Source organism: Micromys minutus, assembly GCF_963924665.1.
Source record: "Micromys minutus genome assembly, chromosome: 9".
In the NCBI taxonomy this organism is placed as follows: Eukaryota; Metazoa; Chordata; class Mammalia; order Rodentia; family Muridae; genus Micromys; species Micromys minutus.
In genome coordinates, this window is record NC_137978.1 from 10,512,391 (window position 1) to 10,656,569 (window position 144,179).

Below are 144,179 nucleotides of genomic sequence, written 5' to 3' on the forward strand. Positions count from 1 at the left end.
AATGGGTCTTCCATTTCAGTTTTGCTGACAAAAACACACTTCTCATTGTTCAGCTAGTGCCGCTCCCTGTGGGCAGCTCGTCTTGGCAAACGGTGCATAGCCCAACATCTTGGGGTCCCCAACATAATCCAGGCTTCACTTTCACACCTTTACAAAATGGGCTCTCAGGACCTCCACTTAGGGACTTCCCTGACCCATACCTGCCCTCAGGAGTTCCCCTTAACTGTGGAGGAAGGTTCTAAAACCCCTTTATTCATGCAAACCTTCATGATTCTAAAGCCCAAACCACATGAATAACACAGCCAAATTTGAGTACCAACTGGGGTGTATCCCAGCACTCTAGACTCGAATCTACACAACCATGATTTCTAGTATATTTCTAGGAGCAGAAAATTCCTTAGGCCTTTTCCTCTCACAGGTTAGATACTTGAGTTGGGTGAGGTCTTTCCTTGAAGGCACCCTTCCATTTATTCCATTTTAGTTCAGACCTCTCCTTAATTTCCTTTTTTCAGTACAAGCCTTGGCTTCAGAATTAAATTTCCTGGTGCTCTTTTCTGCTTTAGACTCTTCATTTTCTATTTTCTTCCCATCCCACTTGCTCTTTTTCCTTGTAGACCTGCATAAGAAAAATTATAAATGATTACATAATAGAATCAATATTAAGATGCCTCCAAATCTCCAACAAGAAGAAATTAGTTTATTATTTTTCAATTTAGTCTCAGAAAAATTCTTAAGACAAGGGGAAAAAGCAGAAATATTCTCTGCCAAAATGTCATAGGAAAGGCATCTAGCCTACTTACTAACTTTACTGAAACCTCCACAATCCACACAGCTCTCAGTATTACTGTCTTCCAAGGTCCTACACGGACAGCCCATTTAAGCTTGACTTATAACATTTAAATGCTTTCCTAGTCCAACTACCGAAGTCTTACACAACCCTCCAAAGAACTACATGGTCAGGCCTTTCACAGCAATAGGCTACTTCCTGGCACCAACTTCTATCTTAGGTACCTTTCTGCTGCTGTTATAAGACACTATGACTTATGCAACTAAGAAAGTGTTTAATTGAGTTTACAGATTTAAAGGGCTAGCGCCCCCTGTGGCAGAGCAAAGCCCTGGCGGCAGAAACAGCTGAGAGCTCAAATCTTGATTCTTAAGGAAGAGGCAGAGCGAAAGAGCACCGAGAATGGCACTAGACTGTTTAAAGCTCAAAGCCTGCCACCAGTGACACACCCTTTCTAACAACACACCCCTCCTAATCCTTCCCAAACAGTTCCACCAATGGGGCGGGGCTGCATATGCTAATACACGAGTCTATGGAGCCATTCTCATTCAAAACACCCCACGGAGAATAAAATTTTATCCACAATTTTCAAAGTGTAATTTATATACAAGCACACATCTATCTAGAAATAAGTTAAGGTAGTCTCTCCCTCCATATCTGTCCTTCTCTGATATTGAATCCATTTGCTTTGTCTAGATCAGAAAAGGGGTCAGGATCCTGGTATGACTAGAAACCAGATTGGCTGAGAAACTGAGGTGGGAACAGCTTGAAGAGAAGGTGAACTCACGTCCTGGCTATGCCCCCAAAGGGCTTGTGTCCATGTTCAGAAGAAAAAAGAAATGTGCTTTATTTCTGGTAGCTGTGGTTAAGATCAGCAAGTAGAGGTTCAAGGGAAGCAGGTGTGATTTACAAACAGAACTTCCTAGCAATCGGAATTACTCTACTCTAGAAAGATGGAAAGGCTTGTGTTAAGGGAGTTCCGTAGGATGCGATGGTGGTTTGAATGAGAACGGCCCAAGCGTATTTGCTTAAAGACTGAAGCTAAATTTAAAATCAAAAATGTCTGATTCTATCGGTGGTTGCTTCAGAATTCCAAAACAGTTTTCACTCACACATACTAATATAGAGTCTACTGGATGTAGCATAAGAACCGGTGTGGGTCTTCCTTGCAAGACGCAGAAGTTGGCATTTCGACATTAACTGGAACTTTTATTCAGAAAGTAAAATCGAAATCCTTATCACTAACTCCTAGTACCTCCGTGTGAACTTTACTTCCCTGATCCCTGAAGAAACATCCCCTTCCCTAAAGCTCTCAGTCTGGTTTTAAAAGCTAGGCTGACCTCTTCGTAGAGAACCAGTGACCTCTAGTGGAAGACGGCAGCAGCACACCGCCACGGTGCTGAGATAATTTAATGCTTAGGAAAAGTGACTGTTTTCTCTTGAAATAGATTTAATGAAGAAAAATAAATAAAACCTAGATGCATATGTACGGATGGTTTGATGTATGTTAGGCAAAAATTGGGCTTTCATGTATCCATTTGGGAGTAATTACTCTTAATATATATAAAGAAGTTGAGGATTAGCAAGAGAAGTAAACATTTGCTAGTTTGACTGACAGCCATTTGGACTGGACAGGCATGGAGATAAAGCTAGGTCCCCAGGCAGTGTTCTGAAAACCAGAGACTTAGGTCACTTACTGAAGGTCTCTGTGATTGTTTCAATGCATTCTTTTGACGAGTCCCCAATAATTCGCCAAGGCATGGACTATTAATTACCATTTGACAAAGAACGTGCAGGGCAGAGACTCTGAGTGACAGAGTCCCTGCGTTAAAGGACTTCTGACTGTGCTGTGCTTTTTTCACAATGGTGTAAGGTCTTCAGGTGTCAAAAGAGAAATAGTGCTGCTGAGATCCCTCACATGCCGTCCAAGCCCTAACACTGCAAACATGTACTTCTTGAACACCGGTGACTTTGACGGTGACCATGAAGATCTTGAGTTAGATCACAAAAGTGGGTCACCCTTCCTCTTTACTTTTGAGATAATGATTACATTTCTCCCTTCCTTTTACTCCCTCCAAACCCTCTTGTACAACACGCTGCTCTCCTTCAAACCCATGGCCTTTCCCCCCACTAATTGTTATCACGTGCATGTATGTGTATAAATGTAACCTGTTTGGGCCATACAATGTTACTTATGGTACTCTGATACAGGAGAGCCAATTGGTGCGTTCTTCCATGGAGAAACGGGTAATTCGAGGGAAGCTGTGGCTCCCGTGGATTGGATGAGGACTGTGGTGTAGGTACTGAGCTCAGCGTTTCATTATGACGTGTAGGGTGGTAAATGAAAGTTCAGAAACCACATCAGGAAGGAATTACTACTACCAAACTGGGACCCATCACCAGGAGGGGAAAACCTCAAGGAACACGAATTCAGTCCCTTCCTTGGTTGTTCATTTATGTTTACAGTGTTTACGTGTGTGTGGGCCTGTGCCCGGTATAGAAAAGACAGTGACACAGGCATCATACATGGTCTCACTGAACCTAATACAGAGAAGGTCAAAGAATGGCAGAAGTGTCTCATGGAGAATTAGCCCTGTTTTCAGCAGGTTTGTGCAGCAGGACAGAACTCAAATCGGCTGGAGTGTGTGTGGCACTTTTTGCTGGACTATCCACTTTGAGACTAAAATGTCAGTGAGAAGCTTTCAAAAGGACTGAAGGTGGTTTGGGGTTGTAGTGGGACTTGACCCTCTTTCTACTGTTTGTGCCCAGAGTTCACTAAAGGGACCAATAACTGATGTCACCTGTCTGTCTTAGGTGAGGACAGACACAATTACAGCCATTGGCCTTTGGTTTTCTTTCTTGATCCTTTCTTTGCCTCTCAATGATATTGTGGCCTTTTCTCTTCTGGTCACACAAGGTTCCTATAAACATGGTCTTTTAACCAAACTCTGTGAAGGACTGACATCAGAAATGGATGGGACAGACATGAACATTTTCTCTCCTTATCACGTGTGGTGTTAGGGATGGGTCCAGGACCTCATACACGGTGGGCAACTGTCCTGCCACTAGAATGCATCCCACCAGCATTTTTATTCTTTACTTTTAACAAATTTTGAGATAGGGTCTTGCCAAGTTGTCCAGACTGACCTTAAACTCACTCACTTGAATGCACATGAAGCCCAGACAATATTGAACTTCTGATTCAAATCACTCAGAAAGCACTGGAGCTACAGTCCTGCACTAACCTTGCTGAATGTTTGGAAAGCCAGTCGTGACTTTTAAAGATGTTTATCTTCATTATCGATAACCGACAAACACAAAATAAGCTGTAACGTTGTAGGAGGGCGTCACCCAAGTGACTACCACTGACATTATTTCCTTCCATTTGTTTCTCTATAATTCTATTTTATTTTTAAATATATGTGGTCAGGCCAAACCCTGCTATTTTATTTCAGATTGTTCAAAAGACATAATTCTGTCAAGATCTTTATTATAACCATATTTAATAATATGGCTATTATTTTGTCATATAATATTATACTGAATAAATGCATCATATTTTATCTGTTCTCATCGATTAAACATTTCCAATATTTTGGTATTATAAACAATGCTCAAACCCTAAACATTCTATAACTATTTCAAATGTAAACAAATGTTGTACACAAAGATGTTGGCCGTGGCTTTTAATTTTCTACCTATCCCCTATCCCCAACACACACTTGTCCACTTGATCTTTACTGCACAATTCCAAGTGTCATGATCACAGTGAGGCACCGGCTCATCTTTCTTAAAAGAAGATCTTAGAAGCAAGTTCCGTTGTTCTTTGCATAGAGAGGCTCCCTTCTCTGCTCTCTAAGACTTCGCATCCTGGTCTTCCCATTCTTCTCTCTAACTGTTCTGTGTGACTGAGCTATGCAAGCATTTGGTCAATTGGTTGGAAAATTGGTCATCACACTGCTGGCTGAATGGCATAATGGAGGTAGAGCTAGAAATCACTGTTGAAGATAACACAGTTACTCACGCATGTGTGCAAATGCACATACGACCCGTCTATACACTACCCTGCAAAGGCGTTCTTTTTTCTGGGTTTTTTTTTTTATGTAAAAACACACTTTGTTCTTCTAGGTTATAGCAAAGAAAGAACCCAGGGTTTAGGGCTCAATTCAATTTCCACTCCCATATTCTGCTAGACTTGGAGAAAAAAACTCTATGTTATGCACAAGGTTGAGTTCTGGAAATATACAACCAATTTAACTAATGAGAGAGAGGGGGTGGGGAAGGGCAAGGGAGGGAGAGAGGGAGGGAGGGAGAAAGGGAGGGAGGGAGGGAGGGAGGGAGGGAGGAAGGGAAGGAGAGGGAAAGTTTTGTGTGAAGAAGGCAAGCACACTAACGGAAAAGTGAAGCGACCTGTATATGTGTATGTGTAGTGTGTGTGTGTGACTATATAGAGTATTGGTTTGAGGAAATAAGGAATTAGTTAAACAGAACAAGTGGTCCATATTGTAGAGGCAGAAGAAGCTAAATGGAAGGAAAGGCAGACTTAAATATGGGGGTATTTGAAGGGCAATAGACTGCCTCTTGGTGGAGCGTCAGAGCCAGGTCCTCGTGTCAGTAAGTCAAAATATGTGTAAAAAATATGTAAAAAGAGTTTAGGGATATAACCAAGCTCGCCTGTACCTGTTAAAGGCAACTGCACTAGATCGCAGCCTAGAATCATTGATGCTTGTCTAACGTCTCACTGTGGCGTGGGTATCTGAAGTCTGGGAAACTACATCGTGCAAAATTTATATTCCCAGCATGCACTCATGTCCTAGAGCTTCCAGAACAAAATACCAGAAATTGGCCAATTAAATAACAGGAATTAATTTTTCTACTGTTCTGGAGGCTAGAAGATCTAGATCAAGGGGTTTGCAGGGTGATTCTTCTGATGCTTTTCTCCTCTTGTGCAAGAACCCTGCCTTCTGTGCCATGGCCTCTGCCTAGAATGATACCATGTTTTTGGAGTAAGGAACACATGACTCGTTTCATGCTACCTGTATTACCTCTTTAAAAGCTTTATTTCTCAATCCAGTTGCATTTTGGGGTACCAGGGATCAGGACTTCCACATAGGGATTTCATGCTTTAACAATGAATTTCTGGATGACAGCCACACATTAGTTTGATAATGTGTCATCTGACATAGAGGAACCACTCAGTAAATAACCACTGAATCAGACAGTGAGTATACAAATACTGTTAGGAATTCCTGTGTATCCAAACACTCCCATCACCTGCGCAGCCTTCCCTCCCCCGCAGCACTTTGGCTCACAGTTCAGGGCATGTATCCATAGGATGGTCCCTAAGCTTACACGTCCTTTGCTTCTTAACTGATTCACAGAATGTCTACGCATCTGCCACAACATGACTTAACTACATGTGTCTATGTAAAATGAACATAGCTAGTCAAAGTCACCTCCACCTCAGTTTAAGGCCAAATGTCACGTAGAGTGGGAAGTGACTCCATCCGTTAGACCCACGGGGGCTCGCACAGTATATTGCCCCCTGTCAAATTCCTTCCCTTTGTAATTTATTCGTGTCAGCTGCCACCTTCACCTCAAGGCCTGTTTCCTAGAAGAAACAGCTATACATTTGCTACCACACAGCTAGAGGTGTAAGTAAAATAAATATATTTAAGGGAAATAACATTATAGGTGGTTTATAAAGCTTTCTTTAAGCTTTGTCATGCAACTCAGATTCTCAACACCAGATCTTACTTTTTTAAAATGATCTTGGAAGGGAGGTATGGAGTTCATGCTTGCAATCCTAGCACTCAGAGTGCTGGGGCCAAAAGACTATTATGAGCTTAAGGCCAACCTGGTCTTCATAGTTAAGTACTAGGCCAGTCAAAGTCATAGAGGGAGACCTCCTTTCTCCTCCAAATTCCTAAACGGCAGATTTGGGAGGAGTTGGAAGAGATGGGGAGTATGAGCAAAATATGGTAAAATTCTCAAGAAGCATGACCATGACAATGAGGATATGATAAGCAGCCGACTTCAGTCTTCAGACAACTTTCCTAAAGTCCTTTCAGGGTTCCTCAGTGTGACCCACTGCAACACCTCCATATTAGCATATAACAAGATTAAAATAAACCTAGAACACAGTAAATAATTAGTAAACAGTATCTGTAATCATGTCCCAGAAGAAAACCACCTCTATTTCACAGGGAAAATGTTCTTCCTCAACACCATACACAGAATGCCTTTACCTATTCAGCTTGAGAAATAATACTAAATTCATGAAACAGGTAGATATAAGAGCTCTACATTTTTATTCCAATCTTATTTGGACCACCCTAAGCTACTTCTATAAGAGTTGGAATTATTACTAGATATATGTTCATTCTGTGTCCATGCCTATGTGTGGCTTGGGAAAGGCAGGAGAATAGCATGCACTAGGCATCTACCATGGATGAGACAAGATGTGTTTCATACTTTATTCCTCTGGACACTGTTCAAAGCTGAAGGGATATATCAGATACCCATCATAAGATGGTAGAAGGTCAAGGACCAAGACATGGTGTTTCTCACTCTTTGCATCACATTCGGTGCACATCTCATAGAACCAAGGCAAATGCATGCGTTCAGTAAATGGGCACGAATGCTCTCAGGGAAGAACAAGGGACACCAGGTATTCACTGAGTCTTGGTACCTGAAGGCAAGTAGGCTGGAGCCAGGTCTCTGCCTCCCGGATACCTGATTTTTAACAGGTTCTTAAGCTGTTCAATTATAGTCAAAATTAGTTAAGTAGAAATCAGAATAGAATATCTCTTGCAGCAGTCACCTTCACCCAAGGATCTAAGTTTATTTAGTGGCATTAGACCACAGACCAAAAATATTAAGTGGAAAAGTCTACAAAGTCATAGTTTTAGGAGTATTTATAGTACTTTTATAATTATTCTATTAGTAGTATCACTAATCTCTCTTTGTACCTAATGTATGGGCATGCATATTATACAGAAGAACATATGTATGGGAAGAAACATAGCATACATGAGACTTAGTGCTGCCTGTAGTAATGGGTATCCAGACGGATTCTGGGAACATGTATCATGGTGGTTTTGAGAATGAAGTAAAATAGCACATGTGGATTATCTTGTATGCAGTCAGTGAGTAAAAGATACCACTCCTGAATAAGTAACTCTCAGAGCCCTGTGGATAGCTATTCCACTACTGAGGAAACCAAGGAAGTGGTCCCTCCAGAAGATGCTGATCTGAGCCTCAGATCCCCTAAAACCCAAATCTGCTGCTGGTGAGTAACAAGGTTTTCTCCAGCTTTAACAGCCTCACAGCTGATGAGAGATGATCACTTCCTCCCAGGGTTGTTTTGTTCTCTTTACAAGACTTCAGGACAACTGCTGGCTCAAGAGGAAGCTTTCTGAAGCTGAGTCAACTGTCACTCATCCTGGGAGGTGACTCACTTACCAGTGTGTGGTCCACAAATGCTATGGGGGTGGCACCTCTCCAGAGATCGCTGATGGCCAGGGCTGAGTTGTTTATGATCACAAACTCCTCACCAGCAGACAGAACAGATGCTCTAATTAATTCTCATCCCACAGTGTCCCAGTCTGTACTCCTACAGGAGCAGCGAGGCATCCACAGGCTTTTGTGGAAGATGAACTTGGGAGTGAGGGGGCCATTTCTCCCATTCTCTGGCCTTCTTTTTCAGTCTGGCCAAGAGTCAGAATGAGATGTAACTTGTGTTGGTCACGGTATTGTAAAGAGAGAATATAATCAGATGACAAAGATTTTGGAAGCTCGGGACAATAACAGGGAGGCAATCTCATACTACCTCAAGTTGGACAGCATGATAACATTTTTTTTTATTTTTTAAAACAACTTTATTTTACAAAACAAAGATAAATGTACAGATTTTAAACATTTTTTGCTTAAAATTATACATTTTTGTCAGTACTGTTTTTTCAGACATTAAAATAATTTTTACATAAAACCATGTGAATATATTTTTTTAGTCAGTACTGGATTTTTTTCTAGGGCTTGACAGTATGCATTGAAAACCTAATACTTACAATAAGCGTAAAGTACATGCAAAACAAAACGCAACATGGAAATAGTCAAAGTCTTCTTGTTTTGTAAATATATGTATATTTTTTTGTTTTCTTTATTTCTTGGACTTCATACAGTCTGTGAGTTGTTTCTGGGGGAGTGCAAGCCTCTGGGGTTAGCATCCCACTATCAGTGACTTCATAATATGTCTCTTCTTTTGTGACTGGGTTATCTCACTCAGGATGATATTCTCTAGATGCAGCCATTTTCTTAAGAATTTGGTTAAGTCATTGTTTCTGGTGGCTGAGTAGTATTCCATTGTGTATATGTACCACAATTTTTGTATCCATTCATCTTCTGAAGGACATCTGGGTTCCTTCCAGCTTCTGGCTATTATAAATAGAGCTGCTATGAACATTGTGGTGCATATATCTTTGTTGTGTATTAAAGTGTCTCTGGGGTATATGCCCAGAAGTGGAATAGCTGGGTCTTCAGGTAGTACTATATCCAATTTTCTGAGGTATCGCCAGACAGATTTCCAGAGTGGTTGTATTAGCTTGCAAACCCACCAACAGTGGAGAAGTGTTCCTCTTTCTCCGCAGCCTCGCCAGCATCTGCTGTCATCTGAGTTTTGGATCTTGGCCAATCTGACTGGTGTGAGGTGGAATCTCAGGGTTGTTTTGATTTGCATTTCCCTAATGGCTAAGGGTGTCGAGCACTTCCTCAGATGTTTCTCCGCCATTCGGTGTTCCTCAACTGACAATGTTTTGTTTAGCTCTGTACCCCATTTTTTGATAGGGTTATTTGATTCTCTGGTGTCTAGCTTTTTGAGTTCCTTGTACACCTTGGATATTAGGCCTCTATCTGATGTGGTGTTGGTAAAGATCTTTTCCCATTCTGTTGGTTGCCGGTTTTTTTTTTTTTCTTGACGATGTCTTTAGCCTTACAGAAACTTTGCAATCTCATTAAGTCCCATTTGTTAATCTTTGACCTTAGAGCTTTGAGCCATTGGTGTTTTGTTCAGGAAATTTTCTCCTGTACCTATGTGTTCTAAGGTTTTCCCTACTTTCTCATCTAATAGTTTCAGTGTATCTGGTTTAATGTGGAGATCTTTGATCCACTTACACTTGAGCTTTGTACAAGGAGATAAGAACGGGTCTATTTTCATTTTTTTGCATGCTGAGTGCCAGTTGGACCAGCACCATTTGTTGAATAGGCTGTCCTTTTTCCATTGAATGTTTACTGCTCCTTTGTCAAAAATCAGGTGACCATATACATGAGGGCTCATTTCTGGATCTTCTATTCTATTCCATTGATCCACATGCCTATTTCTGTACCAGTAGCATGCAGTTTTCAGCACAATTGCCTTGTAATATAGCTTGAGGTCAGGGATAGTGATTCCCGCAGATTTTTTTTGTTGTTGAGGATGGATTTCGCTATTCTAGGTCTTTTGTTATTCCATATGAAATTGCACATTGATCTTTCCAATTCCATGAAGAACTGGGTTGGAATTTTGATGGGGATTGCATTGAATCTGTAGATTGCTTTTGGTAGGATGGCCATTTTTAAGATGTTGATCTTTCCAATCCATGAGCATGGGAGATCTTTCTATTTTCTGAGATCCTCCTCAATTTCTTTCTTTAGAGGTTTGAAGTTCTTGTCATACAGGTCCTTCACTTGCTTAGTTAGAGTTACACCAAGGTATTTCATAGTTTTTGTAATGATTGGGAAGGGTACGTTTTCCCTAATTTCTTTCTCCACATGTTTGTCCTTTGAGTACAGGAAGGCTACTGATTTGTTTGAGTTAATTTTGTATCCAGCCACTTTGCTGAACTTGTTTATCAGCTGTAGGAGTTCTCTGGTGGAATTTTTGGGGTCACTCAAGTACACTATCATGTCATCGGCAAAGAGTGATGTTTTTATCTCTTCCTTTCCAATTTGTATCCCCTTGATCTCCTTTTGCTGTCTAATTGCTCCAGCCAGGACTTCCAGTACTAAGTTGAATAGGTAGGGGGAGAGTGGACAGCCTTGTCGAGTCCCTGATTTTAGTGGGATTGCTTCAAGTTTCTCGCCATTAAGTTTGATGTTGGCTGTTGGTTTGCTGTATATTGCTTTTATTATGTTTAAGTATGGGCCTTGGATTCCTGTTCTTTCCAGGACTTTTAACATGAAGAGGTGTTGGATTTTGTCGAATGCTTTCTCAGCGTCTAGTGAGATGACCATGTGATTTTGGTCTTTGAGTTTGTTTATATGGTGGATTACGTTGATGGATTTCCTTATGTTAAACCATCCCTGCATCCCAGGGATGAAGCCTACTTGGTCATGATGAATGATCGTTTTGATGTGTTCTTGGATTCGGTTTGCAAGGATTTTGTTGAGTATTTTTGTATCAATGTTCATAAGTGAGATTGGTCTGAAGTTCTCTTTCCTTGTAGGGTCTTTGTGTGGTTTAGGTACGAGGGTTATTGTAGCCTCAAAAAATGAGTTGGGTAATATTCCATCTGATTCTATCTTTTGGAATAGTTTGGCGAGTATTGGTATTATATCCTCAATAAAAGTCTGATAAAATTCTGCACTGAACCTGTCTGGACCTGGGCTTTTTTTGGTTGGGAGGCTTTTGATGACTTCTTCTATTTCTTTAGGTGTTATAGGGTTATTTAGATGGTTTACTTGGTCCTCGTTTAACTTTGGGACCTTGTATCTGTCTAGGAATTCATCCATTTCCTCCAGATTTTCCAATTTTGTGGAGTATAAGTTTTTGTAGTAGGATCTGATGATTTCTTGAATTTCCTCAGTTTCAGTTTTTATGTCCCCACTTTCCTTTCTGATGTTGTTAATTTGGATACTCTCTCTTTGCCCTCTAGTTAGTCTGGCTAGGGGTTTATCAATCTTGTTGATTTTCTCAAAGAACCAACTCTTGGTTTTGTTGATTTTTTCAATGGTTCTTTTTGTTTCTATTTGGTCTATTTCTGCCCTAATTTTGATCATTTCTTGCCGTCTACTCTTTTTGGGTATATCTGCTTTATTTTGTTCTAGGGCTTTTACCTGTGCTGTCAGGTTGCTGATGTGAGCTCTCTCCAGTTTCTTTGTGGAAGCACTTAGGGCTATGAGTTTTCCTCTCAGTACTGCTTTCATTGCATCCCATAGGTTTGGGTATGTTGTGTTTTTGTTTTTGTTGAATTCTAGAAAATCCTTAATTCCTTTTTTTATTTCTTCTTTGACCCTGCTATCATTTAACAGAGCATTGTTTAGTTTCCATGTGTATGTGGGCTTTTTGTTGTCTTTGTTGTTGTTAAAGACCAGCTGTAGACCATGGTGATCTGATAGGATGCATGGGAGTATTTCAATCTTCTTATATCAATTGAGGCTCGCTCTGTGTCCAATTATGTGGTCAATTTTCGAGAAGGTGCCATGTGGTGGTGAGAAGAAGGTGTATTCTTTTACTTTAGGATAATATGTTCTGTATATATCTATTAATTCTAGCTGGTTCAAAGTCTCTGCTAGTTTTGCAGTGTCCTTGTTCAGTTTGTTTCCATGATCTGTCCATTGGTGAGAGTGGGGTATTAAAGTCTCCCACTATTATTGTGTGGGGTGAAATGTATTTTTTGAGCTTTAGTAGTGTTTCTTTTATGAATGTGGGTGCTTTTTTATTTGGAGCATATATGTTAAGGATTGAGAGTTTCTCCTGACCGGTTTCCCCGGTAATGAGTAAAAAGTGTCCTTCCTTATCTTTTTTGATTACTTTTGGTTGGGAATTTACTTTATTCGATATTAGAATAGCCACGCCAGCTTGCTTCTTGGGGCTGTTTGCTTGGAAGTTTTTTTTTCCCACCCTTTAACTCTGAGATATTGTGATATGGTGATTGATAGTTTTGCTGGGTATAGCAGCTTGGGCTGGCACTTGTGTTCTCTTAGGGTATGCATGATGTCTGTCCAGGCTCTTCTAGCTTTCATAGTCTCTGTTGAGAAATCGGGTGTGAGTCTGATTGGCCTGCCTTTATATGTTACCTGACCTTTTTCCCTTACTGCTTTTAGTATTCTTTCTTTGCTTTGGGCACTTGATGTTTTTACTATTATGTGTCGGGAGGTATTTCTTTTCTGGTCTAACCTATTTGGAGTTCTGAAGGCTTCTTTTATGCTCGTGGTCATCTCATTCTTAAGGGTAGGGAAGTTTTCTTCTACGATTTTGTTGAAGATATTTACTGTGCCTCTTAGTTGATACTCTTCTCCCTCTTCTATTCCTACTATCCTTAGGTTCGGTCTTCTCATTGTGTCCTGGATCTCCTGGACATTTTGGGTTAGGAGCTTTTTGTTTTTTGCATCTTCTCTGGCTGTTTTGTCTATGTTTACAATGTTGTCTTCTGCCCCCGAGATTCTCTCTTCCATCTCTTGTAATCTATTGGAAATGCTTGCTTCTGTGATTCCTGATTTCTTTTTTAGGTGTTCTACCTCTAGGGTTATCTCTTTTTTTGTTTTCTTTATTGTGTCAATTTCCGTTTTAAATTCCCTCTTCCATTCCTTCATCTCTTTGATTCTGTTTTCCTCTAGTTCTTTGAGTTCTTTGAGTGTTTTTCTTGTTTCCTCTTTAAGAGCTTCTGAATCTTTTTGCTTTTCCTCCCGTTCTTGCTTAAGTATCTCTATCAGCATCTTGAGGTATGATTTCAGGTCTGTGTCTTCCTTTTCTGGAGTGTTTGGAATTCCGATGTTTTCTGTTATGGGAGAGCTGGGTTCTGATGTTGCCAGGTTGTCTTGGTTTCCTTGGGATATACTCTTTCGCTTTCCTCTTGCCATTTTGTTGTCAGTGATATGTTCTTGCCTTTCCCTTGTATCTGGTCTGTGTCCCTGGATCTCCACTGGTCCAGGTGGCAGATGGGCCGAGCCCTGTTCTATGCCTCAGAGTCGTCGGGTGGGAACAGAAGTTCCAAAGTTCTATTCCTGGTCACTGGATCAGACAGGGCGGGGCAAGGCAAGGCAGGGGGTGCACTTTCCGTGTGCACTCCGCAGAGATCTCTCTGCTCCCTGGCAGCCCAGGTCTCCCACCACCAGTTGCTCAGCCTCTGCTCTTTAAGAACTTCTATTTGTTTATGTGTATCCTCTTGTGATTGTTTAAGGGAGTTATTCACGCACTTCTCCAAGATCTCCATCATTATTGTGAAGTATTATTTCAAGTCTGAGTCTTCTTTTTCTGGAGTGTTTGGCTTGCTGTGGTGGGAGAGCTGGGTTCTGATGCTGCCAGGTTGTCTTGGTTTCTGTTGCTTAAGTTCTTTTGTTTTTATCTTGTCATCTTGTTATCTGTGATTATTTGTGGTCTTGTCAGTGACTGGTACCTGCCTCTTCTGTGGATCTGAGGGCCCATGGGCTCAGGAAGAAAACTGCTTCTGAGTGTTTGGCTTTTTGTGGGAAAGCAGTGAGTTCTGGTGGCAGTGACTCAGCTCTGTCTTTGTGGGCTCAGGTGTGGGCGCTCTTGTGAGACTGTTCTAGGAACTCAGCCCTCTGCCCACTGGTCCTGAGTATAACTGGCAGGGATCTGGCTCTTTCTCTAGGCCAAAATGGACCCTTTTTCAGAGAGCACAGTATCTCTGCTCTCTGAGAACTCCCAGTGTGCTCTTCCTGTGCCTATGTGCCAGACTTACCTCTGGTCCGGGTGTAAGAAGGCCTGTGGAGCTGATCTTCAAGCACTGCCTTTCCAATGCAGACCCTGGTTCCCTCTGACAAAGGCCTGGGCCTTACTGTGGGCTGGAAAAGAACCTTTTCCACAAGCACCGACAAGCTACTGGTCCAGGTGGAAAAAATCCTGTGCATTTAGTCCGAAAGCGCAGCCTTTTAAGGCAGATCCCGAGTCCCTCTGACAGAGAGAGGCCCAGCCCTTCCTGTAGGCCAGAGGGGAACATTTTCAGCCAGCACTGCCAAGTCCTCTCTGTGCTCTGGTTACTCAAGGAGCAACCTCACCAGGCCTGTGCCCCAGGATCTCTGCTGATCCAAGTGGAAAAGAGCCTGTGTGTTTAGTCCACAAGCCGCACATGTTGTTTTATTTTAAATACCTTACTCTGGTTTATCTTTTATCATCATATTTTTGACCTGGTTTGGGTCACATGATCTCCATTTTCAAGTACATTTTAGCTATCTTCAGATACACCAGGAAAGGGCATTGGATCTCATTACAGATGGTTATGAGCCACCATGGGGTTGCTGGGAATTGAACTCAGGACCTCTGAAAGAGCAGTCAGTGCTCTTAACTGCTGAGCCATCTCTCCAGCCCTCTATTTCAGGGTTCTTAAAGACGATATAAAATGTTATTTTTTTAAAAAGTGAGTGCTATAGAGTCAAGACACACAAATATACAGTTTTGTTAATTTACATATTTTATTTGTTATTCTTATTTAATTTTCAGTGCTGGGCACAGGACCCAAGAGCCTGTGCACGCTAGCCAAGCACTCTACAAAATGCTGTAAACAGGCAGACTCTGAGTTCGGCTCTAGGATTTAGTCAACATGCTATGAGGTTCAACTGAAAACACAGTAGCACAGTCCTGTGAAATCCCAGCCTCCCAGGCACTTGCCATGCTCCGGTTCTGCAGTGGGAACGCTCCCTGGATGAGCCTTTGGTTGAAAGCAGCTTCTCCCATCTAGTGAGATGCTGTTTGAATGTGTAGTGTCCCTCATGGTCCTGAGCTGGTGCCACAGGACCTTAGAGAGATGAGTCACTGGAGGAAGCCCTTGAGGCCTTATAGCATGGCCCTGCTTTCTGTTTTCATTTGCTTCCTGCATGTGTGAGCAATATCATCAGTGGCATCTTATTTCTGCCACTGGGTATTTCCTGCCTTCTGCTATGGCCTCTCCATCATCATGGACTGCATCTCTGGAACTGGAAGCCAAAGTAAGCCCCTTTTCTGTTAAGTTGCTTTAGCTAGGGCATTTCATCAAAACAATACAAAAGAGACCAGGTCATAGGCAGCTCTCTAAATACTGGTTCGGAACATATATTAGACTAGTAACGTCATTGTCAAAACTATCTTCCAAGTTTACTAGTTCACAGGCATTTAAAGATCCCAATTTTATATTCTGTAAGTGAAAATTATGTAATTTTTATATAGTGGGTAGTTATGTAGTTACAGAAAGAAAACAGGACTTTAGAATCAGAAATAAATCGGCTGGAATTTTTTACTCTATTGACTAGCAAGTCACGGCTTGGGAAGGGGCAAAAATCTTTCACCTAAGATGGGACTAATAATACTTCTCTTGAGTCCTTGTGAGAACCGTATGATATTCGAAATGTGCAGGTGAGATCATACTTCAGAAGACAATTAGCTGGTCTTTTCTGTTCTTTTGTTTCCATGATGAAATTCTGTTAAGGAAATTAAAAATGGTCACTTCATCTCATGGAAAGATGGAATCTAGTTCTTCTCCTTTTCATCCTGAATTAGTTACTTTCTTGACCAACCAAATAGGACAGAAGTTGTGTTTTGGAAATTGCAAAGGTAAGTCATCAGAAACATGGCTGCCTTCATCCTGGTCCCTAGGAAAAGCAACTGCAGGGAAGGGCAGCCACTGTGTAAAGGGCTAATTACTCTTGGTGCTTTATGTGTGATAGAGAAGCCACTCGGGGGAGGGATGCCGTCCACGCACAAGAGTCATCCCAGACTCCTCCCCTGGGTGCTAAGCATGAGTGAGACATCTTCAGAAGATGCCAGAGCCAAATGCCATCTCCACAGCTTCCATGGGAAAGGCCCTGAGGGCTGCTCAGCTAAACAGCACTGTGAAAGGGTGTGCATTTAAACTGAACATTCTGCATTTAGTGGAGCCCAAATTTTAGTTTGATTTATTGAATTTTATAATTATAATATAATTAATTCATTTAATTTTTTTAATTAAAATTTTCCAATTTGTTTTGTTTTGGTTATTGTATTGCTTTTAATATTTTTTTGCTATGTAGGCCATAGAGGGATAATAGAAAGCCCATAGGTGAAAAATATTACCTTTTCCCCATTATGATGATTTTAGTTAATTCAAATTTCTTAAACATAGTAGCTAAAATATACATGTCATGGTACACATACATACATATATATATATATATATATATATATATATATATATATATGTGTGTGTGTGTGTGTGTGTGTGTGTAATATATACACAGAAATACAATTCATTATATATTTTATACATATGTGTTTGTTTAGTCTATTAAACAGTAGTGTGTAACCAGAACACTCTACTATAATAAAAATGTTAGCCTTTTAACAGTATTTCTCCCCTAGAGGCAAATGTTACAGTGAGGACAAGGACTGCCGTTCACATAGACACCGTCCTTTCCCGTTGTGCTACCTGAGAATGTGTTCACTTCACCTTTGGGGGCAAGTGGTTGTTCTTTGGGAGGGTGAGAAAGGGGGCATGTTCTCCCTGGATAAGCAGTTTGTACTACAGAACCCGGAGCTTCAGTGAGTGGACAGGTGCTTCCACATTCTGGTTAGGCTTCCTGCCTGGGTCACAGCACCTCCACAAACTGTACCCTGTCTCTGTTCTTGTGCCCTGATTCATGGCGAGACATTTAGTCACCACTCCATGCATATTAATGGCATGATATGGTGTTGTCCTTATATAGAGTTTAGCGACTTATGATAAAATGTCCAAGGCTGGGCCTTGCTCTGTGTGCTCTGGACACTGCACACTTGTACCGGACCAGAGCAGGTCAAGTCAGAGGGGGGCTGCCTTCGGTGTGGAGGCAGCCTGAGGTGTGCAGCATCTCTGAGGCTCCAGGTATAAGACGGTCTCTTCCCTGACTCTCATACATGGACAGCATGCACCATGCAGGCTGACACTATGCTCTGACGTCACATACAGTGGCAGAGTCAAATATGGGCTCCAGCTGTCCTGATGTTCTTGCTCATATGTGACTCTAGTCTAAATTGAAAATAGCATATTTAGCTTCCCCAAACTTACACACAAGTCATTCGTTCAATGGGTCATTGTTGAGAACCCTTTGCTGAGTCATAGTCTGGGATAGACACCTGGGCTATTGCTGATAAATAAAATACTTCTAGGCCCTTGCAAAGTTAAGCAAAGGAGCAGGCAATAAGAATGTTGATGGTTTAGGAAATCACCACACCAGGATCCACTTTAGTTCCTGTGAGCACAGCGATGAGGCCCAACATTTTCCATTTGGGGAAAGTGAGACTGGAGGAGCTCCAGCACATGGCTGGAACAAGGCAGAGCCAGCACTGAACGTTTACCAGGCCAACTCTGCAACCCACACTGTTTAACAGCCCAAAATGGTAACCTTTATATTCTTTCTGTCTTTCCTCAAAACTTACATTCTTATAATATTATGTCACTACAAGATCCTCCATTCGGATCTTCCTATTATTATAAGGGGAGATAAGAAGCTTACAGAGGTGGCTCTAAAGACTAGACTTCCCCGAGGAAGGGAATTCTCATGTTAAAGACAGGACTGAATAGCCAGACGCCACTTCAGAATGTATTTCACTCAAGGACCTCCTCCTTCTGTTCCAGTTTCTGCACTTCCTATAACACTGTTCTATAACCTACTCGCTGAGCTGTTCAATCACAGCAGTCCAAGCTTAGAAGAACAGCAAAGACTACTGTATTATTCGGGTTTCTCTAGAGTCACAGAACTTATGGGTAGTCTCTATATAGTAAAGGGATTTGTTGGTGACTTACAGTCTGTATCCCAACTCCCCAACAATGGTCAGCAGCAGCTGTGAACGGAAGTCCAAGGATCTAGCAGATGCTCAGTCCCACAAGGCAAGCAGGCTAAGAGAGAGCCTCCCTTCTTCCAATGTCCTTATGTAGGTCTCCAACAGAAGGTGTGTCCCAGATTAAAGGTGTGCACCACCACGCCTGGATCTGGGACTTGCTTTGTCTCAGATGACCTTGAATTCAGAGATCTCCTTGCATTAGTGTCCTGGGATTCATAGCCACTATGCCTCAAGATCTCCATGCCAAGATCCAGGACAGAAACTTGTATCTCCTAAACTCAAGATCAAGATCACAGGTGAGCCTTCCAATTCTGGATTGTTTTTTATTCCAGACATAGTCAAGTTGACAACCAGGAATAACTACTACAACTATGTAGTCTGTACTGGCTAGCTGGCTAATTTTTTTTTTTTTTTTTTTTTTTTTTTTTTTTTTGTCAACTTGACACAAACCAGGCCATTTAGAAAGAATGAACTCCAAGTGAGAAATTGCCAGCATCAGTTTGGCTTTTGGGGAAATTTTCTTGATAAATGATTGATAATCGAGAGCTCAGTCTGCTACAAGTGGTGCCCCCTTGGAAACACCCAGGTGGTATAAGAAAGCAGGCTGAGCAAGCCAGAAAGCAGTGTTCCTCTGTATCCTCTGCTTCACCTTCCACCACAAGGTTTCTGCCATGAGGTACTGTTTTGGCTTCCCTCAAGGTACTATGTGCTGGGATATGTAAGCCAAATAGATGCATTCCTTGCTAACTTGCTTTGAATCATATTCTTTATTATAGCAATAAAAACAAAACTAAAATCTAGCCACGTCTTCCTGTGATAGTACCTGTTGGAAGCTCTCTAACAGCCGACTCCCTGAATACTCTTTTAGGATTAGGCGTGTTCTCTACACCATGATCCCAGTAAGGCACAGATCTTAAGTGGGTTGAGAATTCTTTACAGACAGAAACAGACTGAACATGGTAGTATGTCCTTACTGTTCCCTCCTGAAAAGGGGATCTTAATACACTGCAACAACAAACTGCCTTCCAACATAAGGATATGTGTCTGACTGTGGTGTGTAAATGTTTCCAGTGCTCAGCCAAAATCACACTGCTCCAGGCCAGACTACTCTTATCATGAGTGTTGTAGTAATTATTAAAAAATAAAAATAGCTTATCTCTTTTATCAGCCCGAGGTTATTTCTTTAACTCCGAGGGCCTGCTTCTAGTACAGAGCCATACATGCAGTCTGTTGCCCTGTCCAAGCCGCCACCAAGGTCTCACTCTCTCTCTTCCCTGGCAATTTTACACCACCTGCCCTATTACCTCCATCCTGGGGTGTTTCTTTACCCTAAATCTCAACACAAACACAACTCTAAGGCACGATAGCTTTTCATATAGGTTTATATGTCAAACTCTCAATCCACAAACCCTCTACACAATAAGATTACATCAAATAGACAAAGATACAAACCACCATTCTATATGAGATATAAGACCTATACAATCCTTAAGTGTTCATAGCTACTAAACACCAACTAAGACCACCTGGATCTAATTCGTCCTTCCTGAGGTTCATCTTAGAACTTCCCTCTAGGTCCTCTCCTGACCTCTGACTTCTCACCGTCTTTCTCCACCTTTCTTACCCCACCCAATCACTGGCTCTCACCTTTATTTCACTAATTAAAATGGGAAGGTTCTGATGAAATCTTGAGTATGTGACTAGACAGCACTTCTTGGGGAAGTGGAATTAGCATTAAAATACAAACAGCTTTAGCACAATCTACACATGGGCTTCTTCAGTCTTTTCCTGCTCCACTCCTCCAGATTCTGACAAACAGCACCTGTATCCCTCACATTACTTGATCCAAAATCTAGGATTTATTCTTGTTGTTTTCCTCTTCCTTAAACCCACAAACAGTCACCAAATCTTGTTGACTATATTCCTCCATGATACATCTCTGTTCCATACGTTTCTCTCCATTACAGCTATCCATATCTGCGCACTATAACTTCTTCTCTGAACCCTGTTCTCCTTCACAGTAGTTACTGACAGACAGACACACACACACACACACACACAGACAAAACACACACACAAACACACACACACACAAACACAGCACTCCACACCAAACACAACACACACACACCCAACCCCACACCAAACACAACACACAAACACACACACACACACACACACACACACACACACACACACACACCACTAACCACAGTGATCCTGAAAAAGTCATGCCACTTTCTATCTTACCCTTAGGATTTCCCACGCTGGCAGAATTTCATAAGAAATTCCAGCTGTCACTGTAACTGGCCCTAAGCCTACTTCTTGCCTTCCATCTTCCATTTGGTATTAGGGGGCCATCTTTCAATTCCTGTCTGTTCAAGGGCTCCCAGTTTTCATCCTGGGATGGCCCCTGCCTTGCCTCTCCCTCTTCCAGTCCAATCTCAATTCTTCCTAGAAGGATCAGCTTTAGCATCACTTGCCTAGGAGGTCCTTTGTGTCTTCCCTATAGTATTAGTTCCCCATGGAAGCTAGGGCTCTTTTGTCTCAGGAATTAGAAACTCATGGAGCTTGAAAGTGTAAAGTTAATCCTGCCCCAAGCATAACAGCTACAACACTCAGATATCACTAGCGATAGGTTTGGCTTCATCTCTTCACTTAGTTTTATCTTGTTTAGTTTGTTTGTTTGTTTTGTTGTTGACTGTGCTGTTTTCTGAGACAGAATTCTGCTATGTAAATGAGGCTGAACTCAAACTTTAAATAATCCTGCCTCTGCCTCTCAAGTGATGGGATTACAAGCACATGCGACCACATCTAGCTCAGTATCATCCAGTCAACAAATATTTGGCACCTACTCTAAAGCAAACACCATTCTAGCTGCCGGGCAATGTAACTTCAAAGGAAAAGATAAATGTCGTGTCTTCCAGAACTGTCATTATGCCAGGAGGAGACATATACATGAAAAGTCACACAAGCAAATAATAAACACAGCAAATACTTCTACTAGCCACACCTGTGGGCTACACAGCCCACAGTCATCAACCACAAAATAATTTTTAGAAAAAAGGTTGTATTTATATTAAGTGTAGAATTTTTCCTAATCACTTCCTTAAATAATGTTGTATAACAATTATTTACATAGTATGTACATTAAGTATGTGAGTAATTTAGTTATGATTTAATGTGCAGATAGGTTATATGTAAATACTAAACCATTTGGTATAAAACATTTTAGTAGCAATAGACTTTTGGGGTATTAGAATGGGGTGCTTGAACTTGTCTCCCCTTGAAAATTAAGGGATAGATATTTTAGAAAATGCATCTGATAGCAATTAGTAGAGAAAGATCAGACAGACTGGGCACTGGAGCTTGCAGTGTAAACTAAGGCAGTCACTGAAGGCATCTATGAGAAGGTGGCCTTTGAGCCAAGCTTTGATGAGGGAGTTAGCCCAGTAACTATATGAAAGAGAGTCTTGGGTACAAGAAATGAGCAGAAGGGTTACACATGAATACCTGGTACCCTGAGCAGGAGAGAAGAAAGGGAGGAAGCATAGGCAGCACAAGATCCATCACTGACGGTCTGAACAGAGAGCTTAAGCTATAATCGTATAACTTAAAGTCTCAGTAAACTGTGGTATTTTAAAATATTTATCAATATAAAATAAATATAAAACTGATAGCTACAAACATTTGTCATTAGCAAATATTTAGGTAGTAAATATTTAAATTTAATTTTTAGCCTATTTTTTTCACATTTGTGTGAGATTTAACATGGTAGTTAACTTGAAGGTACAGGTGAAATTGGCTCTTCTAGGGAGACCAAATGGAGGGAAGAAAAGGGGAGCATGGAGAAGAAAAGTGCTCAAAGTACTATCTACTCTTGTGCAAAATCTTTCACAAACAAACTCTAAGAGTCATGCACATACTACATTCAGCAAGAGGTTTTACAGAGGATGAATGGGAATAAGAGGAGAAATCTTGTCAAACTGCTGCACCAGCCATACGTGTGTATAAAACAAAATAAATATTTTAAAAGGCAGAAGAGGACACATACCCCCCCTCTTTCCCTCTCTTGTGTACACATATGAGTCTCACACACAACTGCTTAGCAATTCATAATGACAAAGGTTCAAAAGAGTTAAGTGACTTGATCCAGGGCATACACGTAGTCCATAGGTGATGTAGTCAAGCTCGGTCCTTGGAGTTGACAATTTCCTTGAGATTTTTACTGAGAGTGAAGAAATGTGGGAGGAAATGGAAGAGAGAGTGAAAAAAGGGGAAAAAAGAGAGGGGAAAAGAGGGGAGAAAAAGAAGAGTAAGCAGTGGTCCTGACAGGCTTCCAGGATTTTCTTTGTTGTTCCTTCCCTTCTAGGCAAGGAACATGAGCACACAGACGGGGCACAGAAAACAGTGCAGGTCTCAGAGGCCTGAGCATCAGGAGGAACCAGAGCAGGACCTTGAGCCACTGGCCACTTGATCTCCAAAGTGGATGTTAAGTCCCTGTCCAACTGGCTGGCTGCTGGCATCACTGGCTGTTTGTCCGGAGCAGAAACAGATGTGTATGCTTCTTTCAAACAATTCTTATGAGGCCTTAAACCTTCTTGCTTGTGTTCCTTAGAAGGGGTTATTTATTGCTGCCCGTTTGTTTTTGTTTCTTCTCCAGCTCTAGAGCCTCCTCCTCGATTTGAGGGGAGGATGTGGGCGGAGCCAGACGAGCTCAGATATAAAGGGTACCTGTGCCAAGCACCAAATCCTGGCAGAGTTCTTCCTCTTGGATCACCTTCATTTCCTTCCTTAGCATTTCATTCTTCCAAAAGCCCCTAACATTCTGGGTGGTGAAACCGAGGCCCAGTAAGCACAAAAACACGGGTCCTCTCATGTGTGGCTTTAGTTATAAACAGTCAACTCAATTTCTAATATACAAAATTCAAAAACAGACAATTCATTATTTAAGTCACATATGACTGAGGATGACAGGCTCCTGTACCATACTGTTCCATTATGTCCAAGCTGAATCACCCCTCGTCAAGCATTTCCAAGCTGCGTATACTGCTGGACCACGGGTCACTCAGTAACACAGCATTTCTGCACTGAGCAAATAGACTACAGGGGTCATCACACATCAACTGTGGTGATAAAATTCATCTCAGTAATTCCAAAGTGTGCGTGTAGCAATCAGGAAGTTCAGCTATGTCAGAGAGAAGCCATAGAGAGACGCTTGTTTGAAAGAAAAAGGAAACCTCTATTTCACACACACACACACACACACACACACACACACACACACACACACACTCATGCACAAACACACACACACACACACACACTCACGCACAAATACACACACACACACACACACTCACGCACACACGCACACTAGTCCATGGTTCTGGACATTTACTGGGGGACTTAGAACATAAACGTCCTGTGAAAGGAACACTATTGTGCTTCCTAAGACACCCTAGCACCAAATTCAAAGCCAGAAATCCAGATACTCCCTTCCACTCTACCACCATTCACTCTTCACTCCAGGAAACACCACCTTTCCCACACTGAGGATCTAAATGCTGAGATTTGAACAAACCAGAAATCAAGAGAAAGTGAATCTGGGTTAGTGAAATGCTTTATAATCCTCACTGGTAGGGAACTGAGACAGAGGATTGTGGGTTAAAAGTCTACCCTAACTACAAAGAGAGACCACTCTCCCTCCCATTTTTTAAATTAAATCCCTGTGGCTAAGTAAGGGTTGGGGGGGGGTGTTTACAGTGTCCCCTGGGAGGCATCTTAGATGGCTCTGTCCCACCTTCCCAGGGTCCTGGCAATCTTGGCTCCAGGCCCAAATTGGAAGATGAAGAGGACGAAGAGAGGAGAGGACACGGGGGCTCTACTGGGTTAATAAAGTATAAATAGTGCACCCCAGGCAGCAGAGCCATCCAAGTCTCTGGCTTCTTTTATGCTGGGTCCAGACAAAGGCTGAAAAATTGTAATGGTCATAGTGTATTTTCAGGGGCTTAGTGGGATCAGTAAGAAGAATGATGTGGAATCTTCCTAATGCAGTTTCTGAGCCATGGAGCTTAGAAGCTAAAAATCTTATCAAACGTCATCTGGTCTACTTAACAAAGGAAAATCACAAGTTCAATGTGTCAGAAACTGAGATGAAAATGGGCTTCAGTGAGCATGAAATTAGATCAGACAAAGGCATGGAAAACTGAAAAATGCTTCCCCATACTAAATGGGAACCATGGAGATATATATGAACAATTCCTTGATTTCAAATTCTTTTGAAGGCCTGGAAAAGTTAGCTAGCACAGATTCACAAACAAATAATTAGCACAACATCTGTGTTCTAAAATTATTTTTACCGGTCCACTTACCTAACAGTGACTTATACCGAGGTCTCTTGGGGTTTCTTATAATGTGATTGAAAACAACAACAAAACCATGATGTGGAGACATGAACATGTTGAAGAAAACCTTCTGCCCTCTAAGACCTCCGGCTGGTGATGATATGAGGCTTTTGTTGATGCTAAATATTACTAGCCCATTTCATTACTCTAGAGCTAGATGATGACATTTTCACACTGAAAGAAAGGTCTGTCTGAGACAGGATAAGGAGCTATGTCAAAATATATACAAAATGGAGACATGTTCGGTTTAGTTCAACAAATAGTAGGATAGGCCCTAGTTACTGTTCTATTGTTGTGATTTGAGATAATGAACATTTAGTTGGGGACTAGCTTACAGTTTCAGAGGGTTAGTCTGCTACCATGGCAGGGATCATGGTGACACATTGGCAGGCATGGAGCTGGAGAAGTAGGTGAGAGCTGTAGATCCTGACCCACAAGCAGCAGACAGAAAAAAAGACACTGGGTCTCACACAGGCTTTTGAAACCTCGCAGCCCAACACCAGTGACACACTTCCTGCAACAAGACCATACCCCCTAATCCCTCTAATCCTTCCCATATAGTTTATCAACTAGGGACAAAATGCAAATGTAGGAGCCTAGAGGGGCCAGTCACATTCAAATCACTACAGCATATACCAAAAATTGTACAAAGTCTTAGAGTTACAGTTGCATGATGTAGCTCCCCGCCCTCCAATAGTCCAAGCAGATGAGAGAATAAAATTAAAGTCTTTAAATCAAACTACCTTGTTTCTCGGGTCTCTGAAGTCCCACCAACTTACAATTGACGCTGTGTCAAAATGTATTGGCAGGGTTTATTCTCTTCAGTTTTAGTGTCACAACAAAGCTTGTATCTGATGAATTACAGTAGCTGTTAATGAGATATAACCTTGCTAAAATAAACAGCCTTGAAATAGCCTTTTAAACCCAAAATTCTTCCTGTCCTTCTATGGAGTATTTTTGAGTTGAAGTCTTAGTTGATAAATGTTATAGTAAATTATGGAATGGGTTCATAGGGAATTCATACATATGTTTTTTGTGACAGTGAAATACTGAAAGTGTACTGCTATTTTTAAAGTTTTATTGAAAATAATAGATACTATTTGACTCATTTTCTTTACTTGAAAAATTTCAGACACAATGAGACAGGTACAAATAATCTTATTCACAGGGTGATAATATATACATAAAAAACCAATTTCATTTTCCAAAATTTGGGTTTTTTGCCTCAATATTCAATTTTTCCCTGACTACACAACTCAAAAAATTTTTGTAAAATTCTTAGACCATTGTTTCTCAAACATGAAGAATAAACACCCAACAAACAGAACTTCACATAATAATTTTTCAGTATTCTGAACTCAGTATATCTGCCAGGTAGTTCTCCATTGAGAAATCTTCCAACGATTTGGTCCTTCACAAACCCTCCATTTCCTACAGCCTCCTCCTGATTCCTGCCAACTCCTAAACACATCTCACATGTCTCATACCTCATTACTGCTCTTCTTTGTCCTTTGCCTGGAATGCCCTGTCATATCTCCCACTTGGAAATTCCACGTGCACCATCCAAAATCCCAAGTCTAACTATGGTATTAGCTTGGGTTCTCCAGGAAGGTAAAGCCAAGGCAGAACTTGAAGACAGCCATTTATTTAAGATATGACCACAGATGTCAGGAGAGCAGGCTGACAGGGATGAAAGCGTGAGAGAAGTCAGCATTAGAGCAAGTTACTGCTCCAGTTTCACCTGTGGCCCTGCCCTCCAAGCACCATTTGTTCAGAATGTTATTTATTGGGTGGCATTCACCCTTGTGCTTCTACCTCGTCATTGGTTCCTGGTTGCCTCTAGGGATACTGATTTTCTTGCTCTTTTTGGATGCACATACATTAGAGAAACCTGGACAGAGAAAGTGAGAGATGCTCAGAGCTGCCGGGTTGTGCTGGGGTAAAACTGGTCACTATGGCAATAAAGGGTAGATAAGCAGATGCAGGGGAAGAGAAAAGAGGCTTCTAACATCCCAGATTTGCCTCATCACCTGCCCTCCATTGGACCAGCCATAGGCTTCTACTTCAGAGTGCCTATCCTGTTGTGGTGTGGCTTATTGACTATGGACTTAGTGGTGGCAACAAATTCGGGATCACCTTGGTGGACATACCCAGGACACCACCTCTAGGACCTCTCTGTGAGGTAAAAATGTACATTTAAAGTAATAAGTCACAAGGCAGCTTTTTTATTTAAAAAAAAAAAAAAACAGGTCAAAAGGGGGAATGAAAACAAAGTTGACAGAGGAAAGGAGTTATTTTAACAATACTGTGGACTACATATGTTGGGGTTCTTCTTTACCAAAGATATTTGACAAAGAAGAAATATTATGGCAGGTGCTCTGTCTTAAGAAGTTGATTGGCTGTTCAAGGAAGCTTTGTGTTGGGCAAGAAAGCAGGCAAAACTTGGGTATTGAGAAGACGGTCGATGTAAACAAAAATCCTCACTTACAATGAAGAAAATATTTTAACAGTACTATCGGGTACTATGCTGGGTTTTTTTTTCCAGAGAAACTTGACAATGACATTGTGGACTACTCAGTATGAGGTTCTAAATAAACATGAGTGAACTCATGTAGCTGTAGTCTATCCTTCATCCCAGTAGATTCCTACCATACAGTGATTTACTTGAAATAAAATCTAATGTGCATACACTGACGCTAAGCTCTATGAGCTCTGCCTCAGTACCAGCCCAGCTTCCCCCCACCCCACCCCGGTACCATCCCCTTGCTCACTTCCATCTTGCTGGCTTTCCCAGGCACACCCCAGCCTGAAGCATTTGCACTAGCGATCCATCCACTCGACATTCACTGTTGGGCAGTTAGGACTCTCTAGAAGTCTTCTTTAGAACTGCTAGTTCCCCAGCCCTATGAACCTCTGGCCTCCTTCTCCCACACAATGTCCTCTGCATACATAATTAGATTACTGTGTCTGTTGCTTATTTCTTACTGGCTTCTAGGAAGTGAGTTCTATTCATATAGTTAACATTGTCTTTTTAATGACATATCCCAAGCATTCTGGATGGTGTTTGGAATGTATTGGCTAATCAATAAATAGATACAGAAGTGAATTGATTATCTGAAGGTTTGACATTAGCAATGAACTTCATAATGTAGAGGAGATGGGGTGCACTGGTTTCCTGTGATGATCACCCACTATAGACCAGAAATGGAGAATCTAAATAGCCTGCCTGTCCTGAAGGAATTTCCATGCATATGAGCACAGATAATCACAAGGTTCAGTGGAAAGTATTCTAACCCAGGTACACAGTGTGTAGAGTTATAATAGAGGGAGAAAAGAGGAACCAAAGGGAACATTAGCTGATTTTTCATGTAGAAAGGATGTTTCATATACAACAAAGGGAAGGACACTAAACTAGGTTTTGTGCACATGTATCTATCAAGTGTGCAATACAGAAACAGTCAGCACACACTCATGTTGACACTAAGAGTCCCTTAGCACAATACCATGCAAGTTTTTGTCCTAAATATAGTTGTTTGCTTTTCATCTCCCTTCATTTTTTTACTTTCTCTTTTATTGAAAATAGATTTCTTTTTCTCTCGTGACTTATTCTGATTACAGTTTCCCTCCCCACTTTCCTCTCCTCATATATTGATCTGCCAATTTTCTGTCTCTTATTAGAAAATAAACAGGCTTCTGGGGGATAATAATAAAATAATGTAAAAACCAACACATTGGAATTGGGCAAACAAACAAACAGAAGGAAAAGAGCCCACGAAGAGACAAGAAGCAGAGACACTCCTTCACACACTCAGGAATTCCATAAAATCATTGAAGTGGAAGCCATTTTACACACACACACACATACACACACACACACACACACACACACACACACACACACACACACGACATGCAGGGTAAAATGAGAAAAGAATATGTATATAGTGATAAAAGAAATAATAATAAAGTTAAAAATGTTTTAAAGAAAAGGAAGAGCTCTTACATAACATCATGAGACAAGGAACCTCCAAAGATGTTGAGTTCATCTTCTGATGCCTATCTAATGCTGGGCATGGAGCCTTCCTTAAGAATACTTTGTTTTGCCAGTGAGACCCTCTTGGAGAAAACTGAATTTATAAGTGGTTATCAATGGGAAGTAATTTCCGGGTTAGGAATGGAAATGTGTATCTACTTCTCTCTTCAGTCCTGGACTGCCATTTTTTATTTTCACTGCTTAAGATTCTGCCAAATATAAATGTCTAGCACCTGTGAAGCACGTTCAGAACATTCCTGACACGCAGACATTGCTGTCCTCCATCTACAGAATTTGTTTCATCTTTCAAAACAGAAGGTTTGTATCCACAAAACAACAGCTCCACATTTCTCTTGCCCCCAATTTCTCGAAATCTTTATCCTATTTTATTTCTCTAGGAATCTGAGAGCACTTGAAACCCACACAGGTATCACAGTGTCTGTGCTTTGTATCCAGTTTATCTCCCTTTACATAATTAACTTACCCTACTTAGCACAATGAGATAAGCTAGCTATAAAACCCCAATAGTGGGGCTGGAGAGATGGCTCAGTGGTTAAGAACACTGACTGCTCTCCCAGAGGTCCTGAGTTCAATTCCCAGCAACTACATGGTGGCTCACAGCCATCTGTAGTGGGATCTGATGCCCTCTTCTGGTGTGCCTGAAGACAGCACCAACACACTCATATACATAAAATAAATAAAAATTTAAAAATAGAACATCAAAAATACTTTGAGATTCTTTCTCCTTAACACTGAGTAATATTCTATTGCATCTGTAGTCCACATTTTCTTTTCCATTTCCTCACTAATGGACATTTGAATTGCTTCTATCTCTTGAATATTATGAATAATATATCCAGAAAATTGCTGTAAAATGTCTGAAACTTCTGCTTTCAAGTTTTTGAAAATACATATTCAGAAGTCTAACCGCTCAATTACATATTGATTTTATTTCTAATTTTCTTGGCAGTCAGCCATACTACTTTCCATAAGGGTGCCACCATTTCAAGATTCAGAACAAGTCACAAGTGGTCCAGTATCCCCATGTGCTGTGCAACGCCTGTCATTGTCTGTTTTCACTAATGGCCATCTTACGGTATGAATTCCTCATCTTTTGTTGTTTAGAAAATACATTTTAGGATCTGGAGATGGTTTAGTGTGTAAGGTGACTGCTTCCCATCCCAGCAAGCACAGTTTCATCCACAGGACTCACATGGTGGACAGAACCAACTTTCCCAAGCACATACACGTGTCTTGTCTTGTCTGTCTGTCTGTCTGTCTCCCTCCCTCTTCCTCTCCCTCTCTCTCTTTCAGACACTCACCCAAATTAAATTAATAAAAACGAATACAGTTTTTTCAGTTTTTTAAAATCTGAGTCTTATTCTTCCTGTTGATTAAGTCAATAAACCCCACAACATGCCCACTGTAGGCAATGTGCCATATGATATAGATCCAAAGTAGACAAGGTTACCTCTCAGCTCTTTGATGCTTACAATAGTGGGACAGATGGATATGTGGACTAAAAAACCAGTGACATCTTACACATAGCATCAGGAAAAAAGGGGGGAGGGGTAACAGTTAGTGTATTAGAGTGTTTATTTTATTCAATTATTTATAAAATTTTGAATGGGCCTTCACAAATTAATTTTGATTTCTGATTTCTTTTAAAGAAAAATTTGAAAATGTAGTGGGAACTCTGAGCCAGAAGTTCAGGATAGCTACAGTAGTTCAGAGCCGAATCATAGCTTGCTGCCCTTTTAAAGGCAAGAAGGAAGGAAACCTAAGCCCATAGAGAATAAATATACAAAGGCTGGGAATGTGCAGCTGAGCACAGAGTCCAGGCAGAAGAATGTTTTGATTATTTATGTTATCCATGCATAACGAGTTAGCAGCTGCACACAAACTTAAGTAAACCCCAACCCTCCTTGTTCACTAAGTATCTAGGAGGTGGATATATTATAAAATAATGTTAGTTCTGGAAGACACTATATTTTTTAAAACCATTCAATCATTTTCATTTTAGAAACAGGGAAACCGACACATACGAGGTTGAGTAGCTTTGCAGATGTAACACACAGTCAGAGGAACTGGGGGTCAGGGTTCTGTACAGAGCAGCAGAGTGGGCATTTGTTGACATGCCTGTCCAGAATCTTTTTCCTCTTCTCTAAAAATATAGCTTCATTCTGGTTTGAGACTCACCATTCCTCCTTATGAACTATGATCCTAGTGGAACCGAATCCTCTTTGCTTCAAGATTGGAACATGACCCAAGCCTGTCTGTGCCCATTCTAGAGCTATACCTGACACTGGGGGTTGCTGGGAAGAACAGGTTTAAGTCAAGATGATGCATTGGTACTCAAGACTCCATGGTACAAAGAAAAGACAGTAAGCTACCATTCTTTGGATAAATTGCATACCTGTCATGAGCCCCAGTTAACACATTTGCAAAGAGAAACAATTCCTACATCAGAAAACTGTTGTCTGCCTCTAAAGAAATAGTGTACTTAAAATGCCTGGCACACATTAGGAGCTTATTGCTGCTGGTTCCTTCTATTCTTCTCTAATGTCACAAGGCTGTATCATTGCTGTAATAAAGATGTAAGAAGGACACTGGCAAACATTCCTCACAGCATGTTGAAAACAGCATTTTCAGGAGCTACCTTGTGTGGTTTCAGGGAATTGGTGGGGGAAAAGAGAGGAAAAAGCAGCTTCATTTCCTGGAGAAACTCGGGCTGTATCTAATGCTTGCCAAGTGTGGTCCATCAAGACGTGTCTGCACTCATCTGCTTTGTCACCTCCAGGCGTCCTCTCTGCTCATTAGCTACTGTGTTCTGAAGATGAGAATTCTTTAAATCTCTGGCAATCATTTAGCTGACACTTCCAGTCATAAGGAAATAATAGTATGGGAGAATTTGCATGACACTTTGTGCTCTTAAAGCACTTCAGAATCCAAACTAATTAGCAATCTGCACTAAAGCGCCGAAATTTATGGACTAAAATTGCAGTTTTCTAGGAATACTTTTCTTCCCACTACAAACATGGAAATCTTTTTCCTTCATTAGAAGAGAGACAACACAGGAATAAGCTGTCTGTGTAGAGGGGTTAAAAGTACTAAGGGCGAGAAATGAGATGAAGAATTTGTTGGCTAAACACTTCTCTAGCAACATCTACGAAGGTTTGTAGGACGGTGTCTTCTATCAGCATTTTCAAATCAACAATGCAAACAGGGCACTAGCACATAAAACTGTAGAAACTCATGACAAGATTCCATTCCACAAAATATGCTGTTTGTTCATATCTGAATTCAAGTACCTCAAACTAGAAAATCACCCACTTGGTATTTAATTTTAAACCAATCGGCAAACTACCAAACCACGCACTATTGAAAAATATCTCCTCTTTCCACTGTAATGGGAGCATACACCACAGCAAGAGACTTGAAAAGACCTGAGGGACACTGGAACTTGTTAGCCATGGAACAGTCATTTTTGGGATTTTTGTTTCTTCCTCCCTACATGGGCAGGATTCTCTGAATGACTAGAACCAACACGAGTGTGCATGTTCGTGCATACCTGCGTGTAATAGAGTATCTTCAGGCTGTGGTTTGGGTAGTCCAACCGTAGCTGTCTCCTGATGGAAAAGCCTAAAATTTAGTAATTGTTCGGTACGAGACTGGATGTCTCAGCAGTCCCAGTTTGGTGCTGAAGTCCCAGGGGATTCCTAGGCAGCTAGTGGTTCAAATACTGGTGAAAGAATGCCTCAGCATCAGGATAGATAAAGTTGCCAGTGAGAGAGAGGGCAAAACCCAAAAGCTTTCTTCTTCCATGTCCTTTTTATCCAGGCTGCCACCAGAAGTTGTGGCCCAGATTTCTGGGAGGTCTTCCTACCTCAGATAATGCAATAAAGAAAAATCCCTCACAGGTGTGGCCAACTGCTATAGGTTGTAGTTGATTCCAGATGTAGTCAAGTTAGTAATTTTCTTCTTAGACTGCACACACTGATGTTATATGTTTTATTATTTTCATACTTCATTCACTATCGTCATCATCACCACCATCACAATCATCCTCAGCATCATTCTCGTTACCACTGCTATTATTACCTCAAGCTAGCCTTGATCCTTCTGCCTCCACCTCTAGAACACAGATTTGCCTAGCCTATTCTTTTTAACAGACAATCATCTTAGATTTAAGTGCTAAGGGAAAGTTTTGCATATGGAAATAGGGAGATGACTCAGGCAGTAAAATGTCTGCTGTTCAGTATGAGGACCTGAGTTCTATCCCCAGCACCTAGGTAAAAAGTGGAGTTTGGTGGGATGTGCCTAGCTCTGGGGAAGCAGAGTCCTTGCTGGCTAGCTAATCTCTCTGAATTGGTGAGCTCCAGGTTCAGCAAAAGACTGTATGTATGTGTATATGTATACCATGTGTGTATATATATATATATGTGTGTGTGTGTGTGTGTGTGTGTGTGTGTGTGTGTGTGTGTATGTGAGCATATATATGGTAGAAAAGGCTAGAAGAAGACATTCAACATTTACCTCTGACCACTGAAAAGCACATGCACTAATACTGACATATGCACACACTAAGATGTAACACATGTGCACATACACACACACACAAATTTTTATATATGTATCCTGTTACTTGTTCTTTGATATAATCCCAGCTTCATCTCATAAAATAATTTCTTTCTTGAAAGATATTGTATTAGCCAGGGTTCTCTAGAGTCACAGAACTTATGGGTAGTCTCTATATAGTAAGGGAATTTGTTGGTGACTTATAGAATGTAGCCCAACTCCCCAACAATGGTCAGCAGCAGCTGTGAATGGAAATCCAAGGATCTAGCAGTTGCTCAGTCCCACAAGGCAAGCAGGAGAAAGTCGTCCTTTTTCCAATGATTAAAGGTGTGCACCACCACGCCTGGATCTGGAACTTGCTTTGTCCCAGATGACCTTGAACTCAGAGATCTTGCATTAATGTCCTGGGATTCATAGCCTCTATGCCTCAAGATCTCCATGCCAAGATCCAGGTCAGAAACTTGTATCTCCTAAACTCAAGATCAGGATCACAGGTGAGCCTTCCAATACTGGATCGTGGTTCATCCCAGATATAGTCAAGTTGATAACTAGGCATAGCCGCTACAGATATTGTTTAATATTCTTAAACTTTCACATTTTATTGATTTTTTTCCAAAACTTTTGGTTGGGAATAGTGATGCATGCCTGTAATCCTAGCACTCTGTTAATGGAGACCAGAGAATCTGTACTACATCGCAAGCCCTTCCTGTCTCAAAACAAAACAAAGCCTCTGAGTCCTGATTTTTGGAAGTTTTTTTTTCTTTTACTAGAAAGATAGCTTTAAGTTTGCTAGTTTTTCTCCTTATACTTTAAACATTTAAAGCCCTTTTCTACTAGTTTAAGAAATTCTATTATAATTGGCCTTAATATAGTATCATTTGTTTGTCTGTGGAGTTACTGGAATCTATTAAGTTATTGTTTTCCTCAAAATATGAAATGTGTTCAATCATTATTTCCTTAAATGATTTCCTGACTTGCTTCCCAGAGATTCTAATTGCATATATAGTGGGATGCTTGAAGTTGCTCCTTTGATAGCCCAGTGTCTGCTTTCATCTATGTATATCACCTTGTGTATTTCATCTTGAATGGTGTATTTTGTTATATGACAGTTTCTTTGATTCTTCAGGAATTTACTCTTCCATTACCCTCATCAAATGTTTTATCTCTGGAATATACTTTCCATTTCCAAAGGTTCAGTGCTATTCTTTTTCTATCACCCATGTCTCTATGCAACTTTTTAAACACACAGAATACAATTACAACCACTGCTTTAATGTTCTAGCATTAAATCTCCACTCTGATGGAGTGGAACCACCCATACCAACAACACGGAGCCCAAAATACAGAACCTCAACACAGTTATGTGCAGCTCAGGGACAAGGCTTAGTCTCTAGGGGGTCCCAGCAAGGGAGCAGTAAACATCCTGGAGGAAGACACTTGCTAGTTTTTGTACACTGTAGCCAATTGTTCATAAACTCATACTTGGACCACAGCAAGGCTGTGCCATTCTGGGTCTGTCCCCAATAGAGATGGCTGTCACAAGCAACTGAGGCTTTGGGTATTTAATATGGCTGAACGAATCTCAACAATACACACTCACCAGGGATTCCAATCAGTCCTAAGACATCTGCTCAAGGTTTCCTCAGCTCTTCACACGTGCAGCACAAACAGACACATTCCCTGGCCTTGCCTGAGTAATGGGCGCTCTAGTATTCCCTCTGGTAGTTTCTTCCAGGCTCTTTTTAACTTGGGTTAGAGACTGGTGTCTCTATTTTGCATTTCCCAATTAGATCCAACAGGCACCTTGAAGTGCCTGTTCCATGTCAGGAGACCTGTTAGCACTGATTCCTAGAGTCCTCTGATAACAAGCAAACAAAAATATGGTTCCAGATTGTCCTAAGAAGTAACACTCACACTACTCAGTTCCTGAGCACTTTACAAATTTCTTCTGCCTTTCCTGCCAGCACACTCTCTAGCTGAGGTGGGAAGCAAGCTCACTTCATTGTTTCATTCACTTGTCATGGGGTCCACTTAACATAACTCAAACACCAGGTCAATGGTGATGGCAACATGCATTGTATTTAAACCACTATTGATGGATCAGGGCTGAAGAACATAGAACAGATCTGGAGGTGAAGTTGAAGGTGTGGTGGGCTGTAGCTTTGTTCAATCATATTTTAACATAAGGGGTGAGTAAAGGAGTTTCCACCAATCAGGATAGGATGTGGTTCCTGGGCCTGAGAATAGAAACTTATTTTGACCCTGTAGCAAGCTGGAGATTATCCTTCAGAAGGCTGGACTCAGACAATTGTTTCCTTATAAGTTATCTTTGAGATGGCTGGACTCAACTGTTTCCTTACAGCAGAAGCTGTCCGGGTACTCCAAAGTCCCCTAGCTCCTCTAGGGCCTGGGAACTTGACTTTAGTTCCTCCCTATGATTAAATGGAGTACAAAAATGAAATGGTAGCACTTAAAACAGGTTTCTTTTGCTTGTTCCCAACATACTACCTGTCCAACATTTACTGAGCTCCTACTATGTGTGAGACATTGTGCTGAACACCGGCAGTGTAAGGACTACCAGACAGGCTTTGTTCTTAAAGAAGTTACAATCGGATAGAGGAGAAAACAGTAAACCAACGATTCTAACTATATGAGAGATAGATTTTAGGACAGAGAAATGCAGAGGAAAACCGTTAAGTTCTTTGCTTCATGGATCCCCAGCAATGATTTGTGTATATATATTGTTATGAAAAAGATAAAGAGAGTGGACAGTGGGAACATGTTCTATGGAGGTGTGGTGAGGTGTGCGGGCCCAAGTTGGGCATCCCTTCTCCCTGAGGGACCAGCCACAGACAGTATAGTATAGAGTTTATTCAGGGAATGGGGAGGGGAGTTAAGACGGTAGTAGGGGCCGAAAGAGAGAAGAGGCCGGCCATGAGCACGTGGAGAAAGGGGGAGAAAGGAACGGGGAGAGGAAGGACAAAGGTGTAAGAGCAAGAGAGCAAGAGATTGGGCGAGCAGCCTCTTTTATAGTGCCCGGGAACTGTGGGGCGGAGCATACCTGGCTGTTGCCAGGTAACTGTGGGGTGGGATTTACAGGGATTCCTAACATCTATGCTGACCACTCAGGGCAGAGTTTAAAAGGTCGGTCTACCTAGCTCTGTTTGAACAATCACGTCAGTTTTCTGTGTCTATTTCCTTACCTTTACGTAACATAGAATCGTGCAACCTGCATCCACACTAGGTCATTCTAATAATTTACTGTGGTGGGCGGAGCGAGTAGGCGTGTGCGTTTGTGTGAAACTGAACCGGAGTCAATGGCTGCCCATGCACAGTTCACAAAGCAGGGTCTCTCGCCTGAATGGAAAGATTTCTGCTGTGTATAATCCCCTGTAGCTCGTGGGAGAAGCGAGATACCTCACTCTGTCTCTGGAAAAGAGGCTTTTGAAGCAGCGTTTGGGTCGTTCTCGCCAAGACCTTTCCCCGGAAGTGCGCCACATCACAGGCCCCGCCTCCGGTCCCGCCCCCGACACACGGCGTCTCGCGGGATCTCGCGAGTACGCCTGTGTCAGATGCAGTCATGGAGGCGGAGGAGGTGGATGTGGATGTGGAAGGAGATGTGGCGGCGGCTGCACAGCCGGGGTGAGGCGCGGAGTGGGGTCCTGCGGGCCGGGCTGTGCTAGGCAAGGGCCGGAGGATGCGGTTGGCCGAGGGTCTGTGTGGACGGCGTCGGGACCCGGGGTGCTCCTGGCCGGAAGTGGGTCGGGTCCACGGGTTGGACTGTTTGTCTCTGCTTCCTGGGACCTGTTTCAATTCGGATTCCTTTTTGCATTCGCTTTGTCTCAGGCTCCTCATAGCAACTTGAACACTGGCGTCTAGTCTACAGGACCTGACTTCATAGACACTTGGTCCTGCGCCTGCAAGCGACCTTGTTCCAGTGGTTTGATTCCTCCTCCTCAGGGCAAGTTGTTCAAAACTTGCTGGAAGGCAGTTTACCTTAAAGGATCCAGATTTTTAGAGTTGGACAATTCATGTTTGCCTTCTGCATTTTGCTCTTCCTGTTTACTGTCATTCAGAAGGTGGTCAAGGCATTTGAGGCATATCCAAGCAAGGCTCCGCATGCTTGGAAACCGAATCACGTGTCGATCTTACTGTTGTAAGCATCGAATGAAATATTTATGAAAAATATTTCAGCAAATGTAAAATGCTCAGCAGATGTGCTCTTTGCAGTGTTAGGGATAATAGAGAGAAGACCCAGTGAGGGACGTTGTTGAATACCAGTGCCAGCAGGACGGGCAGTGTGATTTTTAAACTGAACCTGCTTTGGCACATTGCTTTAGGAGTAAGCAGTGTTTCTCCTTTTAAATAATGGGGGCCAGAAAAGGACCTCATGTAGGCGTCAGAGGACCTGACTTGTAAACACAGCCAGGTACATTACCTGTAACTTGTCAGCGACTTCATTGGACTCTGTTGAACTACATGCTGTTACTAATACTGCTCCATTTCCGGCCTATATACTTCATTTGACAGGAGGGCTGCTCCTTTGTAGACTACCAGTCAGTCAGTCCTCTGAGGCACCAAAGTAAGCATTTTAAAATAGCCAGTGAGCTCTTAAAATGTGATAAAAATGAGGTGTAAAGTTAATGTAATTATTTTCTCTAAAGTTCTTAGCTTAGGTAGAGAAGTTCAAAAGTTATGCAGATAGCCTGAGATAGCAATTTACATTGGTGTAATTATTCAGTTTCTTAAAAAAATTTATTAGATACTCTGTATTTACATTTGAGATGTTATCCCTCTACCCTGCCCGCTCTCATTCCCCCCCCCCCCCACATTTGCCTTCCCTCCAAATCACCCTCTTTACCCTATTTCCCGGAGCAATTCTTCAGTCTTGAACTAGGGCTTCTGAGTTTGCGATCCTCCCCTCCCCCAATCAGTTAGCTAAGTGGGCAAGGACAGTTTGGAGTTCATAAAGGAAGGAATTCACTTTGGGTTGAGTGAGTATTACCTGAAAGCATTAGCTCAGTGCCTCTCTCAAGGGTTTGTCTTAACTTTTCAGGTTGTGTTTAGTTTTTTGTTCCTTTTTCTTAAACCATTTTCTTGACACTCGGGTCTACTGGTGGCATGTTGTAATGTTAACTTCATATGTTAGGTCTCCAAAGTGAGACGCCACGTATGTATTACAGCGGACCTGGCCTACAGGTTCTCCAAGCATCCCTTAGTCCCTGCCTGTTTCAGGGTATGGCTGGCATACCCTGCCCCCACCCTAGTTTTTTCAACCCAGAAGTCGGGCTGCCCTCCCCCAGCTGCCTTTCTCTATATAATGCAGACATTTTGGTTCTCTGTCCATTTTGGTCTATCCTTTACTCTATTGGACAGTCTCAAGGCGGCCTCACTTGGTTACATCTTCTCTCTGCATTCTCCTTATATCTTCCATTTCAGGGTCATATTCACTCTGGATGCTATATACCCCACCGGTGTGATGCTCTCCTTTTATCTACAGTAAACTTTCTTTTCCAACATACTTAGGTCCTGGCTTGGTTTGGAGTTGCTTTCCCTTTCTTTTCTTTTTCCTTTTTTTCATGTATCATGCAAGCAGGATGATGAAGGTTCCTGATGTCAGCCGCTGCCTCTGGAGCGTCACTGACATTACCTGTGGAGTGGGAACGGTGCCACTAATGCTGGAGTTTGAATCATGTTGAATTTAGTGTGAGGTATGGTGTCAGAGGACAGTAGCATTTAAGGGACTCTTGAAGATTAGTTTGAAACCATCCCGATTTTAAGCGCTTACTGGAAGCTAGATACCAAAATAAAATACTGCAGTTTGATTTTCCTTCAACTATTATTTCTTATCTTTCTTTTCTGAATGCTTTTTAACCCTCGTTGAGGAAAGATGTTTCACCATAAGAGTCGTGCTCAGTGGCCATTCCTAGTGACATCTCTAAGACTAGCATTTCTCATGACTTAATTTCTGTTAGGTTGATGTTTTGCTGCCCTGCCATTCTGATGCATAAACGTACAGTTCTTCTAATTCAACCTGTTTCCCTAATTCTTCACTGCCCTGTGTCTGAGCTTCTGATCAGGACCTTAACTAGAACATACCAGCTCTTGTGTGTCTCACGAGTACCTCTGCGTCACTATATCAGCTTCCCTCTTTCAGATTGGTCTCCGACCTGTCTCTGGCTCAGTGCATGATGGCAGCATCCATCCCGTCTCAAGGCACAGACCCGAACTCTCTCATTCTTTATTCTGCCATCTTTCTACTCCCTCATCTGTTCACTTACTAACTATCCTATCAGACACCATTCTTGCTCATATTGCCTTTTCTGTAAATAAAAATTATTGCTACGCTTCTCTAGTATTTTTATAATTATTTTCTCTACCATTATTCCTCCCTTTTCCTGCTAAAGTTAAGTCTTTGTTACCTCTAAATCTGATTATGTTATTCCCTTCAGTTTCCAATAGGCTTTGCTAAGGCTAGCCTGGAACTTGCTGTGTATTGGATCCTCCTGCCTCTACCTCCTAAGTTCTAGTGTTACACTTAAGTACCACCATGCTGTGTAGTTCTGTGATGAAGTCTTCCTTCTTTACTACAGACCTCTGACCGTTACCCACTTGCTTGTTCATTCACTCAACAGTTGATTACATTCTGTGTCATTCCCTGGATGTATATAACAGTTGTGAAAATGAGATCCCTGTTGTCATAAAACTATTAGTTCTTGTTGGGTGGAACCGACAATAAACTTTATGTATGTGTTCCGTAGAGGTAAGTAAACAAGGGTAAAGGAAGATGAGAAGCTGGCTTCCTAGCCTTTTCTCCCGCACTGACCTAATAAAGCTCTTAAGGTGTGAAACTGGGGGCTATTAGAGCAGAGAGTGGAGACAGTGAAAGCAAAGTGGCAAATTGAATTGGATTGTGAAGAACAGAGGCAAAGTCAGATTTGAGGCTTGGACCCCTGGGAAGATTGAGATTACAAGGACTAAGAGAAGTAACAGTAGGACCTGGAGGGTTTGAGATGAAAGATTGAGCTCAACCATGTAACTGTGTTCCTTAAGGAGGTTTAGGTTGGTGTTCCGATGTAGATATTAGTGAATGTTGCAAATCCTCACAACGGTAGACTGCATGAAAATATTTCTGCAGGGAACTTGTAATGTTAGTAGCCCCACCTCTTATACTCTTGGCAGACCTAGCCATTTGTTCTAAAAGATCTAACTGAAGTGTTTGTGTGCGCATGTGACTGTTGTGCTGTTACAATTCTCTCCTCATAAGCAGACAAGGCAGAGGAAGTGCTGTGTTCAGGTCTTTGTTAAGGAGCGGAGGTGCTTAGTATCAAGAGCTGGCCAGCCCCTGTCCTGTGGGATCTGTAGCTGAAAATGGATGCAGTATCACTTTTCTGGTTTTCTATTTATTTTTTGCATGTTTTGTATTTATTAATTTTTGTATTTATTACAGAAATGATGAAAATACAGCGTCAGTTTTTCAAGATCACTATCTTGACTCAACATGGAGAAGGGAGAATGGTTGTCTTGTAAGTATGCTAAGTCAGGTGACGTAACACTGCAGCTAGTTGCCCAGAGTGCCTCTTTTTCTTTTTTTAACCAAGGCCTAATTCTCCAAAACCACAGAGATAGTATATGGAACACTTCCTTTAGTAATAGAGGAACCTTTTTTTTTTCAACTGTGAAAAAGTGATTTCATGAGAAATAAATTTAGATCCAGCTTGATTTAGGGACAGATCTTTACCTCTTCTCAAGTTTGTCAGCTTCCCTTTCTTCAAACAGAGTCCATGTCTTCATTTTGCAGTACCTGCATACCTGCCATGTTAGACAGTAGGGCAGGTTAAAGCACCTCAAGTGCCATCAAGACAGACGTTCTGCTGCATGGAATTTATAGACAAGAAAAGAGTTGGGCAAGACACAGGCAGGCAAACAATGGGTAGATTATGAATGATATAAGCTCCGTCAACTGAGGTTACTAGGGGGGAATCCCTAAGGAAAAGTCAGTCAAGGACACTGAGGAGGTGACATTTAACTTGAAAGATAATAGGCAAATGAAGGGATACATGATTACAAAAATTAACATGCTAAGCAGAAGAAATAGTGAATGCAGAAGAACTGGCGTATGCTGACAAGTTTAAATTTTGGAAGTGAACCAGGACATTGAAACATACAGACTAGTGGATTCATGCTTTGAGTTCTGTGGTAAAGAAAGGACTAGAGGGGAGCAAAATAGAGCCAGGGGGACTTGTTAGGACCCATTTGTAATAATCTAAACAAGGTTTTAGATAGTGGCTTAGTCCAGTATGTTCCAGAAGAGGTATAAGTGGACCAGTTTGAATTATACTTTGAAGGTAGAGCTGTGCAGTAGAAGATTGCATGTGGAGATGGAAGAGAAAGGAAAGAATGCCTAGTGATTCCTGGATGTTTAAATGGTAAGTGGTGGTTGACACTGCTCTTTGCAAAGTTGGGAAGACAGGTGAAGACAGGTGATACAAATGTTTCATTTGAGAAGCCAATTAGATATTCAAAGGGAGATCTTGTGTGGGTAGTGACTTTAATAATATGGAGCTTAAAGAGATTGGAGTTGGAAGTTACATAACTTTGAGAATGGAAATGGGTATGATTAATTACTCAGGCTGTGGCTGAGAAAAACAGACTTGACTTTTGGAAACCAGTTAAGTGCTTAGCAAAATGCCTGAAGCCTAGTTCTTTAGTGCATGGGGGCCATTATTACTACTTACAGGAAGGGGGCCTGAGCCTGGGAATCCAACAGGCTTTACTGTGAGCTTTCTTTTCTTCCACTTAACAGGCCACCAGTGCTGCAAATGCTTTTGTGGACTATTTATACCTGTCTCAGGGTGATTGTGAAAATCAGACTGTCGGTATATTCATGTAGTGATTGTACCTGTTATTGTTTTTAAATAGCCTTGGACTCTGGATAGCACCATCAGTGACGAGAACAGAGCTGTCATTGAGAAAATGCTGTTGGAAGAAGAGTATCCTTCATCGATTATGAGAAGAGTAAAGCTTTTAGGGCTAAAAAAGGAATCAGGGCAAACATTACAGAAGAGGCCACTGTATTTACTAGATGAGTATTGTTTGGTCACAGACTTTGTGTAATTTCATGTCACTTATCTATGCAAAAAATAGCATGCTTTACTGGTGAATCTGAGACTGATGACACATTTTCAGGTTTTTGTTGTTAGGCAAGTCTGCATGCAGTGTGCATAATGCTTAGAAATGGTAGACTATTTAAGTCAGAATCGTAATTCCAAGCCTTCCTTTTTCACATCAATATAAGCTAAAACTGGAAGATTCCTCTCTGCAAGGGTTTAACTTCTGTGATACTCAGTTTTTATAGATATATGACATATATATGATACATATATATATGTCATATATTTCTTATATATGTATCTTATATATGAGAGACTTAAACAGTAATTTCTGATTTTTTTCTGGCCTTTAAAGATTAATAATGAATGCTTGCTTATTTTTATCTTTTTCATATTCATTCTATGGATTTCTGTTCACTGTTCTGCTGCTGTTGTTATTATTTATGTGGTTTTTGTTTGCATGTATATCTGAATCTCTTGTTTCTGGTTCCTGTGGAGACCATAAGAGGTTTTTAGATCTTAGTTAAGAACTGTAATGTGGTTTCTGGAATCAAATTTAGGCCTTCTGGAATAGCAGTTGGTGCTTTTAACCACTGAACCATCTCTCCAACCAACTCTGTTGACCATCTAATCCACATTTTCTGTTCTGTTAATTTGAAATTTTTAGAAATATTTTTAATTGCCATTGGTTAGCCCCTTATTCTCCTCAAATATTACACTTATTGCTTTTATTACTTATTTAAATGAGAGGCACATAAAATCTCCAATTTTCTAGTACCCTCATTTAAAATACATAAGGATTTATAATATACTCTTTTATAATATAATTTAAAATATTAGCTTATATGAAAACATTGTTTCTTTCTATGTGTGGGGTGTGTGTGTGTGTATGTGTATGTTATCCACATTAATCTTTGAGATGAGGATTGTTATGTATTTGAAGACCACTGATTTGGCTAAGTAGTCAAATGCTCTTAGGAGCTACCTGTGTCTGCTGCCCAGTGCTAGGATTGTATGTATACAAACTATTGACCTAGCTTTGGACATGGAACCTAGGGATTCTAATTTAGATTCTCATGATTGTATAGCAAGCACTAATTGAGCCATCTCCCCAGCCCCAAATGAAAACATCAGTATTTTATACTAAGTCTTTGGAATTTACAGTACATTTCATCTCTGCACTAAATCTCAGTTAATGCTTGTTATGACCCATACATATGACTAGTAACCACCATATTGAACAGTGCAATTCTAGGTCATTGGATATGTAGTTGCTAGTTCACTTCCTAATGTAGAAATGAGTAAGAGTTATATATAGGCATATAGAGGATTGGGAGAACATACACATTCATACATGCATACATACTATATTTATATATACTATATGTAATTTTGTCTCTAGTACATAGCCTCATGTATGACATGTAGTTGGTGTTTGTTAAATGTAGAACAGTTCAGACTTGGGGAAAAGCTTTGTAGCAGGCTAGTTTCAGTAACACTGAGGGGGCATTTCTTGGTAAATTTGATGTTACTTGTATTATGTATAGAAGAATCCTGAGTTCTTTTCTGTGATCTTTAAATATACAGAAACAGTGGTTCCCAAATTACCCCACATAACAAATTCATCTATTTTACTATTCATATTTTAGAAAGAAGGATTGAGGCTATTCCTTTTTAGCCATTTGTGGTAGGGAAGAGAAGGGAAACCAGCGTTGCTGTGGTGCACACTGCAGGCATTGTGTTGTGTGTTTGCTATGTTATCATCCTTACATGCACCACGTAAGGCATGGACTTGCAGCCCTGGACAAGCTTTTAGAGGAATAGGTTTTGATTACATGTGAATGTCTTTCACTAGTCTGTCTACTTGATATCACATAGGAATTCTATGGATTTAATATTATGTAAGTTTCCTTAATAATACATAGGTATTATTTATCTAATAAATCACTTCCAGGAAAATTCTGGATTAATCAAAAGAAAGATGATAAAAAATGCACAAACAGGTAAAATCAGTTTATAGTGCTATTGAAAGTTTTGAATTAAAATTTTAGAAACTTCTTCACAAGCTTCCTGTTCTTTTTTTCATGTGCAGCCTGCAGAAAACAGGAAAAATCATGTATGTATCTGTAATTTTAAAACCTTTTTTGAAAACTAAGTTTTTTTTATTTTAGCTATGTGTGTTCCCTTATATCTCTGTATGGTTATGTGTGTGTGAGTTCAGGTACCCACAGAGACCAGAGGTGTCCAGTTCCTGGAGCTGGAGTTGAGGCAGTTGTTGCAGTCTGACATGAGTGTGGCAGCTGAGTAACTACTGAGTCTCCAAACCCTTTAAAACCTTGTCAGTTCAGTTGGAAATCACAAGAACATTTTGAAAATTAGGTATGGTCAGTGGAAAAGCCCTCTTGATTCAGAAGAGGATATTTTTTAAGATGGCTTTGGCACAGATGTTAGAATACATAATTTTATGTCATCTTTTATTTGCCAAGCTTTTAAAAAATGTCTTTATCTTCAGTTCATCACATGGTAAAGAAAGGTGGTTTCCTAAAGATTTTGGGGGAAATCTTTGGAAGCTGCAGCAGAGTATATTTTGAATTGAGTTGGTTTATGTTCTATTTGATAATTGTATATAAATGTGTTATTACAGTTTTACTTGGATCTGTGATATGTAAATATTACCTAGGAAAATTGAGCAGGGCATGCCTGTAGTCCAGTAGTTGGAAGACATAATCAGGATTTCCACAACTTCAAGGCTGTCTTACTCTACAGAGTCCCAGACCAACTAGGGCTACATAGCAACATCCTGTATAAAAACTTTTAGAAAAACAAAAGGTTTACAGAAACCTTTTCAGTTAGAAAAAAAGATGGTCATTGTTCATTTATAAATGCAGACTTGAGCACCAAGCCAACTGTGGCTTTTTTATTTGGTAAATAACAAAGTGAAGTTAGAAGATGGGATGGCTTGATGAAATTGAAGAACTTTCGTAGTATGCTTTAATTTCTTGTGATACAGATTTTAAGAGCAGTAAGTGAGATTCCATAGTTTTATGATTTAAACTCTTGGATTTGGGGAATATATTACTGCTTGGTGTTTATTTTCAGTCTGAAGAGATCTATTTGTTATCAGACTGACTACCTTTGGTGTCTTTTAGTGTTGTCTTCACTCAGATTGTATTGTTTGGACTCCTGTCCTTCGGGTAGAGATAAGGAACCTGGTAAACCTGACTGTCTAGGCACCAGCTGCCTCAGCCTCCTCCTTTCCCTTCTCCTTCTATAAGACTGGGAAGTCTTGGTTTTAGCCCATGACTGGGTAAGACAGCAGTTCCCAATCCCCTTTTATAGGGGGTGTCTAAGACTGTCAGAAAACAGGTGTTTACATCACAATTCGTAACAGGAGTAAAGTTATAGTTATCATATAACAGTGAAATGACTTTATTGTTGAGGGTCACCACAACATGAGGAACTGTATTGAAGGGTCACAGCATTGGAAAAATTGAGAACCATTGGTCTTTAACCTTTAGCTGCATAAATATATAGAATGTTTCATTTCAGTTTTTTTTTTTTTTTTTTTTTTTTTTTGCTTCTTTCAGGGTACATTCTCCTGCAAAACCAGCCAGTTATTCAGTAAAGTGGACGATAGAAGAAAAAAAACTATTTGAACAAGGACTGGTAAATAGAGAAAATTTTAACTTCAGTAAAATTGTTCTAGAAACAAATAAAATACTTTGTATATTTGGAACAGGAGATAGTTGAATTCTTCCTTTTTCGTTGGGCATAATCCATATTTTTCACACACATCTTTGAAGACGAGAAGCATTTTTTTCGTATGAATGCTTCAGTGAAATCTCTTTCAAAGTACAAAAGTTAAGAAGTATAAAAAGTATGTGTGGTTCAAATTCTGAAAATACTTCATAACATAAAAAAGGTTTAATAAGATAGCCATCAACTTTTAAACTATCAAAAATAGATGATATATTTTCTTTTAGGCCACATGTAACTCAGAATTAGTTTAAATTGGTTTTGAAGTTGTATATATATAATTTAGGTATATAATAGTATATAATATTTATGGAAGGTTTTCTAATATAATTAAATTATTAATATAGAAATTATGAGAAGTAAAATATATATTTTTTAGACAGTAGCATGAGAGCTGTGTTTTCATATACATAAACTATTTGGAGGTTTTTAAAACTGAGTTTCTTTTTCTATACTGATGATAACTATGCTGGTTTTTATTTCATTGTATGACAATCAGATTAACAGTAATATGTTCAGGATGGATGATAGCTTCAAGATTTGCCCCTTATCAAAGACTAGGTATGCTTATGCTCATATTTGCAATTGGTTTGTGAACCTAGATTTTTTTTTTTTTTGTTTTTATTGTTGGTATTAGTGATGGTTTTGAAACACCACATTTGTATGTTCAAAACTCACACCTAAAATGCTGAGTACCAAGTCTCACTCTCATTTTCTTTGTGTATATCCTTCTAGGGATGTTTTGCCCATACATAAGCAGATGAGACTGTATTAATATAGATACACAGAAATTTGTGCACAGTAAGATATTTTACACAATATTTTTCTACAGAAGAAAACCTTTTGATTTATTGGGCAATTATTGGTTGTGTTGCTCACTTTCCCACTGATAGAGCTTCCTTATAGACTGTGGGCTTCTTCAGGTGTGGGAGGAAGAAATGACTTTGTGCTGATTCTTTACTGTAGGGTTGTATCTTTACTGAAGTTTGAAACTTGTGGATACGTATATTTCCTGTGCTCCTCTCGTCAGTGTCACCTTTCCTGTTCGTAACATTCAGGCCCCTAGTATCACAAAGGATCTGACTTTACCCATGCTGTCTCTATGTGATTCATGATACCAAGTCACTGGCCTTCACTCAGTAAATAGAACTGATTCTTCAGTTAGGTAATACTAGCTGAGTGTTACCCTTAAATAATTTATAGTAGTTTTCCCAGAAATACTTTGAGTTTTAATGAAACATCTGAATAACAGAAATAAGTGTATAAATGAAGCTTTATCATTTAAGTCGGATCTTTGAAGGTATTTTACTACCACAAAGCATGGATACTTGGTCCTGGGTTGTATTTGTTTTTGTTTTTTAAGGTTTCAAGAATTCAAAAATGGGAATTTGTGTTGGTGAATATTTATATACTAAATATGGCTTAGACTTGGTGTCTAAGAGTCCATTGTATAACTAGAATTGTGCATTTTCCTTTTTGTACTTGAAATCCCCCATAGGACTACCCAGGGTGTGGCACAGCCTTTGTTCCAGAAAGGAGGCATTGGTTATATTTCATCCATGACTGAATCTAAAATTGATTGCACTGTAAACCCAGTGTAGTGTGCTTGCTACTGGACACTTAATTGTGGAATACCAGCCCTGAGTTTAAAAGTTGCAATTAGGGCAGAATGTGTCCGGTTGATCCTGTTTAAAAAAATATTTGTATATATGTGTGTGTGTATACATGTATATATACACATACATACATACATACATACATACATACATATGTTTTAACTTATCTCACTTTTGGACTATTGTAAGTCATTTTTGTAAATTTCCAGAACTCTAGAGTCAAAATAATATGGGCTTTGATTTTAAAAGCATAGTCTAATAGATCAGATTTCATTTTGTGCTGTAGAAGTAAAGATGCATTTTATTTAAGTTGTTTTCTTTAATTTGGCAGCTGCTTGAAATATTATTAAGGTACTGCAAAGCAAATTTGTTTCCATTTTGATAACAGGCTAAATTTGGCCGAAGGTGGACCAAAATCGCAACACTAGTTGAAAGTCGCACAGTTCTACAGGTGAAGAGTTATGCCAGACAGTACTTTAAAAATAAGGTAAGCATAGTAGAGATATCCTAAATAATAATGAAATTTGGGAAAGTAAGAAAGATCAATACCCAATATAAACTGTTAGTATAGTCTAGGCTGTTTTGTTTGTGATATTGTTGAGTTGGGATCGTAATATACAGCCTAGTCTAGCCTAGAACAGTATTCCAATCCTCCTGAGTGCTGAGGTTATAAGCATGAATCATCTCCTCCAGTTAAGGAAAATTTTCACTACTTAAGATAGTAAATACTCGTGATACGTGTTCCGAATCCTTAAAAGTTATGTTATTTATGTGTGTATGTGACCACACATGTATGCCATGGCAGGGCTAAGGAGGTGTGAGAACTGGGAGTAGGTTCTTTTCTTCTGGAGATTGAACTCAAGTTGTCAGGCTTGGCTTACCCACTAAGCCCTCTGGCCCACTAGCATTTTATTTGTTTGGTTTGTTAATTTTAAAAACACTTTGGGGCCGTCATGTGTGGTCTGCACTCATAGGCAGCTCAGAGTGACGTAACGGTGCATGGCTGTGGTGCTCCAGCACCTCTGCATTGTTCCGGGTGACGCTGCTGCTAAACTCTGCAACGCAACACGTGTTCCTGACAGGAAGGGTTAAGCAGCCTTAATGCTTTCTCCAGAAAATATCTCTTCTTTTATAAATATTTACACTGTGAAAGAAATGTGGAAATATTAGAATTTAGGAGATATAAATGTAATCATGAAATCTGTTTATGAACAAAGGGCTTTTTAATTATTGTTATAAAAAACTTTCTGAAAAATTTAATAACCTTGTTCAGAAAGATGTATTTATGGTCAAGTTCCTTAATTTTTCAAATAATTTGTTCTGTATTTAGTTGTGTACAGTTAGGATAGTTCATTTTTATTTTCTATATATGAGTGTTTTGTCTACATGTATCTGTTCACCATAGTGTATGCAGTGCCCTCAGAGGACAGAAGGGGTTGGGGATCAGATCCTCTAACTGGAGTTGCATACAGGAGGCTGTGAGGCTCTTTGTAGGTTCTAGAAACTGATCCTGTCCTGGAGAAAAGCAGCTGGTACTCTATAATTGCTGAGCCACTTCTCCAGATCAGTTATGTAGTGTTGATACTTACAATTTCTAACTATATTCATTTAAGCTCTAGAAGCATAATTAAACTTGGAAGTATTATTTTTTTCTATTGTAAATAATGTGTTGTACTAGTTGTGCTTTATTCAGTATAGCTTTAAAGAAAAATGAAGTTACAAAATTTATAGGAAAATAGGTAGACTTAGAAGAATATATATGGAATATATTTATAATATTAAGTAAGACCATATTATCTCAGAAAGAGGGTGTTCTCTCTCATATAGGCAGTGTAGTCAGTTATGTGTATATGTAAGCAAGTGTTTGGGTAGAATAGCATGTAGAAAGAGCACAAGAAAGGCTGGATATGAAGACGGAATGAGTGCGGTGATGAGCATGAAATACGAAAGAGGATACAAAGCCAGCTGCTTTTCTACTCACACTAAACCCTGTCAAGAATTCTTCATTTCTGGTGGTGGGTAAATGCATAAAAGTATATTAAATAGTGAAACTGTGAAATCCAGTATGAAGCTCCACAGCTTCAGAATGGCTCTTCGAACTGTGTAGAACTTCACTGAGATGTATAGACTTTGTGCCCGGTTAATTGGGTCTAACATACAGACTTTGGTGTTTATTTTACTTGTAAGTTTTTTTTTTTTAAATAAATTTATAAAATTTTTTTAAGCAAGTGAAGGTATGATGTCTGATAATGTGCTTATTTTATCTATTTTTATATAAGGTGATTAAACTTCAAATCTTAATATTATATGTGTGTTATTTTTATTCTTAATAAGGTAAAGTGGGGTGTGGAGAAAGAAACACCAACTCAGAAGAGCAGCAGTGATCTTCAGGTTAAAAATAAAGATGAAAGGACCAAGGTGTGGGGAGCATCAAGCTTAAGGGGGCGTGCTGATCCCAACCTGAATGCTATAAAAATTGAGAAGCTATCTGATGATGAAGACGTAGACATCACAGACGAGCTGGATGAGTTGACCGCTCCAATATCACAGAAGAATTATGGCAGCCATCTTACTTCAGATGTTTCTAATAGTAAAATGTATAAGACCAACCAAGGAGAATTATGCCCAGAAGGTTCATCAGCTAAATCCTCAGGAGAGAACCTTCAGAATGTGAAGCATAGTGAAGCAGGAGCATGTTCGAGCTCAGAAATTACATCATGGGCTGAAAACGAGAACAATATTGGCAAAAACTCAGTCGAATTAAATGAGAAAAACAATCAACTGGTTGAAGAATACACTGTACAAGGTGGAGAAGAAATAACAGAGGGAGCCAAGCACTCACCTCGTCCAGAGCCCTGTGAGGGTCAGAAGGACCCGAGTGGAAATGAACTGCTTTTTCCTCCTTGCCAAATGGAGGAGGAAAACCATGGAGAAGTGCTTAAGCCACCAGAACAAGAAGTAGAAATAGATAGAAATGTCATTCAAGAAGAAGAAAAGCAAGCAATTCCTGAGTTTTTTGAGGGGCGTCAAACTAAAACACCAGAACGCTATTTGAAAATAAGAAACTACATTTTGGATCAGTGGTAAGAATTATACTGTACATGTACTAAAAACTTGATACTCTGAAGTATATTGATTAGGCCAGTTCAGAATTGTGGACTTGCTAGAGATCCAAAGAGCTTTTGCATGGCTTCCTTCAGTAGTCACGATTTAGTTTCTCATAGTGAAATTCTCAAAAACTTTGGTAACCATGAACATCCATTGCTATCACAGCGCATCATCCCGCTGTAGAGCAGAACCCTGGCAGGAAGTGGGGAGCTGTATATGTTTTAGGGGGCAGCAGTTTCTTGGGGCAGTGTTGGGAAGCTTTAACTATAGAATATACTGTCCTTGGAAAGGAGAGACTCTCCATTTTTCACATATATTTAAATAAGGGCAAACTTAGAGACAGGGGTATTGCTAAACATTACTAGTACAGAAATTGTCATCTGAAGAGAGCTTTCCAGTTTTTTGGGTGGGGATTCTGTGTTGACCTTTGTTTTCTCCTCTATTAAATAAAGGTTTCTCTGTCCTGTTTCAGTGGCTTTCTTCTAGAACCTAGAATGCTACCTTCATTTCATTTAGATAACATTAATTTACTTGGGTTTTAAAGACAGCCATGTTCTAAAAAAATGTTTGCTCTTGCTTTGCGACATGGTGATCTTGCACAAGCGCTAAAAGACCATTTTCTAGCTAAGGAAGTCATTAGAGTAAGGAATACTTAAGAAGACAGCTGATATGTACCTTTGTGGTTTACAGAAAGCTTCTCTGTATCATCTCATTTGAGTCTTCACAGCAGTCCTGTGAAATAAGCAAATGGGATCTCAGATAGAGATTTAGGGTACCTGTCTTTGATCTTTCTACCAGACACAGACCCATGAAAGGAAGGAGTCAGTCCAACTCACTCATTCTGTTACTCTACATTACCTAGTTGACAGCTTTCAAATGTGAATTAAATTTGATCTCTCCTCATACCTGGGTTTGGTTTTGGAAATAAAAGGATGGATAGCCCAAATTGAAGACCTTCAAAACAATTTCTACCTCAGAAATGTCACAACTTGTGCATACTTAATGTTATTTTAGACAAATTTTATTTGCTACTGAATTTTGGATTTTAAATTATCAGGATAAATTACATAGATAGTTTTAATTATATGGCAATAGTTTCCTAAGTCCTTTTCTTTAATTCACAAAGCCTATTTGATATTGCTGTTTAAATATGAAGACTTAATGGAAAAGTATGAAAGCAAAAGAAATGTTTTTAAAGAGAAAGTATAAAGTACAGAACAATATAGGTGATACTGTTTTTAAAAAGGAAAGATAAAGTTAAAAACAAAGAGACCTACCGGAGCTTTCTCTCTCCTGAGAAGAGGTACGATTGGTTTTATTTAGGGTATGTTAGTAACGTTATTCTACCTTATTCTACCACACACCATGCCTTATATTTAAACGTCTTCAATTCTCTTGACGTACAAATGAAAACAAAGTGCAGAGGATGAGGACCTGTGTACAGGTTGCACAAGCTGTGAAGACAGCTTCAGCGTTGGTTCAGTATTTAAAGAGCTGTATGTAACTCCAGCCTCACCTTCTCTCCCTGCAGAGCTTCTGCTGCTGGCTCTTTGACTTTGGTTCTGCTCAGGGAAGCTGATGTGTGTCTTGATGCTCCTCCCTGTTCTGGCATCCTGTATTTGTTTTTGTCATACTACTTAATACCACTGAAAATGCTACCATTTTGTGAATTGTCTCCTGCCATAGTCCTTTAAGAATGCAGACAATGTGAAAGACTGTTCTGTCTGTTTAGTTTATCAAGTGCCCACTGCTTAAGACAGTGCTTAGACGACAGAAGGCATTTCAGTTGTTGGAGGAAGAAGATTAAGTGTCTTTGGTGAACAGAAATATTTACTGTCTAAGCCATGAGTAGGCCTGTTGATTAGAGAAGACAGATGTAGACGAAGCCATTTTCAGGCTCCTGCCATTCTTCAGTAGCTGTGCACTTTTCTACATTCTTGTCATGATTACATAGTTTGCTTTTCTCTCATGAAACACCAATGTCTCAACGTTCCTGTGGAAGTTATAATGTTCTCCTGCATTACAGTTTTCCCTCATGTGGACCTTGTAGATTTATGGATATTAATTTTGTAAGTTTAGCAAGCCTTCCCTAAACACCCTATCTAAAGTAGTCAATGCCTGTTTGTTGCACTGTCTCCATTTAGGCTTCTCTTTCTGTTTAGAGCTACTGCTTGACAACAAAGTATATATTGTTCCTTTATGAATTGGTAGTCTCCATAGTGGAATTTAAGGTCTTTGAAAGCAGAAACTTTGCATTGCTCTCCTCCCAGGCTTGTGTTCCTACAACAGTGTCTGGGACATGAACACAGATACAGAATAAAATGTGAGCAAGTCGCATGTGTCTGTCAGTTAAGGCCTGGGTGAGGATCTGCATCTGGATCCTACCACTTCTTCATGTTAAGTAGGTGCTGTAGTGATTCTGGCCAGCTTACGTGCTCTCTTCCAAGATGAGATTGGAAGTTGTTCTCATAGAATTGCAAAGGTTGAGCCTGTGTAACAGTGCAGCGTTTACCTGATCAGAATTGATTCCTACTATTTTAAAGCTCTTTGTTCCTGTTCAAAGTACATTAAGTAAATTAGACTATTGTATCATTAGTTTCATTGAGAGTTTCTTGATTTCCTTTGGAATCACCAAGAATATGTCTGTTTTCCTTTTTAGAGTAAGTTCTTACAATTAAAATAAATATACAATACTTAAATATTCTTTTGAGAGAGCCAATAATTAATAGCATTGGCAAAGCTGGGAGAACCTAGGGACTGAGAGTATAACTCAGTATGAGACTAGCTGCCTAGAAGCATGAGGCCACTACTATACCTTATATATATGTAAAGGAACAGAAGGGGGCTGGCTCAGTACTAAGTCTTCTTAATTCCCAAAGTGCTCCTTTATTCACAGATGGAGATGTGAATTTGGTTCTTACAAAATACAAAATTTTAAGGTTTGGGGATACCTGGGATCTGTGGGTCTTAGTATTGGGGAAAGAATACTTGTAACACAATCATTCTTACAAATGCTTGTAAGTTGTCAAATCCTTTAAAGATATTTTACATGTGAAAAAAAGGACACTTGGGTATTTATTTGTTACACAATTAGGTATTGAGTGAAGGTAAAATTTTAAGATATTTCATATTTTAAAAGTTTTCCCCCAAAAATCCTTTTTAAAATGTTTCTATTCATCCAAAATAATTGTACTTCCATCTCTTAATTAGGGAAATATGCAAACCGAAATACTTAAATAAGACCTCAGTACGTCCTGGCCTGAAGAACTGTGGGGATGTTAATTGTATTGGACGGATTCATACATACCTCGAGTTGATAGGAGCAATCAATTTTGGATGTGGTAAAAATAAAAACCCAACAACATCTTTACTTGGCATTTTTATCCTTATAGCACCCATTAATTTTTATGATGGTTCAAATTCAAGTAGATTTAAGTATATGGAATTCAGAGAGAGTATAACATTATAAAATAAGTGTATCATTAAGATTTTGATGTTAAACAGATTTCTGCTAATTAAACTGGTTCCCTTTGAAGATACAGTTTTAAAGGAAAGTATCTACATAATAGAAATAGTTCATCAAAAGAATTCTTTGTCAAGTAAAAGTAAATATTTTATGAGAAATCTAAGAATAGCCTGTTTACTTTACAAATACAGGTTGAGACCAGCATAACTGTTAGAAAAAATTAGATGTTATGAACATATTTTTCCACATATTTCAAGATCCAACAAAGTCTGATAATTGAAGTGTATCTGTTCTAACATATTTTGTAAAGGATTACTTACCCTGTACTATATTTCTACTAGATATGCTTTCTAGCAGTGACTAAACAAAACAAACAACTTATGATGTTTTAATGAGACGGGCGAGACGGCTCAGTGGCATTTGCCCCTGAGCTTGAGACTTGTGTTTCGTCACTGGGATCTGCTTGGTAGGAGAGACCGACTTCCAAAAGTTGTCTATGACTTTGACATGCATGCACTCACACACGTGAACCCACGCACACACAGTTGCTTAAATTAGTGAAAGTCTTGTCATTCTTGATTTTTCTGATTCAAAGTTGATGAGTATACAAATGTCAGAGTGAATTCTACCTTCTAGTTGAATTTATGTGACAAAGCTGAAGAAAGCTGCCAGTGGTGGGCAGGTAGTAATAAGAACCAGAGCCTTCCCACTCGTTTTGGAGGTAAGCTAGAGAGCTAGTCAGAAAGCCTCTGACAGATGATTTCATTTTCGTGTGTTGAGAATATACAATCTACCTTAAGGTCACTCTGTAGGTGGCTTTTGTGACACAAGCTCTGTAGAGACTAGTTTTTTAGGTAACGAACTTATTTAGATCCAGCCACAAAGAGATGACATACTGCTTTCTGTATTAAATTGCCAGTTAGCAAAATGGGCTCAGTGCTCATTTAACCAGAAGTTATACACATTATTTATTTTTTAGATAATTGCTTTTATTGACCATAACATCAGTATTTATTGAGAACTAAGTAGCACATCAAATGTATGATTGTGGGCTAGGAATCCTGGGGGTTCAACTGTAGTCAGTATAGTATGTCTTCCCAACTAACATATTGCATAGAATAATAGATTGTTTTATCTTTCCTGAATTCCAATAGAGCAGGCGATATATAACAGGCCACAGCCAGTTGATAAAGCGCGAGTGAGCGACAGAAAAGACGCAGAAGCAGCATACCAGCTTGCCTGGCGCCTGCATTCGGTGGTAAGCAGCTGCTCACTGAGTGGAGTCTCTGGAATTTAGTCACTGAGTGGAAGAACATGTTTTCTTTTGTGTTTCACCTTAGCCCTTAATTGTATATGAGACAGAAACCAAACAAACTAGGAAACCCTTCAAATTAACTGGCAAAGTATGTAAAAACATGTTTTACTGAAGTGATCTTGGGCTACTTGGTTTTTTTTATAAACCTAACATGTAGAGGACCGAAGTTTGGTTCAGCCCACATCATGGAGATTACAAGTGTTTTAACTCCAGTTCCCAAGGATCTAATATGCTCTTCTGGCTTCTTGGCCATCAGGCATGCTTGTTGTGATTAGACATGCATGTAAGTAAAACATGCTAAACATTAAGAAAACACAAAACAAAAAAGTGCAGCACCAGGCACACTAGCTGGGTATGGTGGCATGTGCATTTAATCTCAGCATTCAAAACAGAGAGGCAGGCAGATTTCTGTGAGTTCAAGGCCAGCCCAGTCTTCACAGTGAGACCGTAGCTCAGAAGAAAGTAACAATAAACCAGTCACAATAAGAGCTCACTAGTTTCACATTAAATTGGTGACAAGTAAAATAAGTCTCAGATTATTTTGGCCGTGAACAATTTTTCCCTGAATATGCTGTCTTAAGGAAGGTTGTTTTCAAATGGCTCATTCATGTTACACACCTCTCTTTGGAAGCTGGTCCATTTTATGTACCTAAGATAAGATATTTGCAAATTTAGTAAACTCACTGTACACATTTTGTGGTTTTTTTCATTGTTTATATCAACTTGGCACCTTTCTAAAGGTGGCATAATTTTTTATTTTTCTATTTTCACTACACCTTTTGCTGTGTGTTCTTTTCTACCACCGATAAATGGAAGCAACGTGTTCTTCTTTATGGTCTTAACATATTTTTATTTTGGAATTTTAGCTAAGTAGTAATGGAAAGGAAAGTAAGAAGGAAATCAAATTAAATGCAGAAACCCATTAGTGTCATACTTTTTAAAGCGGTCCATTGCTGCCACCACCCAGGACTTGCCTTGCCAGCTGTTGCTTGTGCCCACAAGGATTTGGTGGACTATCTAAGCAGAGAACTGTGACACATGATCAGACATTAAAATACTTAAGTAGTAGAGTTTTAGATAGTGTTTAGATTTTGTGTGTTCCTGTGTTAAAGGTTTTTGCCAGGTTAATTTTGTTATCTTTGCTTTTATTTTTTTTCTTAATGTAGCGAACAAGGAGACGTAGGGTCCGAGATCCATGGGGAAACTGGTGTGATGCAAAAGACTTAGAAGGGCAAACATTTGAGGTAATTTGACTTTATTTGTGGTTCATCCGTGAAACCTTGTTTCATTATTTTAATTCCTATATATTATGCTGATTTCTTTGATCATGTGTATGACCATTCCCGTTAGTTTATTGAAAAATTAGCATTAACCAAACCAGAAGCAAATGGTACAGTTAACTAGAAGTCTGACTTGTGCTGAGAATTTTGATTTTCAGTCTCCACATTATTGTCTCTTAAGTCAGGATGTTCCAGACTGAGCAGTTGGTGTGCTCTGTGCATTTCATTAAACAATATTTGTTTGAATGATGTTTGATAACCAGTTAAAATACTGTTCTAAATATTATGCATATTGAATTATAAATGATCAGGTGTTATTTCTACTAATAGAAGTTGGGATCCTGATAGGAAACATAGGCAACAAATATTGTACGTATCTACACATGCACGCACATGTTCACATATAAGATTTGTTGTAAATAATTAGTGTAGTTGTAAGGAAAAGATGACGGGGCACCAATGAAAGGAAAAGTCACAGGGCACCAATGTTGTGAGAGGATAACGATCCGAGTCACGGCACCAATGTTAGGGGAAGGATGAAGAGAGTGGGGGGCATATGGCCCATGGAGGTGCGGCGAGGCCTGAGGGCAGGGGAGATGCCTCTGAGGGGCCCATGTTGGGAATCCCTTCCCTGAGGGACCAGCCACACAACAGTATAGTACGGAATAGAGTTTATTCAGGTCATGGGAGAGTTAAAGGGGTGGTAGAGGCAGAGAGAGAGAAGTAGAGGAGTAGAGGCCGGCCATGAGCACGTGGGAGAGAGGGGGGAAGGGAAATGGGAGAGCAAGGCTGCAAGAGCACAAGGGCAGGAGAGGCCAAGAGAGAGAGGAGGGGTCAAGCAGCTCCTTTTATAGTGTCATGTCACTGGGGCGGAGCATACCTGGCCACTGCTGGGTAATTGAGGGGTGGGGTATACCTGGTTGTTGCTAAGTAACTGAGGGGTGGGGTTTACAGAATCCCAACAGTAGTAGAGTGGAGAAAAAGTACAAGTGTGTTTATTAGCTTTGTTACCTCGAGTAGCTACTTAACATTTTAATTTATGAAGTATGGATGATAGCTCTCTGAAAGGATTTTAAAAGAAATGAGATGAAGTATGTTAAGATCCTCGTATTACATGTACTTCATGCTTATGGTAACTAGTGGGATTTCAATGCATGCTGTCAAACCTCTGAAAGAATTCAGTACTGACAAAAATATTCATATAATATTATGCCAAAATGCCTTTAAAAATCTGTAGATGTATCTCTCTTTTAAAAATAAAGTGGTAAGAAAAAAAACAAGATCCTCGTATTAGTCATTCAGTAAAGCTGCTCAGACAAGGTACTCAATGAATGTTACCTTTCTCATGCCCCTGTCCGCCCCTTCCTCACACCTGGACTCTTGTTGGCATAATAATAAGTAATATATGCTTCCTTCCCATAAGGCTGGTCTGAGGATATGAGGTATTCCCAAAGAGTTTGATGAGGAAAGAGTTCACAAAAAAATGAGATGTTTGAGCCAAAGGATCAGGAGAAGAATCATCTCAAAATGTAGATGGAAGCATTCTAGGCTGAGGGAGTTGCACAAGCAAAGGTACAGATCCAGGGAAATACTAATATTCTGGGAAAGGTGCATAGTATGTGTAATCAGGGTGTAGGGTGACTAGATTATAAACATTAACATATTTAACTTCACAGCACCATGATACTGTTATTACTGCTGTTATTGTTTGCTTCATAAAGATGTGAAGACTGAAGGCTCCAGAGCTGGGTGATAGTCCCTCAGCTAATGATGTAGGAGAGCTGTGCATTTCTGCAACAGTTTTATGATGTTGAGGACCCCAGTCCATGGGACCAGAGATCAAACCAGGGCCTCGTGCATGCTGGACATGCTTCACCACTGCTACCTCTTTAGCCCTTGGAATCTGCATGCTTGATTATCACACATTCATGAATATCACACTGTGATGTCTGAGTTGTGAAAGATCAGCCATCTGAGCCCTGGAAATTAGAGCTGAGCAGTGAAAGACTTGAACGGTTTTGAAACTTAATGATTGAAATGGGCAAGTCAGCAGAAGCAATTTTTCTTTTCATGGAGCTATATAATTTGACGTAATTTTAGAAGTTATTGCAGGTATTTTTAGTAGCAAGGAAACAATGTATAACAACTTGGTTGGTCTTAGTCTCAGACGTCCTTAACTGTTACATTTATTCTGCTTGAGTAGCTGATGAACCTTTTGATTGGCTGTTTTGTTTTAGCATCTGTCTGTGGAGGAGTTGGCAAGAAGAGAAGAGGAGGAAAAGTGTAAACATATTAAATTTTCAAAAGCCTCAAAACTTCCAAAAAGGTACAGTGTTATGTTATATAATGTATTTTCTTAACTTACCACACATGGTTAGAAAGTACATGAAAAAAATGCTCAGTAGCTGCATTAGATACTTCGTACAAGTTGTATTTGGGAAAATAGTTTTGTCATTTTCTCTTGTACGTGTATGCATATGTGCACATGCCTGTATACACGCACCTGCACGTGAATGTCTATGTGTGAACCTGATGTTGTTGTCAAGAACATCCTCTGTTATCCTCACACCTACTCACTGAGGCGTGGTCTGTATCCAGACTGCAGCTTGGTACTCTTGCTAGTCAGCTTGACTGGACTTACAGGTGAGCTACTGTTCTCACCCAGCATGTGATGGGTTTCTGGGACTCCGAACTCAAGCTCTGGTGCTTACAAGATATGCACTTAACCCACGGGACCATTCTCTTAGCCTTGCTCGTTACATTTGGGTTTTTTTTTTTTTTTTTAATTATTGTATTTCACTGATTATCATTTTGGGAAAATTTGAGCTAGGTCCTAGACATAGTCAGATAGTCTTATGTTCTGGTTGAATTTTCACAAGTTGTTGTGAATTTTATTGTTTTTAATGTGATACGGTAAGCTGAAATTTTTAATTTGCAAAATTGTCTTAGTAAATCAAGTTTCTTGATTTTTCTAGGCATCTTACTACTTGTAGATGCCACATTAAGCAGAGTCTAGTTTGGTGTTTCACTTTCCCAAGCAAAGTGTTGAGAAGTGCTGTTGCAGTCATATTTCCTTGGCAGGCCTGGGTCCTGACCTATAAATTAATTAGAGCAGCCAACACCCCTTGCTTTCCTCATGCTCTTATTCATGTGGACACAGGTAACCCTTGACAGACCTCTGCGCTGTCAGTGTCGCCCATTTACTGTAAGGCAATGGTTGTGCTGCTTGTGTAGAAATTGTGATTTAAGCCCAGGCTTAGAACGACCAAGGAATTCTTAGACCTGGTACTATAATTCTGTTACCTCTCCAAAATGGAAATTTAACCTTACCCTGTGGGCAAAATGACTAAGGGTTTTTTTTGTTTTGTTTTTTGGGGTTTTTTTTTGTTTGTGTTGTTGTTGTTGTTGTTGTTTTTAATAAGCCTAGACTCCTTCTAGTATTTAGACATTTAATATTCTGGATCTAAATGTAAGACTTAGATTTATTGTGATTTTAAAATTGTTCTGTGTTGCCAGGAATTTTAAATCTAAGCGTGTTTTTTTAGCTTTGTGCTCTTAGCATTGATTGGCTGATTGATTGATTGATTGATTGATTGATTGATTGAGCAATTTATCATTTCAATAAAGGTACTATTTCTACTATTGATCACCAAATAAAAAGGTCTGCTGGAGTAAACCTTGGAAACCATTGCTAGTCATTTAATATACTTTACCACAGTCTCATACACAAATCATATACATATCTTGCTTAAAACTCAGATTTAAAAAGTAGTCTTGTTTACAGTAGAAATATTCCCACCAAAAAGTTTATGCACTTTACTTGTAATGTTTATTTTTCATGACCCATTAATATTAGTCACCTCTTTGATTTTCTAGACTTTGACTGGTGTTCACCTAATGCCTCTGTTTCCAATATCTACTTTTGTTGTCTCTCTAGCTCTCTGATCTTCCATCTTCAGGAGCTGCTTCAGGAAGCGACAGCCTGCTTCTGTCTGTGCAGGTTAAATGCAGAGACATTCTTGAGCCTGCTCCGTCTTCAACATTTAGATGCTCCCACTCCATCTCAGTGTGCATTGTTACTTTTGCTTGGTTTTATTTATCATTATGTGTATGGCTGTTTGGCCTACATATGTGTAAGTGAATGCCTGATAGCCTTGGCAGTTAGAAGAATCTGTTGGATCCCTGGAGCTGGGTTACAGATGATTGTGAGGGACCATATGAGCATGGTCGGTCTCCTGGAAGAGCATCCATTCCTCTTGACCTCCAAGCCATTTCTCCAGCCCATAAACTTTGGGGCTGAGGGGCTCATTTTGTGTTGTTGGTTTTCATACAGGATCTGATATGTTCTGAAGTGGCCCTGAATTTGATACGTAGCTGAGGATGACCTTAAACTACTGACTTTTCTGCTTCTGCCTCCCAAGTGCTAGGATTACAAGCATGTCCCATCTCACCCACTTTTAAATTAATTTAAAGATCTCCTTTATTCATTTTTTAAATTTTCTGCATATTTTGGAGCCCTGGGGCAGAAGCCTAATAAAGTGCCCTCACAGACTCTGTTGTCAGTTGGGAATTCAACATGCTATTCCAAGTTGTCTTAATAGAAACATTTCTGATTGATTATTTTCTGTAGACATTGTTCCGATACCTGGAGACACAGCTCAGTGGTTAAAAGCGCTTACTGCCCTTGAAAAGGATTTCAGTTCAGTTCCCAGCACCCGCATGGCTCATAACTGGCCATTACTCCAGCTCTGGGAAATCTGACCTTCTCTTCAGACTGTCATGGGCATCAGGCACACACAAACTTACATACCTGCATTCAGGCACAACACTGATACATATAAAGTAAGGTTTTATACAAATTTTATAATACATTTTAAAAATTGTTCTGCTATTTTTCTTAAAACTTAGTTTTTAGTGGTCAAATGTTTCTTGGTGTTTCTTTCTGGTTCCACATGTGCTTTTAAATCTAGCTTTGCTTAGATTCTTCTCTTCATTTTTTTTTACATTTTAAAATAATATAGGGCTTTCTGTTTACATTAGTTTGTTTAGCCACCTTGTTTCTCCCTAACTTAAAATGTGTTCATTGTATCTCCATTGTAGTGAGTCTATTATGATAGTGTTGGTGTATGTGTGTGTTTCTTTTGAGACAGTCTCAATATATGTATCCCCAGTTGGCCTAGAGCTCACTGTATAGACCAGGCTAGCCTCTGCCTCCCAAATAGTGGGATTAAAGGCATACATCATAACGCTCAACCTGGGCAGCTTTTATGAGAACCTTTTTACTTGAAATTTCTGTTGGGTCTCGAGTGGGAAATGGTTGTTTCACTAAGTGTTAGTGTCTCTTGTCAGCTGAAGACTGTGCCTGTTTACCATGAGCCTTTGGTTGCTAAAAGAAAATGAAACAACAGAACTATTTTGTTCCAGAGTTCCTGCTTCCTGTCAGCTCTAAAAGCATGTGTAACTCCTTATAAGGGATTCTCCTATCTAATATTTTTTCCTTCAGGCAAAAGTTTGGGTTTATATTTTTTCTAATTTTTAAAATTAGTGATTATACTTTTTCTCAGTCTCCTTGAGACTATATTAATTTTTTTTCTTTTTCAGCTCACTTGATCCCTTCCAACTGATACCTTGTCATTTTTTCAGTGAAGAAAAGCAGGTACTTATTATCCATGAGTTCTCATAAATAATACCCCAATTAGATAGGAAATACCCTTTATCTGTGTGTGTGAGGCATATATATAAATTAATTGGACATGGCAGGGTATTCTAAGGATCTGGCGAATGAGTGAGGCATGAAATGAGAGGAAAGAGTAGTGTCCTGCGGGGCTTGGAAGCTTTGGTGTTTTAAAGTCAGCTTTGCATTGGACCTTGGTGGGGTGGGTAAGGATGGCTGTTCCTATCAGGGACAACAATGGCTCTTTTTATGCTTTTCTTCTCTGCTCTTTACATTTTAGGAGCCATTTCAGGTGAAAGTAGCTTCAGAAGCACTTTTAGTCATGGATTTGGTAAGGATAACCTGTTGTGCTTTACTTATTTCTGATTTTTGTTCATGCACATTAGTTTTCTACAGAAAGTTCTATACCACTTGCATCCCTAGAATGCAAATGGTGTCTTGCTTTCTAAGTGAACAAGCTCCATCTTCCAGCGTGTGGTTCCAAGCCTCTTAGGCAACAGGAAGGGCTCTCCTTCAGAGCATTGCCGTCACTGCGCTGACAGCATTGTTCCATGATAGTGAGGCAGATGCTGACTTGGTAGCTGTGCTTGTAGCTGTGGTCTGAGTCTGCCCTTGTATTTCCTTTAGCATTCCCACGTGTCTATGGCAGAGGTGATCGGGCTTCTAGGAGGAAGATACTCAGAGGCTGATAAGATCCTTGAAGTAAGTCTTCTTTTTAAAACATTTCAATTACCAGCCACTATACCAAATATTTTATAGAATTCAGAAAATATAATGAAAATATTGATTTATATCTCTATGTGTGAACGTATGCAAGTATACAAAGTTACATATTTAGAAATGACTTGGCATTCCATATACTGAGCATCTGTTTTCCATCAAAAGAGAGGATTCTGCCAGCCTTGGCTATACACTACCTTTACCAGAGAAGCACAACTGAGGGCAGGAATGTGTGCTCGTCTTGTGGGTAAAAACTGGTGTTCAGCACTCTGCTGAAATTATTTTCATATGTAATAGGAGTTGTTGAAAATGCCATTTGATAGGCATTATGGTACAGCCTGGAAAAATAACCATTATCATGCCTTTTAGACTAGAAAGTGCTATCTGAATTCCTAACCTACACTCACACTTTTGGAGTTTAATTTATTTGGCAAATAATACAATTGATTTCATTATAATCATGCAAGAACAATCTTTCACAGGTCTGTGCAGCAGAACCATGTAACAGTCTGAGTACAGGTCTTCAGTGTGAGATGGATCCTGTATCACAAACACAGGCCTCAGAAACCTTGGCTCTTAGAGGCTACAGTGTTATTGGGTGGTACCATTCTCATCCTGCATTTGATCCTAATCCGTCTTTACGAGATATTGACACACAAGCCAAATACCAGGTGAGTCTGTAGTGTAACATACCTCCATTTTATAAATTACTCTACAGCTTCTTGTTGATTGCTATGGAATAACATTGTTATTTTTAGCTTTTCAGTTCTAACATTCTTTACATCTGCAGTTTTGAAATTATTTGCTTTTTTCCATGAAATTCCATTAGTAAGCATTTAGAAGTCCAACAGTTGAGTATACACTGTTTGTTGTTGTTGGTGGTGGTGGTGGTGTTGTTTGGTTTAGATAAGCTTTTAGAGCCTTTAAAAAAAACAACAAAATGCAATAGGACAGGACTTGTAACTGTAGTCGTTGAAAGCGTATACCTCTCTTGGGAAAAGAAAAGGCAAGTTTTGTTTTTATTCAGTTTTATGTTTAATGTGTATTTTCTATCTCGGTACCTATTTGTAAAACATAAGTTAATAAGAATTATAGTAAAATTATAGTATGTGAACACATTTGTAATATTTGTTTGATTTTGCTTGACAATGACTATTACTCTGTGGCCCTTTGCTAACCAGGAGCGTGTGGTAATTCTCCATTCTATCTTGGCCTCTTGAGTACTGAGATTGATAAGTACCTTGATCATGCCTAACTAATATATGTGAGACCTTGTGCTGCCATTTGTTTTTACCTTTGCGTGTATGTATGTATGTATGTATATATGTGCGTTTGGTGAGGTGCACACTCCTATGTGCAACAAGCACATGAGCTAGAGGAGAGCATTCCGTGTCCTGTCACCTTCCATTTTATTCCCTTGAGATGGGATTTCTCACTGAACCTGTAACTAGGCTGGACTCAGCAGTGCCCCGTCTCCCCATCTCCCTTCCCAGCACTAAAACTGCAGGTTATGTGTGTATATAACTCTTTACACCAGGTTTATTGTGTGGATTCTGCATGGGTGAGTCCTGCTCCTTCTGCTTGCACAGCAGCTACTGTTACATACTAAGCCATCCCCCAGCCATGCTGCATGTGTTTTTTAAGGGTCATTTCTGATGAAAAGCAAAGACTTTGGGTCTGAAAATAATACTTAAGGAATTTCATTCAGTTACTGCTGTTTGGATACCCCCCCCCCCTTTTTGTTGTTTTCTCCAGTTAGCTATGCAGAGCACTGATAGTTGAAATTAATTATACTTTTCTTATCATTGCAGAGTTACTTCTCCAGAGGAGGAGCAAAATTCATTGGAATGATTGTTAGTCCATATAATCGAAGTAATCCTTTACCATATTCCCAGATTACCTGCTTGGTTATAAGTGAAGAGCTTAGCCCTGATGGTACCTTTCGTAAGTTGTCAGCAATAATAACTTCTTGCTAGGCCTATCTTCAAATGAAAGAACTTAGATCTGTAAAACTATTTAATGAGAGAGATTGAAATAAAGAAAACAATGTATAGCAATGTTAGAGCAGTTCTCATCAGGAAAATATTTTCATAAATGCAGTCTTGCTTTCCCTACTGTGCCATGTAAATAAAGAAATAATAAAGCCATAACCCCAGCTTTCTATCGCCTCCTGCGATATTAGGCTTCCCAAAGACAGACTGACTTCAGACTTCCTAGGTCCCAACTGTTTTAAGAAAGAAAGAATTAGTTTGACATAGCCCATTACCCTATTTGGTTTGTCTGGGATGTGTGTCTGTGTGTCTTGTGGTTGTCCTGGTCAGCTCTGTCTACATAGGAATTAATACAGCAGACTAAGAAAGGCAGGAAGGGAACTTTGGTGGAAGGGAAGGAAGTAGCTGGAGACTCCGATCTCTGTGTGTAGTTGTGTGATAGGCACGTGCAGTGTCCCTTCCATTGCATCAGGACTTGAGCCTTTGTCACTACATGCTGTACTGTACTCACTTTTCTGTCTAGGGTCTAGCACAGAGCCTGGTACAAAGTGAATTCTAAATGAATGTTTGCTTAATAATTAACTTTCCTTTATTTTTTATCTTCTTTAGTGTCCTGTACCTCATAAAGTCTTTTCAGTCCTGTTGATTGCTAATATATCTCTTTTATATATAAATCTGCAATATTTTTCTGTTTCTAATAGCTAAGCATTTTCTCAACTTCAATCAGTTACAAAATACTCTTAGTGATTAGTTTTCTAATACCTTGGTGAATTAAAAATATTCTGAATGAAAGGCAGTTTTTACTTAGGTGCCTTTTTAAAATAGAATTTTCTTAATCACACTACATAGTTATGTACAGTGTATCCATACATGTACATGTTTTCTGTCAGCCCTACGGACCCCTATAATATATATTCCCACTTTCAACTTTAATTAAGAATAGAAATTACTCAGCTACTTTTAGATCCTGGCCCTGACATTCACTGTGTATTTTGTTGGACTTACACTCTCATTAGCCTCTGATATCTCTGTTAATGGGGAACAAAATTACCTTTGTACAGAGTCAGTATTGCAGGGACTGTAGCATGCACGAGGGCTTCAGTAGGCAGCGAACTGTAGCTGGCAACTGCTCTATAGGTAGACCAGGTGTGCCCGGTGTTAGCTGTTATCTCACCACAGCAGACTTGCTCAGTGACCCTGCAGCACGTCATTGTTCTTCAGTTGCTGGTGGAGAGAGAGAGGAGAGGAGATCTGAGAAATGAAAAGAGCTCTAATTATCCTTAGGCTTGCTGTCTCTTTGCTCTCCCGAGCACCTCCTCTTTGTATATTGATAGTTAGGCTGGCCTTTGTTTCATTGGGAAAGTGTCATTGTCCTAGTCGTGAGGCCTGGTGGTCTAATCAGTTTTAAAGTAGGAATGCGACTGCTGGCACTGCACTGTCACATCCTTGCTTTGCAGAGAGCAGTCCCAGGTTGGTCCTGACACTGCCCTCTGCTGCTCAGATCTCCTGCCTTTCACATGCCTTTGCACAGAACTGTCAGAAGGGGGCGCTTTGTACTTAGCTTAGCATAAACGCTCTTGGAGGGGCAAATACAGTCAGGCAATAAAACATTTGATGAAAGCTCAGTATCTTCAAAGAGCTGTTTAGTTGGCCTGCCAAAATGTGATCTAAAAACACTGAAGAGAATTTCAGTTAAAAGGGGACTGGAGAAATAGTTGATGAATGTGTGTCTCTTTATACTTGTCTAGGTTTACCTTACAAATTTGAAGTACAACAAATGTTAGAAGAACCGCAGTGGGAATTAGTGTTTGAAAAGACAAGATGGATAATCGAAAAATACAGGCTTTCTCATAGGTATGTGCCGTGGTTTGTGATATCTTCACATTGGCAGACTTGTAAATTGAATCAGAAAGCAGAGCCTAGATTAAAAATAGAATACTGATGTCTGGCAGTATTGACAGCGTATTATACAACTAACTGTACATCTGTCTGATCAGTCTCTTCTCGTATCTCTTCCTGTAGCAGCATCCCCATGGATAGAATCTTCCGCCAGGGTTCTGACCTCACTTGCCTGCAGAAAGTAAGTCGCCTTCATTGCGATTCCAAGGCTGGTTATCATGCTGTGTTTTTCACTGTTTTGTGGGTACATTTTCCATGTTTCCTTTACTGATTTACTTTGTAAAATAGTGTGTTTTATTGACTAGGTATATATACATAGAAATAATTCTCTTTTAGAATACATTTGTCAGTGTTAGCTGATGTATTTCATCTGATGTCAATAACTGATAGCAGGTTATTATTGTATACAGTGAAGAGTCTTTTATCTTTCTTTAAACTTTATAAGAACCATGTTTCCCTTTCAACTGTAATGGTCATTCATTTATAAGAAATATAGATAAAGGTAATTTAAATTTAAATGGTCATTTTGCTCTAACTTTGTACTTGAAAATTCTAAAGGTTTAGAATTTTTTTTCTTCTGATTAAGATGAATAGACTGTTTAACATCTCTGGTTTGTTTTATTTTAGTCATTTGGGAATAATTCTAAGAAGTAAACATACTAAGTTCTTTTTTCTGCCTTTTTGTATGTACTATTGAAACAGCAACGTGTTCATCCTCCAAAAAACTGCCCAAGAAAATTGCTAAAAGGGCCAAAAATCACAGATTTTTACAAAGTAAGGAACATTCCTTACAATGGTTTGTTTTCTGTGGAGTTGTTAGGGAGCTAAATTTAACTTCAGCAGTGATTCCAGTGCTCTAGTCTGAGGCGGTGAGGACAGCGTTTCTCACTTGAGTGTGAAGAAATACTGACAGGTCCTCTTAATACTTAAGTATTTAAATACAAAACTTTTCTTTTGTACTAGCTGTTGGAGTGCCTAAGGAAAACACTAAGCAAAGTAGTTAACTGCTTCATCGCTGAGGAATTCTTGACGCAAATAGAAAATTTGTTCCTTTCCAACTACAGAAGCAAGGAAGGACGTGGGCCGGCCGAAGAGAACAGTGCTGAGGACTTGCCTATGTAATTATGTTAAAGTAAGATGTTCTGATCTTGGCATGTCACTGTAAATAATTGAGATTTTTAAAGCAATATAAATTAAGTATTTTTTTAATCCATAAATCTCTAAACTTTTCCACATAAATAATGTGTGGAGGAAGAGAGATTGCTTTGTTCTCACAGTGTAATCGAGAACGGTAGATCCCTGCCTACATTAAGCGGTAGAGTAGGACCATGATAGCTTGAGCTCTGGTCTGCTTTACGGTGGGCAGCTTGATAACTAGACTGTGCCTAAGCTTTGCTCTTCCTCCGAAGGAGTCTGTTTCTCACTTTGGCATCTTATTAGACGTACTTTCTTCCCATACATTCTGGTGGTGAGGTGTGGGGCGAGGTTGTGGGGAGTTGGTTTAGGCGTTGCAGCCTTAGGTATGGAACAAGTTAATGTGGGTGAGAACTACTGACCAATAAGTCTAACAACATGCTCTAAAGTGCCAACACAGCAAAGGTGGAGCATCCTTAGAAACGGTCAGACAGGAGTCCAAAGGGGAAAAGAAGCAATTTCCAGTCTGCTGTATCTGCCTCAGTCAGACTGTGTACTATAGGATACTCAGCCTCCTCAGTGAATGGATTTCACAAGGGAAATATTAGCTCCAACTCTGTCCAGTTGCAGTAGCATGTGATAAAATGTCATTGAAGTAGACTTGATAATGTAGCCCTCAACCTAGCTTCTTCCCCACTGTCAGGAGAAAGGCAAATTACAGTCCAGCTTAAATCAGATAGTGTATAGAACCAAAAAGACTCCAGCTAGTATTTTACATATTTAGCCCAGTTTTATATACTTTCTAAATAAGAAAAGTAAACTTTTTTATGTAAAATTCAAAATGAATGTTTAGTTTTAAAAGAAAACTAGCAGTTTTTCCATTTTCCTCTGTGCATTTAGTATGAACAATGAAACATACTTTTGTAAAATCCTCTTAAGTCTGAAATTATAAGAACTCCAGAGCAAAAAAAAAAATGAGGACTCCTGAGCTCTCAACCTAATCTGCTCCAGCTTTGGTACAACCTTGGTGCACTCCCAGCTCTCTGAACTCATCAGGTGATTTGGTGAGCTGAGTTCTATCACTGTCCCTCTGCGAGCACAGAAGGCAATAAAGTCAGTAGCAGTTTATTGGGTTTTTTTGTGTGTGTGTGTGTGTGTGTGTTTTCCTTCCTTTCCTGTCTCTTCATAGGCTGTTGGAACAGACCTGAAATGGACGATAATTAGCTTTCTTGCTCTTTTCCTAGAATGGTGTTGAATTTTAATTTTTTTTTCCAAATCTGGACTATACACATGCCACAGGTTAATTGTATTCACTTACCCCTGTAAAGACTCAAGGGATGATGGTGGTCAGAGTGTAGGGCTTTGAGAACAGAAGTTTTTAAGCAACTAATGAGAAAAAATGACTATTTTCTGACTATAGGCTATATTTATGATTTATCATATGAAATGTTTTTAAATACAGAGAAATAGATGCAAGGTGCAGATATATCAAACCTGATGTTGAGAAAATGTTTTACATAGGAATTAACTTCTTTTTCTTTTCTTTTTTTAATTGGATATTTTCTTTATTTACATTTCAAATATTACCCTCTTGCCTGGTTTCCCCTCCCCCTCCCTCTTAAGTGTGCTCCCCCCCCACCCACTCAAGGAATTAAATTCTTAACCAGTTTGTAACAGCATAAATTCAGAACATTCAGAGTTGTTTGTCTGCTTTTGTTTTCCGTCTGTTCTCTGTGCTGCCTCCTTTTCTCTTGTCCTAGTGTCTGCACTTTGGCAGCTGCAGAGGGCCCTTCTGTCAGCCTTGGCCTCCTGAGAATAGTTAGAGCCAAGACCCTAAAGGAAGAAGCACAGATGAGTCTGGAACTCGAGGGGCAGGTCACACAGAAGTTCCATCCCAGCAGTGTTTGCACAGTGAGGACCAGAGATGCCTGAGTTTCTTCATCCTAAATTCTGTTTTTATTGCTGCATACAACTGTAAAATGAGCTTAAATTTTGTTTCTTATTCTGACATGGCTAAGGAAACTTGATAATAGCTGTACTTCTCCTATATTAGACTTGCTGTTCTTCAAAACTAATGCTCAAGAGAGCAAATTCAGAGAAAAGGACCAGTACGGTAAACTTCCTTGCCGTCATTGGCCCTGGGCCATTACTCTCCAGTCCTTTGAAACGGCCAGGAACTCCCGTTCTTAGAGTTGGTCGGCCATGTACTCAATGACATTTTAGGCACCAAGCACTTTTGCTCACTTGGACCCCGTCCATGTAGAATTTTAAATTATATTTTATAATTGTGTTTAATGACAATATTTACATTTTTAATTAAAATATTCTTTTAATCTAAAACTGGGTTATTTTTCCTAATAAAATTAAGTAAAATGTGTGTTACAGACCCTTCAAACTTGTGAGAGTCTGAGACTGTGCCTGATGAATGTTTTGCCTCTATGTTCTGAGAGGGTTGATGGGAAATGCAGACAGTATTCTCCATCCTCTTACCACCACTTAGTTATTTATCGCCACTCCAGCTAGGAGCACAGCAGCTCCTACTGCCACAGGTCTGGACAGTATCTAAACTTAACTTTTACACCCTGTGCTCCACCTCACAGGGTGAGTGGATACCTTCCCTTTTCTCTCAAACCCTCCTCATATTCATCCATTCTCTCAGCTCATAGATAGAAAAGCTTTATATCATTCGGTGAAAGTAATTAAACAGACCTATTCAGAAAATCCCTGCAGTTGTTTATTGTCTAGCATTGGCCTGGGCTTCTCCACAGAATGTTCCTCTCAGGCTTAGGGAGGTCTGTGACATACAGAGCATGAGCACATTTAGCCTCTTCATTTCTCAGGACAGAGAAAATGGCAGCCTCAGCATGCCGATCTAAGCCATCCCCTGCCCCTTTAGTCTACCTCTTCCTGTATATACTGCTGAGTTCTGGTGAAGGAGCTGGAGAACTGCTAGAACCTGGATGCCCTGTCTGGCTCCTCTCTGCCAGCAGAAGGCACCCAGTTGTCCACCTGCCTGTACACACACTTGCAGTTTCCCAGTCGACCCATGTGGGTTTGTCCTCAGTAGGGGAGGTGGCCATCCACACCTCCCTTTTGCTACTTTACCAGCAAGGCACTCAGTGTGGTGTCACGTGACATGGCATGGAGGAAACCACCTTCACAAAAGCACAAGGAAAGCACACACATGTTGATTAACATGTACGCTATCAGCATTAACAAACTTAACAAAAGCTTGGTCTTTAGAACTGCATCTGTACTTCTGTGTTTGCTAATAATGCTCTTAGGACAATATATTTTGTAATGTATCCAGAAAAGTCAGAATAATGTAATATCCTTATTTTCTGACCTTTTCGGAAAAGGTTTTATGAATGCTTTCATTTCTTGTAACTTTGCTTTCTGGTATCTCTTCTACTGTATTCCCTCTTGCCACCCCGCCCCAAATCAGAAGGAAATAAAAGTGTCCAAGAAGAACTTAAAAGGTTCTAAATGAAATTAAACTTTAAAACTGAAATTAGTTCACAGCATCTGGGTTTCTGTCATATATCCGTGTGAGTTCCAGAGGAAATGCCTGGTTTGTTGTCTCTGAGGTTTCCGCTTTTGAAGAATTTGTTAAGTACGTTCTCACAGTTTGTATCTCCTGTTTTTTTATTACAAAATTGAGAGCTGTGTGGTGGCTCACACCTTTAGTCCCAGAACTCAGAAGCAGAGGCAGGAGAATCTCTAGACTTCAAGGTTAGCCTGGAACAGGACTATATAGTAAGACCCTATCTTATAAATAAATGTAAAAAAAAGAAAGAAAAAAAAACAGATCGTGTGCTTCAGCATATGAATTCTAAAATTGTAATTAGATTGTAGCATGATTTATGTAGATGAGTCTTTTATATTGCCTTTAAATTTGTAGATTGGAGTTGACTTGTCCAGTTGTGTTGTATATAAGATATTGCACGATGATTTATGAACGTGTTGCTGTTTTCCCACAATATTACCAGTTTCGTGAATTTTTTCACTATGCATTCACAGGGTTCTATATCAATATAATAACTTAAAACTATTTTATACACTTATATGTTATGTTAATTTGTATATATCTATATTAAAAAGTATCGTAAATGTCAGTGTTTGTAAAATTATGAACGACTTTCCCCAAAGTATAAACTCGTCTTTCCATACTCACTTGTGACATATTAAAAATGCTGATTTTAAGCTTTGACATAGTATCTTGTAGTGAAAACTAAGGAGAAACATGTTGTCAAGTCGATGTAAACAAAATTTTGAAAATAAAATTTTGATGTCTTTATAAATTATTAGAAATATGTTATTGGATTACAAAATTAAAGGGTACTATCTTAGTCACCTTACTATTGCTGTAACAAAACACCATGACCAAGGCAGCTTACAAAAGAAAGCATTTAATTTGGTCTTCACATTTGGATCCAGAGGCTCTATCTGTGGTAATCATGTCAGGGAACATGGCAGCAGGCATTTAAGCATGGCATTGGAGCAGTAGCTGAGCTTATATCCCTATCCCCAAGCAAAGAGCAGAGAAAGAGGCTCTTCTAGGTCACCTCCTCCAACAAGGTTCCACCTTCTAGTCCTTCCTACCCAGTTCCACCAGTGGAGACCAAGTTTTCATGTGTTTGAGTCTGTCATACACCGTAGCCACATTAACTCAGCCAGGGTTTGTTGAACATCTCTTACACTGCTCACAGTCAGAACACAAAGATCTGTAAACCACTTCTTTCTACAAGAATCTGATTAGTAAGAAATATAACACAGCTGTAGTTGGTAATAAAATAGACAAGTGTCAGGCAGAGAATGGTGGTGGGAATTCTCTGGACTCAAAGCTGCAAAATCAGTGCCTTTAGAAGAAATATCTGACAGGATTTGATTATGTGGTGTTTAGGGGATGTTGGGAGTGACCTTAGCATAACTGGATGTTAGAAAAAATTTTGATTGGAGAGTAGGGTGTATGAAAACAGTAGTTGTGAAAGTAACACACAGCCAGCCCACCAAATTTTAAGTTACAGAAAATATAAAGTAGAGGCCAGTGAGATAGTGGGCAAAGGCATCTGCTGATGACTCAAGAGCCTCATAGTGGAAAGAGAACCAACTCATGCATGACCTATGACCTATGACTTCCACGCACCATGTCAAGTGCTGTTACACACATGTACACAAAACAAAACTTTTTTCAAGTAAGTAGAAAGTGAACCTCTCACCTCAAAATACTGGTTAATTAGTATTGGTATAAATATTGGTTTAACTGATTTTGAACTTTCCAATTTTTGCTAGTATATAAGAAATTATACATTTTATATAAAGTAAGATAGTATCTTTATATTATCCTCATTAAAAACACCCACCTGGGGATGTAGTTCAGCATTAGCTTACCAGGTGTGTGTGATCTTGGAAGATCCGTTCGTTCTATAAATATGTGTCCAGCATCCTGTGCTAGAGTCTGTCCTAGTAGATCTGGTGGTGTACAGTGCAAAACCATTGTTCCTGTGTTTTTACTACAGGTGTTTGGTTTGGGTTTTTGTTCTTTCATCAGCTATCAGTACTTACAAGAGAGATTTCTAGTGATTGCTAAGCCAACAGTTTTATCCCTTTAAAATTTTTTAGTATCTTGGAGAAGTTTTTATTGTTTTTAATAGTAATTTAAGGTCACATACCCAAGTAAAAAAGAGACAATGAAATTCTTAGAGTCTTAATTCCTAAAGCACCTCAGTACTACAGAATGGGAGAAAATCCTGGCAGAAGAATGACATTTGGAATATACAAAGAACTCAAGAGACTAAACCAGAAAACAACCACAAAATGGCAGCCTACAGAATGAGGAAAGAACTTCACCAACTCCACATTTGACAGAGGGCTGATATCCAAAATATATAAAGTACTAAACAAGCCAAGTAACCCAATTAAAAAATGGGGTTCAGATCTGAATAGAGAATTCATAACGGAGGAACCTCTAATGGCCAAGAAGCACTTAAATAAATATTCAAGGTCCTTAGTCATGTCATTCAAAACAACTCTGTAATTCCATCTTACACCTGTTAGAATGTCTAAGATCAAAAAGTTATGCAATAGCTCGTGCTGTTGAGGATGTAGAACAAGGGGAACAACACTCCTCCATTACTGATCAGAGTGCAAACTTGTACAATCACTTTGGAAATCAATTTGACAGTTTCTCAGAAAATTGGGAATAGGTCTTTCTCAAGGCCCAACTTTACCACTCCTACGTATATACTCAAAACAAACCCCACTGTACCACAAGGGCACTTCCTCAACTATGTTCACAGCCACTTTGTTCATAAGAGCCAGAAACTGGAAACAAACTAGATGTCCTCAACTAAGAATGGACATAGAAAATGTGGGATGTTTAAACAGTGAAGTATTACTCAGCTGTTAAAACAATGATATGAAATCTGTAGGCAAATGTATGGGTGTAGAAAAGATCATCCAGAATAGGTAACCTAGGCCCAGAAAGACAAACATGGTATGCACTCAACTATAAGTGGCTATTTGTCATAACGTACAGCATAACTGCTTCATACCACAGACCCAAAGAACCTAAGTAACAAGGAGGGCCCAGGTGGGGGCACTTGGATGTCACTAAGAAGCGGAACTAGATAAGACATCAGAGGTGGATGAATGGAGGGTACTAAGGGAGGGGGGAGATAGAAGGGACAAGGTGGGGAAGGACAGTACAGGAAGAGACAACTAAATTGGGGGAATCTCTGGGATGAGTTAGAAATGTAGGACAATAGAAAATTCCAGGAATCTATGAGGTGACCCTAAGCTAAGACTCCTGACATTGGAGAATATTGAGCCTGCATAAGCCATCACCTTTAACCAGGCAAGACTTCCAATGGAAGGATTAGGACACCAACCCAGCCATAAAACCTTAGATTCACAATATAGGGGTGGAGGATGGAGCAGAATTTGAGGGACAAGCCAACCAATGATTGCCCCAGCTTGAGAACTACCAAGTCATGAGAGGTTGCTGTCCCCGATGATGTTCTGTTCTACTTACAGACAAAACTCTAGGTTAACTATCATCAGAGAGGCTTTACCCAGCAACTGAGGGAAGCAGATACAGGGGCCTACAGCTGAACATTAGGTGGAGCTTAGATAATCCTGTAGAAGAGAGGGAGGAAGGATTGAAGGAGCCAGAGGGATCAAGGACATCATAAGAAAACCTACAGAATCAACTAACTTGGGTCCATAGGGGGTCATAGAGGCTGAACTGCCAACCAGAGAGCAGGCGTGGGATGGGCCTAAGCCCTCTGCACATATGTAACAGTTGTGCTGCTAGGTCTTTATGTAGGACTCCTAAATCGACAGCAGGAGCTCTCTGACTACAGTACCTATCTTTGGATCCCTTCTGCCTAACTGGGATGCCTTGTCTAACCTCAATAGAAGATGTGCCTTTTCTTACTGCAACTTGATATGACAAGGCTGGTTGATCTTTTCTGAGGGGTTGAATGGAGAGGGGAGATGGAGGGACTGGGAAGAAAGGAAGGAGAGGAAACTCATCAGGATGTAAAGTAAATAAATAACCTAATTAATATTTTAAAAATGCAAAGAGTGGGCCAAGAAGCTGAAGAGGGTATTTTCAAAAGAAGTGAAATAAATGGCCTAGAGATAGTTTTTAAAGTTTTAGCATGGTATCATCACTCTAAGGATGCAGTAATGGCATGCATAATTTGGCCCTAACCAGTACCACTTGGATTGAGCTTAAAACCTGTTCTATAAGAGGGAAGTTTGTGCCTGGTACTGGAAAGCCTAGCTAACTACCCAGGGCTAAAAGTCATGGATCTTGGAGCAGAATCTACAACCACCACTTAATTACACCAGCATAATCTCTCACTACACCCCAAATACTAAATAAAAGAATAAATATACTCTGAATATAAAGAGTACCCCACACAAAGAACTATGGGCAACTAAAGAAAGCTGAGAGTGAGAGAGACGGTCTTCACCAGGGAAGAGCACACCAATTGGTCATCCTGAAAGTGCTTGAAAGCACACAAGTAACGTTATACGGACTAAGCACATTGTACGGAGTTTATCTGTATGATACATGCATGTAACAGCAGTTAATGAAAAATGAATCCATAAATTCGAAAGAGAGCAAGGAGGGGTAATTGAGAATTCAGAGGGAAGAAAGGGAAGGGAGAAACAGTATAAATGATATAAAATATTAAAATATAAATAATATTACCCCTTTTATATATAACATTAAAAAGTTCATTTTAAAAATGTTCTCCCTCTTAAATTTAAAACTGCTTGTGAGATTCCATTTCACTTGGTCAGAATGGCTATTGTCAAGAAAGCAAACAACCCCAGAGAGGCTCTGGGGAAAGTGTAGCTCCTTTTCACTGTTGGTAGTGATAACCAATGCAGCTCCTGTGAAAATCAATGTGGAGGCTTCACAAAAACCTGAAAAGAGATCTACCATGTGGACCTACTCGTGGGCATACACCCATAAGGGAAGACTGGGGCTGAGATTTTAAAAAGTCTTGCACAAGCTGATGTCTTAGGTCAAGCAAATGGATTAAGAAACAGCAGGTTATGTACTATTTAAAGGGGAGAATGGGACAGTCATCGAAAAGCTAAGTAAGCAATGTTGGAAACAAGTGACCCTTTTACATTATTTAGAGGGAGTGTTGTGTGAAAAGATTTTTCTTGGGTAGATGCTACATACCTGTCTACTCACCCAGATAGAGAGCCCACAGCAGACCAAAACAAAGTACAATACCACCAAAGTCCAACTTGACGAACCATGAGTTTATTGGAGTTACTGGCTGGAATATTGGGAGCTTACTTTCAGGAGCAGAAAGGACTCACAGCCAGCCAGATCACCAAAGCCCACCCACCAAGGATGACGGTACACAAAAGCCAGAAAGCTGGAGCACTCTATACAGCCTTCAGGAGATTAACAGGTTGGGAAATGTCTCTTCCAAGTGATGCGTTGGTCTAAATCTCTTCTGGAGAGCTCAGCTAGTATCTTAGTCAGTTCTATTGCTGTGAAGAAATACTGTGATCACAGCTATTCTTATAAAGGAAAACATTTAATTGAGGCTGGTCTCATATTAGAGTTTTCACCCATTATTTTCATGGTGAGAAACAAGGCAGCATGCAGGCAGAGTGCTGGCCAGGTAGCTAAGAGCTCTATATCTGGCTCAGCAGGAAGAGAGACTGGGCAGGCTTGAGCATCTGAAACCTCAAACAAAGCCCACCCCCAGTGACACACTTATTAGCAGATAAAGTTATGTAAAATGTGTTTTTAGAAAGTTGACATTTTTTTCTTAAATGATTTATGTAATATTGCTTGAGACTCTTCTTGCCTTAGAATGGATCAAAAGTGTTCTGTATCACTGATGAAAACTAATCCTCCAAAACACACAAAGAAAAAAAAAAGCAGCTTTAAAAACTGAAAGAACAGTGAGAGAAAGCTAAACAAAGAGTGTTTAAAGTGGGTCTCTATACATCTGAATGCCTAGCTTAACATAAGCCAGAAGACTCTGGAAACTGTTCCAGAAAAGGTATATTCATGATATTAACTTAAACTGGACAAATAGTTCCTTTAATTCTGAAACTAAAAAATAAGAAAAGAAATTAACTTAGGAAGTATTTTATGCCATAGTTATTAACTATAAAATTTAATTTTAAATGAAGTATGAATTAAATTTTGCCAGCTTCTAATTTCACTTTAAAATCTTAAATCAGATTAGAATATGGTGATTTCTTTATTTGGGTTAATAAGTATGAAAATTAGTAGTGACATAGAGCAATATTTGACTAAATGATAAAAAAAATTTCAGAGCTAGGGAAAGAACTGAAGGGGCTGAAAAGGTCTGCAACCCCATGGGAAGAACAAAATTATCAACCAACCAAACCCTGCAGAGCTCCCAGGGTCTAAAACAATGGCTCCAGGTGCATATGCAGCAGAGGGTAGCATTCTCTGACATCAATTAGAGGTGAGGCCTTTGGTCCAGTGAAGGCTTGTTTTCTCACTGTATGGGAACACCAAAGTGCTGAGGTGGGAGAGGGTTGTTGGGGGAGGGAGCACCTTCATGTAGGCAATGGGGTGGGGGATGTGATTAGGGGAAAAGGATAACATCTGAAATGAAAATGCAGAGAATATGAAAATGCAGAGAATATTCAATTTTTAAAAAAGAACATTTTTCCACTTAAATTATTTTTTGCCTAAACATCTCTTACATATAATCTACCCTGTGCTTCATGTTCATGTGCCTGTATACTGTGGTGCATTGTGCATTCATAATTACCTGCATAGAAAGCACTGAGTAGGGGTGAGATACATTTTTGGGTCTTCTAAACACAGCAATAGGTAGAGATTTGGGGATTATTAAGTTTGTTGGGAGGGAGATGTGAATTTTGTCAGGTAAGGAAGCTAAATTCCATGTATTTTCCTGATTTGAGCTAATGTTATGTTAGACTTTTTCTAGCTTCTGGGATATAGTGATGGACAAAATTCTGAGGCCTTATGGAGCTTAGTATACGCCTTGGAATAAAATCAGTATAAATAATATATTAGATGGAAGGGAGGCAATACTTGTGGATACTGAGACCTTTTCATTGGTTCAGTCAAGGAAAGCTATACTGAAATGAAAACATTTGAGGAAAGTCTTAGTGGAAGTGAGCTAGGCAACTCCAGGATAAAGCTTCTGGTCTAGGAGAAATAAGAATGTAAAATTCAGATATTTTTGTTGTTGTATATTTTTCTGTCAGTACTGCACTCATAGGCTAGGAATCTGTACATGCCAGGCTTAGCAAACCCACTCAGTGAGTCAACAGGGTCTCAAGGGAGGGGGAAGGATTAAAGATACAAAAGACAATTAGTCAACTTTATATTATGACTCCAGCTGAAGCAAATTTATTTTTTCCCAAGCTGCTTTTATACCATCCTAAGTATATGCAAAGAATAAGGTCAGTTCTAGGTCAAGGAACAAACAAAGCAATAAATAAAGTCCCTTGACCACTGAATCTAGGGATTTATTGAGATGATCAAAATAAAAGGAACATATTCTTCAGCGGTATTTATCTTGATCCTGCTTTTTTATCCTAGCCCAATGTCAAATATTTTTGCTGATCGCCTTGAAGCAGCATCAAGAGCTCTCCACATATCCTTGTTTTTTATTTCATAAACAAGACTGTGTCTGTCTTAGGTTGTTCTGACAAGAATGCCTTCCTTACCTGCCATTTAAAATGACTTAGCCAAGGCAATGTATTTCTGTCTTAGGTTGGTAAGGCCTTGTGCAGAATCTTCCCCATCACTGACTGTCAGTTTGTTAAACTAGTAGCTCTGTCCAGGGATACATTGTAAGTTACAAGTCAATCTGATGTTGTTAAAGGCAAGATTTATCAAAACGGGCTGGAAACAAAGTATTCCCAGGACAAGAAGGGCCAATATGATCAAACTATATAAGCTATTCTTGAGAAACTTGACCAAGATGGAAATACTGACATTAAGCCATGAATAATTTTATCAGCAGTATCTGCAGCATCAAAACTCAGTGGAGCAGCATTCCTTAAATTTATAATCTCGGTATGCAAAGTTTAAACATTCAGAGAGGTGTTAGAATTATGGTAGATACCCTGCAAGTGTCTTTTAACTTTCTCCCAATTATAGTGACTGTGATTGTAAATTTTAGAGGTGACAAATTCATTGATACTTAGTGTGATACTCAAAATGGCTTCTTACTATTATAATCTGAATGTCCTCTCCAATAATTTTAATAGCATCATAAAGAGCATCGACTCATTGTTCCAAAACCTTATCTAAGTCTTCTTGAATACTGAGAGCATTTGCAACATTTTCTGCTAAATGGTTAATAAAAGTTGCTGTCTTAATTTCTTGCATCAAAGCAATTACAGAAGTAGTGGCTCTAGTTATTAGTGTAATCAAAGCTGCTATACCAGCAATAATCAGGCCCACTACCCCCTTGCTTCTGCTTAAAGCCTGACTCATTTCTTCCAATATTTGTAAGCCTTTTTCAGAATATCAAGGTCCTGTTATATTCATAGGCAATAAAACAAAAGCTGGTTGATAGACCACCATAAAAGACATGCTAGATTTCAATACATTAACATAATTTTAAAGTGTACAATCAACACAACTTACATTAAATACCGTAGAAGTGAAAATAATTTAACACGACCAATTAATAAAAGATTCAGAGCCTTAACACATGCACAAACATTTGTTAAAAATCCAGATCCAGTCCCAATTTTGTCTATTGCTAACATAACTTCATAGAAAGCTGCAGCTAAATTCCAAATACGCCATTGAAAATGACCTGAATTGGATTGCCAAAGACCTATTGACATCTACTTTTGTCCAATGTTTTATTGATTCCAAGTCCAATCAATAATTCACATATTATTGGAACCATTAAACCACATTGGGGGTAGATTATAACATTTTTTTCCATCTAACTTTTGTTAAATGCCAGATCCAGCTTCTCTGTGGGTTTAGACAGAAAGCATTCTAGCATTATCCTGTCCATTTATACAAGGCTTACTCACCACTGGCCCAAACCTTTTTTAAAAATTGGTTATTTTATTTATTGGCATTTCCGTTGTTATCTCCTATGGTTTAAATTAAAGGAGAGAAGGCACAAGATAAGACGAGGCCTGTGATTGGAAAGTAAAAAGTAAGGCGGGATAGAGTTTTGGAGAGGGGAGAGAATCCAAGAGAGGAGAGGAGGCAAGATAGAGGAAGACAAAGATCAATGTCCAAGTGACTTTAATAAACCACAGGTAGATATAATTATCTTATAAGGGATGGATTCTTATAGAACAATTTGTCTTGTCTAGGTGGAAAAATTATATCATATCAATTGGCTCTAAGTTTATTTTGTGGACTTTTGTGGAGTATAAAGTTAAAGTTTCTGGAGTTTTAATTTTGTCAGGCTGATGTGAGTTATGATGGTGATCACAGCGGGCAGCTGCTGGGAATGTAAGCAGAGCAGTGGCAGAGGGCCAATAGGACCAGGGGGTGTGTACTGGCTGCTTTTGTGTCAACTTAACACAGGCTGGAGTTATCACAGAGAAAGGAGCCTCAGTTGAGGAAATACCTCCATGAGATCCAGCTGTAAGGCATTTTCTCAACTAGTAATCAAGGGGAGAAGGTGCAGTCCATTGTGGGTGGTGCCATCCCTGGGCTGGTAGACCTGCGTTCTATAAGAAAGCAGGCTGAGCAAGCCAGGGGAAGCAAGTCAGTAAGTAACATCCTTCCATGGCCTCTGCATCAGCTTCTGATTCTTGACCTGCTTGAGTTCCAGTCCTGACTTCCTTTGGTGATGAACAGCAGTGTGGGAGTGTAAGCTGAATAAATCTCTACCTCTCCTACTTGCTTCTTGGTCATGATGTTTTGTACAGGAATAGAAGCCCCGACTAAGACAGGGCAGTTGCAGAGAATGTGAGCACAGTTCAGTGACAGAGAGCCAGAAAGTGGACTGTCCCTGGGGCTAGAGAGTAACTGGGTGTATCATGGCGTGGTGCCACACTGGAACCAGCCACTACTTAGATAAATACACCCCACTGATGCCGTATAGCTCAATGACGCCAGCTATAGCGAGAGTTGGTGGCTCTAATTTTTCAATATTTACCACTACAACCTCTCTGCTCAGTTTCCCCTCCACAAATCTATTCTCCACCCCAACCCCCCTGCTTCTATGAGGGTGTTTACCTACCCACCCACTCCTGCCTCAGGGCCCTAACATTCCCCTACAGCGGATCATCGGTCCTCCACAGGATCAAGGGCCTCCCCTCCCACTGATGTCAGACAAGGCCGTCCTCTGCTAAATGTACAGCTGGAGCCATGGGTCCCTCCATGTGTACTCTTTGGTTGGTGGTTTAGTTCCTGGGAGCTCTGGGGGGGTCTGGTTGGTTGGTATTGTTGTTCTTCCTGTGGGGTTGCAAACCCTGTGCACTTCCAATTCCCATGGTGACCTTCACAAAGCCCCTCATACTTGAGCCCCAACTTTGTAGCACCACATGACCAAGCCAGCTCAGTCAACAGGATCTCAATGGAGGGAATGAGGATGAAAAAAAAAGACAGTTAGACAACACTGCAGCATGATCCCAGCAAGTGCTGAAGCTGATTATTTTTTCCCAAGCTGCTTTTATACCATTCTAAGTACTTGCAAAGAATACGGTCAGTTCTAGACCAAGGAACAAACGAGGTATAAACAAAAATATTCAAGGAACAAACAAGGCAATAAGCAAAATTCTGTGATCACTTTAGGGATTTATCAAGATAATCAATATGAAAAATACATTCCTCAGCTGTATTTATCTTGAACCTGCTGTCTTGAGTAGCTTTTGCTACCCTGCCTTATTTCTCCAGAAATGGCAGCTATCAGCCCCTACCCAGAGAATATTGGATCAGTGGATGAAAAACAAACTCACATATTGCTGGTTTTCAACCTGCCTTCTTGGCTTAACTGCTGGGCACCTTCCATCTATTGCAGCTAATATACCTTTCCAAGTACTACCAGCTCAGCATCTTAAATCTGCCCTCAACCACCCAGCAATTGGCCAATAGCACCTTTACTGAAGATCAATAACTAACTGGGGAGCAGGACCATCAGATCCATCCCCTACAACTTTCTGTCCTAGCCCAACATCAAATATTCTTGCTGACACCCTTGAAGTGACACCAAAAGCTGTCTACACCAGGCAAGCTCTCTACCCCTAAGCAACTAATTTAGACAATGGTGCACTTCATGAGGCTGAGGCCAGGGCATTCCTTAAGCACATGTTTGAGGCCAGCTTTGGCAAAACACAAGACCTCATCTCAGGGCAAGAAACCCTCAATTTATGTTATTACTAGTTTCTTCAATCTTCTAGAATGAGCAAATAAGGAAGTTATAAAAAGCGATCTTGTTTTTTGAGAGTCCCACTGAGTAGCTCTAATTGGCCTGGAGTTCTGCCTAGCTCTATTTCCAGTGTCCAGGGATTAAAGGTCTGTGCCACCACACAAGCCTTCTCATTCTGTATTTTGTTTTTTCTCATGCATCCCAGACTTGTCTCAAAATGGAAGCAGGCATCTCTCCAGACCCCCACTAGTTTTTCTGAGATAAGGTCTCATCATGTAACTGAGACTAGACTCCACTCAGGCTTCTAAGGAAGTGCAGGAGTATAGGCATGCCTAGTTGTGGGCGTTTTATTTGGTTGATTGATTGGTTGGTTTAGTTTGGTCTGATGTTTGTCTTAGAGTTTTACTGCTATGAATAGACTCCACGACCAAAGCAAGTCTTATAAGGACAACATTTAATTGGGGCTGGCTTACAGGTTCAGAGGTTCAGTTCATTATCTTCAAGACAGGAGCATGGCAGCATCTAGGCAGGTGTGGTGCAGGAGAAGCTGAGAGTTCTACGTCTTCATCTGAAGGCTGCTAGCAGAACACTTCCAGTCAGCTAGGAATAGGGTATTAAACCCACACCCACACACCTACTCCAACAGGGCCACACCTCCTATCCTTATAGTGCTATTGCTTGGGCTAAGCATATACAAACCATCACAATGTTGGTGATAAGATTTGTTGGTTCTTGATGCGTTTCTGGTTTGCGTTTTGTATTTTACAGGATTTTTTTTTTGTTTTATTCGCTTTTATAATGTAACTTTTAATCATAAATTTTGAAGATCTACAATCCTAGCTTTATCTTTTTTCAAACTTGACCAAATTACTTAAACATAATTTAACCAAATTAATGTAACGTTGTTTATTTTTAAATGGATATATTACTTCATTTTTATTTTAAATACAAACCAGAAAGAAAGGCATCAAGTAAAGGAAGATCTAGGGAGTACATTCCAGAGCGAATTCCAACAAATATGCAACAGAGAAGCTTCTGAAATCTCCCAGAAGGACGACCTAGGTTTAGTCTGTACAGAATTGCAACTTCTACTGCAGACCAATGATTGTACAGGCTTTTCCCAACCTGCCAAGGGAAAGCTCCCTCAGACAGACTTGTTTGTGATGCATTGGGTGTAATGAATACATTGAAAACAAAGGATTGGTTCAGCGAACAAATGGTGGGGGGAGAGATAGAGCAAGAGAAAAAGAGGAGTGACAAAGGTCAGAGAAAGAATGGAGAGAGAGAGGAAGAAGAAGGAGAGGGAAGAGGAGAAGAGGAAAGAGAAATAAATGAGAGAGAGGAGGAAGAATGAGAGAAAAAATGGTAGTGAACCTAGCTAAGGAGAGGAGAGAAAAATGGCGAGGCAGAATAAGTACAAATGGAAGCAACCATACAACAGCAAGAAAGATTGCACTGAAGTACCACACACAGGTGTGTTGCAGCAAACCTGATAACAGACTCACTGGAAATCAGCACAAATGACAATATTATTATACAGGTGCACATGAACATTGAATTGCAGAAGAGCACTGGATGCTGATATGCTAGTATTGGTGTGCCCATGTATTCACAAGCACTTCAGAAGACGCGGATGTCCATGAACAGTACCGACTTGTATCTACCAATATAGCTGCACACATAGAAATACATGTAAAGTAACATACATGGATTGAATATTACAGGATTGATAGTTTCCTATAAGCCTGCACACATGCATGTCTTAGTACATCTGTGTATAGCAGAAATGCACATGAATATAATACTACAGCAAGATGAATACTGGTGCTGTACTCATGGAACCAATAGGCAGGAAAGCACAAGGATATACTTACACATTACTGCACATGGATGTACTAGCAGATCATCGCACGTGTAGCTAATATTAATACACTGTGGTGTCTTTTCTTTCTTTTCATTAAATGGAATCATTATTTTATTTCTTATTAAATTACTTTATTTACAATCCAAATACTGACTCACTTCCTGGACCCTCCTCCCAGAGTTCTTCATCTCCCCCACCCTTTGCCTCTGAAATGGTACTTACCTGCCCACCCCCACCTCACCATCCTCTTCCTCCTCTGGGCCATCAAATTTCTACAGGATTATGTGCATCCTCCCACTGAGGCCAGATTAGGCAGTTCTCTGCTACATGTGTGCTGGGGAGGGGGGGAACAGACTTGCCCATGTATGTTTTTTAGTTGGTGGCTTAGCCTCTGGGAGTTCTGAGGGATCTAGGTTGTTTGATAGTCTTGTTCTTTCTATGGGGTTGCCACCCACTTTAGTCCTTCCCTAGGGGTCTCCAATCTCAGTTACCTGTAAATTGGCTGTAAGTATGGACATCTGTCTCAGTCAGCTGCTCATAGAGCCTCGCAGAGGTCAGCAATGCTAGGCTGCTTTCTGTAAGCACAACATGGCATCAGTAATAGTATCAGGCTTTGGTGTCTGCACATGGGATGGATCACAAGTTGGGCCGGTCACTGAATGGCCTTTCCTTCAGTCTCTACTCCATTTTTGTCCCTGCATTTCCTTTGAACAAGAACAATTCTGGGTCAAAAATTTTGAAGATGGGTGAGTGGCCACATCCCTCCTCTTTCTACTAGAAGTGGTCTTTTCAGGTAGGCATTTTGGCTAAGGTCATCTCCATTGAGTCTCTCCATAGGAGCCTCTCACATCCCATGTCTCTGGAACTTTTTAAAGGTTCTCCTGCTCCAACACCCCACAGTTATATATTTCTAATCATTCTTCTGGCCACCTGGGCTTCACTCCTGTCTCCCCTGATACTTGATCCTAACCCCCTTTTCCTTCCCTACCCTCTCCCATCCAAATCTCTCCCTCCCTTCCTCCCTCTCTCCATCCCTCCCTCCTTCCTTCCCTCCCTCCCTCCCTCCCTCCCTCTGCATCTCTTGATTATTTTGTTCCCCCATCTAAATGGGATTGAAGCATCCTCACTTGGGCCTTCATTCTTGTTAAAATTCATATGGTCTCTGAGTGGTCTGTATGTTTTGTCTAAATCCACTTATCAGTGATCATATACCATGTATCTCCTTTTGGATCTGGGTTACCTCACTCATTATGATCTTTTTTAGTTCTATCCATTTGCCTGCAAAATTCATGATGTCTTCATTTTTAAATTTTCTGTATCCATTTTTTGATTGAGGGACATCTATCATGTTTCTAGTTTCTGGCTGTTACAAATTAGGCTGCTATGAACATTGTGGAGCATGTGTCCTCGTGTTATGGTAAAACACCTTTCAGGTATATGCCCAAGAGTGGTATATCTGGGTCTAAAGGTAGAACTATTTCTATTTTTCTGAGGACCTGCCAGATAGGTTCCCAGAGTGATTGTACCAGTTTGCACGCTCACCAGCAATGGAGGAGTGTTCCTCTTTCTCTCCATCCTTGAAAGCATATGCTGTTACTTGAGCTTTTGATCTTAGCCATTCTGACTGGTGTTTTGAATTGAAATTTCTTGATGACGAAGAATGTTGATCATTTTTAAGTGACCATTTGATATTCTTCTGTTGAAATTCTGTTTAGCCCTGTACCTCATTTTTAATTGAGTCATTTGGATTTTTGGAGTCTGCCTTCTTGAGTTATTTATATATTTTGGATATCAGCTCTATATCTAATGTAGGGTTAGTGAAGATTGTTTCCCAATCTGTAGGTTGCAGTTTTTTCCTGTTGACAGTGTTTTCACCTTACAGAAGTGTTTCAGTTTTATGAGGTCTCATTTGTCAATTGTTGATCTTAGAGCCTGAGTCATTGGTGTTCTTTTTTGAGAAATTTTTTCCCCTGTGTCAATGTGTTTAAAGCTACTTCCCACATTCTCTTCTATTAGATTCAGTGTATCTAGTTGAGGTTCTTGATCCACTTCAATTTGAGCTTTATGTAAGATGATAAATATGGATCTATTTTTATTCTTCTACATACACACTACTATTTAGGCTAGCACCAGATGTTGAAGGTGCTTTCTTTTGGTCTACTATATGGTTTGGGCTTCTTTGTCAAAGATCAAATGTTCATAGTTGTGAGGGCTTATTTTTAGATTTTCAACTCTATTCCATTGATTGGCCTGTTTGTTTCTGCACCAATACCATGTGGGATTTTTGTTTTGTTTTGTTTTATCACTATTGCTCTGTAGTACAACTTGAGGTCAGGAATGGTGATTTCCCCAGAAAAATCTGTTATTGTTGAGAATAGTTTTTGCTGCTTTGGGTTGTTTGGTTTTCTATATGAAGTTGAGAATTGCTCCTTTCATGTCTGTGGAGAATTGTAGATGGAAATTGTATGGAGATTGTATTTACTCTGTAGATTACTTTTGGTAAAATGGCCATTTTTACTATGTTAATTCTACCAATCTGAGCATGTGAGATCTTTCCATCTTCTAAGGTCTTCTTAAATATTTTTCTTCAGGAACTTAAAGTTCTTATCATACAGATCTTTTACTTGCTTTGTTAGAGTTACACAAAGATATTTTATATTTGGGGGAGGGGCCTATTGTAAAGGGAGTTGTATCCCTAATTTCTCTCTCATCCTATTTGTCATTTGTATAAAGGAAGGCTACTGATTTAAGTTAACTTTATATCCAGCCACTTTGCTGAGTTGTTTATCAGCTGTAAGAGTTCTCTGGTAGAATTTTGGGGCCACTTATGTATACTATTATATCATCCTGAAAAAGAGATACGTTGACATCTTCCTTTACAATTTATATTTTCTTTGACTGATGTGTCAAAATCTCTGTGGCATCTTCTATGCCCGAGATCCTCTCTTCTATCTCTTGTATTTCATTGGTGATGCTGCATCTGAAGTTCCTTATCTCTTTCCTAGGATTTTCATCTCCAGAATTTCCTCCTTTTGAAATGTTATTATTGTTTCTATGTCTATTTTTAGTTCTTGGACCATTTTGCCCAATTCCTTCACCTGCTTGGATGTGTTTTCCTGTATTTCTTTAAGGGATTTATTTGTCTCCTCTTTAAAGGCTTCTGCCTGTTTACCTGTGTTCTCCTATATTTCTTTCTTTTTTTCTTTATTTTAATTTTTTTAATTTCTTTTTTTTAATTAGATACTCTGTATTTACATTTAAGAGGTTATCCCTTTAACCCACCCTGCTCCCATCCTCCTGCTCCCTTCATTTACAAAGGTGCACTCCCTTCTAATCCCCTTCTTCACCCCTTTGCCTTGGCATTCCCCTACATTGGGAAAACATTCCCTCTCTGGAACAAAAGCCTCTTTTCATATTGATGCCAGACACTGCTGTCTTCAGCTACACACGCAAATGGATCAATAGGTCTCTCAAAGTGTGTTCGAAGGTTGGTGTTTTACACCATGGGGTTTTGGAGGGTTTGGTTGGTTGATAATGTTATCTTCCCATGAGGTTGCAACCCCTTTCAGCTCCTTAGGTCCTTTCTTTAGCAACCTCATTGGGATCCCTGAGTTCAGACCGATGGTTAGCTGAAAGCATGCTCAGCTGTATCTATGTGACTCTAGCACAGTCCCTGGGGGGGGGGGGGGGGCATCTCTGTCTGGTTCCTGCCAGTAAGCACTTTTTGGGATCAGCTATAGTGCTTGTATTTGGTGACTGCATATATGTTAAATCCCCAGGTGAGGCAGTTTCTGAGTGATTTTTTTTCTTCAATTCCTGTTCCTTTATTTGACCTTGCATTTTCTCTCATGAGAGTTTTGTTTTCTTTTTTTAAGAACGACTGAGGCATCCCCATTTTGGCCTTCCTTCTTTTTGAGCTTCATAATGTCTGTGAATAGTTTCTTGGATATTGGGTATTCAAAGCTTTCTGTGGCTACTATCCGCTTATCAGTAAGTACATACCATGTGTGCTCTTTTGTGAATGGGTTACCTCACTCAGGATGATAGTTTCTATTTTCATCCATTTGCCTACGAATTTCAGAAAGTCCTTGTTTCTAATAGCTCTCTGGTACTCCATTGTATAAATGTACCACACTTTCTTTATCCACTCATCTGTTGATATCTGGGTTCTTTCCAGCTTCTGGCTATTATAAATAAGGTTGCTATAAACATGGTGGAGCATCTGTCCTTGTTATATGTTGGAGCATCTTTGGGGTATATTCCCAGGAGTGGAGTGGCTGGTTTTCAGGTAGTACTATGTTCAATTTTCTGAGGAACCACCAGACTAATTTCCAGAGTGGTTGTACCAGCTTACAACCCCACCAACAGTGGAGGAATGTTCCTCTTTCTCCATATCCCGGCCAGCATCTGCTGTCAGCTGAGTTTTTTATCCTAGCCATTATAACTGGTGTGAGGTAGAATCTCAGGGTTGTTTTGATTTGCATTTCCTTGATGACTAGGGTTGTTGAACATTTCTTTGGGTGCTTCTCATCCATTCAATGTTCCTCAGCTGAGAATTCTTTGTTTAGATCTGTACCCCATTTTAATAGGTTTATTTGACTCTCTAGAGTCTAGCTTCCTGAGTTCTTTGTACATATTGGATACTAGTCCTCTATCAGATGTAGACTTAGTGAAGATCCTTTTCCAATCTGTAGGCTGCCGTTTTGTCTTCTTAACAGTTCCGTTTGCTTTACAGGAGCTTTGGAATTTCATGAGGTCCTATTTGCCTATTCTTGATCTTAGAGCATAAGCAATTAGTATTCTGTTCAGGAATTTTTCCCCTTTGTCTATGTGTTCTAAGCTTTCCCCCACTTTCTCTTCTAATAGTTTCAGTGTACCTGGTTTTACGTGGAGGTCTTTGATCTACTTGGACTTGAGCTTTGTACAAGGAGATAGGAAAGAATCAATTTGCATTCTACATGCTGACTGCCAGTTGAACCAACACTATTTGTTGAAGAGGTTGTCCTTTTTCCATTGAATGTTTTTAGCTCCTTTGTCAAAGATCAAGTGACCATAGGTATGTGGGTTCATTTCTGGATCTTCTATTCTGTTCCATTGATCTACCTGCCTATCTCTGTACCAATGCCATTGCAGCTTTTAGTCACAATTGCTTTGTAACATAACTTCAGATCAGGGATGGTGATTCCCCCAGAAGTGTTTTTATTCTTGAGAAGAGATTTTGCTATTCTACGTTTTTTGTTATTCCAGATGAATTTGCCAATTGATTTTTCCAACTCTATGAAGAATTGAGTTGGAATTTTGGTGGAGATTGCATTGAATCTGTAGATTATTTTTGGCAAGATGGCCATTTTTACAATGTTGATCCTGCCAATCCATGTGCATGGGAGATCTTTCTATCTTCTAAGATCTTCAGTTTCCTTCTTCAGAGTCTTGAAGTTCTTGTCATTCAGATTATTCACTTGCTTGGTTAGGGTCACCCACAAAGTATGTTATATTCTTTGTGAGAATTGTGAAGGGTGTCAATTCCCTATTTTTCTCTTTCAGCCTGTTTATCCACTGCACAGTTGATTTGTTTTAGTTAATTTTATATCCAGCCACTTTGCTGAAGTTGTTTATTAGTTGTAAAAGTTTTCTGGTAGAATTTTGGGGTCACTTAAGTATACTATCATATCATCTGCAAATAGGGATATTTTTACTTCTTCCTTTCCAATGTAAATCTCTTTAATTTCTTCTTGTTGTATAATTGCTCTGGCCAGTACATCCAGTACTATGTTGAATATGTAGGGGGAAAGTGGGCAGCCTTGTCTAGTTCCTGATTTTAATGGGATTGCTTCAAGTTTCTCTCCATTTAGTTTGATGTTGGCTGCTGGGATGTATATTGCTTTTACTATGTTTAGGTATGGGCCTTGAGTTTTTGGTCTTTCCAAGACTTTTATAATGAAGGGGTGTTGAATTTTGTCAAATGCTTTCTCAGCATCTAGTGAGAGGATCATGTGTTTATTTCTTTGAGTTTGTTTATATGGTGGATTACCTTGATGGATTTCCATATGTTGAACCATCCCTGCATCCCTAGGATAAATCCTACTTGGTCATGGTAGATGATTATTCTGATATATGCTTGGATTTGGTTTGCAGGAATTTTATTGAGTATTTTTGCATTGACGTTCATGAGAGAAATTGATCTGAATTTCTCTTTCTTTGTAGTGTCTTTGCATGATTTAGGTATGAGGGTAATTGTGGCTTCGAAGAACAAATTGGGTCATGTTTCTTCTATATCTCTGTTCAGTTTCTGTCTCCATGCTCTGCCCATTGGTGAGAGTGGTGGGTTGAAGTCTCCCACTATTATTGTGTGTGGTATAATATATTCTTTGAACTTTAGTAGGATTTCTTTCATAAATATGGGTGCCTTTGTATTTGGAGCATAGATATTCAATTTTGAAAGTTCATCTTGATTGATTTTTCCTGTGATGAGTAAAAAGTGTCCTTCCTTATCTTTTTTGATAACTTTTCATTGAAAATCTATGTTAATTGATATTAGAATAGCTACTCCAGGTTATTTCCATGGCCATTTGCTTGGAAAGTTTTTTCCAGCCTTGTACTCTGATATAGTGTTTGTCTTTGGTTCTGACATGAGTTTCCTGTATGCATCAAAATGCTGGATCCTATTTATGTGTTCAGTCTGATAGTGTATGTCTTTTTATTTGGGAATTGAGTCCATTGATGTTAAGAGAAATTATGGAATAGTGATTTTTGTTTCCTGTTATTTTTGTTGTTAGAGGTAGACTTATGTTTGTATGCTTTTCTGCTTTTGGTTTCCTTGCATGATTATTTTTTTTTTGCTTTTTCTTGTGTGTAGTTTCCTTCCTTGTATTGGATTTTTCCATTTATCATCCTTTGTAGGGCTGGATTTGTGGACAAATATTGTGTAAATTTGGTTTATCTGGAATATCTTGGTTTCTCCATCTGTGGTGACTGAGAGATTTGCTGGATATAGGAATCTCAGCTGGCATTTGTGTTCTCTTAGTGTCTGTATGATGTCTGTCCAGGATCTTCTAGCTTTCATAGTCTCTGTTAAGAAGTCTGGTGTAATGCTGATTGGTCTGCGTTTTTACTTGTCCTTTTCCCCTTACAGCATTTAGGATTCTTTCTTTGTTTCAAATATCCAGTGTTTTGACTATTATGTATTGGGAGGAGTTTCTTTTCTGGTCCAATTTATTTGGAGTTCTGTAGACTTCCTGTATGTTCATGGTCATGTCATTCTTAAGGGCAGGGAAGTTTTCTTCTATGATTTTGTTGAAGATATTTACTGTGCCTCTTAGTTGATATTCTTTTCCCTCTTCTATTCCTATTATCCTTAGTTTTGGTCTTCTGATTGTGTCCTGGATCTCCTGGACATTTTGGGTTAGGAACTTTTTGGTTTTTGCATCTTCTCTGACTGTTTTGTCTATGTTTTCAATGTTGTCTTCAGCCCCTGAGTTACTCTCTTCCATCTCTTGTAGTCTGATGGTGATGCTTGCATCTGTGACTCCTGATTTCTGTTTTTAGTTTTCCTTCTCCAGGGTTGTCTCTTTTTCTCTTTTCTTTATTGTTTTTATTTCTGTTTTCTTTTTTTTTTTATCTGTTTGGTTGTGTTTTCCTGTAGTTCTTTAAGTGATTTCTTCTGGTTCTCCTGTAATTGTTTAAGGGAGTTATTTATGCTCTTCTCCAAAATCTCCATCATCATCATGAAATATGATTCCCCTCATGATTTTTTATCTTCTTTTCATTTGTAGTCTCAACTCTAATCTTGGCAATTTTTGAAGCTCAGAGTTTGGACTTCAACACACAAATTTGAGGCAGATGTGACCCAATCTATATCTGCCAATATATTCTATGTGGAGAGCGGGTGTGGACCCATGACAAAAGATCAGGCCAGATGACTCGGACCTATGAACTGCAGCCACACAACACGGACTGAGGAGGTGGAGTTGAGAGAGGATAAAAGGAACTGCGCTTGGGGACAGAGAGGAGAGAAAGAGAAACAGAAGAAGAGACAGAAAGGAGAGAGAAAGATTTTCACTTGCATGCTGTAAGGTTCCTGAATAAACCGCTTTGAGAAGAGTGCTGTGTCGTCACTCCTTTTCTGCTGGTAGCGACAATTCTAGAAATAGTACTGATCCTTAGAGAGAGAAAATTAGGATCAGTGTTTAAGCAATCTTAGTTTCATGAAGTCATATCTATATAACCTGCTACATGTGTATTCTATTACCTCAGGTACCTATGGAAAGTGTTTAAGACATCAGAAAATTAAAAGGACAGTGTACTGGCTGGTTCTGTGTCAACTTGACACAAGCTGGAGTTATCACAGAGAAAGGAGCCTCAGCTGAGAAAATGCCTCTATGAGATCCAGCTGTAAGGCATTTTCTCAACTAGTGATCAAGGGGAAGGGCCCAGCCCATTGTGGGTGGTGCCATCCCTGGGCTGGTAGACCTGGGTTCTATAGAAAGCAGGCTGAGCAAGCCAGGGGAAGCAAGCCAGTAAGAAACATCCCTCCATGGCCTCTACATCAGCTCCTGCTTCCTGACCTGCTTGAGTTCCAGTCCTGACTTCCTTTGGTGATGAACAGCAACATGGAAGTGTAAACTGAATAAACCCTTTCCCCCCCAACAATAAACAAATAAATAAAAGACTATTTGTGTCCCCAAAATTCCAATTTGACTTTTGGTATTTAGGGATTCCTGAACTAAATACAATGTTGCATTAATTCATGGGTCACTTGCTGCATGCCAGAATTTGTGCAAATTTGGGTAACCATGTTTCTCCATGTCTTGTCTCCTCTGTACCGTTAGGTATGATTCTTTTATGAACATCATAGTTGAGCTTCATCATCCAAAGTTGTTTGATGGTCACAACAATATAAGGCATGTTTGCTTCCTATTCTCTGATTTCCAGTGTTGAACCATGTTAGGGAGGTACTGGAGGCCCCGGGCTCTAAGAGACTTATCTGCTCAGTCTTTTCCATCTTCAGGTCCTTAGTTGAAATGAGTGGAAGAATCTGAAAGAAAAAAAATGTGGTACCATTTCCCGTTGGTTAACTGAATTTGATCAAGAGCCTGGCCTGCTTGTCCGTCTTTCCTTTGAACACAGTATCTCTGCTTCCTTTATCCTTGTAAGCAATCAGAGGCTGATGAGTCTGTACTCCACATCACCAGGTACCATCAGTAAAGGACCACGGGTTGTATTGGACCTTTTCCTTCACTAAAGACAAACAAAAGTCCTTTGATGTTATATTGTTTTTTCCCAATGCTTATGTTTTGAGTATGAATATCATCCACAATGGAAGGGTTATCATCAATAAGAATTAAAGTTAACACATATCAAATTCTGCTGATCCTATAATAATGCCCATTAGTCCTCTCCTCTGTCTTTATTGTTCATTGTTATTATGTAAGTAATCCATAATTACATTGTACTTACATTATATTATATAATACTTACAATGTTATTCATGTTGCAGTCTCTTTAACTATTTATTAGATCACTTTCTTCACTGAAATGTAAAGTTGAGTCTCATTGAAGAAAAGTATTAAACAGAACATATGGTATATGTTATATCTTATAATGAATATACATCTTAAAAATTTGAAAAAATATGTCATAAAAGTTTTATTCCAAAACTATAGTCAAATGGTTTATGAACCAGAACTTGAATTTTGCTTTCTTTGACTAGATTTTCATTTTGTTTTGTTCCATTTGTTTTGTTGATGGTTTTATTCTTAACAGACTGTAGCTAAAACATGTCATTAAAAACAAAACCCCAAAATTCCTTAAATTTTTATGTCATTATCAACAATGTATTTTTATAAACCATGAACTAATAACTAACATTATTTTGTGAAAACACATGCATCATCCTTCCCAGAAATAAAAATTTAATTTATTTTTAAAAACTAAAATCATCCTAACACCAAAAGTGAAATGACCATGAGATGGAGTCACAAAGCTCTGGGCATTTTCCTGGCATTCTGTTTCCCAAGAGCAGTGATGTCATAATGTTCTACTAAGTCTTAGGACCTGCTGGGCCACAAGAAGAAAGTCCTGAGGAGACAGTAGATTGCTGGATAAATCACACCAATTTCCCAATGGATTTTATACAGTTGATCTTTCTATCTGGGGTTTTTCTCCCAGACATCATCAGGCTACACCCCATTGTGGAACGTAAGTACATGTTTGAAATTAGTCAATAGTTACTAATTACCCTCAATAATAGAAAGTCAGAATATGGAAATTCTCTGCATGATGACTGAAAGTTGGAGGTGTGATATCATTTAACTTTTAAATCTCAGTCTCTAATTGTGAAAATTTTCAGTGAGAGGAAGCAGTAAAGAAAAGATCACCTTCTGTTCAACGGTATGTCATGTTTCCTTTCTAGAAGACCCTGGCGTGCTTTCAGATGAAGAACAGTATTATGCAGATGAAGAAAATAATAAAAATGGGAATTCTATGGTTTTACCTAAATCAGAACAGAATGCAGGTGATGCTCCTGCCAATGAGAAAACTGGCAATTACTATAAAGACATAAAACAATGTAAGTTTTAAAGGTTAATAGCGTATCAAAAGTTGATGCAAAAATATGATGGCACTGGTTTGGTTTATCTCTTTTGTTTGTTTGGGTTTTGGTGTTTGGTTTGGTTTGTATTAATGGTGCCTTGTAAGCTCTCATCATTGGTTTTCCAGTTTGGAATTTCTGATTTACTTTGTAGACATTTCAGTGTGTAAAGTTAGACCCTTGCTTCCTACAACTCTGCATAAGGTGTTATGGAATGAAACAAGGCTGTCTTTGCCACTGTTTCCTTGACCATGACTCATCTTACTCACTTTAGTGACAACTGATCTAACTTGAAGGCGAGTTAGCCAAAACTTATTTTGAGGTGTAAGTCAGTTTTGAAGGTGGCTGGCACAAAATACCATAAATTTAAAAGACCAAGACAATCCAAAACCTATTTTCCTATACTTCTAGAGGCTGGAAATCCAAAATCAAAGAATCAAACAAGTAAGGGTTTTAAGCAAATCAAAGGTTGGGGACCCTTCCTTGCTTCCTTCAGCTGCTGGTGGCCAAGGTGTTCTGGTGCTTGTAGGGGTACCAGCTTAGTCTGTGCCTTACCCTCCTCACGGTTATATTAGTTTGACCTTTTTTTCTTGTGAATTTTCACCTTACCCCCTGCTCTACTTCCTTTGAAAAAGAAAAATGTTTCTTTTTTTTTGTAATTATTATTTTTTTAGTCTGTTAAAGTTAAAAAAACTACTGTGAGAAAGAAAATGTTATGAGTAAGAAGTGATTTACTGGTTGCTAAAGTCTAGGGATTTTCTTTGTAGATGTGTTCACCACACCAAATTTGAATGGCACTGAAATATCTGTGACAGCCACAACTGGTGTGACATTTGCTCTGAAGAACAGTAAGTACCACCGAATGCACTTTGAGTGTGTACACACCCAAATGGTAGGATTCCAGAACAGCCCCAGGGGAAATGGGGGGGCAGGGTTTCACCTTTATAATTCATCTTTTGGTAGCCAGCAGAATTCTGTCATTGCCACCCTCCCTCCCCCATTTTCTACTGTAACATTTTGTGAAGCTCCAATGACCCTTATAGTGACCATTCCAGAAGGCAGGCAGAGGCTCTCATTTCTAAACCTTTTGTTTTTCAGTTTGCATAGAAGGAAACACCAACCAAATTTAGTAGTCCAGGCTATTACTCACCTTTCTTAAACTCATAATTGTGGTTTTTTTTTTCTCTTTTATACTTTTATATTTTGAATGGTGTGAAATAGCAAAAAGTGTCCTTTTCTGGCTATGGCAATTTCAATACTGGGGCAGACTGATTAATGCATAAATATTAACAAATTTACTTGACAATAATTGAGTGTTTGAGCAATTCCACTCACACTTTTAGGACAAACTTAGTTAATTCATCAGGGGCATCTTGCTTGTGTAGATCAAACATCTTGAGTTATGTGGAATAAGATCCAGTTAACTGACTCTCAAGCATCCAAGACACCTCAAATTCCCAATGATATCAGTTATTGAGAAGCCAACCATCTTACTCAACATGTCTCCATTCCTTTGAAAGGCCCAAGTTACATGCTTTTACCCTTTCATCGAGTACAGATATATTAACCCCACTCCAGGCATCCCATACTCACAAAAATAGAATTTCCATTTCTTTGTTTCTGATTTTATTTTCGACCAATGATACTTTTATTTACATCAACAATACAACACATATCAACAAACAACAGTGTATTATCCTCCTGGCCATTTGTTTTACTTTGTATGTCTGATTTAAAAAAAAAAAAAAAAGTCATTCTCTTTCCTTTGTTCTCTCCTTGTCTTGACAGCTTGTCAGTGTTTTAACTAATGTGCTGAAAATACTTTCTCCATTTTCCTAGATCAAGCCGGCAAAGCAACTGTCAGTGAAGAAGAAAAACCTAATGAATCCTCTCGTAAAAGTATTAAGACTACTACACTGTGTTTGATATCTGGAGCATATTACTATAAGTCATGTACCATTAGCTTTCACCCCTTTGCATGCCACATAAGCGAACAGCATTCCTAAAGAATCCATGTTGCTATTGTCTAGAGCCACCTGGAATCTTTTAAGTGGCAAATATGTAAGAGTCTGTTTTCAAAGGCACCTACTAAGCAATGGGAAGTGAACGTGATGGAAGTTTTAAAATATTTTTATATAAATAGACATGTAAATTTACAAAATGCATTTATAAATGTTTAGGTTAGGTAAGATAAGCATCTGGGGTATATCTTCATATTTTTGTAACAATGTAAATTTTTCTACTTGATTAAGGAATAAATATACCTCTGGTCACAATGATTAATGTTTCCTAAGATTATTTGAGGGAAGGTCTCAGGAATGGGAAGCTACAAACTCAAAATTGCTGTTTTATTTTCTTGCCAAGATCATTGTTTCTTATGAAATATTTTTGAAGCCATATAGTTCAGGATGACTCTAAAAGGTTTTTGAGTGAGTGTGTAATTAGCTGCAGACAATAAATTCTCATCCTGTTACTCTTTTGAACAGCCTCAACCCCCAATGTGCCGGCATTTTGGACAAAGATAGCCAAAGGTAAATTAATGTAATGAGGTAACTAAGGATATGTTTTGATTTTCTAACAGTTTATGTAAGAAGATATTTATAACATTTTATATAAGAAAGATATGACTGGTTACTAACAATAATCAACAGCTGCATGTTTACTGCCCTTTGTAATAGCAAATGTTGTACTAGGAGAAATGATAAAAGTTGCCTTTTCTGAGTCTTCTGTACCCAGAAGTATCCCCTCCTGCAAATGATGCAGTCTAGGTTGTATCTTAAAGTTAAGAAGACGCTAGCTGGTGTAGGGAAGCTGGTGTAGGGAAGCTGGTCTTCCTGTCTTTCACTGTGTTCCACGTAACTATTGTGTTCTTATTTTCAAGCTTTCACTCAAGAATCAGTTGAGCCCAGATCGAAAAAAATCATCCAACCGAGTTCCTCATTCAGCATTTAAGCTCTATGTTTGGAGCAGTGTACGCATAAGCACATTGAGATACACATATACGTGAAATGTATCAGTGTATGCTTGTGCCTGAAAGTAATGTATACAGCACAAACACACAAGTACAAACATGCCCAGTACAATGCACAGATCAGTCTATTTATGCATATATTCTATGTGGATCCAGAGATGCATGTTAACTTAATATGTGTGTCACGTACACATTATAAAAAGACTGGACTTTACATATTATACATACACACTTCATACACATGCAAACATTTTAATAAGTGAATGTTACTCATCATAACATCAATGTATTGTTTTAACAGCAATAAATGAAACTGCAGTGAGCATGGATGATAAAGATCAACTTTTTCAACCAATTCCAGGTAAGGACAAAGTACTTTAATTAATAGATACATAAATATCATCTGGATTTTAGTGGTTGAATTGTGAAACAACCTCTTACAGCAAAGGGTAGTATATGTGAAGAGCGTAAGTTACAACTAATGCTACATCAGAGAGGACATTGACTACACTAGACAAACTATACCTCTCAAGTATTCTTGTCGCCCTTTTACCATGACTATTACTGTCTTCCCATCCTCTGACATACAATGTTAAAACAGACTGATATGTGAGTGAATATATACATATACATATATATATATATATATATATATATATATATATATACACACACACACACACACACATATATATTCATTGAGCATCAAAGTCAGATAACAATTATTCACAACTGCCCACGTTGTACTAGGGAACAGGGACTGAACCTAGGCTTTCAAACATGCTTTACTGTTGGGTTATATCACAGGTACAATCATTAAAGTGTTCAAAAGTCAGAGAACATTGACCTGGGGATTTATATTTGCAATCGCTTATTACCTAAGTATTACCTAGAAAGTAGTGAAGAAGCCTGGCACACCATGAGTGGGCCTGGGTGAACTGTGAGAAGGAAAGTTTCAGCATTAAATAGATTTTAAGTCAGACATAAGAAGGTCAAACATCTGACAGAAAAGCAGTTTCGCCGGATTTTATCAGATCTACAATGTTTCTGGAGCCAGACCTGATTCTGTAATTTAACTCATTTCAGGAATCTTAAGAAGTCATTTCTATTTCTTTTTGCAATATTAAGCATAAAGAGTTTGTCTCTGTTAGTAAAATGGCAAGCTTATCTCTTAAGCCTTATAGGAGAAACCAGCAACACTACACACTTTTAGTTCCAAGGAATAACCAGTACATGCCAACAATCAGGGCACACCTCTCCTTCCTGAAGAACAAGTGCCTTCTACATTGTTCTAATAATCTCTTTTGAGATGGTAAATTATTTAAAGTGGTTTTGAGTAAAGCCAAGAAGAAAGGCTGCTACATTAAAAAAAATAATGTCATGGGTACCTTGGGCTTAATCACATTTTGATTAGTAGATTTGCAAACTTGTGTGAATCTATAAATTGGAGTTATTGGAGCCCACTATTCCAAGACTGTTCTGGAAAGAGAGGAAAAGTGGACTGTGACTACTACAGATATTCTGTTCCTTATTCCTCAAGGAACAGGACACTCAATCTCCATTGTTTCCCGTCTTTCCTCCCAGCCTCTGATTTGAATGCGACCAGTGGAGACCAGCTGTCAGAGCTGGAGGAGATCAAGCTCAAACTGATGCTGGGGATCTCACTGATGACACTGATTCTCCTCATTCCCCTCCTGGTGTTCTGCTTCGCCACACTGTACAGACTGAAAAGCCTAAGGTGAGCCTGCTGGCCTCTGAGGTCTTCAGAACCAGGCCATGGTGCCATGCTCTCTCCCTCTCCTCTTTAGTGGATTGATAGGACTACGTGTCCTCAGTGATGTGTAAGACAGTCAGCTTGAATCCACTTTCTCTAAGCATTAGGGATGTGGGCCCTGTCTCAGGGAATATCTCACTGTTTTAAACACACAGTTTATTAGGAAGGATGTAGAAGCTAGCCAGTGCTTCCTCCAGTATCCCCACAAAAGAGCCCTGGACACAATGGCTATTTATTCTCTTCTAAGTCACTCATTTTCTTGGGATTTAACATTTTTAATTTTTTGCTAGCCTTGCTTAAGACCTTGACACAGACAGAAAATCTGCAGTTTTATGCCTTGAGACCTAGACATTTGGCTTAAATAATCATTTGTCTTGTCTGATAAAAATATTAAATTACATTTGAACCTGAGGGCCTGATTGATCTCTTTACAACATTTTGTGTACATTATCATAGATTACTTTAAACAACCCCTCACAATTGCTTTTTAATGTTCACGATTATCATTAATATGACTCCCTTGACTATGGTGCTTGGACAATGTGTTCTCTAATCCATTAACCTGTAAAGTTATATATATATATGTGTGTATATATATATATATATATATATATATATATATATATATATATATATATATATATATATCCTCCCTAACACAGCTTCATTTTGTGTTTCTTGCTAAGCATTTGTTAATTAAGGGAACTTGTATTATTGGCTTTTAAATTCTAATATTGCAGCTTGATATAGGCTGCATACACCAAATATTGCTGGTTCCTTTACAGGAGGGCTAAGTACAATATAACTATAATGAAAGAAAACTATACCATTGCATTAATTAAGTAATGCATTGGAGATAATCCATTTCTGTTCTAACTTCTGATTTGAGTCATAAGTCTGTGCAACTAAAGACCGCTCTTGGTGTGTGTTCTCTTTTTAGTTCTAAGGGTGAATACACCGTCAACCCAGAGCTGGCAACTATGTCTTACTTCCATCCATCAGAAGGTGTGTCAGATACTTCTTTTTCGAAAAGTGCAGAGAGCAGCTCATTTGGGGGCCAAGTTTCTTCAGAGATGAGGCGATCTGGCACAAGAAGGTCAAAATCTAAATCTATGGATTTTTCTGCAGGCTCCAATCAAACAGTCTTAACTGAAGAGTCAAACGTCCTCCCTCCTGAGGAGACAAGCCTCCTCCCTCCTGAGGAGACAAGCCTCCTCCCTCCTGAGGAGACAGGCCTCCTCCCTCCTGAGGAGACAAGCTTCCTCCCTCTTGAGGAGACAAGCTTCCTCCCTCCTGAGGAGACAACTTTCCTCCCTCCTGAGGAGACAACTTTCCTCCCTCCTGAGGAGACAAGCTTCCTCCCTCCTGAGGAGACAACTTTCCTCCCTCCTGAGGAGACAACTTTTCTCCCTCTTCAAGAGACAACTTTCCTCCCTCCTGAGGAGACAAGTTTCTTCCCTCCTGAGGAGACAAGTTTCTTCCCTCCTGAGGAGACAACTTTCCTCCTTCCTGAGGAGACAAGTTTCTACCCTCCTGAGGAGACAAGTTTCTACCCTCCTGAGGAGCAGCTGGGTGAGATGCCCATCTTTGAGAGTGGCCCTGTTGAGGCAATGAATGAGGTTGGTGAGGAAGTGGAAGGACCCGAAGCTATTATTGAGGAAGAACAGAATCTCTGAGTAAATAATTTTAATTCTTTGTGTGTTGCATAAATGTTCTCATTTAGATACTGCACATTTCAGAGGCATCTGCATTTTCTGATGTCCTAAGGACATATTCAATACAAACTATCACAGTTATTATTGGTTATAAGAATTATTTAAAGGAAAATGTATGAGGAAATAATTTAAGGGAAACTTGTTCAATAAACTCATCAAATAGTCTAGAGACTATGACAGGTCTTCATGGATGGAGGTAGCTCAGTGATAGATCATTTGCCCACACCCAAGACCACCATGGAGTCATCGATCCACTCACCCTTAGATCAATTAAACTTCACACTAAAGCTCATTTTTTTAAATGAGGGCTTTTATATCTTTAACGTCACCTGGATACTACTATCTATACCAAACCAATATATCTACACATAAGCAAATATATATACATATCTATGCCATATATGGCTTATGTTTTGTTAGCTACACAGTGAGATAAAACTAAGCCATTGGTGGGAACTGCTGGCATTCTTGAGTTCTGAAGAAAAACATGGCAGCCAGACAGCTCAGCTGCAAAGTGCTTGCCCTGTACAAGCCTGACAGCCTGAGTTAGCTTCCTAGAACCCACCATGGAATGAGCAAACCATGACTCAACTCTTGCTTGTCCTGACATCATCTCCAGGCCCACTGTGGCCTGGACACATGTGCATGCACAAACGTGATAAGAAATTAAGGATTTCCTCCACTTCTAAAGTCCTTGTGATCTTTGGGGAATAACATGTTGTGCCAGTAAATCACAGAGGACATCAATTCAAAGAGGGAGTTATTATCTAAATTGTTTAAAGATCGCTCTCCCACCAGTCCTAGGCACCCAAGGTCATTGTGCTTTTACTGGGAAGAAACCTCAAAGCCTGACTCAAGTTCATTAATAACTATAGAAGCTATCTATACAGAGGGTATTTCAACTTATGAAATAGAGATACAATGTCGTTAAGTGGGACCACCCTAGGGCATGTGTCAGGGCATTTGTAGGTATGTGGATGTGGAAAAGACACAAGGCAGATGTCACTGCCTTTATCAGTCCTCATCTTGCTGAGAGGCTTTTATTTACTGGCTGCCAGACACTTTGCATCATACTGAGTTATACTATGCTATGAAAGGCTCATTTATTTTTACAAATCAAACTCTCATGGGCTATAGGTGTACTTAGTAGGATGCTTCTGTAACATGCAGAAGGCCCTGGTTTAAATCATCAGTACACACCTGTAATGCCAACACTGGGGAGGGAGAGGCAGAGGATCAGAAGTTTAAGGTTTTATTTAATTACATAGGGAGTCTGAGGCCAGGCTGAGATATAAAGGACTCTGTCTTAAACAAACACATGGAATCTCTGGTGAGCCAGATTCATGCCTTTCCTGAATTCCTTTGCTTGAGAGTGACCCCGATCCATGAAAGGTCAAAGGTCCTTAGGAACAAGAAATTCCAAACTACATCAGCTTTCTTGGGGTTTTCATCTCAGGAAGAGTTCTCTTTACTATCTTTGGCTGAGGAAGATGCTTCTTCCCTGTGGAGCATAGATACACTTCTCTTCCCTGCCACGTTGGGAGTCCTTTACTCACCCCTTTCTCTTCGGACTGTTTGACTCACCATTGGTTGAGAAGGCAATGAAGTTCCACCTTTGAGTGGTTGGGGACTATATAAGCCTCTACCCATGAGAGAAAATCCATCAAAGGGCAGGTGTTCACTTTGTCCTGATCCTGCCCAATAGTGGATAGTTTCTGAGCCACTGTGGGTGACCGTGAGCCTCAGCTCCCCTCTGCCAGTTTCTCTTGCCATTTCTCAGGACTCTCTGACAGTTCTACAACCTGATTCAATCCTGTGTACTGGTACCTGAAGCCATGGAGGTGGCTTGAGGGGTCAGAGAGCTAAAATGGCTGCAGGTGCTTGAATATAGCAAGGCACTAAGTTCAGTCAAGTCTTCAAGTGTGGAAGGCCTTCTGAGAAGATGCCAGGTAGTTATCACTAAGGCCAATAACAGTCCCTCGTTTTTTTCCTCTGACCCTCCACCCATCCTTTAGAGGTGTGAAGAGTTTCCTTGTTTGTAAACAGATGCAAAGGACCACTTTCAAATCAGTGTATCTAATTTAGTGAAACCAAACATTGTAAGTAAGGTTAATGACTTTACTTATAATGGGCAAAAGCAACATGCTAACGATGTTTTGAAAGTCATCCTAGGGGAGATCCAGGGACACAGGCCTGGTGAGAAGGGGTTCTGAGTAGCCAGAGGGCAGAGAGATATCTCGGAAAGTGTGCCCTGCCCTGCTTGATCCAGGGAACCAGGAAGCTGGCATTGGGCCCTCTGTTCCCAGCCGGCAGCTATTGGGTGCAGAGCAGGCACTTGGACCATCCACAAAGAGGAACAGCAGAGATCCAGGGACACAGGCCAGGTACAAGGGAAAGACGAGAACCAATCACTGACAACAAGATGACAACAACAAAAGTGAAAGAGCATAACCCAGGGAAACCAAGACAACCTGGCAACACTAGAACCCAGCTCTCCCATCACAGCAAACAGAAGAATGCCAAACACTCCAGAAAAAGAAGACTCAGACCCGAAATCCTACCTCAAGATGATGATAGAGATCCTTAAACAAAAACGGGAGGAAAAGCATAAAGAATTAGAAGCTTTTAAAGAAGAAACAAGATAAACACCCAAAGAACTCAAAGAACTAAAGGAAAACAGAACCAAAGAGATGAAGGAATGGAAGGAGGAATTTAAAACAGAAATTGACACAATAAAGAAAACACTAAAAGAGATAACCCTAGAGTCAGAACACCAAAAAAAGAAATCAGGAGTCACAGAAGCAAGCATTTCCAACAGACTACAAGAGATGGAAGAGAGAATCTCGGGGGCAGAAGACAACATTGTAAACATAGACAAAACAGTCAGAGAAGATACAAAAACCAAAAAGCTCCTAACCCAAAATGTCCAGGAGATCAAGGACACAATGAGAAGACCAAACCTAAGGATAATAGGAAGAGAAGAGGGAGAAGAATGTCAACTAAGAGGCACAGTAAATATCTTCAACAAAATCGTAGAAGAAAACTTGCCTACCCTTAAGAATGAGATGACCACGAGCATAAAAGAAGCCTACAGAACCCCAAATAGGTTGGACGAGAAAAGAAATTCCTCCCGACACATAATAGTCAAAACAAAAAGTGCCCAAAGCAAAGAAAGAATACTAAAAGCAGTAAGGGAAAAAGGTCATGTAACATATAAAGGCAGACCAATCAGAATCACACCAGATTTCTCTCAATACAGACTATGAAAGCTAGAAGAGCCTGGACAGACATCATGCAGACCCTAAGAGAGCACAATTGCCAGCCCAAGCTGCTATACCCAGCAAAACTATCAATCACCATAGATGGAGAGACTAAGATATTCCAAGACAAAACTAAATTTACACGATATCTGACCACAAACCCAGCTCTACAACAAATTATAGGTGGAAAAACCAATACAATGAGGGGAACTACATCCTAGTAAAAACAAGAAAACTCCTAAGCAAGAAAACCAAAAGAGAAAGACACACAGGCATAATTCAACCTACAAAAGCAATAATAGCAGGAAACAGCAACCATTATTCCTTGATATCTGTTAACATAAATGGACTCAACTCCCCAATAAAAAGATATAGGCTATCCGACTGGATACATAAACAAAACCCAGCATTTTGTTGCATACAGGAAACTCATCTCAGAGACAAAGGCAAACATTATCTCAGAGTAAAAGGTTGGGAAAAAACTTCCAAACCAACGTCCCCAAGAAGCAAGTTGGAGTGGCCATTCTAATATCGAATAAAGTAAATTTTCAACCAAAAGTTATCAAAAAAGATAAGGACACTTTATACTCATTACCGGGGAAATCTGTCAGGAGGAACTCTCAATCCTTAACATATATGCTCCAAATACAAAAGCACCCACATTCATAAAAGAAACCCTACTAAAGCTCAAAAAATACATTTCACCCCACACAATAATAGTGGGAGACCTTAATATCCCACTCTCACCAATGGACAGATCATGGAAACAGAAACTGAACAAGGACACTGTAAAACTAGCAGAGATTATGAACCAACTAGATTAATAGATATCTACAGAACATATCATTCTAAAACAAAAGAATACACCTTCTCAGCACCTCACTGCACCTTCTTGAAAATTGACCACATAATTGGTCACAAAATGAGCCTCAATCGATATAAGAAGATTGAAATACTCCCATGCACCCTTTCAGATCACCATGGTCTAGGGCTGGTCTTTAATAACAACAAAGACAACAAAAAGCCCGTATACACATGGAAATTGAACAATGCTCTATTAAACGATAGCAGGGTCAAAGAAGAAATAAAGAAAGAAATTAAGGATTTCCTAGAATTCAATGAAAATGAAAACACAACATACCCAAACCTATGGGATGCAGTGAAAGCAGTACTGAGAGGAAAACTCATAGCTCTGAGTGCTTCAAAAAGAAACTAGAGAGAGCATACACTAGCAATCTGACAGCACAGTTGAAAGCTCTAGAACAAAAGGAAGCAGATACACCCAAGAAGAGTAGACAGCAAGAAATAATCAAACTTAGGGCAGAAATAGACCAAATAGAAACAAAAAGAACCATTCAAAGAATCAACAAAACCAAGAGCTGGCTCTTTGAGAAAATTAACAAGATTGATAAACCCTTAGCCAGACTAACTAGAGGGCAAAGAGAGAGTATCCAAATTAACAAACTCAGAAATGAAAGTGGAGACATAATTACTGAAACTGAGGAAATTCAAGAAATCATCAGATCCTACTCTAAAAATCTATACACAACAAGGGTTGAAAAATCTGGAGGAAATGGATGAATTTCTAGACAGATACCAGATACTACAGTTAAACCAGGACCAGGTAATCCATCTAAATAATCCCATAACACCTAAAGAAATAGAAGCAGTCATCAAAAGCCTCACAACCAAAAAAAGCCCAGGTCCAGATGGGTTCAGTGCAGAATTATATCAAACATTTATTGATGACCTAACACCAGTACTCTCCAAACTATTCCACAAAATAGAATCAGATGGAACTCTACCTAACCCATTTTTTGAGGCTACAATAACCCTCATTTCTAAACCACACAAAGACCCTACAAGGAAAGAGAACTTCAGACCAATCTCACTTATGAACTTTGATGCAAAAATACTCAATAAAATCCTTGCAAACCGAATCCAAGAACACATCAAAACAATCATTCACCGTGATCAAGTAGCCTTTATCCCTGGGATGCAGGGATGGTTTAATATATGGAAATTCATCAATGTAATCCACCATATAAACAAACTCAAAAAAAAAAAAAAACCCACATGGTCATCATACTAAATGCTGAGAAAGCATTTGACAAAATTCAACACCCCTTCATGTTAAAAGTCCTGGAAAGAACAGGAATCCAAGGCCCATACCTAAACATAATAAAAGCAATATACAGCAAACCAACAGCCAACATCAATCTTAATGGTGGGAAACTTGAAGCAATCCTACTAAAATCAGGGACTCAACTAGACTGCCCACTCTCCCCCTACATATTCAACATAGTACTGGAAATCCTGTCTGGAGCAATTAAACAGCAAAAGGAAATCAAAGGGATATAAATTGGAAAGGAAGAAGTAAAAACATCACTATATGCAGATGACATGATAGTGTACTTTAGTGACCCCACAAATTCCACCAGAGAACTCCTACAGCTGATAAACATGTTCAGCAAAATGGCCGGATATAAAATTAACTCAGACAAATCAGTAGCCTTCCTATACTCAAAGAACAAACGTGGAGAAAAAAATTAGGGAAAAGATACCCTTCACAATAGTCACCAAAAATATGAAATACCTTGGTGTGACTCTAGCCAAGCAAGTGAAGGACCTGTATGACAAGAACTTCAAATCTCTAAAGAAGAAAATCGAGGAAGATCTCAGAAAATGGAAAGATCTCCCATGCTCATGGATTGGAAGAATCAACATTTTAAAAATGGCCATCTTACCAAAAGCAATCTACAGATTCAATGAAATCTTCATCAAAATACCAACCCAATTCTACATTGAGTTAGAAAGAGCAATGTGAAGATTCATCTGGAATAACAAAAGACCTAGAATAGTGAAATCCATCCTCAACAACAAGAAAACCTCTGTAGGAATCACTATCCCTGACCTCAAGCTATATTACAAGGCAATTGTGCTAAAATCTGCATGGTACTGGTACAGAAATAGGCATGTGGCTCAATGGAATAGAATAGAAGATTCAGAAATGAGCCCTCACATATATGGTCACCTGATTTTTGACAAAGGAGCTGTAAACATTCAATGGAAAAAGGACAGCCTATTCAACAAATGGTGTTGGTCCAATTGGCACTCAGCATGCAGAAGAATGAAAATAGACCCTTTCTTATCTCCTTGTTCAAAGCTCAAGTGCAACTGGATCAAAGATCTCCACATTAAACCAGGTACACTGAAACTATTAGATGAGAAAGTAGGGAAAACATTAGAACACATAGGCACAAGAGAAAATTTCCTGAAAAGAACACTAATGGCTCATGCTCCAAGATCAAAGACTGACAAATGGGACTTAATGAGATTGCAAAGTTTCTGTAAGGCTAAGGACACTGTTAAGAAAACAAAACGGCAGCCAACAGAGTGGGAAAAGATCTTTACCAACCCCACATCAGATAGAGGCCTAATATCCAAGGTATACAAAGAACTCAAGAAGCTAGACACCAGAGAATCAAACAACCCTAATAAAAAATGGGGTACAGAGCTAAAGAAAAAGTTCTCAATTGAGGAATATCAAATGGCTGAGAAGCAGCTAAGGAAGTGCTCAACATCCTTAGCCATCAGGAAAATGCAAATCAAAAAAACTCTGAGACTCCACCTTACACCAATCAGATTGGTCAAGATCCAAAACTCAGATCACAGCAGATGCTGGTGAGGATGTGGAGAAAAAGGAACACTTCTCCATTGTTGGTGGGGTTGTAAACTCATACAACCACTCTGGAAATCTGGCGATTCCTCAGAAAATTGGACATAGTACTACCTGACGATTCAGTTTTCCACTTCTGGGCATATACCCCAGAGAAGCTCCAATATAACAAAGATACATGCACCACAATGTTCATAGCAGCTCTATTTATAATAGCCAGAAGCTGGAAAGAACCCAGAACTCCTTCAGTAGGTAAATGGATACAAAAATTTTGGTATATTTACACAATGGAGAATTATTCAGCTATCACAAACAATGATCTTAAGAAAATGGTTGCATCTAGAGAATATCATCCTGAGTGAGATAACCCAGTCAGAAAAGAACAGACATAGTATGCAGTCACTGATATTGGGATGCTAACCCCAGAAAGCTCTGAACACCCCAGAAACAACTCACAGACTGTGTGAAGTTCAAGAAAAGAAAAGAAAAAACCATTATGCTCAATCCTTACACACCAAGAAAACTTGGACTAATTCTGGGTTACATCCTGTTTTGCATGTATTTTATGCTCATTGTAAGTAGTAAGACCTTAATGCACACTATCAAACCTTTGGGGGAAAAAAAAAAGCCAAGCAGTGACAAAAATGTATACTTTTATGCAAAAATGCTTAAAATTTGTACATTTATCTTTGTTTCTTAAAATAAAATTGTTCAAAATATATATTACATGACTTCAAGCACAAAGAAAAAAAAAGAAGAAAGTCATTGTAGTATGTAGCCCAGTTATAGAACCTTGGTCTGGCATGAACAAGGCCCTGGGTTTAAACCCCAGCACCACCAAAAAAACAAAATAAGACCTGGGGAAAACAAACAAACAAACAAACACACCTGGCTTTCCAGACTCCCGACACAGCTGATAGATCTTTGGAAGGAGATTTCGGATGTTTGAGGGAGCTGGGTGGAGGAAGGTGCATGAAGGATGTTGGGTAGTGTCCCCTTCTCTACTGTAGAAATGAGATGACAGCACACAGACCATGTACATGTGTCTACTGTCAATAAACCTGCATTTCCTGAGCAGGTTTCCTAGACCTCCTGGTTTGCTTTTCTCCATCAGCTGATGCATATCTCCTCATTCTCAAGTATCTCCTAGCGCTTCCTAGTACACCACTCACCCCCGCCTTAAAGAGCGGCTTTAAGTTCTGCCTTGCAATATCTTGGGTTGCTTTCACATTACTTCTGCTCAGTGTTCCCTTCTGTTTGTACTATGGGCCAGTTCTTACAGACTGGCTGAGGTAGTGAGGGAACTTGCCTGAGACCTGGGAATCAAACCAGGAGTCCCTCCCTGGAAGTCTGCCCAGCAGTACCCTAAGAGCCAGCCTTGTTCTCCGTGAGATGCTGGGGATCTTTCATGGAAGGGGGTTTGTTGTGTGCTTTTTGGGTAGTCTCGCAGTTCCAGAAGTCATGGCGTGGCAGAGCTGACCTCGTGATGTTTAGGAACCTGGCTCATGTGTATGCTGATGTCGTCCTTCAGGGGAAGAAAAACCCAGCATCTGCCTTGTGATCCCTAGGGTTCCATCGAGGCCAGCGAGCGCAAGGGCTGTTGGGAATGGGCGTGTTGGGAACTGGTGGAGGCTTGGAGTAGCGTGGGAAATGTGTGAAGGTAATGTCCCCAACCTTCTCATATGTGAAATCATCAATTTTTTTTCTGGTCGCCATCGGCGTGAGCTGCGCGGCGGCTGGAAGCGGCTGTGCGGCGGCGACTGAGAAGGAGGCTGCGGCGGCGGCCCGGGCGGGCGTCAGAGGACGCGGACGACGGCAGACTTTCTGAAAGGCTTGCCCGGCTACAACAAGAGCAACTTCAGCAGGTTCCACGCGGACTCCGTGTGCAAGGCCTCGTCATTGTGACAGAAAAGACGAACATCCTCCCGATGTACCTGCACCAGCAATGGGACAAAAAGAACGCCACCAAGAAGAGAGACCAAGAGCAGGTGGAGGCAGAGGGCGAGAGCTCAGCGCCACCCTGCAAGGTGGCCCGGACCGACAGCCCGACAGCCCCGACATGCCAGAAGACACCTAAGTCCAGGGCATCATCCCTCGTCTGTCAGCTCTATCCGCTCCCACCCGCGTGTGTAAACGCAGCCCACCTCCTACATCCAGTCCGCGCCCTCCAACCTCATAGGACCCATGTATTTATTTTCCTTGAGTTTTTATTTATGCTGTAACTTGAGTCAAGCATTGGTTAAAGGAACATCAGGCCCATCCCCCCCCACCCCCCAAAAAATTTTTTGCTCTGGGGAGGGGTAGTGTGAGGGACTCTGTTAACAGCTGGACCTGGACGTCGAGACTTGCAAATACTCTATATTGCCTTATAAAGCAATTACCAATCAGAAGTGGCCGTCTCCTAACCATTGAGACCTAAGGTGGTTCTGATGCAAAAGCTGTTGTCCTGTGGGCCAAGCATATTCAAACCGTGACATTCTATTTTCTGCCCCCACCACAGGCGTCTTCAAATATATAAGTCTGCAGGGGCTATATCTCGTCATAGCAAAATAAAAAAGCACATTTCAGTCCAACTCCCAAAGTCCCCATAGTCTACAACATTGTCAACAATGTTAAAAGTTCAAACTTTAAGGTCTCTGAAATCCAGCCAATCACTTAATTGTAATCCCTGAATCAAGACAGGAAGTCAGCTGGGCCAACTCTAAACTCTGCATCTCCATGTCTGATGTCAAAGCACTGTTCAGATCTGCAACTCCTTTTTCCTCTTTGTTGATTGCAACAAACTACTTTTTCTGGGCTGGTTTCACTCCATGTTACCAGCATTACTCAAGAGATAACCTATAGCTCTGGCATCTCAAAAATCTTGGAGTCTCTTATAAAACAACTTATAACATTGTGCTCTCAGAAAACACTTCCCAGAAGATTTTACCTGATACTGATCACCATTAATTCCTTAGCTCCAGTTAACCAGCATTAATTGTCCCAGTAGCCTCTTTCTCTTCTTGAATATAAAGTCAGAGACACATGGTCCTAGCTGCCACGTTCTGATACTTGCAGGAACTAGGACATGGTCCCCTTGTTCCATTAAGTTATCACCAGCTTCCTCTTTTCTAACTCCTTCACTGTCTAAGCTTAACTTTCCTGGATCTTGCTCTGTAGATTAACCTTGAGCTCAGGTATCTGCATGCCTTACTCTTGGGATTCAAGGCATGTAGTCCTATGCCTCGATTTAAATTTTTCTTCACCTAGAACTTGCTCACTCTTAGGCTGCCCTTTAACTCAGAGATCTGCTTGATTTTGTGTCTTGGGACTAAAGGTGTGTACCAACATGCTTGGATCTAAATTTAGTTGGGTAGGTTCTTGCCCCATGGTCACCACTCCCTTACTTCAATTTAATATCCTTAAACACAGGATTCAGCTCCATTCCACTTACTTGTGACTTTTTTTTACTCAGTATTAAATTTTATTGTAGGAATTAAATGAAAATAGATTACATTAGAATATGATACAATAATATTTTATTAGTTTATACCACTAATGTTTAGTAATTATCAATTTCTTTACTTGTTTTTAAACTTGATGGAGGTTTCTGAAATAACATTGAAAATAACATTACCAGAAATATCCACAGGTGGCATAGTATATAATTAAAATTGTTGTAAAAAATTCACATGATACTACAAATAAAATGCTAATTATATTAAGACTTCAACAATGAAGCATTTTTATATTATGTTAGGTAAAAGAAACATGGGAAAATTAAGAATCTATTTATTAATACTGTAACTATGTTATATAGTGTAAAATTAAAATATTTTAGTATATATTGCTGTTATCAAAATATTTCATAAGAAACAGAAAAATTAAAACCATAAAATCAATTTTCCTTTAAAGTTCTGAAAAAAGAAATGTGTGTTTTCATATCATTCGTTACATTAACAAAAGTGGAGTTTATGTTTTAACATAGTATGATATCATATACAACATTCTTAAACTATTATATTCTTACCATAGGTAGTAAGACATATTGCTAAGTCAATCTATTCTTGCCTCCAAATTCTCTTGGATTTGAAGTCTATGCTTTCCTATAAGGGCTTACATTTCAATTTATTCCAAAATTATTCATGATCTTCTTGTTCCTAAGAGTCATGCATTTGAATATTTCAGTCATGTCCCTGGTCCTGCTCAATACATATCACTATAGAAACTTCTCATTGAACTGTTTTCTTGAGCGGTGATCTTGGAACATGTCTCTCCTTTTGCCCAGATGTCTCTATTGCCTACTATTTTCTTGCCACTGTCTTGAGTAAATAAAGAACTTGTGACCTTTATACACGGAAACTATATATTTTATATATTCCCTTTCTTAGTTTGCTATGCTTGTTCTTCATAAAGTTTAATAAAAGGAAAAATGCCTGTAATGGTCATCTTTTGAGACTTCCTTTGTCAATTCAATTATTATGTGTTTTTTTTTTTTCACCTTAACCTCAGGCATACTCTTAAAACAAGGGCAAAACGTAGCCACGTTCTTCCCCAAAATAACACAAAAATTGTCTCTAGGCCACATATTGAAAATTTCCACTGAAACCTCTTGGGCCAGGTCTGCACAATTCAAACCACTCTCAGTAACAAAGTCTCCCATATTTCTACTACTGTAGCTTATTAAGCACCATTGAAAGTATTCCAGTACTTTCCAAATCTAAAATCCACATTCAGAAAGAAAGAAAGGAAGGAAGGGAGGGACGGAGGGAGGGAGGGATGGAGGGAGGGAGGGAGGGAGGGAGGGAGGGAGGGAGGGAGGGAGGGAGGGAGAGAGAGAGAGAGAGAGAGAGAGAGAGAGAGAGAGAGAGAGAGAGAGAAAGAAAGAAAGAAAGAAAGAAAGAAAGAAAGAAAGAAAGAAAGCATGGTCAGGCCTATCACATCAGTACCCCACTCCTGATACCAACTTATGTCTTAGTTAGGGTTTTACTGCTGTGAACAGACACCATGACCAAGGCAAGTCTTATAAAGGTCAACATATATAAGGATAAGGTGAAGGTGCTGTGACATGCTGCTTGGGGTAGATCCCAGGTACTTAGGGATAATGGTGGTTACTCTGTCCATATCCTTGGCTGGACTGCTTATAATCTTCTTTGTGCTAGACTGAGATTGACTAGTCTTGGTGGGCCTGTTACCATCCTGTGGTCTTGTAGGTAGCATAACTGCTGGCCATAGGCTGGATAGGCAGGCTGAGTGCCATATGCAGACTGAGCTGCATGGGAGGCCTGTGTTGTGGTGACTGCAGCAGTGGTGGTGTCATGAGCACCAGTGCCATATCCTTGGTCAGGCTGGCTGTATGCCTGGGGGGCAGTTGGAGTGGTATAACCAGTCAAAGGCTGTCCATAAGAAGTTGCATATTCTGTCCACCCATAGGTGGTAGTGGTCTGAGCCTGGGTATAGTAGACATCAGGAAACTGTTCATAGGTTTCATACCTTCATTGTCTATACACCTGGGTGGTCTGTGCATAGCCTTGAGTTGGCTGGGCTGTGTGCGCAGTGTAGCCCTGTTGGACTGCAGCTTGGCTATAGGCACTGTAATGTGAGGAAGCTGTTTTCTCTCCTTCCTCCCTGTTCTCTCAGTGTTCATCTCCTTCCCATGCTCCCTGTTCCCCCGTGTTTATCAAATTTTAAGACCATAGAAAATATGTGTTCTCCAACTGTTATGACACACAGATTGAGAGACACTGCCTTACAGGAAGTCTCATGCCACAAATCAGTCCAGAAGTCAATTGTAGGGTTCCTCAGAGATCCTATCAATAACGAATGTCTTAATTCTTCTAAATGGACATAGAATTAAAGTACTCTTTAAACTATTCCATCTATAGCTATAAGCGTGACACTAACAACTCACCAGAGAAACTTCTTTGTGTTTCTAACATGTTAATGAGACTGTGTAAACTGTAGAGAATGAACGACTCTGTCATGCCCAGTCACAACTGTGATATCTATATCATTCCCTTCACCATATGTTCAGGTAACGTCGTGGTAATAATGGATACAATAATAATGGGAAAAGTCCAAAGAGACAGATGTGGGAGATTCCTTTCACAGATCTTTCCAAAATAGAAAAGCAGGTATTAGTATTTAAAAACTGTTTTCTAACCTCTACCCTCACTGGAAGACATGATTTCTCTGTATAGCCCTGCATGGCCTGGAACTTGCTGTGTAGACAAGGCTAGCCTCACCTCAGAGATCTGCCTGCCTCTGCCTCCTCTGCTGGGATTAAAGTCATGGACCACCACAGTCTGGATAAAAACCTGTTCTTCTTCTTAATCAATTATTTTATTTATTTACATTCCAACCTTTTAGATACTTCTGTCTCAACTCCTTGAACACTGGCTTTCAACATTCAAATTACTGCACACTTTTAATGCAGTCTCTCATGCTGTGGTGACCCCCAACCACAAAGATATTTTTGTAGCTACTCCATAATTGTAATTGTGCAAGTTTTATGAAATAAGATGTAAATATCTGACATTCAGCTCTATGAAGGTGTCGTCCAGCCAAAATGAGCTTTCCTCACACAGGTTAAAAAGCCTACTGTTAGAATTTGGTCACACAGTCAGAGATACACCCCTGCTCCTGCCCATGCCTGTACCCAGGCCCTGCTTCTGCCCCTGCCTTTATACACTGCTGGGATTAAAGAATTGTTACACTAGTTCCTGAGGTTTGTGTGGGTTTTTGTTTTGTTTGTTTGTTTGGTTGGTTGGTTTGTTTTTGTTTTCTCTTTTTGGTGGTGTTGGTGTCACTATGTTTGTTTGATTGTTTTCCCCATTGGGAAGCTATCTTGTGGGCTAAGGTAGCGTTGAAAACTCCTGGTACCAGAAAATTATTGAACTTCTGTTTCTGCCTACAGATGTCCGATGTAAGGATTGCAGAGATGCTCAATTATATCTGGATATTGTACTATTTTCAGCTGAATTCTGCCTCTGAGGCTTACCTGTGTAGGGCTTAAACCCTAACCTTAGGATGCAACTTTTCCATAGGCAATCTACCGATTCAGTGCCATCCCCATCAAAATCCCAACACAATTCTTCAAAGACATGGAAAGAGAAATTGTCAAATTCATCTGAAATAGCAAAAGACCCAGAATAGCAAAAACAATTCTTAACAATAAAAGAATGACTAGGAGACATACCATTCCTGACATCAAGCTATACTACAGGGCAAAAGTGATAAAAAAACTGCATGGTATATTGGTACAGAAACAGACATGTTGATCAATGAAAAATAATTGAAGACCCAGAAATAAAATGACACAAGTATGCACACTTGATCTTTGACAAAAAAGTCAAAAATATACAATGAAAAAGAAGCATCTTTAAGAAGTGGTGCTGGTCTAACTGGCTGTATGTATGTAGAAAAATGAAAATATATCCATATTTGTCACTTTGCACAAAGCTCAAGTCCAAGTGTATCATGACCTCAACATAAAACCAGATGCACTGAATCTAATATAAAAGAAAGTAGAAAAGAGCCTTGAACTCATTGGCACAAGGTAAAATTTTCTAAACAGAACACCAATTGCTCATGCTCTCAGACCAAAAATAGATAAATGGGACTTCATGAAACTGGAAAGCTCATCTAAGGCAAAGTATATAGTCAATAAGACAATTCAGCAACCTACAGATTGGGAAAAAATCATCACCACATCTGATAGAGGGCTAATATCCAAAATATAGAACTAAAGAAGCTAAACAGCTAACCAACAAACAATCCAATCAAAAAACGAAATATAGAACTAAACCAAGAATTCACAACAAAGGAATCTCCAAATGCTGTTTCAGATTCCTTAGTGATGAGAGAAATGCAAATCAAAATGACCCTGAGATTCTACCTTACACCAATCAAAATGGCTAAGATCAAAACCTCAGGTGACAACACATGTTGGTGAGGATTTAGAGAAAGAGAAACATTCCTCCATGGATGGTAGAATTGCAAAGAGGTACAACTACTCTTGAAAGTAATTAGGAAGTTCCTCAGAAAACTGGAAATAGATCTACCTAAAGACCCAGTAATACCACTCTTGAGAATATACCCAAAAGATGCCGCACCAATCCACAGGGGCAGGTGTTCCACTATGTTCTTAGCAGCCTTGTTTTTGATATCCAGAATCTGGAAACAACCCAGATGTCCCAAGACAGGAGAATGGATATTGAAAATGTAGCTCATTTACACGGTAGAATACTACTCAACTATTAAGAACAAGGACATGCTGAGTTTTAGAGGCAAATGGATGAAACTAGAAAATATCATCCTGAGTGAGGTAACTCAAACCCAAAAGACATGTACTTACTAATAAGTGGATATTACCCGAAAAAATGAAGAGTACAGAATACCCAAGATATAGTCTACAGAACTCAAAAAGGTAACAAGCTAAAAGGGAAAGGCCCAAATGAGGACCCTTCAGTCCTACTTGAGAGGAGGAAGAAAGCAATCACAAGGGGGAAGGGAAGAAGGTGAGTGTGAGGAAAAGGGGATGGTGGGGGGGGGGGGGGAAAGAGGGAGCATGATCTGATATTGAGTGGGGGAAAAAGGACTGGAGCCCCAAAGGCCAACAGAAAGAATAGACATAGGCAACCACAGGAGGTAGGAAGTTTGGGGGACCCTCCAGATTGTACCAGAGACCTGGGAGGTAAGAGACTCTCAGGACTCACAGGGAGGGATCTTAGATGAAATACACTACAATGGGGAATGTGAACTTGTAGAGCCCACCTCCAGCAGAAAGACAGGGTATCAAGTGAGGGATGGGGTTGCCGTTCTACAGCCAACACTCTGACCCATAATTGTTGCTGTCTGAAAGAATTGCAGGAATGGAAATGAAGAGGAACCTGAGGAAAACAAGGTCCAATGACAGGCCCAAAGTGGAATCTAGCTCAAGGGGAGGCCCCAAGGCCTGACACTATTTCTGAGACTATGGAGTGATCACACAAAGGAACCTATCATGACTGCCTATTGAAAGAGAAAACAAGAAGCTGGAAGATTCAGATGCAGATATTTGCATTCAACAAATGAACAGAATCAGTTGACCCCCTGGTTAAATTAGAGAAAAGCTGGAAGAAGTTGAGGAGGAGAAGGAGAGTGATCCTGTAGGAGAACCAGCCATTTTAATTAACTTGGACCCCTGAGATTTCTCAGACACTGGACCATCAACCAGGCAGCATACCCCAGCTGATATGAGGCTCCAGTACAAATACATCAGGGGACTGCCTGGTATGTGTTAAGTCAGAGAAGATGCACTTAATCCTCAAGAGACTGAAGGCCCAAGGGAGTGGGGCTGTCTAGTGGGGTGGGGATGGGGGTATGGGGACATTCTAATGGTGTCAGCTGGGTGGGGAGGAGGTATGGAATGTGGAACAGTTGGAGGGTAGACCAGGAAAAGATTAAAATCATGAGTGTAAAAATAAATAAACAAAAAGAAGGAATAAAAAAAAACCAAGAAAAAAAAAAAGACACTAAAGTTAATCCAAAAATTTTTTTAACACTGTAAAGGCTAGAATCTCAAAAGAAAAAAGTCTAAAATATATCCCAAAGTACAGTACAAGAGGGTTAATGCTGAAACCACGGGGACCTAAATCACCCAACATCACTAAGAAAATAAAGACCACAGAACATGCCACAGCCAAGAAGATTAGAGAACCAAATATTGGGTACTGGATCCACCACAAGGTTTGTTAAAAATATTCTCAGTGTGAAAATGCATAAGTTGTATTGGTATTCATCTAAGTTGAGGAAATTGTATACAATCAAAACTGAAGCCTTCTGATAGCCTGCTGAAAGGCTGCACCAGGGAAAAGTTATTAAGAATCCTCAATGTTTCTATGTGATATGGGAACTTAGCTAACTCAGGGCAATCATGAGCATGTACACAGATCCTGAAAGACCCCCGGATTGGGGAAGCCCTTCACTCTAGTACTGGGGGAACTTGAACCCAAGAACTCACAGAGAGCCTATCTTGCTGCAATCAAGCAAGAGGTTTATTGGGGGGAAGGGAGGGAGACCAGAGCTCTGGGGACAACACATATCTCATACAGGAAATAGAGGAGTAGACCCTGATCTCAATTAGGGGGACATATTTATAGGGAAAATTACATAGGCAGTTAGCAACAGGCACATAGCAGTTTCATTGGTTCATTCAAATTGGCACACTCTGTCTACTTTGGACACGATTTAACTCTAGTCTACTCTATTTTGGGGCACACTGACCTTGTATTTGTTTTTCTCAGGACTGCAGACCCAGACCTTATCGAGTCTAGATGGTCTGGGTTGGGCCATTTCTTTGAACATGTTACTTTGTTCTTAGCCTTGAAGCATACTTGTCCTCAAGGCAGGGTCAGTGGGGCCAACTTAAAATTTTAACTCTTTCAATCCCAACAACTCAGTCTATGCCTGCTGTATTCAAATCCTCACAGAACCCTGTTTCTCAACATGACTCTTATTCCATGTAACATTCTTGACATTAGTGTTTTGGAAGTTATTCATGGAAAAAGGCTTGCATCTGTCAGCTATTTTTCATCATGTGAGGCAAGTTTCCATTGAACCCAACCCAAGTGCCTAGATGTCCTGAAATAAGAGCTATGCGGAGTGTGTGTGTGTGGGGGGGGGCGGAGGCATGGGGGGGATCCATAAAGGAGGTTCCTCTGGACTGCTGTGAGTGACTGTTGATTTTGTTTGATTCTACTTTGGAAGTCTTTCTACTAATGTGGAGAAATATTCTTGTATTGTTACTAGTACAATTGAGATGGGAGATGTTTGAGAAGGCAATAAATTTAACTTGCAAGCCTAAGACTGGGAATTGACATCCCAACGGGGAGAAAAAATGTCAGAGGAAATGGCAGGTGTCTGAGATTAGAAGTTAGAAATCGAGATTAGAGGTGGAGCCCAGAGAAGGATTGGAATCTCTAGTGCCATAAAGACTGGAGTATAAAACTGCCAATATGGACAGTCATTGGAGTTCTGTTCAGGAAAATTTCCCTGTGTTTGAGGTTCTTCCCCACTTTTCTCTTCTATTAGTTTCAGTTTATCTGGTTTTATGTGGAAGTCCTTGATCCACTTGGACTTTAGCTTTTTACAAGGAGATAAGAAAGGATCAATTTTTATTCTTCTACATACTGACTGGCAGTTGAAGCAACACCGTTTTTTGAAAATGTCTTTTTTCCACTGGATGGTTTTAGCTCCTTTGTCAAATATTAAGAGAACATAAGTGTTGGGTTCATTTCTGGGTCTTTAATTCTATTCCATTGATCTGCCTGCCTATCTCTGTACCAATAACATGCAATTTTTAATTGCTGTGTATTACAGATTGAGATCAGAAATAGTGATTCCCACAGAAGTCCTTTTATTGTTGAAAATACTATCTACTATCCTGTTTTTCTTGTTGTTATTCCAAATGAATCTGCAAATTGTTCTTTCTAACTCTATCAAGAATTGAGTTGGAATTTTGATGGAGATTGCGTTGACTCTGGAGATTTCTTTTGGAAAGATGGCCATTTTTTTTACTATATTAATCTTTTCCAGTCCATGAGCATGTGAGATCTTTCTATCTTCTGAGATTTTCTTTGATTTCTTTCTTCAGAGATTTGAAGTTCCTGCCATACAGATCTTTCACTTGCTTGGTTAGAGTCATACCAAGGTATTTTATATTCTTTGTGACTATTGTGAAGGGTGTCATATCCCTAATTTCTTTCTCATCGTCTTTATTCTTTGAGTGGAGAAAGGATACTGATTTGTTTGAGTTAGTTTTATATCCAGCCACTTTGCAGAAGTTGTTTATCAGGTTTAGAAGTTCACTGGTAGAAATTTTGGGGTCACTGAAGTATTACTTCTACAAATAGTAATATTTTGACTTCTTCCTTTCCATTTGTATCCCTGTGACCTACTTTTGTTGTAAAAATTCTCTGGCTTGAACTTCAAGAACTATATCAAATAGGTTGGGAGAGAATGTGTAAGGACACTGTCAATAGAACAAAATGACAACCAACAGATTGGGAAAATATCTTGACCAATCCTATATCCAACAGAGGGCTAATATCCAATATATATGAAGAACTCAAGCGGTTAGACTTCAGAGAACAAGATAACCCTATTAAAAATGGGGTGCAGAGCTAAACAAAGAACTCTCAACTGAGCAATATCAAATGGCTGAGAAGCACCTAAGAAAATGTCCAACATTTTTAGTCATCAGGAAAATGCAACTCAAAAAGAAACTTTATATTCCACCTCACACCAGTCATAATGGCTATGACTAAAATCTCAGGTGACAGTAGAGGCTTGAGAGGATGTGGAGGAAGAGGAACACTCCTCCACTGTTGGTGGGATTGTAAGCTGGTACAACCACTCTAGAAACCAGTCTGGCAGTTTTCTTAGAAAATTGAACATAGTACTCCCTGAGGACCCAGATATAACATTCCTGGGCATAGACCAAAAAGATGCCCCAACATATAACTAGGACGCATGTTCCATTATATTCATAACAGCCTCATTTATAATAGCCAGAAACTGGAAAGAACCAAGATGTCCTTCAACAGAGGTATGGATACAGAAAATGAGGTACATTTACAAAATCAAATACTTCTCAGCTATCAAATCAACGATTTCATGAAATTCTTAGGCAAATGAGTAGAACTTGAAAATCTTATCCTGAGTATGGTAGCTCAGTCTCTTCTCTCTCTCTCTCTCTCTCTCTCTCTCTCTCTCTCTCTCTCACACACACACACACACACACACACACACACATTAAAAAAAAAACAAACAACAACAACAAAACATGGTATGCACTCACTGATAAGTGGATATTAGCTCAATACCCCAGATTACCCAAGGTATAATTCACAGATCATATCAAGCTCAAGAAGAAGGTAGACCAAAGTGTAGATGCTTCCCTTCTTCTTAGAATGGAAAACTAAACACTCAGACAAGGTAGAAGGTGTGAGGTACTTGTGAGAAAGAGGGGGACAGGAAGGGCTAGGTTCCCATATAGGATGAGACAGGGATGATATACAAAGGTTCACTAATTTGAACTCAAGTGTGTAGCAATATGGGATGTGAACTTGGAGTAGCCACCAGCAAGTTCCAGATGCCAGGAAATCAAGAGGCTACCAGGAACCAATGGGATGGGATAAGATGAAATGCTCAGAGACCATATCCACAGGTTAGACAAGGCCCTCACTTGGGGGCTGGGGTCACTCATCTCCAAAATTTTAACCAGAATTGTTCCTATTTAAAGGAAATACAGAGACTAAGTGTGAAGCAGAGACTGAAGGAAGGAAAGACTTATCTAGAGACTGCCCCACCTGGGGTTTCATGTAGTACACAGGCACCAAACCCAGACCCTAGTGGAGATACCAAGAAGTGCTTGCTGACAAGAACCTGATATAGCTGGCTCTTGAGAGGCTTTGCTAGAGCCTGTCAAATACAGAGGCAGATGCTATCAGCCAACCATTGAAATGATTGGACTGAGCACGGGATCCCCAATGGAGGGGTTAGAGAAAGAACTAAAGGAGCTAAAGGGGTTTTCAACCACATAGGAAGAACAATATCAACCAACCAGACCCACTGGAGCTCCCAGGAACTAAACCACCAACCAAAGAGTACACTTGGAGCAATCCATGGCTCCAGCTGCATATGTAGTATAGAATGGCCTTTTTGGCCATGCATAGGAGGAGAGGACCTCGGTTCTGTGAAAGCTTGATGCTCCAGTGTAGGGCAATGCCAGGGCAGGGAGGCAGGAGTGGGTGGGTATATGAGGGAGCACCGTCAATGAAGCAGGGGGAAGGGAATGGAATAGGGGGTTTCTGGAAGGGAAACTAGGAAAGAGGATAACATTTGTCATGTAAATAAAGAAAATATACAATAAAAATAAATAAAAGAGGCAACAAATAAATAAATAAATAAATAAATGAAAAGCATTGTCCAAAAGCAAGAAATAACTCAAGAACTGATAGCAAAGGATTCTACTCTCAACTTATACGGTGGAACTAAGGAAATATGGACAAAAAAGTCACACACATATACACACATACACACACACACACTCAAAACCAAACATATAAAAACAGCAATCCACAAGTTGAAGGTTACGTGTTTATTGGGTAAGTACAGTTTAGTTACTACATTCTTCTCTGTTTGCAGATGGCTTAAGTTCTACCAGCCTCTGGTGAGGATGTTCCACATTTCAGGCAGAGTTGTGGAAATTCCTTAGGTGATGGTGGTATGTGGATGATTGGCGAAAGCTACGGTTATATATGGAACAGGTGTAAGGCGTCTCTCCTGTGTGAATCCTCTCAGGAGCCTTTCAGTTGGTCTTGTGGCTGAAGGACCTTTCGAATGTGCTGCACATAAAAGGATTCTTTGGCTTGTGTATGACCTCATGAAGTCGGAGGTCAGAGAGTCTTTTGAATATTTTCTGGCAGGTGAGACAGACAAATGTCTTCTTCTTCATGTGAGTTCTCTGGTGGGATGAAAGGCTACAGGCATGTTTGAATCTCCTAGGACGATCTTCATACTTGTATGGGTTTTGATCTCTATGTAATCTCTCTAGATTTTCACATGTTAAGTTTACCTCATGATTCTGACTAAGGACAGGCTCAGAGGTAGACTGCTCTGGCCTGGAGAGGATGCCTGGTACCCCCTTAGGGTCATCTTCAGAAAAAGATAGCCCCGGTGACTCTTGCAGGCACATGGATGTTCCTTCCCTTGTCCTTATAGAATCCTGAGGAACCCCATGAGAAACCTCTCCCATTTCAGGCTCAGGGTGATACATTGTTTGGTTAATGAAGAGGGAATCTCTCTTGGTCATGGGAATATTATTACCATTATTTACTTGAGTAACATTCCTAGGAGTGTTACAGCTTTCTTCCTTGTCCTCAGAGATGTTTGTCCTGGAGAAAGTCATTGGTTGTGCCTCCATGGGGACGTCTGCAGTAGTCTGAGCACTCAGCAGCTCTCCATGATGACTGGAGTTGCCTTGACTTGCTCTGGCACCCTGAGGGAACTGAAAAAAATCACTTCCCTCTTCCTGCTCAGGATCCTGCTCTTCCAGGATGATAAGGGAGTCCATCTTGTTTCCACTACAGCTGTCACCAACATTTACTTCAGTAGCATTCCAAGCAGTATTGTGTTTGTTTCCACTGTTTTCTTCTCCTTTGGAAAGAAAACAATCTATAAAAATGTACCCAAAATGGATGCCCTCAAAACATGCCTCTTCTGTCCAGGTTACCAACTAACCTGTGGTTAATAATATACCTTGTGTAGCGTGTACCCGAACTCCTGCCTTCTCTAGTGTTGGCCTAGTGCTGACTGCTGTTGTTTCAAAAGCTTGATGACTTCTTTTAATGGCATGTTTTCAGAAAAGAGGGCTTCCCGTCCTTGCATGCAGACATGGACCTGTAAACAAAGCCAGGTTTCCCTTGCCCTTGAGTCTGTGTATTACAGACACCTGCCCACAACCTGCTAGCACAGGAAGACTGGAAATGGATTAGTACATTTGTTTATCGCTAATGCCTAATTATCCTTTCCTGACATTCACAGAGTCTGATCTCTAACATCACTATACACACTGTGTTTTCAAATATTGAGTCACTGCCTCTAGAAAAAGACAAAGTTATATATTCCTGAGAGCCATGCCCACCACATTTTCCTTAACTGGTAAACACACTGAAGGAGGATAAGCCTTTTTCTCTTTTTTTAAAAACTTATCTTATTGAATATTCTCTATATTTACATTTCAAATGTTATCCCCTTTCCTCCCACTCCCAACCCCTTCCCCCCACCTGCTTTCATGAAGATGCTCCCTCTCCCAATCACCCTCTCCACCTCAGTGCCTTGGCATTCTCCTACACTGGGAAAAAAACGTGACTTCACTGGACCAAAGGCCTCTTCTCCCATTGATGCCAGACAATGCTGTCCTCTGCTACATATGTAACTGGAGCCATGGGTTTTTCCATGTGTGCTCAGTGATTGGTGCTTTAGTCCCTGGGAGTTCTGGAAGGTTTGTTTGGTTGATGATGTTGTTCTTCTCATGAGGTTGCAAACTCTTTCAGCTCCTTTAGTCCTTTCTCTATTTAGCTCTTTCATTGGGGTTCCTCTGTTCAGACCGATAAGCTTCTCTTAAAGTGGACATTCCATGTTTCCAGATTGGCCCAACTCTACTTGATCTCTTTTTAAGTGAAGTGTTTCAAGGAAGCACAAGGCCTACTCTCAGGAATATGACTGGATACTATGGGAGCCATGTTCTTAGTATGTACTTTTGGTCAGGAAGTTTTAAATTTAAAATAAAACCCAAAGGGTATATGCAGTATAATACTTAACTTGCAAGGTATGGTGGTCAAACATTTAACCTAGAACTTGAGAAGCAAGGGAGGGTAATTCCTCTGATTCTAAGACCAAGGTGGACTACATAAGGAAACCATGTTGCAAATCACAAATACAAGCAAACAACCAACCAAGAAATGAACCAAACAAATAAACAAATAAAAATCTAACCAAAATATCTTAAATAATAGGAAGCATTTTTAATTGATGTGTATAACTGTGTATATGATGTGGCTGAATATTTTCAACTACTTTACTATTTCTGCCAATGACTGATGATTATGCAAATCACAGCTTTGAGAAAAACATCTAACAAAATTAAATCTATATTAAGTCTATCCAAATTTGAATATTTGGACTGAAGCTCCATTATTATCAAAGAAATTCTTATGGGTATTGTGCTGCTTTGAATACATGTACCAGCCATATTTCAGTCTCAGGACTTTACCATTCTGACACCTCAGTTTTCTAGACAGAGAATCACGTGATATGTAGTAGCCAATTTGGGAAACCATCTAGTCAATTTGATCCCTAGTTTTTGCCACACAGTCTCAGGGATCACAGGTGAGTGCTGTGAACTTTGTTTTTAAGTGTGTGGGGCAGGATCTAGTACAGTCCTCATGAACACACAGTAAGCACTTCCATGAACAAGCTGTCTCACACCAGATTATCTCCTCCTCATCTCTACAAGTCAATTCTTCTGTTTCACTGATAACATGTAACTAACCTAGATTTATTTATGCTCATCAACCTAACCAGTAGGCTCCTTACTGCTCTACTCATGGGAATTTTAAGTAAAAATATTGTGCAATATAAACATTTTTGTTTGGGGAAAAAAAATCTCAATTGTAAAAAACAATATACACAAGCAATAAAAAAAGAAAAGAAAACTTCCTAATTTTCCCCAAATCCAAATGATGCTCTCTTTCATCCAACTAAGCCCTCCATATACTCACCATGACAGGAGGCTGTAAGCACTCATCAGTCAGACCCATGTTTCTGCCACTGGATTTCCACTTCTCTGTCAAAGTGAACATGTCCTTGCAGTGGCCAGTGATGAGAAACTGCTCCAAGACCAGTTGAGAAATCATCTGCTCCTTGTTCTGATTTTCTGGCTGCAACCATGAGGTAATCATCTCCCAGAGTCTTTGCAGCTCCTACTTTGCTAAGCAGCCATTGTTGCTTGGGGAATAGTTGATCTGAGCACTAGGTGAGGTAGAGAAGTCTTCTTTCCAGTGCACAGCAGAACTATGAGTTGGAATAAACTCTAAATTGTCTTTCTGAATGTCTGTTGTTGGTGTCTTATGCCTAGAGGATTCTCTAAACTCTGAAGCCATTGTAGTAACAATGGTCAGAGAGATTCAACTATGGCAGTTTGATATCTGTTGTGACTTTAGAACCAATGCCAAAAGTGGGTATATGTACTGTAAAAACTGTGAATTTAAAACAAAGAAGAAACACATAAAGTTAAAACCAACAAACTAAAAAACCAACTAAGATTTCTGTTACTAATGGTTTTATTGGTCCCTGACAGTAAATGCTTCATTGTAATCCTACAAACATGTTTGTTGGGAAACAGAAATGGACAGAACACCAGACAAGCAGGAAAAACATTCTTGGCACAATACTGTGAAAATCATGTGTCAACAATCAATAGACCTGCCATAAGATCATAAGAACACGGCAATGCCATCTGCCCACCACCCACCAGAAATGGTGAAGAATTTGCTGTTTCTCCAATTTTAAGTTTTGCCCTGGTGTCTCATTATTAAGTACCAGAGAATACTACTTTCATAAGAAAATATTTAAAATGAATGGCCAGTAATACTAATCTCACAGGGAAGCAAAGAAATATCCATAAACATACTTGATGTTTACCAACGAATCCACCACTCGATCAGGAAAGTTTTATAAAGACAGTGCTCAATTACTGTGATATACTCATAATTGTGATGAAGAGTCTCCTAAACCCACAAATTCTCTCTCTCTCTCTCTCTCTCTCTCTCTCTCTCTCTCTCTCTCTCAAATACTTGAGAACACTAAGAAGGGAAGTCTATCTATTCCCCAAACTTACCTCTATCTCCAGTGATCTTCAAGGGTTATTCCAGGAAGCCCTGGGAAGCAGTCTGTCTCCTGCCTTGTCCCTGCTTCATCTGAGGTTCTGTTGGAATTGGTTTCCTTTTATAGTGCCTGGCTTCAGTGAGTCAATAACTGACGTTGGTTGATTTACAAAGTAATAGAAGTAGAGTCAGGAGTTTTGAATTCCAGCACTGCCTGGTAGCTCAGGAGACCCAAGTCAGTCTAGCCTTGGAGAAAGGATAATGCCAAACAAGGGCAGCAAATACAAGCAAATAAACAAACCAGAGGACTTATTTTCCTGCCGACTGAATCACATAAGAAATCCTAACTTGGCCCTCGTTCACTTGTGACCCCTAAATTTACATGTTGATGTTATACCCCCAAAGACAGAGGTCATATGTCAAGGTTGTGTGCTAAACTTCAGTACAAAACATAGAACCTTAATTGCTATTACCCCCAAATAGGATGGAAACTCTTTGATTAAAACTTCTAAAGTTTGAAGTCTTTTAAATTCACAAACACAAAAATTTTGAATGGTTAAACAGCAAGCTGCCTTTCCACTTAAGGAAAAAATTGCCACATGACAAAGAAAGAACCTAAAATTCTTCTAATAAATTACCCGTTTTTTTTTACAACAATGATTGACTTACCTCATTAAAATGTATGATTTGTTTTAATTGCTTGTCACGCGCCCACGCTTCCCGCCGATAGGAACAGGCGTGCAACAAACAAACAGATTCTTCTGCGGATAACCTTTATTGTACAGCACTTTGAGCAGGGGACTTCTTGAGCAGGACACTTCTCTCTGAGCCGGGGACTCCCTACCAGGTTCTACTGTCTAGGCGACCTCTCACGCACAGTCTCCCATGTGCGATCTCTCTGTCCAGTCTCTCCACGTGGGATCTCCCGCAATCTCTCCTATCGGGTCTCTCTCCACGTGGTACCTCTCCGCCATCCCTCCACGTGGGGTCTCCCGCAATCTCTCCACTATCTTCCTCTCCACGTGGGGGAGAAATGCACTGCTATGTATGCCTAGGAGACTCGTGTCGCTACCTGATTGGTGCGCCCTCCAGTAACTCAATAGTATGCCCCGAGAGCGGGCTATGACGTATGTGGGGCATGCGCATTAAGTCTCTTGGCTGGGCAACAACTCTGTTTGCTGAGTTCTCGGCGGGAAGCCGGCGCCATGTTTGGGTGTGGCACAAACGGCTCCCTACAATTGCTATTAATGATATCCAGAATATTAATGAATTAATTCAATACTAATAGAAAGAAATATTCAGATGAAAGTATTTGTTCATATATTTTACTGTGGGTCACTATTTTCTTCCTGCATGTGAATTTCAAGGGACACAATTCAATTTAAAAATTAAATATTTCAAGGAGGTTAGTGGCTTTAATCCCTGCCACACCTTTAATCCTAGATCAGAAAACAGAGGCAGGAGGATCTCTAGCAGTTTGAGGCCAGTCTTCAAGACTTCACATAGAGTTCAAGAATATCCAGGCTTGCATATACAGAAGGTATCTCAAAAAATAAAGCAAAACAAAACAAATGAAGCAAAAATAAATAGCAACAATAACAACAACAAAGAGATGCTAGAAGTAGCAAGGTTCCCTGGAGTTCCTAGCCCTAGGGAGGTAGAAGACATGATTTTAAATCTTTTCTTGTTTGTTTTTTGGTGTAAAGGATTCATAATCAGGGTCTTACAACATTCACTGCTTGGAGAAAACCATTCAGAGTAGAACACATCTTTATTACAGTAATCACAAGTTAGAGATAAATGTGTGCGAGTTTAAGGTCAACTTTGTCCACATTTTAGTTCATTTATAGACAGAGTTACACAGGAATCTAGCGTCTCAAAAAAACAAAACAAAATAAAGACAAAGACAACCAACCAAAATCATGCTTGAAGTAGTGAGGCAGGTCTGGAACCTTGGCAATGAGGAATTGGAAGCAATGCAATTGTAGTGCAGGGTTCATTCTGACCAAATTAGGGAGGTTGTGAGCAGACTACGTTATAAAAAAGCCATTTGAAAAGCCAAGTGTGATAGCTATTCCTGGTTGTCAACTTGACTTCATCTGGAATGAATTACAGAACGGAAATGGAGGGCTCACGTGTGATCCAGATCTTGAGGTTGGAAGACACAGAATTCTGACCCAGAACCTGGTGTGGAGATCTTGAGGCATAATGGCCTTGAAAAGCTTAGACAGCCAAGGTAGTACATACCTTTAAGCCCAGGTGACTGAGGCAAGCAGGTCTGAGTTTAAGGTCATCCTGAAACAAGGCAAGTTTTAGATCCAGGCATGGTAGTGCATTCTTTTAGTCTGAGGCATCTCAGATTACCCTTCTGCTGGAGGCCTGCATAAGGACATTGGAAGAAGGAAGACTCGCTCTTCTGAACCTGCTTGCACTTACTCTCCAGCACATCCATTGGAGCCTAAGTCTTAAGGAAGTACAAAAGAGCAGGTAAATTAACTCTCCATGTGGGACTAAGCAACTCATGTATTATTGCACAGCTGCCCATTGTTGGGTTTGTTGTACTGTAGACTGCTACAATAAATTCCCTTAATATATAGAGACATTCCATAAGTTCAGTGACCCTAGAGAACCCTGTCTAATACAACAAACTAACACAACACACATTCACACACGGAAGAAACATAAAAGAGACAACAACATCTACCCTGTTTTTACCATACTACAGGCCTCATTTGTTTTCCATCAATGAAATACATGCTCTTCTCTGCTAGAGATGAGCTTTCTTCAGCCTCTGTCTTTTCTGTATAGTAAGTGCTGCTGACACATTCTGGTTGCCTCCTGACCGCTGTCTGATTCCACTGCCAAGGGATTGACCATGATCACTCCCTTGAATGTTGAAACAGCATTTGGGAGAATATGTATCAGAAATTGTGGGAGATAAATGTTAACGATGCATTCCTTTCCACTGTGGAACTGTCCCCTTTCACTACAGTGAATTTCAATGCTTGCTCAGGAGGTATTTTCCTTCTAGGGAAGCGTCAAGCAATCAAGCATTGCATTAGAGATACAGAGATGGGGCTGAGTTTGGCTTTCATCTCTAATTCAATTAGCAGGAAAAGGTATTTTTCCTGTTTTATGTGCTTGCTTGTATTTGTTGCTCTAGTTAGGTATTATCTGTTCTTGTAAGGCCAGCTGATCTTGATCCTCCTAAACTATCAGGTTTTCCTGGGCCTAAAAGTTTTGAGCTTCCCTACCCATTCACAGGAGATCTGCTTCAATCACATTCTGATATTAATTAGCATCTGTAACTGACTCACTTAAGACAGGTACTCTAAGAAAAGCTATTTCAGACAGAACCTCAGATGAATCAGAGCAGAGTATCCACCACCTCCTAGTGCTTCCTGAAAACATCCTTGAAATTCACTGACAAAAGAACTAAGGCTGAAGAATAGATAGGCTTCCCTTCTTTGTGCTCTTGAGTATGAAAGTGTGTATGTGTGTGTGTGTGTGTGTGTGTGTGTGTGTGTGTGTAAGAGAGAGAGAGAGAGAGAGAGAGAGAGAGAGAGAGAGAGAGAGAGAGAGAGAGAGAGCGAGCAGCATGGGGGCTTGGGAGAACCTTCACCACAATTATCAAGGGTTGAAGTAGTTTCTTTTGAACAACGTTTATGATCATGGGCTTTAATTATTTTTATTAAACTCTGAATGCAACTCTTAGTTGGGAACAATCTGTGTATTTGTTTAAGGATATATCTTTGCTTCATTGTAAATTTGATGTTGTCATTCATTCATTTTAAATATTTTTCTTATGAAAGGTTCTGTGGTATTTTAGAAAGACACAGGTATAACAAAATTGAAGAAACAGGAAATAATTACTTTATCTTTTTTATGGTGGGGGAAGAGATATGTGTAATTTACTATATGCCTTGCTGTGTTCTTATGATAGATCTTCCTCCTCTTCCTCTGCCTCTTCCTCTTCTTCTTCTTCTCCTTCTCCTTCTCCTTCTCCTTCTCCTTCTCCTTCCCCTTCTTCTCCTCCTCCTCCTTTTTCTTCTTTTCATTCATAGGTTTCACAGTATATCCACCCATTTTGGCACTGGTCTTCAAGTCACTCAACAGATATCAAACTGCCATAGTTGAATCTTTTATCATGGTCACCACAATGACTTCACACCTTAGAGAATCCTTTAATTCAGAGTCAGCACCAAATGACTTTTGGGCTGACAATCTAAAGTTTATTCCAACTCATGTTTCTGCTGTGCAGTGGGGAAATACATCTCTTACTGAGTCTTCAGCTCAAAATTTCCCGAAATAACAATGGCTGCTGGGCATAGCAGGAGCTGCAATGTCTTTGGGAGAAGTTTACCATATGGTGGCAGCTTGAAAAACAGAGCAAGGAGCAATTGATTTTTCATCTGATGTTGAAGCAGTTTCTCATCATTGGGCACTGCAAAGATAAGTTTGCTTTGACAGAGAAGTGGAAATTCAGTAACAGAAATATTCAGAGATTCATGGAGGGTTTGACTGTTGGGTGCTTGAAGCCGACTGTCATGGTGAGTACCTGGGGGACTTAATTGGAAGGAATGGCAGCATCATTTGGGTTTGAGAAAAAGCAGGGTTTTAAAAATTTGTTTTGATTTGATTTTTTGTTTGATTGCTTGTATATAGGTTATTTGTTTTTTTATTTTTTACTCCAATAAGCTTGCATTCCCCAAATGAAAATATTTATATTGTAGAAAATTTTATGGCTCCAAATTACCATGAGTATGGGAGAAAGGAGCCTATCTATTAGGTTTGATGGGCATAACTAAATCTAGTTTATTTGTATGTTAACAGAGAGGCTGAAGAATTGACATATGGGGAAGACATTAAGGATTTAGAGGAGATAACTTGAGTGTGGGACATGGCTTACTCAGGGAGGTACTTACAGTGTAATCACGAGGACTGTGTTAGATTCTGCCCCACATACTTAAAAACAGAGTTCATAGCAGTAGCCTGTCATCCTTGGGACTGTGTGGCAAAACCTGGGTATCAAATAGACTAGGCAGATTTCCAAATTGGCTACTACATATCAGTATGATTTTCTGTATAGAAATCTGGGGTGTCAGAATGGTAGGGTAAGGTTCTGATATTGTAATCTGGTGGTCACATGGTTTTGCAACAGTGCCATACCCATTAGAATTTCCTTGATGAATGATGGGGCATCAGTCCAAATTTTCAAATCTGCATAGACTTAATGCTGATGCTATTACATTGGATTCTTTTTCAAAGTCTAGATATGTATAATTCTCATTCATTGAGAGAAATGGTGAAGGATCTAAAAATTTTCAAGCACACTATATACACATTCCTAGAAAGCAATTTAAAATATTCAAATTATTTTAGATTTATTTGCTTAGATTTTTGGTTTTTTTTTTATTTATTTACTGGACTATAAAAAATTACTTTAAAAGGGGGGGCTTCCTTTCCATGCATGGAAACATGGACCTGTAAACAAAACCAGGTTAATGTCATTAAATGTATAGATTACAGACACCTGCTCTTAACATGCTTGCACAGGATGGCAGGACTATGGCTTAGCTCATTTGCCTGGTTCTTATGTCTAAGGAAATTTTCCTGGTGTAGTTCCAGGGAAATTTTAGTGACCACCACCTCCCCCCCCCCAAAAAAAAACGGACATTAGATGATCAGATGTAACTCACAGCAAACTTTATTCTTTTAGACCTAGTTTGGGGCCCTCCAACACACCACTGTCGTGCCACACAGTTTTGGTGAGAGGAGGGAAATATCTATTGGGGCAGGGCTTTATAGTAAGCAGCATGTGGGGAATAAGTGTGCAAGTATCTAACCGGAAAGCTACTGTGGCCTTTAACATAATTGGCTGATGCCGAGAGTCGTATCATTTAGCTTCTGTTCCCCTAATGTCATTAGTGACATTAGGCAGAGGTCTGCAGTTCTTTCAGACAGGAAAAATCCTTGGTCAGAGTTTTTAATTGTGAGATGGCAACCCTATGTACCAGAGACCTGGGAGGTAAGATATTCTCAGGACTCAAAAGGAGGTACTTTAGATGAAGTACTCTACAATGGGAAGAGGAATCTTGTAGAATCTGCTTCAGTAGAATGACAGGACATTAAGTGGGACCCTCTCTTTTGAGAACATACCCTTAAAAGAGGTCATCAAGGTTTTGAAACAACAGCAATAATCAACAACTCCAACACAAGACAGGGTAAGTAAACTGTTGGCCACAGTTTAGTGTGGAACCTGAACAAAAGAGGCACGTTGTGTGGGGATCCCTTCTTGGGTATAGTTTCCAAGATTGTCTTCTTTCCAGTGAACATGACAACAATGAAAAGGGCCACAGCACTTCTTGGATTGTTACCAATTTGCTAAACAATGGTGTTATTATTACAAGAAATGGTATTAAATCCCCCCCTTATTAACCAGAGAGAGCAGTATTCTGAGGCTAAAGAGCTAGGTATATTGGTGTCAGAAGTGCAAGTCAAGGCACCTCCAGTTATCAGGTAGAATTTCTCAGTGCTCCTACACCTGGGATGTTCCTATGAAAGAGCAATGAGGGATTTTCTTCAGGGATAATATTTCTAATTAAAGAGAAGATGGCTACAAAACTCAAATAAATAGTGGTGATACTATTTTCAGAGACAAAATGGACTTCTTTTTCAATGTGCAGGAAAGGTAACATCCTGGCCCTGAAATGGGGAATATTTCTTATGGAATTTAAAAGTAACCAGGGTTACTTTCTAGGCCAAAGCAGCCTACTTCTTAGCCTTTGCTTCTTTGCCAGATTCAAGAGGCAAACTCCACATGTGAAAGTCATCAATAGAGATTCCATAGAGTTATCAAAACATGCAAATGTGATGAATGTACTGGGACTTTCAAGTATTCCTGTAGTCTTTCCTTCTACCAGAGAACACAGAAGAATAAGAGGGTTCTTGTCAGTCCTATCTATCAAAAAGTAATCAAGTCTCTTACTTCTGACTTCATGAGGTCCTATATAAGCTAGAGAAGCTTTTAATATTCAGCACATGCAAAATGTCCTTCATTCAGCCATAAGAGCAACCTGAAGTCTCATGAGAGGATTCACCAGGAGAGAAATGTTATAGCTGTTCCTTCTGTAACCAAAACTTCCACCAACCACTATCGCCTGAGGAATTATCACAACTGCTCTTCACCAGAGTCCAGCAGGACTTCAGCTTCAGTATGTCATCTGCAAACAGACAACAACATTGTTATAAAATAGTACTTAGCCAACAATATCAAACAACCAGACCCTCAAAGTTTCTGGGGACTAAACCACCAACAAGAAGACACATGGAGGGACCCATGGCCCCAGCCACATATGTAGCAGAGGATGGCATTCCCTAGCATCAATAGGAGGAGAAGCCCTTGGTCCTGGGAAGGCTCATTTCCCCAGTGCAGGGCAATGCCAGAGTGTTCAGGTGGGAGTGGGTGTGTGAAGCAGGGAGATTTGGAAGGGGGGATAAAAGAGTGGGGAGAAGATAACATTTGAAATGTAAATACATAAAATAGCCAATAAAAATAAAAATACCATTAGCTGAAAAATTGGAGAAAGAAAAATAAAAAAAAATTTATTGCCTAAAAAAAGAAATAGTTGCCACCTGGAACAGCAGAGATCCGGGAAAAACCAGGCCTGGTGAGATTACGCTGTGACTAACCAAAGCACAGAGAGGGCTAGTCAGAGCTCTCGGAAAAGGTGCCCCTCTGCCACACAGTAGGGCCTGGCCTCTGGCAGAGGAACTCAAAATCCTCCCAGAAAGTCCAAGCTCGCGGACTAAATGCACAGGTCCACAATAAGGCACAGGCCCTTGTCAGTGGGAACCAGGGTCTGCTCGGGAAAGGCAATGCTTGGACTTCAACTCTGCAGGCCCTCTTACACCTGGATCGGAGAGGAGCCCAGGGACAGCACACCAGGAGTTCTCAGAGAGCAGAAAGTACTGTACTATCTGGAAAAGGGTCTGCCTTTACCTAGAGAAAGAGCCAGGTCCCTGCCAGTAGTACTCAGGACCTGTGGGCAGAGGGCTGAGCTCCCAGAACAGCCTCACAAGAACTCCCACACCTGAGCCCACAAAGACAGAGCTGAGTCACTGTTACCAGAACTCACTGCTTGCCCACTAAAAGCTGAACACTCAGGAGCAATTTTCTTCCTGAGCCCACGGGCCCTCAGATCCACAGGAGAGATAGGAGCCAGTCACTGACAACAAGACCACAAATAATCACAGATAACAAGATGGCAAGAGAAAAACAAAAAAACTTAAGCAACAGAAACCAAGACAACCTGGCAACATCAGAACCTAGCTCTCCCACCACAGCAAGCAGTGGATTGCCAAACACACCAGAAAAAGAAGGTGCAGACCTGAAATCATACCTCAGGATAATGATGGAGATCTTTGAGACAAGTGTGAATAACTCCCTTAAACAAGTACGGGAGGACAACCATAAACAAATAGAAGCTTTTAAAGAAGAAACACGAAAATCACTCAAAGAACTACAGGAAAACACAGCCAAACAGATGAAGGAATTGAAAATGGAAATAGAAACAATGAAGAAATCACAAAAAGAGACAACCCTAGAGATGGAAAACCTAGAAAAGAAATCAGGAGTCACAGATGCAAGCATCACCAACAGACTACAAGAGATGGAAGAGAGAATCTCATGGGCCGAAGACAACATTGAAAACTTAGTCAAAACAATCAGAGAAGAAGCAAAAACCAAAAAGCTCCTAACCCAAAATGTCCAGGAGATCCAGGACACAATGAGTAGACCAGACCTAAGGATAATAAGAATAGAAGAGGGCGAGGAATATCAACTAAAAGGCACAGTAAATATCTTCAACAAAATCGTAGAAGAAAACTTCCCTACCCTCAAGAATGAGATGACCATGAGCACAAAAGAAGCCTTCAGAACTCCAAACAGATTGGACAAGAAAAGAAATTCTTCCCGACACATAATAATCAAAACAACAAGTGTTCAAAACAAAGAATAGTAAAAGCAGTAAGGGAAAAAGAACATGTAACATATAAAGGCAGACCAATCAGAATCACACCAAACTTCTCAACAGAGACCATGAAATCTAGAAGATCCTGAACAGACAACATACAGATACTAAGAGAGCACAAATGTCAGCCTAAATTACTATTTCCAGCAAAACTCTCAATCACTATAGATGGAGAGACCAAGATATTCCAGGACAAAACTAAATTTACACAATATCTGACCACAAATCCAGCCCTACAAAGAATAATAGATGGAAAACCCAATACAAGGAGGGAAACTACATCTTAGAAAAAGCAAGAAAATAACTAAGCAAGAAAACCAAAAGAAGATAGACACACAGACATAATTCTACCTCTAAAAGCAAAAATTGCAGGAAACAACAATCACTATTCCTTAATATCTGTTAACATAATTGGACTCAATTCTCCAATAAAAAGACATAGGCTATCAGACTGGATACATAAACAGAATCCAGCATTTTGCTGCATACAGGAAACTCATCTCAGAGACAAAGACAGACACTATCTCAGAGTAAAAGGCTGGGAAAAAACCTTCCAAGCAAACAGCCCCAAGAAACAAGCTGGAGTAGCCATTCTAATATCGAATAAAGTAGATTTTCTACCAAAAGTTATCAAAAAAGACAAAGAAGGACACATTTTACGTATTACAGGGAAGATTTATCAGGATAAATTCTCAATCCTTAACATATATGCTCCAAATACAAGAACACCCATATTCATAAAAGAAACCCTACTAAAGCTCAAAACATACATTTCACCCCACACAATAATAGTGGGAGAATTCAATACTCTACTCTCATCAGTGGACAGATCATAGAAACAGAAACTGAACAAGGATGCAGTGAAACTAGCACAGGTTATGAACTGCAGCATGCTCCTCGACCAGCGAGGAAAGACGACCAGCCTCTTGATTGAAGGAGAGAGCAGGAAGCGAGGGTCCCCGAACTACCCTAGCTGTCCACTTATATAGGGAGAAGCGCATACGGGGCTTGCCATGATTGGTTGTCACCAGTCTGCCGACACCAGAGGCCTTGGGATTGGCTGGAAATAGGTTATGTACTGTGCAGGGTGCAGCCCCCTTGCTGACAAGAGCATTGCTATATATGGAGTTGTTTACCTCAAGCCGTGAGGGAGCCAGCGCCATCTTGTAATGGTGTCTGCATTCGGCTCCCCACAATGAACCAACTGGAATTAATAGACATCTATAGAACATTTCATTCTAAATCAAAAGAATACACCTTCTTCTCAACACCTCATAGCACCTTTTTCAAAATTGACAATATAGTTGGTCACAACAGAAGCCTCAATAGATATAAGAAGATTGAAATACTCTCATGCATCCTATCAGAACACCATGAACTAAGTCTGGTCTTCTTTTTTTAATTGGAAAAAAGATAAACTTTATTTTTAAGAAAAAAACTTTTAATAGTTTTTGTCTGCTTTAGTTTTTTTTCTTACAACTTTATTTTAAAAAGACAGATACATGGACAGATTTTTTAAAAGCATTTTGGCATAAAACTATATGAATATATTTTTGTCAGTACTTGATTCTTTTAAAGGTTTGATAGCATGCATTGAAATCTTACTAGTTACCATAACCATAAAGTACATGTAGAACAGAACGTAACATGGAAGCAATCAAAGTTTTCTTGGTGAGTATAGATTAAGCATAATGACTTTTGAATACCAAAAATTGCTACAAGGCTATCTTCTTAGCTCTTGAGTTATTAATAATTTAAGGTCTAGGTATACCCCACTCTGAGAGGGTGCTATACACTTTTTTTTCCTTAGAAATACTGAGGTTTTCACTTTTTGGCCTTTCTTTTTTTTTTTTTTAATTATCATTTTTTCCTTTATTTATTTAATCCACATCTGGGAGGTTCAGACAAATAGTTCCAACGCATAATTTGTTTCTCTATGTCTGTGTTCTTAGCTGTTCTTTATCAGAAACCCCTTTGAACAAAAACAGGTGCGAAATTAGGGGAATTTGATGAAAATTAAAAGCTAATCAGAGTACAGGGCTTGAAAATCTAAAAACACTGTTAAAAGCTGAAACAATATGAAAAGCATAGTTGTTATCTTAAAAATAAGATTTTGGTCCACAAACATGAAATAAAGGCACCATTCTCAGATCACAGCCAAAGCAACACAATCCCACAAAGCAGTGTAGCTGAGCTAATGCATACACAGGGTGAAAAGCTGACCTACTTTTTTTTTTTTTTTCTTGAACTTCACACAGTCTGTGACTTGTTTCTGGGGTGTTCAGAGCTTTCTGGGGTTAGCATCCAATTATCAGTGACTGCAAATTATGTCTGTTCTTTTGTGACTGGATTATCTCACTCAGAATGATATTCTCTAGATGCATCAATTTTCTTAAGAATTTCATAAAGTCATTGTTTCAAATAGATGAGTAGTACTCCATTGTGTAAATGTACCACAATTTTTGTATCCATTCATCTACTGAAGGACATCTGGGTTCTTTCCAGCTTCTGGCTATTATAAATAAGGCTGCTATGAACATGGTGGAAAATACGCAGCAAAGTTCTTGCAAACTGAATCTAAGAACACATCAAAGCGATCATTCAACATGATCAAGTCGGCTTAATTCCTGGGATGCAGGGATGGTTAATATATGGAAATCCATCAACGTAATCCACCATATAAACAAACTTAAAAACAAACAAACAAACAAACAAAAAACATGGTTATATCACTAGATGCCAAGAAAACATTTGACAAAATTCAACACCCCTTCATGTTAAAAGTCTTGGAAAAAACAGGAATCCAAGGCCCATACCTAAACATAATAAAAGCAATATACAGCAAACCAATAACCAACATCAAACTAAATGGAGAGAAACTTGAAGCAATCCCACTAAAATCAGGGACTAGACAAGCCTGCCCACTCTCCCCCTACATATTCAACGTGGTACTGGAAGTCCTGACCAGAGCAATAAGGCACAAAAGAAAATCAAAGAGATACAAATTGGAAAGGAAGAAGTAAAAATATTGCTATTGGCAGATGACATGATAATATACTTAAGTGACTCCAAAAATTCTACCAGAGAACTTTTACAGCTAACAAACGACTTCAGCAAGGTGGCTGGACATAAAATTAACTCAAACAAATCAGTAGCCTTCCTCTACTCAAAGGACAAACATGCTGAGAAAGAAATTAGGCAAAAGATACCCTTCACAATAGTCACACACAATATGAAATACCTTGGTGTGACTCTAACTAAGCAAGTGAAGGATCTGTATGACAAGAACTTCAAGACTCTGAAGAAGGAAATTGAAGAAGATCTCAGAAGATGGAAAGATCTCCCATGCTCATGGATTAGAAGGATCAACATTGTAAAAATGGCCACATTTCCAAAAGCAATGTACAGATTCATTGCAATCCCCATCAAAATTCCAACTCAATTCTTCATAGAGTTGGAAAGAGCAATTTGTAAATGTATCTGGAATAACAAAAGACCTAGAATATCGAAATTTATCCTCAGCAACAAGAAAACATCTGCGGGAATCACTATCCCTGACCTCTTGCTATATTACAAGGCAATTGTGTTAAAAATGCAGTGTACTGGTACAAAGATAGGCAGGTAGATAAATGGAATAGAAGATCCAGAAATGAGCCCTCCCACATATGGTCACTTGCTTTTTGACAAAGGAGCTGAAAACATTCAATGGAAAAAGGACAGTCTCTTCAACAAATGGTGTTGGCTCAACTGGCACTCAGCATGCAGAAGAATGAAAACAGAGTGTTTCTTATCTCCTTGTACAAAGCTCAAGTGTAAGTGGATCAAAGATCTTCACATTAAACCAGGTACACTGAAACTATTAGAAGAGAAAGTGGTGAAAACCTTAGAAGAAACACATAGGCACAGGCGAAAATTTCCTGAACAGAACACCAATGGCTTGTGCTATAAGACCAAGGATTGAGAAATGAGACTTAATAAGATTGCAAAGTTTTTGTAAGGCTACAGACACTGTCAAGAAAACAAATGGCAGCCAACAGATTAGGAACAGATCTTTACCCACCCCACATCTAATAGAGGTTTAATATCCAAAGTATACAAAGAACTCAAGAAGTTAGACACCAGAGAATCAAACAATCCTATTTTTAAAATGGGGTACAAAGCTAAAAAATAAATTCTCAATTCAGGAATATTGAATGGCTGAGAAGCATCTAAGGAAGTGCTCGACATCATTAGCCATCAGGGAAATGCAAATTAAAACAACCCTGAGATTCCACCTCACACCAGTCAGAATGGCTAAGATCAAAATCTCCGATGACAGCAGATGCTGGTGAGGATGCGGAGAAAGAGGAACACCCCTCCGCTGTTGGTGGGGTTGTAAACTGGTACAACCACTCTAGAAATCAGTCTGGCAGTTCCTCAGAAAATTGGACATAGTCCAACTGAAGACCCAGTTATTCCACTTCTGGGCATATACCCCAGAGGTGCTCCAACATACAGTAAAGACACATGAACCACCATGTTCATAGCAGCCCTATTTATTATAGCCAGAAGCTGGAAAGAACTCAGATGTCCTTCAGTAGATGAATGGATACAAAAATTGTGGTATATTTACACAGTGGAGTACTACTCTGCTATTAGAAATAATGACTTTATGAAATTCTTAAGAAAATGGATGCATCTAGAGAATATCATCCTGAGTGAGGTAACCCAGTCACAAAAGAACAGACATAATATGCAGTCACTGATAATTGGATACTAACCCCAGAAAGCTCTGAACACCCCAGAAACAACTCACAGACTGTGTGAAGTTCAAAACAAAACAAAAACAAAACAAAGCAAAACAAAAAAACAAAGGCCAAAAAGTAAAAGCTTCAGTCCTTCTTAGAAAAAAAAAAAAATAAGTGTATAGCACCCTCTCAGAGTGTGGTACATCTGGAACTTAAATCATCAATAATTCAAGAGCTAAGAATATAGCCTTGTGGCAATTTTTGGTACTCAAAATTCATTATGTTTAATCTATACACACCATGAAATCTCTGACTGTTTCCATGTTACATTCTGTTCTACATGTACTTTATGCTTATAGTAACTAGTAAGATTTCAATGCATACTATCGAACCTCTAAAAGAATCAAGTACTGACAAAAATAGATTCCTATAGTTTTATGCCAAAATGCTTTTAAAAACTCTGTCCATGTATCTGTCTTCTTTAAAGAAAGCTTCAAGAAAAAATATATAAGTTCTCTATATTTAAGTATGTACGGTGAAGACAAAGCACACACACACACACATTGTGGAAGAGCCAAAAAGATTATTTAAGAGATGTGCCACGGCTTTGGTAGTACTGGCTTTCCTCTGCTGCTTGAGCACCGCCAGCACCTTTCCTAAGAGCTCACAGCAGCGGGCTGGCCCCTGCTCCTTGCAAACCATGTGCGACCTGAAGGGGGTGATCTAAAGTGCTGACCTGTCCAAAGAGAAGCAACAGGACTCGGAGTGCGCTGCTCCGGCGTTGGAGAAGTACAGCTTAGAGAAGGACATTGCGGCCCATATCAAGAAGGAGTTTGACAAGGACAACCCCACCTGGCGCTGCACTGTGGGCCGGAACCTCGGTAGTTACGTGACACACGGAACCAAACACTGCATCTACTTCTACTTCTGTTCAAATCTGGTTACCGCATGGACTGTGCCAAACACCCAGGGATCCGTCCAAAAACAAGGACAGCGTCCTAAATTCCAAACACCGGAGACCGGATCTTCAGCCTGGCTAAGGGAGCACCCCGTTTGTGTCTGTTGTGTTTTGTACAGGGCGTCATTCTCTGAACACGTTATAAAATTAGTAAAACAGCTTACATTTGTATTGATTTCTAGTCCATACTCCTGTATCCCCCCCTTTTTTTTTCTCCCTTAGGTCATTCCCTTAAAAATAAATCTGTTGGAGATGTTAAAAAAAAAAAAAAGATTCTTTAAGTTCCTTTTTACATTTATCATTTTTATTGTGATATCACTTAAATTAAATATACTGCCTTAGTGTGTTGCATGTTTTCTCCAGTAATCACAGTGGCATCAAATACTCTCTGCAGGAGACTCTCCTGTCTACCTGAAATGTTCTAATTTCATTTTTACCAGTTTGCCCAACCTCCCCAACCCTCCAGTACTTTCTATGATTTTGAATTTGACTTTTAATGTTTTACATATAAATTAATTAGATCATGTGATTGTGTGCATCTCTTGTATTTAACCTATTTTTGTTTTTCAGGTTTTTTTTTTTTATGTTGTCACAAATAATAGAATTTTGTCATTGTAAAAATCTGAATAACATCTCAGTATGCAGTACATGTTCTTTATCTATTGATTGACACACTGGTCCCATGTCATGGTCATTGTACACAGTTCTGCAGTGGACATGGCATTGCAGTTGTCTCTTTAATATGCTGACTTCATTTCCTATTGTTCAATTATCTTAGGTATCACACCTCAGTGGGTCGCAGATTTTTCAAGTATATCCTTATGATTCTCTGGATTTTCTTGGTGTCTATTATCATGTCCCCCTTTCTTTTCCAGTTGTTTAATTAGAGATAAATGTTTAGATCACAGTCTGCTCTGTGTATAGTTTCCTTTGAGTGTGTGATATCCTCCTCCATGTCTTCTAATTAATTTTGGTTTGAAGACTTTCTTGTCAGACATTAAAATGGCTTCAGTTATTTACTTTCTTGGTCCCTTTGCCTGAACCGAATTTTTTTACTGTGAGGTGATGTTTATTCTTGACATTAGCGTTTGATCCTTGGACATGGCAGAAGGACTGATTCTATTTTTAAATTAAATCTGTTGGCCTATCTTATTTGGAAATTGAGATTATTGATGCTGAGAGTTATCAGTGAACAGTTTGTTGATTCTTATTATTTTGTTACAGTGTGGGCCTTTTCACCCTCTTTTTATTTGCTGGTCTGAGATTATTCGTTCATTGTATTTCCATGGGTGTGGTTAGCCTATTCAGAGTCAAGTTTTCTGTCTACTGCCTTCTGTGGAGCTGGATTGATAGAAACCGCTTAAATTTGGTTTCATTGTGAAACTTCTTTTTTCTTTCTCAGACTATTTGGACTAAAGAGTTTGTTGCTCTAGTAGGCTGGGCTGGCATCTGTGGTCTCCTAAAGTTTGTAGAACATTTATCCAGGGCCTTATGGCTTTTGGAATCTTTTGAGAAATCAGAGGTTATTCTAGGTCTTCCTTTAAATGCTACTTGGTCTTTTCTTCTCTTGCAGTTTTTAATAACCCTTTCTTTGTTCTGCATGTTCAGATACAAATTATTTTGTGTTCTGCTTGCTTCTTGTACCTTGATAGGCACCTCCTTCTTTAAGTTAGAAAATTTTTATTTCGTGATTTTGTTGAAAATATTTTCT

General features: G+C 39.7%; 2 protein-coding genes and 2 pseudogenes across 12 annotated transcripts; 3 read left to right on the forward strand and 1 right to left on the reverse strand.

The window, feature by feature from the left end:
- Positions 1-37,146: 37,146 nt before the first annotated feature.
- Positions 37,147-93,248, forward strand: MYSM1 (Myb like, SWIRM and MPN domains 1; the record flags this gene model as incomplete). Of its 9 annotated transcripts, none has more annotated exons than XM_080921458.1 (21): positions 37,147-37,208; positions 41,017-41,092; positions 42,489-42,559; positions 44,605-44,682; positions 44,772-44,795; positions 46,267-46,345; positions 48,440-48,538; positions 50,386-51,134; positions 54,370-54,500; positions 55,780-55,883; positions 57,107-57,184; positions 59,458-59,546; positions 62,822-62,876; positions 63,175-63,225; positions 63,522-63,596; positions 64,097-64,285; positions 65,426-65,558; positions 67,354-67,459; positions 67,628-67,685; positions 68,468-68,636; positions 93,127-93,248. In XM_080921458.1, the coding sequence occupies 20 exons, from the start codon at positions 37,147-37,149 to the stop codon at positions 68,624-68,626; spliced, it is 2,466 nt and encodes an 821-aa protein (XP_080777584.1). In that variant the 3' UTR covers positions 68,627-68,636; positions 93,127-93,248. The 9 variants fall into 9 exon arrangements, with proteins under 9 accessions (XP_080777584.1, XP_080777588.1, XP_080777585.1 ...); XM_080921462.1 differs by having other exon boundaries at positions 68,569-68,636; XM_080921459.1 differs by lacking the exon at positions 93,127-93,248 and adding an exon at positions 89,230-89,263.
- A 2,223-nt stretch (positions 93,249-95,471) lies between these two features.
- On the forward strand, positions 95,472-102,363 carry EQTN (equatorin; the record flags this gene model as incomplete). Its single annotated transcript, XM_080922112.1, has 9 exons — positions 95,472-95,551; positions 95,766-95,921; positions 96,710-96,790; positions 97,782-97,841; positions 98,429-98,473; positions 99,215-99,274; positions 100,498-100,651; positions 101,628-101,692; positions 101,816-102,363. The coding sequence occupies exons 1-9, from the start codon at positions 95,476-95,478 to the stop codon at positions 102,361-102,363; spliced, it is 1,245 nt and encodes a 414-aa protein (XP_080778238.1). The 5' UTR covers positions 95,472-95,475.
- An 8,628-nt stretch (positions 102,364-110,991) lies between these two features.
- LOC308424933 lies at positions 110,992-111,474 on the forward strand (annotated as a pseudogene). The gene is made up of 2 exons: positions 110,992-111,001; positions 111,110-111,474. The product of its transcript is annotated as an uncharacterized misc_RNA (transcript).
- A 12,079-nt stretch (positions 111,475-123,553) lies between these two features.
- On the reverse strand, positions 123,554-127,028 carry LOC308424934 (zinc finger and SCAN domain containing protein 4C-like; annotated as a pseudogene). Its single transcript has 3 exons — positions 126,648-127,028; positions 124,624-124,764; positions 123,554-124,539 (listed from the first exon to the last, which is right to left on the reverse strand). The product of its transcript is annotated as a zinc finger and SCAN domain containing protein 4C-like (transcript).
- Positions 127,029-144,179: the final 17,151 nt, after the last annotated feature.